At 43.1% G+C, this 144,179-nt stretch overlaps 3 protein-coding genes across 4 annotated transcripts; 2 read left to right on the top strand and 1 right to left on the bottom strand.

Annotated features, from left to right (window-relative positions):
* Positions 1 to 82,007: 82,007 nt before the first annotated feature.
* On the bottom strand, positions 82,008 to 96,217 carry LOC311100817 (LYR motif-containing protein 1). Of its 2 annotated transcripts, none has more exons than XM_084141787.1 (5): positions 96,129 to 96,217; positions 93,347 to 93,504; positions 82,744 to 82,804; positions 82,584 to 82,615; positions 82,008 to 82,466 (listed from the first exon to the last, which is right to left on the bottom strand). In XM_084141787.1, exons 2-5 carry the CDS (start codon positions 93,497 to 93,499, stop codon positions 82,350 to 82,352), a joined length of 363 nt encoding a protein of 120 aa, XP_083997913.1. In that variant the 5' UTR covers positions 93,500 to 93,504; positions 96,129 to 96,217; the 3' UTR covers positions 82,008 to 82,349. The 2 variants fall into 2 exon arrangements, with proteins under 2 accessions (XP_083997913.1, XP_083997912.1); XM_084141786.1 differs by lacking the exon at positions 96,129 to 96,217 and adding an exon at positions 94,175 to 94,470.
* A 329-nt stretch (positions 96,218 to 96,546) lies between these two features.
* Positions 96,547 to 102,894, top strand: LOC311100816 (DCN1-like protein 3; the record flags this gene model as incomplete). The annotated part of the gene is made up of 2 exons (XM_084141785.1): positions 96,547 to 97,016; positions 99,101 to 102,894. 2 exons carry the CDS (start codon positions 96,547 to 96,549, stop codon positions 99,645 to 99,647), a joined length of 1,017 nt encoding a protein of 338 aa, XP_083997911.1. The 3' UTR covers positions 99,648 to 102,894.
* Positions 102,895 to 108,172: 5,278 nt separating this feature from the next.
* Positions 108,173 to 143,908, top strand: LOC311100518 (katanin-interacting protein-like; the record flags this gene model as incomplete). The annotated part of the gene is given in 28 exon segments (XM_084141437.1): positions 108,173 to 108,184; positions 108,312 to 108,386; positions 108,390 to 108,400; positions 108,789 to 108,964; positions 109,326 to 109,441; positions 109,655 to 109,756; positions 109,928 to 110,083; positions 110,742 to 111,003; positions 111,272 to 111,412; positions 111,668 to 111,825; positions 112,091 to 112,197; positions 112,779 to 112,875; positions 113,073 to 113,282; positions 118,595 to 118,732; positions 119,796 to 120,654; positions 121,409 to 122,221; positions 123,017 to 123,231; positions 123,359 to 123,437; positions 123,600 to 123,777; positions 135,978 to 136,143; positions 136,475 to 136,665; positions 136,978 to 137,042; positions 137,736 to 137,846; positions 138,507 to 138,748; positions 140,917 to 141,077; positions 141,427 to 141,462; positions 141,829 to 141,914; positions 142,280 to 143,908. Coding segments are annotated over 28 exon segments (5,022 nt in total). The 3' UTR covers positions 142,339 to 143,908.
* Positions 143,909 to 144,179: the final 271 nt, after the last annotated feature.

Here is a 144,179-nt window from a genome sequence, read left to right as displayed (position 1 = left end):
GTCTATGGGTTCACTCTGGCCCCCAGGGACCCGATACTGTCTGTCCACAGCCAGCCACCCCCAGGGGTGTGAAAAATAATCGTCTCAGGATCCTGTGTCCCCTCTAGCACCCTTCCACCCTGGCGCCTTTCCTACTCTCCTGACCCTGACCTCTGACCCTGGCAGGCTGAAGGATGCACTTTCCTCCTCCTGCTCTTAAATCCTCCTGATGGAACTGATGCTTTAAAAGTCTCAGTTGAACAACAGTAGATGAGTTGTGCTGTATGTATGGAACAGGATTATATCAATCACAGTTAAAATATTTTGCCCCACATACAGCAGGGACGTTACCAGGAACTGGCGAATGATTTCGGGTCAGCCCCGAATCTTTTGCACTGCTGCGATTGTGTAAAAAAAAATGTGTTGATTAAATGCGCCACTTAGTTCATAGAGATGTGGTTACGTGAAACTCCAGAAGTCATCCAACCGTTATAATCGGGTGTAGTGCTGCTGGTGCACAGCGGATCGACGCTCGGCTACTTCTCAAAATGTTGCCATGTCTCGCAAGATCACTTAATGATTAATTAGTATTCTACATAACAAACACCACGTACAGTGGGGGAAAAAGTATTTAGTCAGCCACCAATTGTGCAAGTTCTCCGACTTAAAAAGATGAGAGAGGCCTGTAATTTTCATCATAGGTACACGTCAACTATGACAGACAAATTGAGGGAAAAAAATCCAGAAAATCGCATTGTAGGATTTTTAATGAATTTATTTGCAAATTATGGTAGAAAATAAGTATTTGGTCACCTACAAACAAGCAAGATTTCTGGCTCTTACAGACCTGTAACTTCTTCTTTAAGAGGCTCTTCTGTCCTCCACTCATTACCTGTATTAATGGCACCTGTTTGAACTTGTTATCAGTATAAAAGACACCTGTCCACAACCTCAAACAGTCACACTCCAAACTCCACTATGGCCAAGACCAAAGAGCTGTCAAAGGACACCAGAAACAAAATTGTAGACCTGCACCAGGCTGGGAAGACTGAATCTGCAATAGGTAAGCAGCTTGGTTTGAAGAAATCAACTGTGGGAGCAATTATTAGGAAATGGAAGACATACAAGACCACTGATAATCTCCCTCGATCTGGGGCTCCATGCAAGATCTCACCCCGTGGGGTCAAAATGATCACATCCCAGAACCACACATTTTACATTTACATTTTAGTCATTTCGCAGACGTTCTTATCCAGAGCGACTTACAGTTAGTGAATACATAACAAAAAAAAATTACTGGCCCCCCGTGGGAATCGAACCCACAACCCTGGCATTGCAAACGCCATGCTCTATCAACTGAGCTACATCCCTGCCGGCCATTCCCTCCCCTACCCTGGACCAATTGTGCGCCACCCATGAGTCTCCCGGTCGCGGCCGGCTGCGACAGAGCCTGGATTCGAACCAGGATCTCTAGTGGCACAGTTAGCACTGCGATGCAGTGCCTTAGACCACTGCGCCACACGGGCCGGGCAACGAAGGAGTGGCTTCGTAAGAAGCATTTCAAGGTCCTGGAGTGGCCTAGCCAGTCTCCAGATCTCAACCCCATAGAAAATCTTTGGAGGGAGTTGAAAGTCCGTGTTGCCCAGCGACAGCCCCAAAACATCACTGCTCTAGAGGAGATCTGCATGGAGGAATGGGCCAAAATACCAGCAACAGTGTGTGAAAACCTTGTGAAGACTTACAGAAAACGTTTGACCTGTGTCATTGCCAACAAAGTATATAGGTATATAACAAAGTATTGAGAAACTTTTGTTATTGACCAAATACTTATTTTCCACCATAATTTGCAAATAAATTCATAAAAAATCCTACAATGTGATTTTCTGGAAAAGAAATTCTCATTTTGTCTGTCATAGTTGACGTGTACCTATGATGAAAATTACAGGCCTCTCTCATCTTTTTAAGTGGGAGAACTTGCACAATTGGTGGCTGACTAAATACTTTTTTTCCCCACTGTAATTTCTTTTGAAAATGTTGGATAATTGTGCTGAAATGTTGAATTTTTTTCTCATGCGGACAGAAGTCAATAACACCCACTATTGACTAAAATATGCTTTGATTGAAACAAAATAATGTTTAACTCCATCTGCTCTAAGATTAGATTAAAACAGTAGTTAGGCTACTTAACCTACATCATCCAAGAAGATCAAAGTGCATATTTCCATTAAACTGATTGGGATCAAATGGTTGGCAAGCATTCAGCATGGACGTTTCACCTGTAAAACTTGAAGAATTATCATTCACGATTGACAGTAATGATGGCCTAATTAATAATATGGTAGGCCTAATTTGATGTTTTAAGATGTTAAAAATAGAACATTTTCATTAAGCCACTTATGTGTAGGCAATTGTGCGATTTGGATGATGCATTGTATGTAAAGGATAATCAACAAGAGGCTATGTTACAACACGCTAGTGGAGTCGCATTATTTTCCAGTGTCACGTTCGTTTAAGGACTGGTCGAACCAAGGCGCAGCGTGATATGCATACATGTTTATTGAACCGAATAAACAACTACAAAACAACAAACGAAACGTGAAGTCCAAGGTACACAAACAACATACCTCAACAGAACAAGATCCCACAACCCACTAGTGCCAATAGGCTGCCTAAGTATGGTCCCCAATCAGAGACAACGAGCGACAGCTGCCTCTGATTGGGAACCACACCGGCCAACACAGAAATACACATACTAGAATATAAACATAGAACTACACAACATAGAATATACACACCCTGACTCCACAAATAGGAGTCCCCAGAGTCAGGGCGTGACATCCAGAGAACGCATAGAGCCACGAGTTGATTATCCCTTTTATACCATGGCTATAATTTAACACATTTGCCACTAGAAATATGTTCATTTGCTGCTAGAAATGTGTTCAACATCCACTGAAGTAGCTAGCAAGTTTACTAAATAGCGACAGTAGTTGCCTTGGTAACCAAACAAACAGACTTGCTAGTTTAGCTAACAAAACCGTTAGTCCTTTGTGAATGTTGACCTGTTTAAAGTTCTTGCTAACATCGGCTACCGAGAGCGTGATCACACAGTCGTCCGGAACAGCTGGTGCTCTCATGCATGTTTCAGTGTTGCTTGCCTCGAAGCGAGCATGAAAGGCATTTAGCTCATCTGGTAGGCTCGCATCACTGGGCAGCTCACGGCTGGGTTTTCCTTTGTAGTCCGTAATAGTTTTCAAGCCCTGCCACATCCGACGGGCGTCAGAGCCGGTGTAGTAGGATTCAATCTTAATCCTGTATTGACGCTATGCCTGTTTGATGGTTCGTTTGAGGGCATAGCGGGATTTCTTATAAGTGTCCAGATTAGTGTCCCGCTCCTTGAAAGCGATAGCTCTAGCCTTTAGCTCGATGCGGATGTTGCCTGTAATCCATGGCTTCTGGTTGGGATATGTACGTACGGTCACTGTGGGGACGACGTCGTCGATGCATTTATTGATGAAGCTGGTGACTGAGGTGGTATACTCCTCAATGCCATTGGATGAATCCCAGAACATATTCCAGTCTGTGCTAGCAAAACAGTCCTCTAGCGTAGCATCCGTGTCATTTGACCACTTCCGTATTGAGCGAGTCACTGGTACTTCCTGCTTTAGTTTTTGCTTGTAAGCAGGAATCAGGAGGATAGGATTATGGTCAGATTTGCCAAATGGAGGGTGAGGGAGAGCTTTGTATACGTCTCTGTGTGTGGAGTAAAGGTGGTCTAGAGTTTTTTCCCTCTGGTTGCACATGTGACATGCTGATAGAAATGAGGTAAAACGGATTTAAGTTTGCCTGCATTAAAGTCCCCGGCCACTAGGATCGCCGCTTCTGGAGGAGCATTTTCTTGTTTGCTTATGGCCTTATACAGCTCGTTGAGTTCGTTCTTAGTGCGAGCATCGGTTTGTGGTGGTAAATAGATGGCTACGAATAATATAGATGAGAATTCTCTTGGTAGATAGTGTGGTCTACAGCTTATCATGAGGTACTCTAGCTCAGGCGAGCAATCCCTCGAGACTTAATTAATATTTGACATCGCGCACCAGCTGTTATTGACAATTAGACACACACCCCTGCCCCTCGTCTTACCAGAAGTAGCTTCTCTGTCCTGCCGAAGCACAGAAAACCCAGCCAGCTCTATATTATCTGTGTCGTTGTTCAGCCAATATATTACAGTTTTTTATGTCCCGGTGGTAGGATAGTCTTAATCGTAGATCATCCATTTTGTTTTCCAATGATTACATGTTGGCCAGTAGAACGGATGGTGGTGGAGGTTTACTCACTCGCCTACGAATTCTCAGAAGGCAGCCCGACTTCCACCCACTTTTTCTCTGTCTTTTCTTCACGCAAATGACGGGGATTTGGGCCTGTTCTCAAGAAAGCAGTATATGGTTTGCGTCGGACTTGTTAAATAAAACATATTTGTCCAGTTCGAGGTGAGTAATCGCTGTTCTGATGTCCAGAAGCTCTTTTCGGTCATAAGAGACGGTAGCAGCAACATTATGTACAAAATACGTTTTAAAATAAGTTACAAACAACGTGAAAAAACAAACAAAATAGCACAGTTCTACAGTTGGTTAGGAGCCCATAAAACGGCAGCCAAATTTACACCGGCTGGAATGCGGTTTTAACCAATCAGCATTCAGGATTAGACCCACCCATTGTATAATTAAGCTATAAGGCACAAAGTGGAGTATTCATAGGTTGCACCTCCATCACTTGGTCGCGTCATGCCATTTTTATGAGTGTTCTCAAGCCGCCCTCTACCGGCGGCGCCATAGTGGTGTCCTAAAGTGGTGATAAGCCCAGTCATTCTGGACGGAGGCTAACTACTGTTTCGTCTAAATTACACTATAGTGCCTGGAAATACGATGACGTTGCTAAAGTAGTCAAATATTTAGTAGAAAATAACTTTGCTAGCATTATCATGTCGTCAAATTTACTTTAGACAGATGGCAATGTTGTCATTAGCTAGCAAAGTTAGAAGAAAAAAAAAGCTAGCAATTCTAACATTAGCTAGCTAAAATCTGGTAGCCTCCCCTTAATCTTAGCTAGCTAGCTAACTTTAAACTGCTAAATCTAAAATCAATCTGGCGACATCAAAATGATGACAAAAAGTTTTCCTACTAATTATTTGCCTCCTTTTGAATGTCATTGTATTTCCAAGCCACTGTAATGCACTTTTGATTAAACTTCATCAGCACTCATTGACGATCCATTGAGTATGAACGTTCAAAACAATATTGTGACGAAACAGGCAATCCATGAATATGGCCAATATACCAAGGCTAAGGGCTGTTCATAAGCACGACGCAACGCGGAGTGCCTGGATACAGCCCTTAGCTGTGGTACATTGGCCATATACCACAAACCCCCAAGGTGCCTTATTGTTATTATAAACTGGTTACCAACGTAATTAGAACAGTAAAAATATGTGTTTTTTCATACCCGTGGTATACGGTCTGATATACAGTGAGGGAAAAAAGTATTTGATCCCCTGCTGATTTTGTACGTTTGCCCACTGACAAAGAAATTATCAGTCTATAATTTTAATGGTAGGTTTATTTGAACAGTGAGAGACAGAATAACAACAAAATTATCCAGAAAAACGCATGTCAAAAATGTTATAAATTGATTTGCATTTTGAATGAGGGAAATAAGTGTTTGACCCCCTCTCAATCAGAAAGATTTCTGGCTCCCAGGTGTCTTTTATACAGGTAACGAGCTGAGATTAGGAGCACACTCTTAAAGGGAGTGCTCCTAATCTCAGCTTGTTACCTGTATAAAAGACACCTGTCCACAGAAGCAATCAATCAATCAGATTCCAAACTCTCCACCATGGCCAAGACCAAAGAGCTCTCCAAGGATGTCAGGGACAAGATTGTAGACCTACACAAGGCTGGAATGGGCTACAAGACCATCGCCAAGCAGCTTGTTGAGAAGGTGACAACAGTTGACCTGTCAATCTCCCTTGGCCTGGGGCTCCATGCAAGATCTCACCTCGTGGAGTTGCAATGATCATGAGAACGGTGAGGAATCAGCCCAGAACTACACATGAGGATCTTGTCAATGATCTCAAGGCAGCTGGGACCATAGTCACCAAGAAAACAATTGGTAACACACTACGCCATGAAGGACTGAAATCCTGCAGCACCCGCTAGGTCCCCCTGCTCAAGAAAGCACATATACATGCCCGTCTGAAGTTTGCCAATGAACATCTGAATGATTCAGAGGAGAACTGGGTGAAAGTGTTGTGGTCAGATGAGACCAAAATGGAGCTCTTTTGCATCAACTCAACTCGCCGTGTTTGGAGGAGGAGGAATGCTGCCTATGACCTCAAGAACACCATCTCCACCGTCAAACATGGAGGTGGAAACATTATGCTTTGGGGGTGTTTTTCTGCTAAGGGGACAGGACAACTTCACTGCATCAAAGGGACGATGGACGGGGCCATGTACCGTCAAATCTTGGGTGAGAACCTCCTTCCTTCAGCCAGGGCATTGAAAATGGGTCGTGGATGGGTATTCCAGCATGACAATGACCAAAACACACGGCCAAGGCAACAAAGGAGTGGCTCAAGAAGAAGCACATTAAGGTCCTGGAGTGGCCTAGCCAGTCTCCAGACCTTAATCCCATAGAAAATCTGTGGAGGGAGCTGAAGGTTCGAGTTGCCAAATGTCAGCCTCGAAACCTTAATGACTTGGAGAAGATCTGCAAAGAGGAGTGGGACAAAATCCCTCCTGAGATGTGTGCAAACCTGGTGGCCAACTACAAGAAAGTATCTGACCTCTGTGATTGCCAACAAGGGTTTTGCCACCAAGTACTAAGTCATATTTTGCAGAGAGGTCAAATACTTATTTCCCTCATTAAAATGCAAATCAATTTATAACATTTTTGACATGCGTTTTTCTGGATTTCTTTTTTGTTATTCTGTCTCTCACTGTTCAAATAAACCTACCATTAAAATTATAGACTGATAATTTCTTTGTCAGTGGGCAAACGTACAAAATCAGCAGGGGATCAAATACTTTTTTCCCTCACTGTACCATGGCTTTCAGACAATCAGCATTCAGGGCTCGAACCGCCCAGTTTATAATCTAAAATGACTTTATACAATAGGCTACATGTCGGTAGCAACTTTCATTCAGAAATGATGACGTAATAATAAATTAAAAAATAGCACTACACCACTGGTTATAATAAATGTAAAGCAATTGAAATGTGTGGTCTACTGATAATTCCAGCACCATACGATTGGGACAGCATCATTGTGCCGCTTTGAGACAAGCTTGGGAACTCGTCTTGATAAATCAATCAATGTCAGATATTTGTTTTGACATTTGGATATTTGGTTACAATTAGGCTTGGAAATGTTAGCTATGTTGAGGTGAGTGGTCATGATCATTTGTCTAGCAATTAAAAGCAAAGCAGATCTTCTGTACACACACACATTAGGCCTATAGCCTACCTGATGAGCTTCACTGATCTTTTCTTGAACTTTCCAATACCTTTCTGATGCATTTCAGTCACTTAGCCTACTGATGCAAATACACATTTTTACACTTTTCCCATAGGCTATTCAAGACATTTTATATATTTTCTAATTGGTTACAAAGGTCATAAGGCCTACATCGTTTCAATAACAATATAGCTGAAACCACTAGCCTATTGGCTTCAGTGACTTACTGAATTTATTTTCTTGTAACAGTAGGCCTACCTCATACACAATTACCTCATATGGGGTTACAGACCATCATCCATTGAATTAATAATAAGAATAAGACCCATGGGGCGGCGCACAATTGGCCCAGCGTCGTCCAGGGTAGGGGAGGGAATGGCCGGCAGGGATGTAGCTCAGTTGGTTGAGCATGGTGTTTGCAACGCCAGGGTTGTGGGTTCGATTCCCACGGGGGGCCAGTATGAAAAATAAAAAAAATAATGTATGCACTCACTAACTGTAAGTCGCTCTGGATAAGAGCGTCTGCTAAAATGACTAAAATGTAAGAAGTGTTGATTATTTGGCCTTGGGGAGAGTACAGCACAAGAAAACATAGTGCCGCAGGAAGGTGTGCTGGAAGTGCTGCAGATAAATTGAAATACATTTATCTAATTACTCCTGTCTCTATAGAAATAAATGAAATCATTGAAAATACTACACCAGAGAGCATATATATATATATATTTTTTGGGGGGGCGGGGGGGGGGTAGATCAGCTTAATATTGCAGATAGATTGTAACTTCTATCAATGTAATTGTCTGCATCACTTCCAATCCCCCATGTTTTTTATATATATACTCCCCTTTATTACTTTTCAACCCCGCCATCCTTTCCCTACTTGGGGTAAATTAGTGAACAACAATGCCCAGGCCTCTACTTCCAGCCTATACTTACTATCTACACCTTATGGACACAGTCAATTTTACAATAATTATATTTTATTTGTTTTTTTTGTTTTTGCTCCTGAACTTCTACTCTCAACCTCTCCGATCATTTTCATGATGTCCATCCAGTTTGCTTCTATATGCCATATCTTTCTAACTGTGCTCTTTCCCAAAAGCTCCCAACATACAACCTATATACTTATTATGGACACAGTATGCTTACATTATTAGTTATCTTGTTATTATTTGTAGTTATTTGTTATTAGTCCCATCCTTCAACTCCATTCAATATCTCCCATCTATCTCTTAACTCCATCCATATAGGATTTCTATTTGCCATATATATTTCAACCGTACTGTGATGTTTTACAAAAGTTCTGAACCTTTCTATTCTCATTGCTTCTACAGATTGTGAATTAAAAATTAACATTTTTGCTAAAAGTATTATTACATTATTGATTGATTGACTATGACTTTTCAGATCACCCAGTAATGCTATCTGCAAGGCTAGCTCCAGGTAAATATTGCAATCCTTTAGCCATTCCTGGACCTGTGTCCAAAAACAAGCTACAAATGGACAGAACCAAAACAAATGATCTAATGATTCTGTCTCTTCACAGCAAAATCTGCAGAGCTGGAAAGATTGTATCCCCCATATAAATAACATTCTATTGGTAGCAAGAATTTTATATAATAATTTAAATTGAAAGATTCTAAGTTTTGAATCCGGTGTCGTTTTGCGTGTCAGTTCATAAACACTATGCCATGGGATCGGTACGTCAAAAATCTCTTCCCAACTATTTTGCAATCTATATGGGATGGCTGTCAATCCTTTGGTCCTTAAGTGAAACTGATATACTTTTTTATTTATCACAGTTTTCCTTAACCAATTTTGTTCTTTAATGCAAGGCCGACAGACAAGTTCCTTACTTTCTCCCCCTTCCACTTTCCTCTTCCACTTTTGCGGTAAGGCTGCAATTATTTGGTTGTAATTTTGGGTAGAGCAGACATTTCCATATGTTTTTGTTAGCTGCATGTGCGACATAACTCCACCAGTCCTACCGATTATATCATTTACGAAGATTATACCTTTTTTAAACATTCTGTCAAAAAATAAAGGTTTTTTGTCAATTAGTATATTTGAATTTAACCACAATATTTGTTGCATTATTTGTTCTGTCGATTCTGGAGGATTAAATTGAAATTGCAACCAACTTTCTATGGCTTGTTTTAGAAATAGTGATATTTGGGAGATTATTTCCTTTTCAAATAACTGAAAATGAGTTGTTGTAATCTGAATAAAGGGAAAAAGGCCTTTCTTGAACATTGGGTGAGACAATCTTACTAATTTGCTTGAGAACCAGTTCGGATTTAAGTATAACTTTTGTATGACTAAAGCTTTTAGTGATAGGTCTAATGCTTTAATATTTAATCATTTCTGTTCTCCGAATTCATATTCATTATATAAATAGGCCCTTTTAATTTTGTCTGGCTTGCCGTTCCAAATAAAATTGACTATTTTTTTCTCAAATAATTTAAAAAACTGTTCGCTAGGCGTAGGCAAGACCATAAGCAAATAGGTAAACTGGGATAATACTAAAGAGTTAATCAGGGTGATTTTTCCACAAATTGACAGGTATTTTCCTTTCCATGGTAGTAAGATCTTATCTATTTTTGCTAACTTTCTATTAAAATGTATTGAAGTGAGATCATTTATTTCCTTTGGGATATGTATTCCGAGTATATCCACATCACCATCAGACCATTTTATTGGTAAACTACATGGTAATGTAAACATTGTATTTTTTAGTGATCCAATACGTAATATAGTACATTTGTCATAGTTTGGTTGTAAACCAGAGAGGTTAGAAAATGTATCTAGATCCTCTATGAGGCTGTGGAGGGATTCTAGTTGTGGATTTAAAAGAAAACATGAATCATCAGCATACAATGACACCTTTGTTTTTAAGCCCTGGATTTCTAATCCTCTGATATTATTATTGGATCTGATTTTAATAGCTAACATCTCAATGGCCACAATAAATAGATATGCCGATAGTGGACAACCTTGTTTCACTCCTCTTGACAGTTTAAAACTTTCTGAGAAATAACCATTATTTACTATTTTACACCTAGGGTTACTATACATGATTTTGACCCATTTTATAAGAGATTCTCCAAAATTGAAATGCTCCAGGCATTTATATATATAAACCCCAGTCGTACTTTATCAAATGCCTTTTCGAAGTCTGCTATGAATGGCAGGCCTGGTTTCCCATATTTTCCATAGTGTTCTATTGTTTCCAATACTTGCCTTATATTATCTCCAATGTATCTTCCATGTAAAAAACCTGTCTGATTAGAATGAATAATATCTGACAATACCTTTTTAATTCTATGTGCTATACATTTTGCTAGAATTCTTGCATCACAACACTGAAGCGTAAGGGGCCTCCAATTTCTTAAATGGACTGGATCTTTATATTTTCCACTTGTATCCTGTTTCAGTAATAATGAGATCAGACCTTCTTCTTGAGTGTCAGATAATCTACCATTTACATAGGAGTGGTTACAACATGCTAATAACGGTCCTCTTAGTATATCAAAAAAGGTTTGGTATACCTCGACTGGTATGCCATCCAACCCTGGAGTTTTCCCAGACTTAAAGTCTTTAATTTCATCCAGAAGTTCCTCCTATGTAATTTCACCTTCACATGAGTCTTTCTGTATGGCTGTTAATTTGACATTATCAATAGAAAAAAATCACTACAATTAGCTTCAGTTAGAGGAGATGGAGGCGACTGAAAAGAAAACATATGCTTACAGTACTTTGTTTCCTCCTTCAAAATATAATTTGGTGAATCATGGGTGACTCCGTCAATTGTAACCAGTTTCATTAAGTTATTTTTGGTAGCATTCCTATGTTAAAGATAAAAAAACTAATTTTGTGCATTTTTCCCCATATTCCATCCAGGTTGCTTTATTTTTATAATATATTACACTTGATCTTTCTTGAATAAGTTTCTCCATTTCTTTTGGTTTTTTCTCTCATTTATTCTGTGCCTCTATGTTACAGTTTTTATTGCCATCTATCTGTTCTGTTAGACTTTCTATTTCCTTTGTTAGTATAAACTCTTTTGACCTAAATTGCTTTTGTTTTCGAGATGAGTACTGAATTGCATGGCCTCTCAAGGCACATTTAAAGGTGTCCCATACAATAAGGGGATTTGCTGTACCTATGTTATGTCGGAAAAAAGTCAATTATAAATTCCTTTGTTCTAAGTATAAATAAATTATCATCCAATAGGCTTTGATTAAATGTCCAATATCCTCGCCCATGTGGGAATTCAGTAAGAGTAATGTATATGCCTATTATATGATGGTCCGACCGCATTCTGTCCCCTATCAACACTTTTTTTTACTTTTGGTGCCAACGAGAATGAGATAAGAAAGAAGTCAAGACGACTAGCTTGATTCAGTCTCCGCCATGTATATCTCACTAGATCAGTATATTTAAGCCTCCATATATCTACTAGTTCTAATGTATCCATGACATTCACAATTTCCTTAAGAGCATGTGGGTGATTGTTTGTGGTGTGATTTCCTTTACGGTCCATTGAGCTATTTAAAACAGTATTATAATCCCCCACCATAATAATATTGTCTTGAATTGCTTGCAGGGTTGATAATTTATTATATATATTGTCAAAGAATTGTGGATCATCATTATTTGGTCCGTAAAGGTTAATGAGCCATATCTGTTTATGGTCCAATAACATATTTAAAATAATCCATCTACCTTGCGTATCTATTTGGACAATTTGCACATTCGGATCGAAATTACTATTAATTAATATCATCACCCCTTTTGAATTTCTTTGCCCATGGGAGAAGTATATTCCCCCCCCCCCCCCCCCCCAATTCCTTTTTCCACGCAACTTCATCTCGAATTGTTGAATGAGTTTCCTGTATACAATAGATATTATATTCCTTCTCTTTGAGCCATGTAAATATTCTTCTTCTTTTGTTATTATCAGCTAAGCCATTACAATTATAACTGGCTATACTTATTTCACCATACACCATAATGAGATACAAGTTTCAAGTCTATTTATCATTATATATGTTTGTAAATTTACCAATAAAAAATACCGTAATGATTGAGTGTCCATATAGCTGTACCGTGATATTTGCATTGCTACGGAGTAACCCTTCAATTGTTCTCCACTAATTCCCCCGCTAAAGCCCCTCCCCATCCCAAGTTGAGCCGTCATCCCAGCGATCAGCATCCCACCCACGTCCCTCCGGATCCCTAAGGCCCCGAGAGGCCAGGACCCATCCATCGAAAACAGCACACAGTGCCACCCACAAAACAGAATCAGATTAACCGCCAAAAGCATTTCCAATGCTGTCACCTCTATATACAGTGGGGGAAAATAGTATTTAGTCAGCCACCAATTGTGCAAGTTCTCCCACTTAAAAATATGAGAGAGGCCTGTAATTTTCATCATGGGTACACGTCAACTATGACAGACAAATTGAGAAAGAAAAATCCAGAAAATCACATTGTAGGATTGTTAATGAATTTATTTGCAAATTATGGTGGAAAATAAGTATTTGGTCACCTACAAACAAGCAAGATTTCTGGCTCTCACAGACCTGTAACTTCTTCTTTAAGAGGCTCCTCTGTCCTCCACTCGTTACCTGTATTAATGGTACCTGTTTGAACTTGTTATCAGTATAAAAGACACCTGTCCACAACCTCAAACAGTCACACTCCAAACTCCACTATGGCCAAGACCAAAGAGCTGTCAAAGGACACCAGAAACACAATTGTAGACCTGCACCAGGCTGGGAAGACTGAATCTGCAATAGATAAGCAGCTTGGTTTGAAGAAATCAACAGTGGGAGCAATTATTAGGAAATGGAAGACATACAAGACCACTGATAATCTCCCTCGATCTGGGGCTCCACGCAAGATCTCACCCCGTGGGGTCAAAATGATCACAAGAACGGTGAGCAAAAATCCCAGAACCACACGGGGGGACCTAGTGAATGACCTGCAGAGAGCTGGGACCAAAGTAACAAAGCCTACCATCAGTAACACACTACGCCGCCAGGGACTCAAATCCTGCAGTGCCAGACGTGTCCCCCTGCTTAAGCCAGTACATGTCCAGGCCCATCTGAAGTTTGCTAGAGTGCATTTGGATGATCCAGAAGAGGATTGGGAGAATGTCATATGGTCAGATGAAACCAAAATATAACTTTTTGGTAAGAACTCAACTCGTCATGTTTGGAGGACAAAGAATGCTGAGTTGCATCCAAAAAACACATTTACATTTAGCAGACGCTCTTATCCAGAGCGACTTACAGTTAGTGAGTGCATACATTATTAATTTTTTATACTGGCCCCCTGTGGGAATCGAACCCACAACCCTGGCGTTGCAAACACCATGCTCTACCAACTGAGCTACATCCCTACCGGCCATTCCCTCCCCTACCCTGGGCCAATTGTGCGCCGCCCCATGGGTCTCCCGGTCGCGGCCAGCTACGACAGAGCCTGGATTCGAACCAGGATCTCTAGTGGCACAGCTAGCACTGCGATGCAGTGCCTTAGACCACTGCGCCACTCGGGAGACTGTCACAGCGCCAGCCTCAGGAAATCAGGCAAAACCAGGCCAGGTCTGTTTGAACACCATACCTACTGTGAAGCATGGGGGTGGAAACATCATGCTTTGGGGCTGTTTTTCTGCAAAGGGACCAGGACGACTGATCCGTGTAAAGGAAAGAATGAATGGGGCCATGTATCGTGAGATTTTGAGTGAAAACCTCCTTCCATCAGCAAGGGCATTGTAGTTGAAAGTCCGTGTTGCCCAGCGACAGCCCCAAAACATCACTGCTCTAGAGGAGATCAGCATGGAGGAATGGGCCAAAATACCAGCAACAGTGTGTGAAAACCTTGTGAAGACTTACAGAAAACGTTTGACCTGTGTCATTGCCAACAAAGGGTATATAACAAAGTATTGAGAAACTTTTATTATTGACCAAATACTTATTTTCCACCATAATTTGCAAATAAATTCATTAAAAATCCTACAATGTGATTTTCTGGAAAAAATTATCTCATTTTGTCTGTCATAGTTGACGTGTACCTATGATGAAAATTACAGGCCTCTCTCATCTTTTTAAGTGGGAGAACTTGCACAATTGGTGGCTGACTAAATACATTTTTTCCCCACTGTATATAACTATTTTAAAAAAATTATGCATATCCTATTTTCCATCATTATCAATTAATATGCGTAATAATGTCGTCAGTTCATGCGTAGGATTTTAACATATAACCCGGATTGCCATTGTATTACATTTAATTTATTGACAAGCAATTATTATCCTAGCAAATAATTCCCGTGGTCCATCCCATACCCCCCTCCCCAGAGAGCATAATTTAGCCATAGAGGATCAATAGCATATTTTTTTTAATATCTGTAGATTGTGTTTTGTCACATTACGAGCACATAGGCCTACTGTCAGGAATCCCACAATTGGGCAGCCCTCATGGCAAATATCAAAGCTGATTTTTTTGTTGTGGCTGTCAATGTGGCTGTCAATAAACAGCAGGCAGCAGCTAAAAGGTCTTTCGCAATATTTCAAAATACAATTGTGGGAAAAAACTGTTTGGATAAGTGAGTGTCACTGGAAAGTTGGTTGACTATAATTTCCTCCTCATATTGTAGGCCTAAGATCTGTGTATCTACTCTTTTCATTGGCCTATGCTATTGTTTGCATTTAAAACATGGGTTGTTCGTTTTATTGATCTCAGTATGTCAATGTCAGAGTAGCTTGTCGTTTTGTGTAGTATAAAAAATATTTGTCTCCAGTCATGTAGAATGATGTAGAATTGCAAGAAATTATTTTAGAAAAGGCTATTTTTTCTCAGACCTGCAAACCCCTCAGCCCCTGGTATCAGGACTGAGCCCCAAATGTTAGGAAACTCTGGTGACGGCCCTGACATACAGTACTTAGTTTAGAGCTTGCAAGTTAAGCATTTCACTGTACTTGATCATGTGACAATAAAACCTGAAATTTACAGTGACTTTTGAAGTAAAGGTTTAACATGTATCTCGTCTCAAATCAAATCCACAATTAAGCTAAAGTAGTCTGAGGCAGGCAGCTCTTGCTGTATGTAAGGACTGAGACAGTTACCTGAATGCACACATGACAGTATCATTTACAGTAATACAGTGTATAACCAGAAAGTATAAATACAGTACCATTTGACCTTGTTTCCCCTCTGTGGCTTGGTGGCCTCTCCTGTTCATTATAATAGATGTTGTCACTCATGACATGCATTAGACCTCTCCAGTGGCGCCTCCTGAAAAAATTCTCAGGAGGGGCAATTTTTCTGATGATTTAGGTGACCTACACACATTTTAAAAAAGATATGTCCAGCAACAACATGAAGACAGGGGCAGCATATAAGTCAATACCAGAAGCATTTATTGACTGATCTGGGGAGATGGATTCCAGTTTCTGTGACAGATTATAAATAATCTCTGATGCCTTTGTTATATTAGCTTTTGGTTGAATGTACTGTCGTAGTAAATATATAATGTTATAGCTTGGTCTGACTAAAATCTTGTGCATGACCCATTTTGTGTTGGGCCTTTGTATTCAATACAATGAACAAGAGTCCTATCTTGTCAGCCTTGTCAGCAGGTGGCTAAGGATAACACCCACGCCATAGGTCTCTCAGTTCTTCCAACTCACGAGTTCTTGCCCTGAGGACACACACACACACACCCACACACACACACACACACACACACACACACATCATCACTGATAAACACACACACACACACACACACATCATCACTGATAACAAACACACACACACACACACACACACACACACACACACACACACACACACACACACACACACACACACACACACACACACACTGATAACAAACACACACACACACACACAAATCCTCTTCTCTTAGGCTGAACATCTGAAGACAGAGAACCCGACTCAGAGCCAATGCAACAGTGACACTAGCCTGGAGGTGACCTCGCCCAACTCATCAGGACCAATCAGAAGATCAGAACTACTAGATTCAACCTACTTCATTTTATTGTATAAAATGTCAGCACACAATGTTTAGGGGCTCTTCTGATAAACTCCCTACGAGTTTGACGAACGGGTCCGTGCACGCGATTCCAGATATCTTTACCTCTGAATAAACTGCCTTATATTATACAATTATCCACCTTGTCCAAAAGTCTCTACTTGGTCTCCGTTCTCCAGTAAACTTGTTTTATCAACAATAGTAAGGTTCAATGACACAGAAAGCAGTTCAATGTCGGGGTACAGAGTCGCTCTCTTACCAGGATCGCGGTCCGCTCTGACCAGGGTGAAGCCGGCCGGCTCCACCTCTCTGTCCGGGACTCTGTCATCCAGCCAAGTCTCCCAGCTGTATTGGGATTCCGCTGCCAGCAGCGTTTTCATTATTTAGTCCGTTCGTAGCGGGTATGTACACGATCAACAAGATCAGTCCAAAACCGAAGATCAGTCCAAAGCAGAATGTTTGCAGAATGTTTGTAAACTAAGTCTACAAATTAAAAACATAAAATAACGCCACACTGCAGGTCGCAACAGAGACGCTGCTAGCCGCCATTGTCTTAGTTACGTTCAACGTTACGTCACGTATGACGAAAGCGCGTAAGTGCAAGCCCACAGACACCCATAGAGAATGTATTGAAAGCTTTGAAATGTGAAAAAAATAGATTTTACATGACAGGCTATGAGAGACTTCTGGGCGATTTTCAACCTGACTGAAATCGCCCAAAAAACGGGCGGGGCCATTTGAAGCACGACTTTAGCCTGATTTGACATTTAGTGGCTGGCAGATCAGACGTGAACACTGATAACTGCTGTTGCCGTGATATAATTGATTAGAAAAAAAATCCCTTCCTTTTCCCGTTTGGCAGTGCGTCGCCCATATCGCCCTATTGAACAAGCCGTCCCTGGACCTCTCGCTACTGACTCTCCCTTTAGGCATTTCGGCCTGCTATTAATAGAGCATAATTCAACAGAAACATGCTCATTTCAGTGTTTTCTCACCCAACCACGTGTTTCCCACCTCTTCCGACGAACAAGTGCTGTATCATCCTTCTAAAACTGTCTCTACCGACGACTGAGGAGTGAAGCATGAAGGTGTGACAATGTACAATGTATTTCTGGTCAAAATGTTGAGAACGAATTGATCCACTTACTCAATGGAAATTGTAAACAAACTGTAGGACTTCAGCATATCAGCCCAATGTTCGTGTTATAACCAGGACAGGGGAACGAGTCGGAGTGTCGTGAGGCCGCCAGAGTTCTGTGTTCCTCCTGTCTCTCTGCCCTAACCTTGACGGCTTAGCTGTGATATGATTGGACAGCTCCTGTGGCGCCCCTAGCACTGGGCTCAGGAAGAGGGACTGTCACAGCGCCAGCCTCAGGAAATCAGGCAAAACCAGGCCAGGTCTGTTTGAGTCCAGGAAGTTATCTGATTCTGCTTTAAATGTATACTAATAGTCTTTTCACTAGCTGCCAATGGAAGCAGTGATATTCAGATAACACGCTGAGTTTGTGATTGTGACAGGAGAGGCAGCTATAGACTGCCTGTTGTCTTCTGCTTAGGTACCATTGTGTGTGTGCGTGTGTGCTTGCATGTGTCTGTGTGTGTGCTTGCATATGTGTAGAGCTATTTGTGACAGGTCTGGGCTCTCTGGGAACCGTTTCTCCATCTGTCGGTTCCACAGAGCCTAGCCAAGTGCAGAGTACAGGCCTAATTTTACCATCAACTGACCCCGTTTCACACTGGCACTATGGAGCCTGCATACTATTGTGTGTTAGTATCTAACCGGCCCGTTCTCTCTCTCTCTTTCTTGCTCTCTCTAGCTCTCTCTTGCTCTCTCTCTCATTCTATCTATCTTATAAGCACACACCACACACACACATGAATGCATGCACACACACGCACTGTCAGTAATGAGACTAGAGAAAGTGCAGGGATTTACAAATGTAATTACACAGGGCATTTTTATTTAATTAACCTTATAGATTTAGTGACATTGAGAGACTCAAGAGGATGGAATATAACTTTTATATTATGATTTATACAAGACAGGATGAAATTATAACTATTTTATCACACCTAACTGAGTTTAGACTGTTGTAGTCGTGCACTGTTTAGTTTATTATGCACTGGTTTGACATTGTGAAACATTATGATATGATGAAAAAGAAAACAGACACATTGCCTAAAAAGAGTTGAATTAACCAGTGAGGCATATGGCCGTTTCGTTCAGGCATATGGTGGTGTGCCACACGCCTCTCTTGCTCAGGGCCTTTCTGGAGCAGGAGAACAGGGGCCATTCATAAGGCTGGGCTAACAAGCCTTGGCATAGGACAGCCAGAGAACAACTGACAATGACTGGGAATGACCCGTTTCCCTCTCCAAGATACTGTAGGTCTACCAATGCAGAACTTAATAAAATATTATATATATTTTTCTCCCTTTTTCAATGGATCTTAATCACAGAACTTATGCTAAGATGCTAATGCTACAACAATGTTACATACAAGGCATATAATTTTTTCCCTAAATAAATGAATCCATTATTTTACTCACAAACTGCTAAAACGCTCCAACACCAAGTCTGTATGGACCTTCTAAGTACAATATTATTTAATCAGTCCTTTTACCATATTATTACATCACATTCTCTCTATGCACCCTCTAGATGACAACACACACTCATATCACTTATCCTCTCCTTTATATGACCTTTATCCTATATCCATATGGATCCACAACAGGGGACCAGTGGAGTGGTGATTTTCAGGTTGGGTCGAGCCATGTTGCGTGGCAGTTAGCTGAAACCACGGCAGGGGCCATAGCTGACAGTTGTGTCAGCCCTTTTCTCTCTGAGGCTTTACACTAATTCACTGCATCCGATCCCGTAGCGGGGCCGCTCAATGGCTCCAATCACTGGCCCCAAAGTCCAAATATGTCCCCCATTGTTCCAGGGAGAGAAGCCGGATTTAAAGAATGGTCCGGGAATTGGTGAGGATGCTCAGCAATTTTTTGGGCCTGCTAGTATTTACATGGAGGCGAGGAGGCGCAATTAACTTTTTTGTGAATTGCGTTTGCAGTGAGTTGCGAATAATTGTGAGGTGTGCGTGTCAATGCTTTGGTAATGTGCTAGTGCGCCACTACAATCAGATCTAACATAGATGCCAATGACCCAGGGTAAACCCATAGACTCACTTTCCAAGTCAGGACTTGAGTTCTATCGGAACAGTCATTAGTTCACTGCTTTCTGTTTGTGGATGTCACAGCATGAGGCAACAAAGCTTCAACATAAATGAACAGTAGGCAAACACTTGGGAGAGAAAGAAATACACTAATGACTAATTTAACATCAGTAAGTATAATCTCCAGTGCTCATCTTGATCAAGTGATTAAAAGAGTTATCAGCTACCATTGTGTCGTGAGGTGACTTACTTTAATGTATGACTGATATTTATCGAATCACCTATCTATGTTTAATTGTCACTCGATTAAATTAATCATGTAACAATTAACTCATTAGGAATTTGGGGCACTGCGGAAGTTTAACGAGTTACCATCTCCCGAATTAAACTCTTAGAAGATATATATGTTATATATCGATAACAGTCACTTATTAAATAATTACCTCTTATCAGTCTCATTCTGAACGTAGCATTCTTGAACCTGCAAGAACCCTAACTTTGTTAATGATTCAGCAATACACAAATTGGCTTAATTATTTAATTACTAACTAACTAAATAATAAAACAATACAAAACACACATAGGTTATTGATTACTAACGTAATACAATGAAAACAGGTCCCTAGTGGACTGGACTAACATTAGCATGAATGCTTGGGTAGTGGAGGGGTCAGATTTGAAGGGAGAGACAGAGATTCAAACTATCGTAGTTACTTTGGAAACTACACTCAAAGTAATCATAATACTTATGTACCCTAATAATCGCTCATTCGGATTAGAAATGCAACATGTATTTACGTGTTGCTGTCCTCGATAGTTGAGTTGATGATGTAGGGCTCTGGTTTACCCACCAGAGATCTCAATGTCCTTGGTAGAGTTTCTGGTCGTAGTGGTGGTTAGAATGGATACTTCAGATGTACCAGCGGTTGTCGGAGAGGGATTGTCCTTCCCACTTCGTGTCTTTAGTGAAAGTTCTCTAGACGACTATACATGCCAGCTGCAGACTGAGATGATAAGGTCTAGTGCATTGTCTTCTTCTTCACCTCGTGTAGAGGTTGAGAGTTTCAGAGTTTCTCCATTTCAAACGTGTGGACTAACGTCTCACGTTTTCTGGTCTTTCTGAAATTCAACCATTTGCAACGTTTAGCTCACGCCTCACGTCTGCTGGTCTAAAGAGTTTCAACCATTTTAAGCCATGGGGCTTGCTGGTCTGGTAGAAATTCAACCATTTGCAAAATTTGGCTCACACTTCACGTCTGCTGGTCTGAGGTGAATTTCGTCACAAGGCTTTTTTGCATTCGGGGTAAAAGGGGCATGCCATCATGTTTGTGCTCATATGGGCGTGGCCACTGAATGAGAACAAATCAATATGGAAAACAATCATCTCATCTAGAATGCTAAAATCACATTGTTATCTTCACAAAATTAGTATTATACTTAATCATTCATTTTATACAACAATTAGATGCAAACCTCATAACTGGGAAGTGTAGCCCCCCAGAGATACAGTTATGTTGTTCCACCGTCTTTATTGACGTCACAACATAGTAACGAATTTGACATGACTATTCTTTAAGTCCCCACCAACCATTTCCCACATTCTTTTAAGTAGGAATATTGTTTCATTATCCACTTTTGGATGTTGGAGTCTTGGCGGGAATACTTAGTTTGTTAACAAAGGGGTCCTTTCTCCCAATACTTCATGGCAAGGAAGAGAAAGTCTGCACAGTATTTATGACCGGTCATAAAACTGGCCCCCAGGAAAGGGGGTGTTCAAACCTTGGCATGTTTGATCCTCAACCCATGAGGGCAAGTCATGACAATTGTCTATTTGAACTAACTATCAAGACTCCCAACACATTGTCTTCTGTGCCAAGTTAAAAAATGTATTCAGAAGGCCTACACTGTAATAGTGGGGAGGTGCTTAGCGGAATCTCTGAAATGCTGTCTGTGACTTTGGTCAGTGAATCTGACCCCTGGGTTAGTGTTAGTGACATTACCCTCTGAGCAGGATTAGGGCAGAAGGTAGCCTAGCGATCAAGAGCGTTGGGCCAGTAACCGAAAGGTTGCTGGTTTGAATCCCCGAGCCGAGTAAGTGAAAATCAAATTTCTCCTGTAAGTCTCTCTGGATAAGAACGTCTTCTAAATGACAAAATAAAAACAATTGCTACATAAGCAAAATGAGATAACTCCCTTCATATGGAAGAGAATGGCTGCTTAGTGAGATATCAGAAAAAGTATGTTTTCCTTGCATCTGGACATGTTGTTAGATTTGTAAGAAGTCTGCTATTTTAATTCACAGTGACATCTTAATATCCCCAACTACAACAGTGGACCTGAACTAAACACACGTATTATGTAAACCATCACACTTCCTTCCAAAATACTCCTAATTTCTTCTTCCCCTACAGTGCCTTTCCCCACCAAATAAAAACTCCTAATCTGTTTCACAATATATTTTTTTACGGTATCACCTGCCTCTACAGCCATTGAGGTCTGGGTGTGTGCAGTGCACCTTTAACCCAATCCAACACAGCAGGAGACATTGGGGTGGACCAGTATGGTGGTGCTCATTACCAAATTGAGCCCTGGGTTAGTCCTCATGTCACCATTAGGTTTAGTCCTTAAGAGGTATGAAAGAGGAGGTGCCAACGGATAGTGGACAGTGAGCTCCATTACACACTAAATGGAAGAGGCTGCCATTAAAGCCACAATATATGGTGGATAAGAGCCAGGTAACAGAACACCCTCGGAGGTTTGTCTCACCTCTAACACCTCTGACCCTTTGTAACCCCCTTAATTGAATTGCTGCTAAGCGTACAAATTGATGTTGTCCCCAAAATGGGTAGGTTTTAGGGCCCTGAGTTTTTCCTGACTGAATAGACCTGACCAGGAAGAACTTAGGGCCCTAGTAATGAGACAGTTGGAGTAATGTTGCATTGGTACACTCTAAGAAAAAAGGGTTCCAAAAGGTTTCTTCGGCTGTCCCCATAGGAGAGCCGTTTTTGGTTCCATGTGAAACCCTTTTTAGTTCCAGGTAGAACTCTTTTGGGTTCCATGTAGAACCCTCTGTGGAAAGGGTTTTTACATGGAACACAAAAGGGTTCTACCTGGAACAAAAGGGTTCCATCTGGAACCGAAAAGGGCTCTTCAAAGGGTTCTCTTATGGCGATAGCAAAATGTTTTCTAAGAGTTTATGGACTAATGTAATCTGACCATTGGTAACTTACTGTAACTAATAATTATGAGCCTGACACATCCTTGGATGAACAGCTCAATACAATGCAATAGAATACTGGACAGTAGATCTCTATGGCAATATTAGAGAGCGGTTTCATCCTGGTTTTCCATTATAATGTTTCACCAAATGTGCACTTCAAAGTATTAGTTGGTAGAATCATTGCCATTCCTTGCACCCACCTGTGTCTTCTACCCCAGGTCCCTCTGTTAACCTCAGGTGCAGACCTCATTGGAAACCTCTACTCTATCCACTATGTCTATCATCCTACTACCACATCACCTCTCCTCTCTGTTGGGGTCACTCGCTCACTATTGGGCCTTCCTCTCCCCAGGTGTCAGCTGATTTAATGTATCTGTACCACAGTCTCATTCCATCCATCTGGACAGCATTCAGTTTTGAGCTCCTGTTTCTAGAACATGTACAGTCCGAGCCTGTTCCCTGTTATGTTTATGCTGCCTTGCCAACTAATATGCTCTTTGTGACGCCAAGGCTAGTACACAGTTTGCGAGAAATGTGCAGTACCAGCTTTGTTCCAGGATTATTATCCATCCCTTCCATTGTTGCATCAGAACCTTTCGATACAAGCCAATAACACTGTAGGACAGAAAGAGCCCCAGCGACTTTGCTCCATGCTCACGTGGGTTTTGCTTTATTTTTGGCTTTGTCCACCATGTACAAAAGCACTCAAGTGCCCATACAGATCGCACTATACAGCGAGCGACCTCATTGGTCCAGTCATTAAGGCGTGACAGATGGGGGCTCACTATACCATGAAGTATCATGCCTCATTTTGGGACGCACAGCGTATTCTAACTGCCGAGAAGTCTAAGTACTGTAAGTACTGACACCAGTTACACTAAAGGACAATGAAAGTGGTTATAGGTATACTGTACATTATTGTTTTCATGCAGAAAATAATGGAAATAATTGCACAACTGTATTGTTAATAAGTTATGTCGAGTTTCATGCATGCTAATTTTAAAAGACCATAATGTTACAGCACTGTACAGTACTGTATCTATATTCCTCACATAACACCTTATGTCATAACAATGTTATATCATATATGTTAAGATATAACAATACAACCTACTGTTATAACAACATTATTACAAAGTCACTACAAAACAGAAAAACCTGCAAGGCCACTCTGAACGTGAAGCGGCATGAACCAACAGAGTCAGACCACGGCATTTAATAGCGGTTCATCCCTCAGCGGCTACAAAGTATCCTCTAATTAGTCTAATTGCAGTGAGAGGAAGGAGAGGGCTGAGGTGGCATGAGGGCTCCACGGTGGCACCCCTAGTCCCAGACACTCCATCCACCACTCCATCCCCCACTCCATCCACCATCATCACCTCCACAGCTTTGTCAGAGCCATGTCAGCAAGTACCAACTCTATCCATTAGATCTTCTTTCCTAAAAGCCATCTCCTCTCTCCCGCTACGCTCGTGGCTTAACCCCACTTGAAGGCCCCATAGTGAGGGTTTAGTGGGATAGTGGGTATGTGTAGTTTCAGCAGCAACTGCCTGAATGATGATATTGATAACTACTGGTCGGTGTCCAAACCCTTTCAGTTATGTCAGAATCTTTTATCACGTTTGTTCGTACTGGTTTTAAGCTAAATTAACACATCATCTTTCTCTTTCACTGTCCCATTCACTGACTACTTGAATAAGGCACATAACTTTCATAATGGATATTACCATGGAGTAGCAACACAAGGAAATACAAAACATATAACTAGCCTATATTAGCCTATAACTGTTCCAATTATTGTCCACTTTTGCAGTTCAAGACTGATAAATAAAACCTTGCATTGATTTCAGAGTCCATGCACACCCAAAGAGTCAGAGAGGAAACATACCCAATTCTAAACCATCAGTTCATCAATGAATCAATATTAATTAGTACTACTGTTTCCCCCTCTTCTCTAATGTGCTCTGTCGATAAATATGGGAAGGATCTTCACTGTTAAAAACAGCCCAAATCATAATTCTGAGTCCCCATATAGGATCTGCCCTAGTCACGTGACAGACGATTGAGCAGGTTAGTGTTTTTCATCATGAATCTTGTTCTGGAGGCAGCTCTGCAGAGTGGTCACTAGCTGGCACAGCTACAAAGTAATGAAATCTGATTTTAAACCTAACCCTAATCTTAACCTTAACCCTAACCACACTGCTAACCCTAATTCCTAACCTTAACCTTAAATTAAGACCAAAAAGCTCATTTATATTTTCATAAAGTTTTACTATATAGTCAATTTTGACTTTGCAGCTGTCCCATCTAAGGGGAAATTGCTCAGTTCTGCCTCCAGGACAAGACTCCTGACAATAAACGTCAACCTGCAACCATTTACAGTGCCTTCGGAAAGTATTGAGACCCCTTGACTTTTTCCATATTTTGTTACGTTACAGCCTTATTCTAAAATGGATTAAATAAAAAAATGTCCTCAGCAATCTACACACAATACCCCATAATGACAAAGCCAAAAACAGGTTTTTAGAAATGTTAGCAAATTTATAAAACAGCGAAACACAGAAATACCTTAATTACATGTATTCAGACCCTTTGCTTTGAGACTCGAAAATTTAGCTCAGGTGCATCCTGTTTCCATTGATCATCCTTGAGATGTTTCTACAACTTGATTGGAGTCCACCTGTGGTAAATTCAATTGATTGGACATGATTTGTAAAGGCACAAACCTGTCTATATAGGGTCCCACAGTTGACAGTGCATGTCAGAGCAAAAAGCAAGCCATGAGGTCGAAGGAATTGTCCGTAGAGCTCCGAGACAGGATTGTGTCGAGGCACAGATCTGGGGAAGGGTACCAACAACTTTCTGCAGCATTGAATGTCCCCAAGAACACAGTGGCCTCCATCATTCTTAAATGGAAGAAGTTTGGAACCACCAAGATTCTTCCGAGAGCTGGCCGCCTGGCCAAACTGAGCAATCAGGGGAGAAGGGCCTTGGTCAGGGAGGTGACCATGAACCCGATGGTCACTCTGACAGAGCTCTAGAGTTCCTCTGTGGAAATGGGAGAACCTTCCAAAAGGACAACCATCTCTGTAGCACTCCAACAATCAGGCCTTTATGGTAGAGTGGCCAGATGGAAGACACTCCTCAGTAAAAGGCACATGTCAGCCCGCTTGGAGTTTGCCAAAAGGCACCTAAAAGACTCTCAGACCATGAGAAACAAGATTCTCTGGTCTGATGAAACCAAGATTGAACTCTTTGGCCTGAATGCCAAGCCTCACGTCTGGAGGAAACCTGGCACCATCCCTACGGTGAAGTATGGTGGAGGCAGCATCATGCTGTGGGGATGTTTTTCAGCAGCAGGGACTGGGTGACTAGTCAGGATCGAGCGAAAGATGAACGGAGCAAAGTACAGAGAGATCCTGGATGAAAACCTGCTCCAGAGCGCTCAGGACCTCAGACTGGGGCGAAGGTTCACCTTCCAACAGGACAATGACCCTAAGCACACAGCCAAGACAACGCAGGAGTGGCTTCGGGACAAGTCTCTGAATATCCTTGAGTGGCCTAGCCAGAGCCCGGACTTGATCCCGATCTAACATCTCTGAAGAGACGTGAAAATAGTTGTGCAGCAACGCTCCCCATCCAACCTAACAGAGCTTGAGAGGATCTGCAGAGAAGAATGGGAGAAACTCCCCCAATACAGGTGTGCCAAGCTTGTAGCGTCATACCCAAGAAGACTTGAGGCTGTAATTGCTGCCAAAGGTGCTTCAACAAAGTACTGAGTAAAGGGTCTGAATGCTTATGTCAATGTGATATTGTTATATTTTATTTTTTATAAATTAGCTAAAATATCTAAAAAGCTGTTTTTGCTTCGTCATTATGGGGTATTGTGTGTAGATTGATGAGGGGAAAAAACAAGGGGTCTGAATACTTTCTGAAGGCACCGTATATCAGATGTCAACATTAGCGTAGTGTATGATGAATTATGACTTTGCTAATGTTTTCAAGTGGAACCTGAGAGGAGGTTTATTCAGTGTTAGAGGGAGTAGTTTTGTGGTGACACACCATAGAACAGAGGAAGTCTGGTGTGTGGACTCCTGGGATTGGTCTGTAGGGGAACACCCATATCAGATTACATAGCATATATACCACAGTTGGGACAAAAGAGGTCAGAATAATCATATTAGAGATGGGGCGATTATTCTCCGGGTATCTGCAGGTATCTGTAAATCGGCGCTGTAAATCGACGCTGTAACCCTTTGTTATGAATAAACCTTATGATGAAAATACAGCGTCAGCGGGTCCTCCTTGGTCATCACAGCATAATTAGCAACGTTAACTCGACACTACAAAATGGCGACGAGGAATTTGGGACGGTATTGCGTTTTTTCTCAGCGTTTCATTCATGGGCGCCGAGCTGACTCTGGCTCCAGAGGCAGATAAGGGTGAGTTTGTCACTACTTTGGGCTCTGGTCAGTTCGTGTGTCTGTGTGTGTGCGTTGAAAAAATGCACCGTTAAAGAGCTTGCGTGTGTGCGTTGCTGATGTGCTGTGAGACAGGAGTCCGTTCTAAATTTGTTTGCGCTGGTAAACAACGCAAAAAGGGGGGAGTGTCTATAGAGATATTTTGCTTGAATAAGAATTCAAGAACAATCGATTGAGAGGAATAAGGCCTAGGCATATGTGTGTAACTTAGAACCGCTGTGAATCTACGGAAGCCCTTTTGTAAAGGCGACCTCTAAGGTGGGCCGAAATCCTAGAAGCACATTAGGTGACTCAGGTGAGTTCTGGGAACTTGTGGCTGTGGTATATATTTAATTGTATGTTCCCTCTCAGCTGGTGGTTGACGAATCACCTGATTGATGTGACCGCTCATTAAATTTCCGGCAGACCTCGTGGTAGCACAAATTTAGCTAACAAAGAAATTTTACGACACGGCGGAGGGAGAAATGCTAAATGTAGCCTGCTAATAATGCTTCATGCTACATACTAATGCTAATGCTACATGCTAATTTATTCATGCTACATGCCAAATTTGATGCGGGTTATGTTCGATATTTTTTCCTTGGTGGTCCATTGGAATGGGTTGAGCCACCAATATCATGTTTAGATAGTTTGGGTTTGGTGCCTGATGTTTTGTGAGCTCTGTTAAGTGTTATTGTTTGTCTATAAGGGGTAAAAGAGAGGAAATACAGCGGGACTGTTAACTTTCTGTTGCCTAGCGTGGAGAGAGCTGGGAGAGAGCTCCTTCCACTGTGAAATCGTAGTGATGAATGTACTGCGCATGCGTGTGATTTTACGACACTAGAGTGACGTAGGGGTAAATATGCCACTCCTCTGCTACACTGTGCTGTGGGGAGGCGTAGACGAACGAAGGAACAAAGAGAAGGGAACATTTAGAGGCTAATGGTGTATACTGGTTGTTACATCGGTGGTTGTTTGAAGATGAAACTGTTTTCTTGAGACCTATTGAATTGATAAATGAGAGAGAGAGATGTTGACAGATTAAAAATAAAAAAATGTTATTGAGCTATTTATACGATTCCTGAGTTAATTCGTAGCGCGAATGTGACTAGAGGAATATTGAATGGTTGAAATAACTCAGTGACTGCATAAACTACTAAATTCTTGTCTGTTTCTTTGTTCTTTTGTGATATGAGAGACATAAGAGGAACGAGGAGAGAGAGAGAGTGTGACGCGACAGTCTGCTGCGACAGGATCAAGTCAAAAAAAAAAATCAAGGCTAGTATTGTTTTATTTACAAAAACCTTGCCTTCCCATAAAGGATCATTTGTGTGCCTAGCTTAAATGATGTTATGACAATTTGACAAGGACTTGGCAAAAGACTGATCAATTGATGAAAATAAAAATTGCATTTTGGAGTTTTTGTGCATGAGTGGGTTTGATTAGAGTTGTGTGGGGGAATCAAGTACTGACATTATTCTGTAAAATTAAGATAATTGGATGCTTATTAAGCAATGAGTTTATGAGTATTGTAGTGTTGTAGGATTAGAAGTCTTTATTTTTTGGATTGCTCTGAAGTTGACTACTTTCATTTACTTTCCTGATTGGATGTGGTAAGATTGCCATTAATCAATAATTTGGTAAAATAAAATAAAATGAATAGACTAAATGGATGAATAAATTAATTGATTAATTAATTAATTTGGGGAAGAAGAAAAAAAATAGAAAGAGAGAAAAAATAGGGAGGAAACTATAGGCTATATAGTCTAAAATAGAAATAATTCACAATAAAGGAATATAAAATAGTTGTTACAAGGGGGAAAAAGGATATAAGAACTATGAAAGTAATTACACCTGTTGATATAGTTGAAAATAGTAAACATTGCAATACCATTAACTAAAGGTTATCTGGAAAAGGGAATAAAAGTTGGCCTGACATTGAACAACCATAGCCAGTGGAGGGAATTTTAATCCTGACGTTATCAACATGATGAAAGTGATTGAATAATAGAGAGAGGGGAAGCAGAAAGGACCATAAAGATGAATCCAAAACTCCAGAAGTAAGAAAAAAACGAGATGTCTGGAAACTAAGAGAAGAATGAGGTTCGGAAAGATGAAGACAAAGATGAAGACTTGGAGATTAAAGGTGCTTCATATTCAAGAGGATTTTATTCAACAATGATTAGCAAAGAAGAAATAGAAAGAGATATAGACTGAAGTGTATTATGGCTGGATAAGGGGAATAATTTAGAAGAGACAACGAGAACTGGAACAACAACTCAATAAGCTGAAGATACAGAAGAGAAGAAAAAACTGCTGAGAAAAGGATCCCAAGAATTGGAGGAGCAAACTGTTTATACCGGGGCAGAGCAAATAGGTCAAGCAAGTACAGCCAGTCCGGATGAGCTACTTTGTTTTGCCCGCGATATTTATTACGGCTTCTACTTTTAACATTATGTGCTTTGGCACCCTCATGGCCCCAATATGTCTCTGTCAAAAAAGAGAAAAGTGGACGCAGAGTGCAGAGTGTTCCAAGAAAAATTGTCATCCTATTTATTCACGGAATTGAATGGGAAAGCTGTATGTTTGGTGTGTTCACAGCATGTTGCAGTGCTGAAAGAATATAACCTTCGTCGCCACTATGTGAGTCTTCATGCCGACAAATATGACAACTTTCAAGGACAGCGGAGAAGAGAGAAGGTGAATGAACTGTTGGTGGGTCTGAAGAAACAGCAGTCTGTGTTTACTCACAGCCGAGACATCAGTGACGCTGCAGTGAAAGCTAGCTACCTCATTGCTAATGGAATCGCAGTGGCTTCAAAACCATTTAGTGAGGGTGAATTTGTATAAACATGCATGATGAAGGCAGCAGAGATTGTGTGCCCTGAAAAGCACCAGGCTTTTGCAAATATCAGCCTGACAAGAAACACAGTTGCAGACAGGATTTCCAATCTTTCAGTGGATTTGGACAGCCAGTTGAAGCAAAAAGTAAAGTCATTTATTGCGTTTTCGGTTGCAATTGATGAAAGCACGGACATAACAGATGTTGCACAACTGGCCATTTTCATCCGCGGAGTTGATGACACATTGACCGTCACCGAGGAGTTCGTGGAGTTGGTGCCGATGACAGATACAACGACAGCAGCTGATATTTTCACTGCACTCGTCGGCGCGCTGGACAGGGTCGGAGTGGACTGGTCCCGCGCTGTCAGCCTGGCTACAGATGGTGCGCCCTCAATTATCGGGAAAAAAGCAGGCGTTGTGACAAAGTTCAGAGAGAAAGTGCAATCTGCAAATGGAGGACGTGATTTTTGGACTTTTCACTGTATTTCGCACCAGGAGGCTTTGTGTTGCAAGTCATTAAAGATGGATAACGTCATGAAGGTGGTCATCCAAACTGTTAATTTCATCCGATCCAGAAGCCTGAATCACCGTCAGTTTGACAGCCTTCTCAGAGAGAAAGACCACATCTATGGCCTGCCATACCACAATGAGGTGAGATGGTTAAGCCGAGGTGCTGTGCTGAGGCGTTTCTTTGATTTACGAGAAGAAATTGAACAGTTCATGGAAGAAAAGGGCAAACCAGTGTTAGAATTTAATTCCGCAGAATGGATGCAGGACCTTGCATTTATGGTGGATGTTACAGAGCACCTGAATAACTTGAACAAACAGCTGCAAGGGCGCAACAAAGTTGCCACGCAGTATTATGACAGCATACGTTCTTTCAAGTTGAAGCTGTCATTGTGGGAGACGCAACTCGCCGGTGGTGATGCAGCTCACTTCCCCTGTCTGAAAAATGTGTGCGCGACCCAACATGTGGCAGACATGAAGCGGTTCAAAGATAAAATAACGGGACTGTTAAGGGAGTTTGAGCAACGCTTTCAGATTTTTGGTGAACTGGAGAAAGACTTCAAAGTTTTTTGTTCGCCATTCACCGTGAATCCCTCGGATTTGAAGGGCAAATTTGCCGCAGATGGCTTGGACACATTTTATCAGAATCTCTTGCCAGGTTACCCCAACTTGACAGCCCTCGCTGCAAAACTGTTGTGCATGTTTGGAACCACATATCTTTGTGAGCAAGTTCTCTTTAATGAGCATAAATAAAACAAAGCTGCGCTCAAGGCTCACGCACAAGCACTTGAATCACATCCTGAAGTTGGCTGCCACTCAGGATGTGACGCCTGATATTGATGCGCTGGTGAAAGCTAAAAGTTGCCAGGTATCAGGAGTCAAATAAACTATGCAACCCCACTTAAAGTGCTGCATGAGACACCCTGATATAGTTCTGTGATCTGTGATATACTTCTGTGAATCACTGAGGCATTGTGTGTTTGTGTGTTGTTTGTCCTCAGAATTTCAAATAACTTGAGGTGTTTTATGATTAATAGTGATGTTGTGCTTTTGGACACACTGTCCTCAGGCTCCAGCTTTATGTTTATATGTTTTTATGTTGATGTGCTATTGTTTTTAATTGATTTTATTTTATTTTGTATATTTAACCTATTCTTGACTCTGTGGTTCTTGCACTTGTTTGGGGAACAGGATTTCATTATTTGTATCTACATTTCTACCTGAGAAATGACACCCTGATATAGTTCTGTGATCTGTGAAACAGTTCTGTGAATCACTGAGGCATTGTGTGTTTGTGTGTTCTTTTTCTTTAGAATTTTCAAATAAACTTGAGGTGTTTTATGATTAATAGTGATGTTGTGCTTGTACTATTTTGGACACACTGTCCTCAGGCTCCAGCTTTATGTTTTATGTTGATAGTATTAAAACAAAGAAAACAATCTGAAGTTGTTGTTTTTAAGTTATATATACCATGATTTTACCGGTCCGGCCCACTTGGGAATAGATTTTCCTCCATGTGGCCCCTGAGCTAAAATGAGTTTGACACCCCTGGCCTAGAAGATCCGAAGGGGGGTGTCAGCTGGTAACACCAATTAGGGGAAACAAATATCCAACAATTCAAGTGAAAACAAAGGACTATGAGAAGTGATAGTGGAAAAGCTTTTATCTGTGTTCAGCCTGAAGAAGTTACACATCTCACTATGTAAAATTAACTAATTAGGATAGGGATTCGAGAGAGTAAAACAGCTGATTACTCTTAAGGAACCAATTGAGCTCTGCTATAAAAATCAAGAAAATTAAAATACCCATACTGGTATCAGAAAATATACCTATTGCATTGTTGGGAAGAGAAGCATTGTGTAAGTTGAACTGTACAATAAGATGTACACCAGGCGGCTGTCTGGTAGAAGATTTTAAAAGAGTAGGGTTTTTGGGAACCATGTTTGCTTGAACAGATAGATTGTCCTCCTGCCTATTATATAATCTGTTTGAAAAATAATGTTAAAAGGGTGACTGTTATTCTTGGTTACATTCCTACACCAAGAGATTTCAAACTAGGCTAAAAGATGTTCAATCGTTTGCCAAGTCTGTGTGTAAAGAAATCATAAGCAGGTGGGGACTTCCCGATCACATATTGAAAAATTAGTGGTAAGGGATTTTGTGAATAAATCAGTGAAATGATTTTTTTAAAAGTTAGGAGAAAAGTCAGATTAAAAAGTTAGGAAAACTAGGGTTGAAGGAACTCTAGGACAGTTAGCTAAGCTTCAATGTTAGTTAGTAGTAAGAGAGAGAGAAAAGTTTGAAAGTGAGGGATTAGAGTTAGGACTGAGAGTGAATGTAGTGACACTAGTGGTGATAGATGGAAGTACAAGTAAAGAGTTCAAAGCTTAGGGGAAACTAGATGAAACAACAACAATGACATCAACACTTTAGTATATTATAACAACAGTGAGAAGCAATTTAACTATTTCAACATTGACAGTTATTAAAGCTATAACTATATCACATTTGATTACAAGGGAGCAAATAGCTCTAGCACCAATTTTAGAGGAAAAGACTTATTAGGGTTAGGATGGGTGATACAGCTCATTTTCCTTGTAGTTGTGGAAACATTTGTTTAGGCCTAGGTTTAAGTGTTATTGGTTAAATGAATTAACCTAGGTGAATTTGTTAGATAGGAAGGAAAATCAGTTAACAGCGCTTCATGAAGCATTGGAGAGGAAACCAGTGAAGGCTAAAAGCTGTTTTTGTTCTAATAAAACATATGATGGATAGGAGTTATTTAGGGGTTTGTGGTGAGAGTATATATTCTTACCTATGGATGGATAGGATGTTGTTTTTGTTAGAAGTTGAAGCTTCCATATGAGGTTTAAAATTAAAATAGGGGAAGCACAGGGACAGAGATAAATCTGATTCTGAAAGAGAGAAGTTTCATAGTCTGGGAAGCCTATCATTGGAGGATAAGTCTAAGAGAGAAGTGGGGATTTTTCCATGGTATGGTGTAAAATTTTGGGAAGATAACATAGATAATATTAACTATAATTTGAAGGGTTTTGCAAATGAAACGATAAGAGGGTTTAACCTTCTGTCAAGACTCAAAGGAGTATTGATAGATAGATTTAAGAGGTTTCAATATTAGTGTGATTTTAGTATTTTGTTATGAATCAAAGGGGGGAATAGAATGTGATTCATTTAGATTCATTTTATATATCATTTTTATATTCTTAGTTGATATTGATGTTTTAATTTGAATGTGTTGTTTTGCAAAAGATACTGTTTGGTCTTTTCTTTTCTTCCAGAAGCATTTGGGGGAATATGTAGAGATTGAAATACTCAAACAAGGACAATATGAAGGGACAATATGAAAGGAGAATATGAAGGGACTGGAGGAAATGGAACAAGGAAGGTGTGGAAATTCCGATTCCATCATCGAAGATGCATTGGAAGTCGACACTGCTGAGGAGATGAAGTGTAGTGGACTACATTCCAGTGTCTGCAATGATATATAGACATATTTGCATGTGTAATACATAATTTGTGTCATATTCTTTCTGTATTAGGTATTAACTTTTGTAGAATGATATTTGCTGTTATTAGATACATGTGGGGATCTCAGATGTTTTTGTTTATTTCGTGAATGCTTAGGGACATGGAGTCTAGGCAGGGATAGAGATAATCCACAGTAGGGTCCGATGGGTTGACCAGCCTGAGTGTGGACATTTTGGATAGTATTTTGTTTGCTGGGGCTTTCATGTGTATTTAGTTGCAACATAGTTTCAAATGCATTGATAAAGATTTATGAATTGATCTGGAGTACTTAAGTGGTTGCCTGGGGCAGAGGGGCCGTGAGAGAATTTTACTGTCTTGATTGATATGGATGGATATTTGGAAAGAAGGCTGCCAGACAGGTTTTTCGCTCTCACACTCCATAGAGATTTGTTCATATTTCATAGAAATGTATTCACACTTCATAAAGATTTGTTCATATTTCATAGAAAGGTATTTACACTCCAGAGAAAAGTGTTTTGGGTTTATTGTTAAAAATAATCAATAATAGAGATTGTTACTTGTCATAATCCTATTCTTTTTGTTTCGAGACTTTTAGTTAGTCTCGAAGGGGGGAATATGTAGTGTATGATGAATTATGACTTTGCTAATGTTTTCAAGTGGAACCTGAGAGGAGGTTTATTCAGAGTTAGAGGGAGTAGTTTTGTGGTGACACAACATAGAACAGAGGAAGTCTGGTGTGTGGACTCCTGGGATTGGTCTGTAGGGGAACACCCATATCAGATTACATAGCATATATACCACAGTTCGGACAAAAGAGGTCAGAATAATCATATTAGAGATGGGGCGATTATTCTCCGGGTATCTGCAGGTATCTGTAAATCGATGCTGTAAATCGACGCTGTAACCCTTTGTTATGAATAAACCTTATGATGAAAATACAGCGTCAGCGGGTCCTCCTTGGTCATCACAGCATAATTAGCAACGTTAACTCGACACTACAGTAGCATATATTATCTACAGAAACATATGTACCATTATTAAATGAACATGAATGGCGGACAATGCATTCAGTGCAAAATGTATTCAGTGTTAAAATACTGTAAAGAGAGACCTCAAGAGAAACCACACATATGATTCACTGTTCTATATTTCTTCTGTTTGTATATGTGTATTTTTTATATATTTTTTTTTATCAATCTTACCAATTCCTTTTTATCTGAGCATGAAATCCCTCAAAAGCAAACTAGGTAAGATATAGAAAGAGAGGAGATTAAATGAAAACAGATATGAAGTCTAAAAGAAACTGTAAATAACTTTCATCCTCAACTTCATCCAAAATTCTTATGATTCATTGGGACAGTTCCTTTTAAGCTTAAAGCAGTCTAGAGAGTCTGGACGAAGTTAGAGAGAGAGAGGGAGAAAGACAGAGAGAGGGGAGAGAGAGCAGAGAGAGAGAGATGGCAATATATGGTGCTGTCACTGAGGCTTAGTGTCTCTGTGTTGTGTGCTGTGCGGACGGAGCCTCGTGTCACGTTGAGTCTCTGAGGCAGCAGGACACCAGCATGGAGCCTGGGGATTGGCCGAGCACCCACTGATAGACCACTGTCTCTACTGACCACTCAGGACATGTGACCTTTAGCAAGAGTTACTGTTTTGAAAGAATATCAATATGACTTTTAAAGGGATAATTTGAGATTTTTGCAATCTACTTCCCCAGAGCCAGATGAACTCGTGTATACCATTTTTCTGTCTCTGTGTGCAGTTTGAAAGAACTTGGCTAGCAAAACTACCTATAACTTCCTTTGTACTGGATGTAGAGACATGATTCTGGGGAAGTAGATTAAGGGCTTAATTGCCAAAATCCCATAGTATCCCTTTAATGTTGTTATGGATTGTTACTCATCATTAATCCAGTGATTATTCTCATGAGACTTCTTTAATAGTATATTTTACAATGGGGAATACCATTTATCCTGCCTTTGATAGTGATCTTTACAAAGCTTGATTGACAGAATAATCTGTATGGCCAAAATTGATGTTTACAATGAGATATAAATCTCCTTGCCAGTAGGCACGGCGATGCTGCAAGACAACATTGGTAAGTATTTATTTTTTTTAATGCATCCTGCAAGGTCAAATCTCTGTGAGACACACACAAAGACCCAGACAACCCAGACAGACGTGTCGGTCAAAGGCAAACATCCTTTTTAACACGCTAAACATGAACTTTTATGCTGAAACTTTACTATCTTTATTGCTGTAGCTTTTGGATTTCCTGTTCCTCTCCTTTTCACTCCAGGGAACATTGTGTGATCTCCTGGGTAATTGGAGCTCTGCTGAGGAGATGATCTGTAGGCGTGGGTGCTCAGGTCTAATCACACACACAATGTCAACACGCTGGGAGTCTAGTGAGGGCAATTATGACTTCAACAGCAGCAGCGCCCAAACTTGCCTCAGAGCTTAGTTTCAACTTTGCCTCAAATCTCTCCACCTTTAGGTAAATGCATATTCTGTGCTTGTATTGACAAAGTCTCACTCAGAGCAGAAGTGCCGATCTGGGATCAGTTTAGCTTTTTAGATCATAATGAATAAGATCATATAGGGGGAACCTTCTCCTAGATCAGCACTTTTTTAATGGCCGATTTTGTGTAAATCTATGCAACATAAATGCTTGGTAGTACTCTTTCTGGTCAGGGTTCAGCCTCCTTATCTATAAAGAGGCTTCGTAACAACTTCAAACCCACATGATGCTGCAGCACATTCTCAGAAAGAAAAATTGTGCTATTTAGAATCATCCCACTGGGCACAAACTGGTTGAATCAATGTTGTTTCAACGTAATATGTCAACGTATTGCGATGTGGAATCTACCTGGAAAATACATTGGATTTGCAAAAAGTCATCAAAGTATATTTCAACCACAGGATTACAGTGTCATCTTGGTAACCCAATTTCAACATAGACAAACCAAGTTAAAATATGTTGAATTTGTTGTACCTTTAAAACAACATCAGATCTTCAACATTATATCCACTATCAGAAAAAAAAACTATAGGCTGGGCAGCACCTCCTACTGGAGAGTTGCTCTATCTACAGCTACCCTTTGGTCTCCCATCTGGGGTTTTAACCAAGACTAGCCCAGCTTAGATATTTGTCACTGACTACTACCAATGTGCTATCGTGGGAATGATTATTGAGTCATTCCAAAGGGTAGGTTTAACAGAGCAAATGAAATGACCATACATTATCACTCATATATAATCAATGATGCTATTTAGGCCTATGTAGCATTTGGAAAGTCATCAACATCTATTGTTTCAATTCAAACCAGGATTCAACTAAAAATAGACAATACAAATAGGCCTAGGGTGTCAAGCTTTGGTTGATATCAAATGTAATCTTCAGGTTAATAATTAATATGTTGAATTTATGTCTCCATCTCAACCAAAAATCAACTAAATCAAATCAAACTTTATTTATAGTGCATTTCAAGTTTAGTTTGATTTGATTTAGTCCTATTCTTTAACTTAGATTTTTGGTTGAGATAGAAACGTATTTAGGCTCTGCCCTAATTTATGTATTGAATGGAAACCTGGAGCTGCATGGCAAATTGTCCAGGAACACAAGGAAAGCACAAAGGACAATGCCCAAGGACTAGTCAGCCCTTCCCCCACTGAGGGGCCAAAATGTATCTCTGTTACAGTATCCAGAGGACTGACTATTGTGACAGAATAATGCTATAGTATCCATGTTTGGTATCTATCTGAAACTTGTTCAATGAGGATAACTCTGATGCTATCTATATGGATGTATTATCTCTGTGGTTACCTGTATCTGTACAGGGTGAACGCTGAATTACTCTATGCAAAGAGGTTTTATGGTCTTCTTACATTGGTCTCATCTCCCACACAAGCTCTTAGATGCTGTGACATCCTGTGGAGATTGGGCCTGGGAGTGTTTAGGTTACTGTAAACTTGGTATTGTATCATTTGGTTGGTCAATGGTGGTTGGTTTTGGGTTGAACGGTTACACCTTCAGATGTTATAAATGGAATTAAAAGCCTTTGTTCTCTCTCTTCTCCTGTATCCAGTCCATGGAGGAAGGTTTTATGATCAATTCTCATTTCCTAGGCTTCTAGGCCTCTGGCCTAGTAGGTATCTCTTTGTCAATGCTTTGTCTTCTAAGTTCACCTTAGAATCTATATGCCTAGAAGTATGCTTTCAAATGCTTGTTAATCCAGGCTCTGTCGTAGCCGGCCGCGACCGGGAGACCCATGGGGCGGCGCACAATTGGTCCAGTGTCGTCCAGGGTAGGGGAGGGAATGGCCGGCAGGGATGTAGCTCAGTTGGTAGAGCAATGGCGTTTGCAATGCCAGGGTTGTGGGTTCGATTCCCACGGGGGGCCAGTATGAAAAATCAAAAAATGTATGTATGCACTCACTAACTGTAAGTCGCTTTGGATAAGAGCGTCTGCTAAATGACGTAAATGTAATGCTTTGTAACTTAAGCTTTATGCCTTGTATGTGAATCCATTCATTGTACAATGTTAATTAAATATCTGCCTTTGATATAGACAATTCTCAGACCTGTTCTTGCTAGTCAACGTCAACTCATTGCCTAATGCTTGCTTGTATATTTTAATTATCTTTATGGAGTAAGAAAAACATTTTAATAGGCTAATTGCTTAGTCTTATTACGAGTCACATGTGATATATACATAATATACTGTATATACACATATCAAATATTACTGCCCACTACACGTAAATCTACAATTATTATTTTGTAGAAAAACTGGATATTGAATTTTGTTTGGTAGTCAATGCAACCAAATATCAACATTTGAAGGAGATGTATCTTCCATCTGAGCCACTGGCTTTAATTCCAGTTTGTCTACAAATGAATAATTTATATGTTTGATTCACGTCTCCGTCTCAAGCAAAAAAAATCAAAGTTAAAGAAAAGGACTAAATCAAATAAAACTTTACATGCACTATAATCAAGTTTGATTGGATTTAGTCCTATTCTGTAACTTAGATTTTGTTCAACACTTTTATAAGCCATAAAATACTCGTTCTCCCTACTTCCACTCACGCTACAACCAGCACTGCAGCTACAATGAATGACTATGGCAAAGTGTTCCGATAAGCTTGCGTTGTTATTATTAGCGGCTTGTGTCTTTTTCAATATCAAGGAATATTTCACTTTCTCTGGTCATAGGAGTAACAACATGAATTGGTGCATGAGGCAGAAATAATGCAGTGCGACTTGAGTTTAGCCATCAGCTGGAAGACTGTGTCCCCTTTTCTCAGCAGAGGGAGAGAGAGCAGAGAGACGGTGAGAGGCAGCCTCACCGCTGCTCCTTCCCTCCTCTCAGACTGACCATCAGATGCAAGCCACCAGTCCAATTTAAATATGCTCACTCAGCTATGTTTCACAAGTCATACAACAAATGATCTATTACCAGTGTGATCATATACATTTACATTTTAGTCATTTAGCAGACGCTCTTATCCAGAGCGACTTACAGTTAGTGAATACATATATATATATATATATATATATATATTTTTTTTTTTTTTATACTGGCCCCCCGTGGGAAACGAACCCACAACCCTGGCGTTGCAAACGCCATGCTCTATCAACTGAGCTACATCCCTGCCGGCCATTCCCTCCCCTACCCTGGACGACGCTGGGCCAATTGTGCGCTGCCCCATGGGTCTCCCGGTCGCGGCCGGCTGCGACAGAGCCTGGAATCGAACCAGGATCTCTAGTGGCACAGTTAGCACTGCGATGCAGTGCCTTAGACCACTGCACCACTCAGGAGTACATACCTAATTTAAATATATATCTAATTTCAAAATGGTCTGAAAAGAACAACCTTTGCAGGGCATTTCAAGCATAGCCAATTCAAGCATAGCCAGTGATATAATGCATTGGGCCTATAGCCTACTGCACAAACCTCATTGCTACAGAACTGTTTTCAAAATTGGTTGATGTTGCATAGGTTTACTTTTTTTTAAGTCATGTTTAAAATAAATCTGATCTCGGCTTGCATTTTGACTCAGAAAGTGATCTTGACTCAGAAATGGTTGGTGACCACTGCTCTACTATATACCCATTTGATGTTGTTACCTTTATGATGACTAATCTACACTCATTTACAGCCTGTGTGTGAAATACAAAGGGAGGAAGATGTACATACTGTAGTTACAGTACACGTGAAAGCTATATAGACTTATATAATGAACGGGCAGTATTCATCTCCTGTCTCTCCTCTCCTCCAGACTCCACAGTCCACTCCTCTCCAATCACGCTGTGTAATCTAGTTACCTCACTAATTATGCGCCAGATATATTTTTAGCAACTAGGTCGTCGTCGCCATGCAGTCCTATGACCCGTATAGACTGACTGATTGTAATGTCCAGCCTATAGCTATTAGTTTAGTTCATTTAAGTCCAACATACTAGCTAGTGCAAAGTATCCAGACACTGTCTGTAGAGTCATGTAATGAGGGTTTCACTGCAGTTTGATGGTGCACAGCACAGCACATTCATTCTTACATTCATATTCATGTACAATACATCAAACTCACACGGTTATCAACAAAGATTAGATTCAAAGATCCAATTTCTTATTCTGATTCATTTGATTCAGAGATGGCACATTTTCAGGAAGCTAGCATTGGAATGACTATTACTTCTAGAGCAGGGGTATTCCACTCGTACGCTACAATGTCCAGAGCCTGCTGGTTTTCTGTTCTACTTGCACTTACCTGGTGTCCCAGGTCTAAATCAGTCCCTGATTAGAGGGGAACAATAAAAAAATGCATTGGAACTGGCTTCAAGGTCCAGAGTTGAGTTTGAGGGATCTAGAGAGTTCATTCTAACCCGCTCCTCTTTGGGCTCTGCAATCACAGACACTAACCAAACGAATCATCCTCTGCTGGTTGAGTGCCTTGTCCCTGACCAGGGTGCCCAGGCCACCCACAGCAGTAGTCATGGAACCTTACCAACCTTTCTCCGTACATACAGGAGTAATAAAGGCCTAGTTCACTAATTTGGGGGGGATTTTTAAAAATTAATTTGTATTATTATATATTTATTTATTTATCAGCACCCTCAGCTGCAGCACCCTCAGCACCCCTACTTCCTGCAGCTATGGATAGGATGGTGACCGATGGTGATTGAGTAGAGCAAAATCACCAAAGCGGATGAGGTTCTGTCTGAAATGTTCAAAGGCCTGCAATGAAAAGACAGATTAGCATTCCCAATGAGTGGGCCGCAATGGAAAGTGAGATGTCTTTTGTTAGTTAGAATGCATAATGAGTAGCTAAACTCTATCAAAAGCTTCCTCAACATCAGACCTTGCCATGAACAACGTGAGAGATAGAGGGAGGAGGACATTGTCTATATAAGATGCTAATATCAGAATCTTATAGACAATGTCCTCCTCCCTCTATCCATCATATATTATGACATAAATGGGAAAGAAAAGCAAGATAGCATTATCATAGCCTGGTCCCGTATCTGTTTGTGCGGTCTTGCCAACTCCAGATCTGGGACCAAGGTAGCATCATGATTTCTGAATCCTGACTTTGTGAAAGGAGATATTTAGGTGTGTCTTGGTTCTTTATTCTGTTCATCATAGTTTGTGATTTGAACTTTGGCTTGACCAGCTGCTGCTGTGTGACACCCTAGCCAGGTGAAACCATGGCTTGACAATGATCCTGTGTGGTGGTAACAAACAATGACAATGTGAACATGCTATTGATCTTTGCCTAAATTACAGTTGAGTTTCAGTGAATCTGAAACAGGCATCTCTTATGCCAACTTTCATGTCATTGAGGCCATTCAGATAGAGGACGACCAGTCAAGTTTCCATTTTGAGGATAGACTCCAGCAACAGTTACATTTCTGACCATGTGAGGCTAGTCACCTAAGACAGGGCACTAGCTGGCACCATGTGACCACTCTGTGTCACATGTCACTTTCGACATTCCGCAAGGTGGACAGGTTAGGTGCTTTCAAGATGACAAGTGTCTTATCAAACATTTGAAAGGTATAGCTAATTAAGAACTTGGTGAATTGTATTTCATCAGCACACAAGTTTTGTTTGCACCATCATGGAGCATAGGATTACAATAAATGACGTTTTTGGTCAGCTGTATCTTTTTCAATACTCTCACAAAAAACTAATAAAAATTTTTTTTGCCTTTATCAAAATTGTATTTTAAGACCGCATTCACGTTCATAATCAGGATTCTACATCACCTCTCGAGTTGCAGTAAGCACTACTACGTTTTTCTCTCTCGCTCAAATACAGGACTACAAAGAGGGTAGGTTGTGTTTCCGCTAATGGCTGCTGGTGGTCACGGTTCCCTTGCAGACCCTGTGTTTTGGCTCAGTATCTACCTGTCTACCCAAGCCTTTTTCCATTTTAGCCTGATGAGCCTAGCGCTGGCTGGGCCTATCAGCACGGCCCTCTCCTCACTTTCACCTGGGGTGCTGAGCTGATATGGCCCTCTGCCTACCCTTCTCCCTTCCTCGCTATGTCACCGTCTGCCCCCATGCCACCTCCCCGCCTCTCCGCCCCCCCATGGGAGCCAAAACAGGGTCGGGCCCAACGAAGATGTAAACCAAGCTACCACAAAACCAGCTCCCTCTAATTCATTATTCATTACCCAACTTAATGAGTTTTCCATCCACTACACACCACTATCGCCTGCAATTAATGGAAAATAATGTGGTTGTTCTGTCCAATTGCTTTTATTTAGTTGTGGCCCTCATATTGTAATGTATGAAGTAGAGGAAAGAGGAGGAAGTGCGTAACGGACCAGGAAGTACAACTTGAGGTGACATTTTTCAACAGAGGGATGGCCATAGAAATGGGAAATGAAGAAACATGAGCAGGCAAAGTAAAGGTATAAATAGGTATATATAAATATAAATGATATATAATATGTAAATATATAAAGGTCTAAATTCACGTTCAGCTCCTCTTTCTTTGTCACTTTGAGTCATGCACTGTCATAAAATGGAAGCAACTCAGCAATCAGATAATGGCTTACCTTACTGATAAAGAAGAGTGACTTGGTATGGGAAAATGTATAATACTGTTACTATAATAGTTCACTTCTCCCCATGACATACTGTAGGTACACCCTTAAGAATAATGGTTCTATATAGTGCCAAATAAGGGTTATTTGGCTCGTAACAATAGCGGAACTCTTTTTGGTGCACTATAAAAAAAATATATGTTGATTCAAAGTACAATTGTTAGGCAACCAGCTGCAATAGGATTCTGAGTTTGCTCAACATTTGGGCATATAGCTGAACCTACCACCATAAAGTGGGGTTCGGAATTATTGGATACTTTGATAAAGAGGATCAAAAAAGAATAGTATAAAATAAATAGAAATTAAGAGTTTATTTCCAAAACGCTATATCCACCAATTTTTCACCATTGTGTTTTTTCATCAGAAATAATTGCTTATGGGTACCTTTATGTGTGTAAAATGTTACTGTTTTAATTCACAGATTTTAAATGTGTAGTACAATTGGTTTTGTTGCAAAAATGCTATTCAGTGCCTTCAGAAAGTATTCACACCCCTTGACTTTTTCCACATTTTGTTGTGTTAAAATGGATTAAATTGAGATTTTTTGTCACTGGCCTACACACACACACAGACACACAATACCCCATAATGTCAAAGTGGAATTATGTTTTTTGAAATGTTTACAAATTAATAAAAAATGAAAAGCTGAAATGTCTTGAGTCAATAAGTATTCAACCCCTTTGTTATGGCAAGCCTAAATAAGTTCAGGAGTAAAAATGTGCTTAAGTCACTTAATTAGTTGCATGGACTGTGCAATAATAGTGTTTAACATGATTTTTGAATGACTACCTAATCTCTGTACCCCACACATACAGATAATTGTAAGGTCCCTCAGTCGAGCAGTGAATTTCAAACACAGATTCAACCACAAAGACCAGGGAGGTTTTCCAATGCCTCGCAAAGAAGGGTAACTATCAGCAGATGGGTAAATCTTTTTAAAAAGCAGACATTGAATATCCCTTTGAGCATGCTGAAGTTATAAATTACACTATGGATGCCTTATCAATACACCCAGTCACTACAAAATTACAGGTGTCCTTCCTAACTCAGTTGCAGGAGAGGAAGGAAAGTGCTCAGGGATTTCACCATGAGGCCAATGGTGACTTTAAAACAGTTACAGAGTTTAATGGCTGTGATAGGAGAAAACTGAGGATGGCTCAACAACATTGTAGTTACTTTGCAATACCAACCTAATTGACAGAGTGAGAAAAAGGAAGCCTGTACAGAATACAAATATTCCAAAACATGCACCCTGTTTGCAACAAGGCACAAAAGTAATACTGCAAAAATGTGGCAAAGAAATAACTTTATGTCCTGAATACAAAGTGTTATGTTTGGGGCAAATCCAATACAACATATTACTGAGTACCACTCTCCATATTTTCAAGCATAATGGTGGCTGCATTAGGTTATGGGTATGCTTGTAATTATTAAGGACTGGGTAGTTTTTCAGGATAAAAAAGTAACAGAATGGAGCTAAGCACAGGCAAAATCCTAGAGGAAATCCTGGTACAGTCTGCTTTCCAACAGACACTGGGAGATTAATTCACCTTCAGCAGGACAATAACCTAAAACACAAGGCCAAATCTACACTGGAGTTGCTTACCAAGAAGACAGTGAATGTTCCTGAGTGGCCGAGTTACAGTTTTGACTGAAATCTAATTGAAAATCTATGGCAAGACCTGAAAATTGTTGTCTAGCAATGATGATCAACAACCAATTTGACAGAGCTTGAAGAATTTTGAAAAGAATGATGGGCAAATGTTGCACAATCTCACAGGTGTGGAAAGCTCTTAGAGACTTACCCAGAAAGACTCACAGCTGTAATCACTTCCAAAGGTGCTTCTACAAAGTATTGACTCAGGGGTGTGAATACTTATGTAAGTGAGATATTTCTGTATTTCATTTTCAATACATTTGCAAAAAATTCTAAAAACATGTTTTCACTTTGTCATTATGGGGTATTGTGTGTAGATTGAGGAAAAAAATATTTTATCAATTTTAGAAAAGGGCTGTAACGTAACAAAATGTGGAAAAAGTTGAGTGCACTGTACATTACACAAACCAGATGGCACCATTTGTTTTTACAGATAGCCAGGGGCACACTCCAATACTCAGATATATTTTATAAACAAAGAATGTGTGTTTAGTGAGTCCACCAGATCAGAGGCAGTAGGGATGACCAGGTATGTTCTCTTGATAAGTGTGTGAATTGGACTATTTTCCTGTGCTGCTAAATTAGTGTATTCACCTTAAGATAGCTAGGTAGGACAACCACCTAATCACAGGTATAGCAAGTACACTTTCCCCAATAAAGTAGCTAAGCACAGCAAGGTCAGAGCTGGGGGGGGGGGGGGGCATTGGGGTTGAGATGAGGAGTTGGATTATTTAACATTTACATTTACGTCATTTAGCAGACGCTCTTATCCAGAGCGACTTACAGTTAGTGCATACATTATTCTTTTTTATTTTCATACTGGCCCCCCGTGGGAATCGAACCCACAACCCTGGCGTCGCAAACGCCATGCTCTACCAACTGAGCTACCTCCCTGCCGGCCATTCCCTCCCCTACCCTGGACGACGCTGGGCCAATTGTGCGCCGCCCCATTGGTCTCCCGGTTGCGGCCGGCTACAGCAGAGCCTGGATTTGAACCAGGATCTCTAGTGGCACAGCTAGCACTGCGATGCAGTGCCTTAGACCACTGCGCCACTCGGGAACCCCTACTCTTTGAAGAGGTAGGGTTAGAGGTAGGGTTAGATAGGCAGGGACTCTGCTGTCCTAGCTTCATTGGGAAGCTGGTTCCACCATTGGGGTGCCAGGACAGAGAAGAGCTTGGACTGGGCTGAGTGGGAGGGTCAAGAGACCAGAGGTGGCAGAACTGAGTGGGAGGGTTTGAGCATAGCCTGAAGGTAGGGAAGGACAGTACCTCTTGCTGCACCATACGCAAGCACCATGGTCTTGTAGTGGATGCGAGCTTTGACTGGAAGCCAGTGGAGTGTGCGGAGGCGCGGGTTGACATGGGAGAACTTGGGAAGGTTGAAAACCAGGCGGGCTGCAGCGTTCTGTATGTTGCAGGGGTTTGATGGCACAAGCGTGGGGCCCAGCCAACAGAGTTGCAGTAGTCCAGACGGGAGACGACAAGTGCCTGGATTAGGACCTGCACCGCTTTCTGTGTGTGGTAGGGTCGTACGCCACAGATGTTGTAGTGCATGAACCTGCAGGACCAAGTCACTGCTTTGTATGTTTGCAGAGAACGACAGGGTGTTGTCCACAGTCACGGCAAGGTTCTTTGCACTCTGGGAGGGCGGAACAGTGGAGTTATCAACCATTATGGAGAGGTCTTTGAGCGGGCAAGTCTTCCCCAGGAGGAAGAGCAGCTCAGTCTTGTCGAGATAAGAGTTTGAGGTGGTGGGCCGATATCCAAGCTGAGATACCTGCATGTCGCCACCTGGATGTCAGAAAGTGGGTGGGGGGGGGGTGCAGCGCCTAAGATACAGCCCTGAGAGGGTGGAGAAGAGGATCTGATGGTTCATGGTGTCGAAGGCAGCTGATAGATCTAAGAGGATGAGAACAGAGGAGAGAGTCATCTTTGGCAGTGCAGAGAGCCTTCGTGACACAGAGAAGAGCAGTCTCGGTTGAGTGACCCATCTCGAAGCCTGACTGGTTAGGGTCAAGAATATCGTTCTGAGAGATAATGAGAGTTGATCAGAGACAGCACGCTCAAGTGTTTTGGAAAGAAAAGAAAGGGATACAGGTCTATGGTTTTTGACATCAGAGGAGTCGAGTGTTGGTCCCTTGAAGGGAGCGACTCAGGCTATTTTGAAGTCAGAGGGGACGTAGCCAGTGTTCAGGAATGAGTTGATGAGGGAAGTGAAGAATGGCAGGCAGGTTGTCGCTGGCCAGACCTCACTAGTCACAGGATTTCATCTGGAGAGAGAGGGGAGAAAGAGGTCAAGGGTAGTTCTTTGAGTGGGACCAGTGGCCTCAATAGCCTGAGTGAATGAGGAGCAGATGTCGACAACGTTTTTCTGAAAAGGAGTTGTCAAAGTCGTCTGCAGAGAGGGGGGGGGGGGGGGGGATTAAGGAAGGAGGGGAGGTGGGAAAGCGTTTCCTAGGTGTAGAAGCTTGACATTTAGAGTTATAGAAAGTAGCTTTAGCAGCAGTTACAGAGGAAGAGAAGGTAGAGAGGGAGTGAAAGGATGAGGATTCTCCTGGAGTTTAGTTTCCCTCAATTTTCGCTCATCTGTCCGCAGCCCTGTTCTGTAAACTCACAATGAGTCACTCAGCCACGGAGCAGGAGGGGAGGGCTGAGCCGGCCGGGAGGAAAGGGGACAGTGCAAGTTATAGGATGGGGAAAGGGAGGAGAGTCAGGTCGAAGAGGCAGGATCAGGAGACAGGAGGGAGAAGGATTGAAGAGATGATAGGATAGAAGAGGAGAGAGTAGTGGGAGAGAGAGCGAAGATTGCGATGGCGCATGACCATCTGGGTAGGGGCTGAATGGCTAGGGTTGGAGGAAAGGGAGACAGAAAAGCAAACAAACTAGTGATCAGAGACCTGGAGGGGGGTTGTAGTGAGATTAGTAGGCAAACACAGCCTCTAATAAAGATGAGGTCAAGCACATTGCCTGCCTTGTGAGTTGGAGGGGATTGGGAAAGGGTAAGGTCAAGAGGCAAGGAGGGGAAAGAGAGTTGGAAAGAAATGAATCAAAGGCATATGTCGGGAGGTTGAAGTCGCCAAGTACAAAGTGGTGAGCCATCAGGAAGTAAGCTTATCAAGGTGTCAAGCTCATTGAGGAACTCTCCAAGGGCACCTGGTGAGTGACAGATGGCAATGTCCACTCAAGCTTAACAAGTGACAGTGACAGCATGGAATTCAAATGAGGAAATGGACAGGTGAGAGAGGGAGAAAAGAGAAAATCTCCAGTTAGGAGAAATGAATAGCCCTGTGCCGCCACCGCGATGACCAGATGCTCTTGGACTATGAGAGAAAACAGTCAGATAAAGAGAGCAGCAGTGTTCTCTGGGGTGATCCAAGTCTCCGTCAGGGCTAAAAAGTCAAGGGACTGAAGGGCAGCATAGGCTGAGATGAACTCTGCATTCTTGACTGCAGATTGACAGTTCCAAATGCTGCCAGAGACCCAGAATTCCACATGGGTGATGCGTGCAGGGTACACTAAATTAAAAAGGTTGCAGCCAAGGAGTGGGAAGGGTCTGTAAAGCCTACAGGGAGAGGAGCAAACAGGTATAGAAAACGCACACATAGTTGCCAAAGCTACAAAAGAGCAAAATGAGATCATCAGAAATTAACTAGGTATTTTCTGTACCCCATCAGAACCCAAAATGTAAGTTTGTTTTACTCAAATGTTTGTAAACAAAGTACATGTAAATAATGACTGTATAGCCTAAAAACATGGTTAAAACTATGTATAATTTTGATATAATGGATGGTCAGTCTTTGCATCAATAGCGTACTCTATGGATTTGACAGTGGTTGCATTTCTCCAGCCCCATCCCTCAGCTTTTTACTGAAACTGTGGTGGGGAAAACACTTTGTTAATGTTTAAATTAAGGATTGCCACTTTAAACACCTTTTAATAGAGTAATAGTGTGATTATATGGCGCAATCCTCTAGTGAGTTACTTTTGTGCCATTAATATCAAGCAACACTTCTGAAGTCGAGAACAACATTCTTAGAATTGCAAACAAAAATAAAGATATTGAAAGCAAAACATTAACCCAAAAGTATTGATAGCAAAATAAAATATTGCAAGGAAATTATTTTGAAATGCGTGAACAAATTAATGTAAATACATTTTTTATAAGACAATTAAATAAAACGCCTTCCTCTTTCCTGCAATTTTCCCTATCTTTGGTTATGTTACCCTGCCGTTTGCTTTCGCTGCCTTTTTTCCAATTGCAAGTTTTGGCACATTCATTCCAGCAACATAGCACCCTGCATCCCACTGCTGGTTCGCCTCTGAATCTAAGCCTGGTCGGCCCTTGGATGGGAGACCAGATGTAGCTGGAAGTGGTGAAAATACACATGTAGAAGGGACTATTCAGAGGCACTATTCAGATGATGAGACTCTGTATAATACAAGTGTCATGTTCGTTCAATGCCCCCCAAAATGTTCTTGGGGCTGCTTCTCGGGCTTCCTCCTCGACCGGCCTCCTCCGTGTTGCCGTTGCACCTCTCCTGCCTGGGCATCTACCTTAGCCCATGGTCCTCTCCCCGCAAATATCTCTTCCCATGACCACAAATTGCCCACCTGTGACATGGCTATTCGCTCCGCCTGGGCACGCTGCTTGGTCCTCGTTTGGTGGGATCTTCTGTCACATTCGTTCAATGACGGGTCAGACCAAGGCGCAGCGTGATATACGTCCATGTTTATTAACACCACGACAAAACAACAAACGAAACGTGAAGTCCAAGGTAGAAACAACAAACCTTAAGCGGAACAAGATCCCACAAAACTAGTGCCAATAGGCTGCCTAAGTATGGTCCCCAATCAGAGACAACGAGCGACAGCTGCCTCTGATTGGGAACCACACCGGCCAACATAGAACTATACATACTAGATCCCACATAGAAAATACTACATAACAAAGAATATACACACCCTGACTCAACATATACGAGTCCCCTGAGTCAGGGCGTGACAACAAGTAAAACAAAGAAGAGAGTAGGAGGGAGAGGAGAGGTTCATCTAAATGTTGCTTCAGAGGGAGGGTAATACATGCTTAGTCATGGGACAGCAGCTCTGGGTTTTTGTGTTACATTTGCTATTGTGTCACTGTCACTTGAGAAAGAACACTTAAAAGAGGAAACCAGCATAAAACCATCCCTACTTATAATGGCCCATTCTATTTTGACAGGACTATTCTTGTTGGTTCGAATTATTAAAGTGTCACTTTTTTTTAAAGAAATGTTGATACGTTTCTGATTTAAGTCAAGAGATTATAATGTTTATACTAGCACTATTAGGACTAGCATTTGTCTTATCCTGATGTTTTGACTGCTTTGCAGGAACAATAAGCAACCACAACAAGGAAAACAAATCACCTTGTTACTGTCAGTTCAAGTCAGGACATCTGATAACCTGATCTTCATTGAGCCACTAGCAAGTTGATCAGGGTAAGAGGAGATGTATTGCCTTATTTAGAAGCCTCTAATTGCCAAGTATATCCTTCTTATATACAGACAGCCTTGTTTATGGGATACTATATCAAGAAGGTCATTCATAGACCTTAGATCAGGGTACTCAAATACTATTTGAGAAGGTCCAGTCACACAAATGTCCTAGGTGGAAAAGGTCCCACACACACACAAACTGTCCATGGCACAAACAGTTCACACACCTATTGCGGTTTTAAAGCTTATTTCCTGCAATTCTACACTTTATCCCATATCATATGATATCTGAGTGACTCAAACATTACAACCAAATCAATGGGGGCCTGTCATGGCAAATACTGTCCGCTTGCCAGTAAGTGTCCGCCCCTGTTCACAATGGGATTCGATTAGCTTTTAGCGTCCATTGCTATGTCAACTTAATTTATAAAAGTCAGGACCCGCGGTCCGTATTGACCCCATTCTGGGTCCGGACCATGGTCTGCCAACTGAGTATGGATGCCCTAGAACATGCAGTCATTCATAGGCCATAGTGAAAGAGGAAAACCACAAAGCATATTACCAATGGGGTATTGATGGGGTTCTTCTAAGAAAACTTCTAAGAAAACTCTCTCTCGTTCTCTCTCTCTCTCTCCAAAACGACAGTTTCCTTATCTTTCATTCCCCGCTCCCTCTTTTTTTTTGTATTCTTTCCCTCATTCATTCCCACAGGGTTTCTCTGAAATCCCTTAAATTTACACACAGTGAAGGGCTTTGGGAGGCGTGTGATGGATCACCCTCCTTCTCTTTCCAGGCCGGTTATATTCTTGTTGTGCTAATACTTATTCATCATCCCTGTAATGCCACATTGCTCTCAGGTGAGAGTGTCTAAACAACTATATTTACACCAAACGAGCCTGAAAATGACACCTTTTTCCTTTTGTTTATGGTACATCCCATTGAAAATGGGTCATAGGCCTGCTCAGGGACTTTTATTTGGAACATCTCAAATGCCCTGGGGTGTCATCTATCATGTATGTGCATAAAAGCCATTCCCCAACAGACCGGAGAATGGCTACACAAGCTCATGTATGGCTCAGTAGTTGAACTTGAATAAACTCCCAAAGGATTATCTGTAAATTATATGGCCTGAAACAGAACTTTACATGTAAAAGTCACACTCTCAAGGTAAAGCTGAGGTATACTGTAACCAGCACTTATTGGCCTCATTGGTAACTCATAATAATGGAAAAGTAATGGAGAAATAGTAGTTACTCTTGCTAATATGAATATAATGACTGTGTACCGGTAATTTTAAAAGAAAATATGCTCCAAGCCTTTCTTTAAAAGAGTTTACAAAGCCCAAGTCCTCTGGGTTTCAATCAGTTGTCAATTACAGTGAATACAGTTATTTATCATTGAGGTAATGATGCCCCCAGAGAGAACAGAGAACAGAGTAGAGTACATTAAGCAGTAACACCACTGCTCTTTAACTGATCTGTCACAGACAAAACACAGACAACTCCAATATCCCTAAATGAAAACATAAGAACACAGAATGTCATGTTCACAAAACCTGCTTTTATAACTGTGTTCACTAAGTTGTTGTTTATTATTTTCCTCACGTCATCACAAAGTGGCAATCAAATGTTAATCAAAAGTCTAATTGGCTGCCCTTATGGAAAAACTACGAGACAGTTGCCCTTAGCTGCCCTTACGGAAAAACAACAGAGACAGTTTATATCTACAAGCCATCAGACTGCTAAACACTTGAACTAGACTGACCACCTGCACTGAATCTACGCATCTTAGCACACACACACTCACATACACACACACCCACACCGATATACACTCATCCACACACACACAGATACATATATATATATATACCGTATATTCATGCTACACACACATCACAACTGCTGCTACCAGACACTTATTATGATTGCTAAATATTGCACAATTTAAACACTTGCCCCCCCATCCCTCCTTCCCTGATACATGTGTAAATATTGGACTATAAATGGTTCCTTCCTGTGTTATACTTAAGCTTTAATGTTTATTCTATTCTACTGAGCCATTTACTTTATGTTCGTATTCTTATCTTACATTATTTCTTATTGTTGTTGCATTGTCGAGAAGGAACCTGCAAGTAAGCATTTTGTGTATCCCATACATGTGATTAATAAAACTTGAAACTTGAAACATGAATTTCACATATGAACACGAGAAGTATTCCAAAAACAGGTTTTTGTGACCACGTGATCTTATGTGAAGTTAATGTGATAATGTGACAACATGTAAAGCGACATGTGATAACACGTGAAAGCATGTGATCACATGTGAAGTGTTCCAAAAACACCTTTTCACATAATTTCACATTTCTGTAAGGGTGCCTAGCTCTGAATGAATCTGATTATGAACACAATTGAAATTACCCTGGGTCCAGTTGGGTAGCGTTTTACCTAAGCTGCTTGCACCATGTTGGTTGTTGAAGGTGATTTTTGTTTTGTTTTATAATAAACAGACTGAACTATAATTTCTCTCTCGACCAGAGAGGAGTCAGAACAACATACAAAATAAAAGACAATTGGGAGATATTGCAGTCGCTGTAGTTTCATCACTATGGTAATTCAGCAATAGCTAGCATAAGAAAAACCAGAACATTGGCAAAAGCAGGCATCAGTTGACCTATGCCTACCTGAAATATAGGACGAGAAGTCCTTTTAAGTCTACTCTCTCACTTATGTCACTTAAGTGCAAACTTGAGGCAACAATATTCACTTTCAAATATCCAAAAGCTTGCTTTCTTTTAAATCTCAGAGAATAGTTGAATAAGCATGTACTCTGTTTGTCACATTAGAGCAACCAAACCCTCACTGATCTCACTGTGGACCAGTAACTAGTCTGTTGTGACCCCTGGTGGGCATGCGAAAAGTTTTGTACGTCAATATTCATTCCACAGCTGTACTGATTTTATGCATGGGCATCCCCTTTGCAGGTTAGCGTTTTTCATCATGAATCATGTCCTGGAGGCAGTGGTCACTAGCTGGCATTGTCAAAAAGTAATAACATCTGATTTTAAACCTAACCCTGATCTTAACCCTAACCGTAACACACTGCTAACCCTAATGCCTAACCTTAAATTAAAACCAAAAAGCACATTTTTGTTTTCATGAATTCTTACAATACAGCCAATTTTGACTTTGCAGCTGGCCCATCTAGCCGAAATAGCTCAGTTCTGCCTCAAGGACAAGACTCATCCCAATAAACGTCAACCTGCATCCCCTTTGTCCATCTCCATATCAACAATCAGCTCATGTTGAAGCATGATATGATTATGATTATGGATGACTGCATGCACAAATGAATCTTCAAATCACCTATGTATAATAATAAAAAATAGTATTACAAATAATGCACTGTCTCTGTCACAGATTCTCTCAGTCAGATACAAATCTTATGATAGGCTAAGAACTGTCTCTAATGTCCAGCCTAAGCAGAAAATGTGGTACTATTCTAATAACTATTTTTTTATTGAAGTGTCTTCCTCCAAATTGTCGTGCATCACGTTGCTAAGTAACGACAGCTGTTGCCATGGCATAGAAGACCCTGAATACTGATGGAGACTTTGAGTATGCCCACTGGGCATTGTGACGTGGAATCTATGTGGAAAATACATTGGATTTGCAAATAGAAATCAACATAAACTGTTCTTTTGAGGGTGAAATTTCAACCACAGAATTATGTCTTCATGATAACCAATTTTCACCATAGACAAACCTAGTATAAAATATGTTGAATTTGTACCTTTGAAACAACATCAAATCTCAAATGTTATATCCACTATCAGAAAAAATAACTATAGTCTGGGCAGCACCTCCTACTGGAGAGTTGATCTATCTACAGCTGTCCACTTGGTCTCCTATCCAGGGTTATAACCAAGCCCAGCTTTGATATTTGTCACTGACAACTACCAATGTGGTATCGAGAGAATGTTTATTGAGAGATCTCTAAATAACTAAATAGATTCACTTTTGCTATCGAAGTCATTCCAAAGGTTTTAACAGGGCAAATGAAATGTAACCATACTCTTTCTATAAGTCATATATCAGCAATGATACTATTTAGGCCTATATAGCATTTGCGAAGTCATCAACATCTATTGTTTCAATTCAATCGAGGGTTGAACAAAAAATAGACAATATTAACAATATTCAAATTAATAATGAATATGTTGGATTCACAGCTCCATTTCAACCAAAAATCTAAGTTAAAGAATAGAACTAAATCAAACTTAATTTAAAGCGCATTTATAACGACTGCCTCTAGCATTTACAACCACATCCACTAGAACAGGGATGCAGTTCTGGTGATACAAGTTAACCCTTATGTCTCTCTTTCTTTCTCTCTCCTCCTTTCAGTTTCTCCTCCTTGAGGTTTGTAAGGCTGGGGGACCTTTTCTCTGCCAACCTCCCCCTGCTGCCCACAGAGTTTGAGGATCTGGTTCAGAGACAGTGCCAAATCACTAGGGACGACCTGGCCAATACGTTAGTAGAAGCCTACTGTCTTCTGTCAGCCAGACAGCCAGCCAGACAGACAGAGACAGACATGCAGACAGACAGACAGGCAGACAGACGGGTAGACAGTGAGCCACTCAGTAGTCAGTCAAGTCAATCAGGTAGACAGACAGTCAGAGCCTGTAAGACAGTCAGGCAGCCAGGTAGACAGACAGGCAGGTTGACATACAGGAAGCAGTTAGGCCAAGGTCTGCATGGCTAATTCCAGTGTTGTAGTGAGAGGCTCATGTTTTCCACTTGTCCACTGTGTTAAGCCCGTGTCACACCCCATGTCATGTCTTTGTGTAGATTAGCTGACCATCTTCTTACTTAAGGATTCCATTGCAACCCGCTGTGTTTAGAGCAAGGGACCGGTAAATGTGATTTGTGGCTGAAATATAAACCATTGTAATTTTGCAAAATTGGCTATTTGTAGATTTTTTCCTGTGTTTGTGCCCGCTTGAAAACCATTGTTCTCTGATAGCTCAGTCTCATTTGCCAACCACAGTATGGCCAAAATACATAATGTTCTGGTGTGGCTCTGTTGAAATGCCAAAACATTGCACCAGTTGCTAGGTTTCGTCCTTTTTCTCTAGCAAGAAACGACATGTCATACAATAGCATACATACAGGGGTATACAGTTGAAGTCGGAAGTTTACATACACCTTAGCCAAATACAATTAAACTCAGTTTTTCACAATTCCTGACATTTAATCCTAGTAAAATGTCCCTGTCTTAGGTCAGTTAGGATCACCACTTTATTTTAAGAATGTGAAATGTCAGAGTAATAGTAGAGAGAATTATTTTTTTCAGCTTTTATTTCTTTCATCACATTCCCAGTGGGTCAGAAGTTTACATACACTCAATTAGTATTTGGTAGCATTGCCTTTAAATTGTTTAACTTGGGTCAAACGTTTTCGGGTAGCCTTCCAGAAGCTTTCCACAATAAGTTGGGTGAATTTTGGCCCATTCCTCCTGACAGAGCTGGTGTAACTGAATCAGGTTTGTAGGCCTCCTTGCTCGCACACACTTTTTCAGTTCTGCCCACATATTTTCTATAGGATTGAGGTCAGGGCTTTGTGATGGCCACTCCAATACCTTGACTTTGTTGTCCTTAAGCCATTTTGCCACAACTTTGGAAGTATGCTTGGGGTCAAGACCCATTTGCGACCAAGCTTTAACTTCCTGACTGATGTTTTGAGATGTTGCTTCAACATATCCACATAATTTTCCTTCCTCATGATGCCATCTATTTTGTGAAGTGCACCAGTCCCTCTTGCAGCAAAGCACCCCCACATTATGATGCTGCCACCCCCGTGCTTCACGGTTGGGATGGTGTTCTTCGGCTTGCAAGCAACCCCCTTTTTCCTCCAAACATAATGATGGTCATTATGGGCAAACAGTTCTATTTTTGTTTCATCAGACAAGAGGACATTTCTCCAAAAAGTATGATTTTTGTCCCCATGTGCAGTTGCAAACCGTAGTCTGGCTTTTTTATGGCGGTTTTGGAGCAGTGGCTTCTTCCTTGCTGAGTGGCCTTTCAGGTTATGTTGATATAGGACTCGTTTTACTGTGGATATAGATACTTTTGTAGCTGTTTCCTCCAGCATCTTCACAAGGTCCTTTGCTGTTGTTCTGGGATTGATTTGCACTTTTCGCACCAAAGTACGTTCATCTCTAGGAGACAGCACGCATCTCCTTCCTGAGCGGTATGACGGCTGCATGGTCCCATGGTGTTTATACTTGCGTACTATTGTTTGTACAGATGAACGTGGTACCTTCAGGCGTTTGGAAATTGCTCCCAAGGATGAACCAGACTTGTGGAGGTCTACAAAACATTTTCTGAGGTCTTGGCTGATTTCTTTTGATTTTCCCATGATGTCAAGCAAAGAGGCACTGAGTTTGAAGGTAGGCCTTGAAATACATCCACAGGTACACCTCCAATTGACTGAAATTATGTCAATTAGCCTATCAGAAGCTTCTAAAGCCATGACATCATTTTCTGGAATTTTCCAAGCTGTTTAAAGGCACCGTCAACTTAGTGTATATAGACTTCTGACCCACTGGAATTGTGATACAGTGAATTGTAAGTGAAATAATCTGTCTGTAAATAATTGTTGGAAAAATTACTTGTGTCATGCACAAAGTAGATGTCCTAACCGACTTTCCAAAACTATAGTTTGTTAACAAAAAATGTGTGGAGTGGTTGAAAAACGAGTTTTAATGACTCCAACCTAAGTGTATGTAAACTTCCGACTTCAACTGTATGTGTCACGACAATATTACACACATACAGGGGTCCAGCAAGCAAGCACCTACTATACCAGACCACTGTCGGCAGCAGAACGCTGGTGGTAACCCTCCTATCAACTGGTGGCAAAATGGCGTCACATCGCTGCAAACAAGCCTCTATTCAACCACTGGAGGCATATGAGTCACAACAATCCCTTATTTGGACTGTAGGAGACCCCAGTGTCTGTTTTGCATGTGTCCTTATTTGTCACCTCCAAGGACCTGTGGCTGCCCCTGGTGCCCCAGAGTGAGTGTGTGGCCTCAGTCAGTGCCCAGGACTTATTTTCCTGTGTGGCCGCCCTCATGTCCATGCAGATCCACAGCCTTGTCATTGCCTCCCTGCAGAACCTGCTCCAGTTCTTCGCCCTGCACCAGGTCTGTCTGACCACTCAACTCTGTCATGGTTCAACCACTGTAGAATAACTATCTTCAAAGTAATGACTTGAGATGTCGGATGTGAGATGAAGGCTTATTTTTAGTAATAATAATTGTTCACATTACATTTTACCACTTTAGATTCTACAAAACATAAAAGAAAGTTGCTAGCAAAAGCCAGGATAATCACTTGTCACTTGTACATAACTGCCGCGTTCTCGTTTTTCTTACTTCCTGTCGCAAGGCATGCTGGTACTTGCAGTCAATAGCATAATCCAATACTAACCAATACAACAGAAATACACTACCGGTCAAAAGTTTTAGAACACCTACTCATTCAAGGGTTTTTCTTTATTTTTTACTATTTTCAACATTGTAGAATAATAGTGAAGACATCAAAACTATGAAATAACACATTTGGAAACATGTAGTAACCAAAAAAGTGTTAAACAAATCAAAATATATTTGAGATTCTTCAAATAGCCACCCTTTGCCTTGATGACAGCTTTGCACACTCTTGGCATTCTCTCAACCAGCTTCACCTGGAATGCTTTTCCAACAGTCTTGAAGGAGTTACCACATATGCTGAGCACTTGTTGGCTGCTTTTCCTTCACTCTGTGGTCCGACTCATCCTAAACCATCTCAATTTGGTTGAGGTCTGGGGATTGTGGAGGCCAGGTCATCTGATGTAGCACTCCATCACTCTCCTTTTTGGTAAAATAGCCCTTACACATCCTGGAGGTATGTTGGGTCATTGTCCTGTTGAAAAACAAATGATAGTCCCACTAAGCCCAAACCAGATGGGATGGCGTATCGCTGCAGAATGCTGTGGTAGCCATGCTGGTTAAGTGTGCCTTGAATTCTAAATAAAGACAGTGTCACCAGCAAAGCACCCCCACACCATAAGATCTCCTCCTCCATGCTTTACGGTGGGAAATACACATGCGGAGATCATCCGTTCACCCACACCACGTCTCACAAAGACACAGCGGTTGGAACCAAAAATCTCAAATTTGGACTCCAGACCAAAGGACACATTTCCACCGGTCGAATATCCATTGCTCGTGTTTCTTGGCCCAAGGAAGTCTCTTCTTCATATTGGTGTCCTTTAGTAGTGGTTTCTTTGCAGCAATTCGACCATGAAGGCCTGATTCACACAGTCTCCTCTGAACAGTTGATGTTGAGATGTGTCTGTTACTTAAACTCTGTGAAGCATTTATTTGGGCTGCAATTTCGGAGGCTGGTAACTCTAATGAACTTATCCTCTGCAGCAGAGGTAAATCTGCGTCTTCCATTCCTGTGGTGGTCCTCATGAGAGCCAGTTTAATCACAGTGCTTGATGGTTTTTGCGAGTGCACTTGAAGAAACTTTCAAAGGTCTTGAAATGTTCTGTGTTGACTGACCTTCATGTCTTAAAGTAATGACGGACTGTCGTTTCTCTTTGCTTATTTGAGCTGTTCTTGCCACAATATGGACTTGGTCTTTTACCAAATAGGGCTATCTTCTGTATACCCCCCCACCTTATCACAACACAACTGATTGGCTCAAACGCATTAAGAAGGAAATTAATTCCACAAATGAACTTTTAAGAAGGCACACCTGTTAATTGAAATGCATTCCAGGTGACTACCTCATGAAGCTGGTTGAGAGAATGCCAAGAGTGTGCAAAGCTGTCAACAAGGCAAAGGGTGGTTAAAATTTGTTTAACACTTTTTTGGTTACTACATGATTCCATATGTGTTATTTCATAGTTTTGATGTCTTCACTATTGTGATGAGTCCTGAGGATACGAAGAGGCAGGACGCAGACGCAGGAATCATCAATGTAAAGGTTTACTTAAGCAAGAGAACCACAAAGAGCGAGTACGCGACATGACACTAACAATCACACACACAACACAACACTGAACAGTCCAGGGCTATATAGGGGTGGTGATGAGGTTCAGGTGCGCTGGAGGTGATTAGGGTGCGTTGGGTTTCCATTCCGGTGTTGCTGAGGTGGTGCGCTCAGACCGGTGGCTCAGTAGACCAGCAACAGAGCGCCGGAGGGGAGTAATGGGAGGAGACGTTACAGTACCCCGGCTCCCGCCGCAGGATGTCGCCAACCAGGAGGACAACCCTGAGGACGAGGAGCGGGCCGGGCGGCAACGGTGGAAGTCCCGAATTAGGTTGGGGTCCAGAACGTCTTCAGCCGGAACCCAGCTCCTCTCCTCAGGACCATACCCCTCCCAGACCACCAGGTAATGGAGCCGTCCCCCACGGAACCTGCATGTCCCTCACCGCATACGCCGGACTCCCATCAATGACCAGGGGCGGAGTCGGGGGGGGCGTACCCTGGGGGCAGGCATCCGCCAGAGGACCAGGAACCATCGGCCTGAGGAGAGACACATGAAAAGTGGGTGAGACACGGTAGTGAGGGGGAAGGAGCAGCCGGTACGGTACCTCATTTATCCACTGGAGGACCTTAAACGGCCCCACAATCCCTGGGGCTCAGTTCTTGCAGGGCAGGTGGAGAGGGAGGTTTTTAGTGGACAGCCAGACACGATCGCCAGGCTGGAATACGGGGGCCTCACTGCGGTGGCAGTCGGCTTGCTCCTTCTGCCGACGAATGGCCCTCTGGAGATGGACATGGGCGGCGTCCCAGACCTGTCCGGCCATGCGGAACCACTCGTCAACAACGGGCGCATCGGTCTGGCTGGGTGTCCAAGGGGCCAGGGCCGGCTGGTACCCCAGGACGCACTGGAAGGGAGTGAGCCCCGTGGAGGAGTGAACAAGGGAGTTCTGGGCATATTCTGCCCAAGGAAGAAACCTTGCCCACTCACCCTGCCGGTCCTGACAGTGGCAACAAAGAAACCTCCCAGCTCCTGGTTCATGCGCTCCACCTGCCCATTCAACTGAGGCCTATACCCGGAAGTGAGACTGGCCGTGGCCCCGATTTCTCCAGGAAAGCCTTCCACACTCGGGAGGTGAATTGGGGGCTACGGTCCGAGACGATGGTCTCCGGAAGTCCATAATGCCGGAAGACCTGTTGGAACAGGACCTCAGCGACCTGGAGAGCAGAAGAAAAACCAGTTAGTGGCAAAAAACGGACTGCCCTGCCGTAAGGGTGGTGCGCGCCCAGATCAGCAGGCAGTCACGGACCCTGTTGGGTACATACACGTGCCCTGGAGGGGCGTTGGCAGGCGCTGGGTCCTCCTGAACCACCAGGCGGATGTCTTTGTCCACATCCCAAATGACAGGTGCCACGATGAGAGACTGAGGCAGGATAGGACCCCCCAGATCCTTCCTTTCTCCGGTATGGTGTATCCTGGAGAGTGCGTTGGCTTTCACATTCTGGGATTCTGGGCGGTAGGACAGAATAAACTGAAAGAGAGTAAGAAATTGGGCCCACCTGGCTTGACGAGAGTTCATCCGTTTCGCTGCCCGTATATGCTCCAAATTCCAGTGGTCAGTGAGAATCCGGAATGGATGGACTGCGCTCTCCAGCCAGTGTCTCCATTCCTCCAGAGCGAGGACCACCGCCAACAGCTCCCTGTCTCCAACTCCATAGTTCTTCTCTGTGGGGGTAAGCTTTTTCGAGAGCCTCAGGGTTCCAGGCCAGCTTCTGAGGCCCACCATTAAGGAGAGAGGTTAGCGGGGCGGCTATGGAGCTGAAGAACCTGATGAAACGCCGGTAGAAATTTGCGAAGCCCAGGAAGTGCTGTAGGCCCTTGATGGTGGTGGGGACTGGCCATGACCTGACGGCGTCCATCTTCGCTCTTTCCATGAACACCCCCTGACGACTGATCCTGTATCCCAGGAAGGAGATGGCCTGTTGGTGGAATTCGCATTTCTCCCCCTTCACCAACAGGCTGTGTTCCCGGAGGCGGAGTAGGACCGCTCGGACATCCCTGACGTGCTCCTCGAACGTAGCCGAGTAGATCAGGATATCGTCGATGTACACCACCACCTGTCTACTCAGCATGTCTCAGAACACATCATTGACGAATGACTGGAACACGGAAGGTGCATTGGCGAGGCCGTAGGGCATGACACAGTATTCATAGTGGCCTGAGGTAGTGCTGAATGCAGTCTTCCACTTGTCTCCTTCCCGGATTCGGATCAGGTTGTAGGCACTCCTCAGGTCCAACTTGGTAAAGTACCGGGCCCCTCGCAGCTGCTCGATGGCCGACGGAACCAGAGGGAGGGGATACCGGTACTTGGTGGTGACTGCGTTCAGCCCCCGGTAGTCAATGCACGCCTCAGTCCCCAGTCTTATTTGGCCACGAAGAAGAAGCTGGCGGAGGCAGGAGAGGTAGAGCGTCTGATGAACCCCTATTTCAGGGTCTCCGCCACATACTTCACCATGGCCTCCGCTATGGAGAGGGAGTAAATGCGACTCTTCGGGGGGTGTTATCCCTCCAGCAGGTCAATGGCGCAGTCCCAGGGCCTGTGAGGAGGGAGACACTTAGCCTTGGAGGCAGAGAAGATATCGGAGAGATCTGCGTACTCACATGGAATGTTGGGCTGGAGGGCGGACTCCGGACTCTCCACTGACGTGGAACAACAAACCACCGGCAGGCAGGTCCTCCGGAATGAGGGGGACCAGGCTGTGATCCTCTTGGTGATCCAATTGATGGTGGGGTTGTTTAGTCTGAGCCAGGGCAATCCCAAGACGATCCGGTGAAGGGGTGACATGACGATGTGGAAGGACAGCTCCTCGTGGTGCTCCGGTAGTGTGGGAATGGTGATGGTGATGGGGAGAGTGATGTGCGTAATGGTGCCTGATCCAAGTGGTTTATTGTCCAGCGAGGTGACGTGTAGCGGAGAAGGCAGTGGCACGGTGGGAGTGAGCGCCGAGGCTCCGTGTGGTGTTGGGAACGCCGTCAGTCTCTCAACATATCGTCAAGACAAATGGACATGGCGATGAGAGTATCAAGGTCCATCTCGTCGTCCCGACATGCAAGTTCCGTCGTGATGTCCTCCCGTAAGCCTCTCCTGAAGGTCGAGTGCAGAGCACGCTCATTCCAGCCGGAAGGCACCGCCACCGTGCGAAAGCTCAGGGCGTACTCATACGCGGCCTCCTCTCCCTGTTGTAGCCATCCCTCCGTGGGATGATCGAACACCGCCCTGAACTGAGCGAGGAAGATGGAGAAGGGAAGCGCCGCGGCCTTACCTCCTTCCCAGACTGCCATGGCCCAATCCAGCGCCTTTCCCTTCAGTAGCGAAATCACCAGCGCTATCCTGGCTTGGTCCGATGGAGATGCCCCATGCTGACACGCCAGATACAGTGAGACCTGTAGCAGGAAGCCTCTACATTTTGTTGTTTCCCGTCATAGCGCTCCGGCAGGGTGAGGGGTCCCTCAGACATTGGTGATAGCACGGGAGGAGGTGGACTGGGTGCACTCGCCGCTCCCTGAGGTGGAACCGGAGTGATGCTCAGTTTATTCAGCGTTTGGAGCACTTCCTGCATGGCGGCATTCAGCTAGGCAATCTGCTGCTGGTGCTGGTTGAGGCGCTGGGAAACTCCAGGAGGATTACCTGCTGCATCCATCTTCATGATTGGTGTGTGATTCTTTGACGAGTACTGAGGATACGAAGAGGCAGGACACAGACGCAGTAATCAACAATGTAAAGGTTTACTTAACACTGAGCAAGAGCACAACAAAGAGCGAGGACATGACACTAACAATCACACACAACACAACACTGAACAGTCCAGGGCTATATAGGGGTGGTGATGACATGATGTGGTGCAGGTGCGCTGGAGGTGATTAGGGTGCGTTGGGTTTCCATTCCGGTGTTGCCGAGGTGGTGCGCTCAGACCGGTGGCTCAGTAGACCGGCGAATCAGAGCGCCAGAGGGGAGCAACGGGAGGAGACGTGACAACTATTATTCTACAATGTAGAAAATAGTAAAAATAAATAAAAACCCTTGAATGAGTAGGTGTTCTAAAACTTTTGACCGGTAGTGTATGTACATAGTTCTCTCAATCTCAATAACATGAATTCTAATACAATTACTCTTACATATGTAAATAACTGTAAAATAAAATTTATTTAGATACAGCTCAATGAATTAACTGTAAACATTAACTCTGTAACCCATTAAAGTTACAACATCCTCCCCCCTGATGAACAACTGTGTTCATCTAAATCTCTAAGCAGTATCAACTGAATAGGTCTTCTCAACAAAGTCCCTGAGGCAGTACGAACTGAACATGACCTAACTAGGCCATCTCAGCCTGGAAACAGTTCTTCAATCTTCCTTAGTTTCCAGGTTTGTCGCAAGTCTCTGCCTGTACTTCCATCTGCGTGTCATTTCCTTCTTGTTGAGTGTTGGGTGCTGAGTGTCAGCCGGAAATGGCTTGGGCCCACCAGGAGGTGTACCCACCAGGAAGTGTGCTGGTGTCAGGGGTTGTGGTTCATCCACTTCATTGTGCACGAAGGTCAAAGGCCTAGAATTTAGGATAGCTTCAACCTCTGTTAGGACTGTGCACATCTCTTCAAAGTTGAGCAAAGCTCTCCCGAGAACCTTTCTCAGGCCTGTTTTCACTGACCTGACGTGTCTTTCCCAGAATTCGCCCCACCAGGCTGCTCGCTCGGCGATGAACCTCCAGGTGATGCCCCTTTCTGAGAAGAACGCCAAGAGTTGGGGCTCTTTGATTCCCTTCCACAGCTCTTTCAAGTCCTGATCAGCTCTCTTGAACATTTTTGCATTGTCCGAATAGATTACCTTGCAAAATCCTCTCCTTGAGATTAATATTTTCAGAGCTAACAGGAATGTCTCTTTTGACTGATCTGAGACCAGTTCCAAATGCACTGCTCTGGTTACAGCACAAGTGAACAGCGCAACGTATGACTTCTTCACAGAACCATTTTCTTTCACGTAGAGGGGTCCCGCAAAATCCACACCTGTGACTTCGAATGGTGGGGATTCAGTTATTCTGTCTTTTGGTAAAGGCGCAGTGACCCTTGCCTTGAATATCTTGCAGACTATACATCTTGCCACTGTGCTCTTGACTAGCTGCCTAGCACGCAAGATCCAGTATCGCTCTCTGATTTGTACTGGAGTGTATCTTACTCCAGAATCCATCACCTTCTCATGATGGTACTGTATCAGCATTTCTGAGTATCTGTGCTTGTTAGGCAGAACCCATGGGTGCTGCTCTCTGAATGTGAAGTTGGACTGTTGCAGTCTTCCTCCTACACTGAGTAGTTCATGATCGTCCAGGAACGGTTTCAGTTATCTGATTTTACAGTCATTGTTTAGGCTTTTTCTTGCCTTCAGTAGTTTGATCTCCTGACTGAAAGTCTGTTGTTGTGCTACCTTGATCCAGTACTTTTCTGCCTCGAACAGTTCGTTAGCAGTCAGTTCACCTTGCATCTTTGTTTGTACTAGCATTGGCTATGAACCTCTTTATCCAGGCGGTCACTCTGAACACTCTTTTCAGTTTGCTGTACCTTTCAAGCTCCAACATGGGTTCAGTGATGTCTGTGCTGTTTGCTGTGAACTGGACAGTGACCTGGCGACTGGACTTGAGTTCTGTATTCACCTCTTCTGGAACCTTGTTGTCATCAGTCTCCTCCAACTGATTTGGTGATGTCAGAATGCTGGGTCCGTTCCATCATAGCTGGCTCTGTTTCAAGTTTCAAACAGTTTGTCCTCTTTTAGGGAGGTCGGCTGGATTTGTTTTTCCTTCAATATATGACCATGACTCTGGATTGGATCTCTGTCACTCTGTTTGCGACAAACTGTTTCCATTTCTGAGCTGAGCTGCAAATCCAATGCAGCACGATCATCGAGTCTGTCCACATTTTGATCTGTTTTTGTTCCATTTTCAGTGTGGTCATCAGGTTGTTTGCTAGTCTCGCTCCAATCACAGCTCCCATTAGCGCCAGGCGTGGCAGCTTCATTTTCTTGAGTGGGGATACCATGGACTTGGATGCGACTAGACTTGTTGTTGTTTCCCCGTCTTGTGATTCACCTTGCAGGTAAGCTACTGCACCGTAAGCCCTTTCACTTGCATCACAGAACACGTGTAGTTTCAGTGTGTGGCTGTTCTGTGGCTGCATGTCTGTTCTGTACCACTTTGGTATGGCGGCTGGTGTAGCTGGGGTAGTTCTGAACACCACTGTTGCCATTCTCGTGTCAGATCATGTGGTAACTCTTCATCCCAGCTGAGTCCCCTCTCCCACATTACCTGGAACATGCACTTGATCCTGGTGGTGAAGGGGGTCAGGAAGCCAAGAGGGTCGAAGATGTGTGCAGACGACTGCAGAACACTTCTCTTTGTGTTTTCCTTTTGCTTTAGAATGCTCAGTAGCGGCCTGAGGTAAAACACAAAGTAATCTGTTCCCGGTCTCCACACTAAACCTAAAACTTTCAGCACTACTCCTTGTGTTTCTAGCGCCAACGGGTGATCAGTTGTCGTACTCTCCTCCCATTTAGTTTTCAGTTCAGGAGAGTTGGTCATCCCCTTGCAGAGGTCCATGCCTGCAGTCGACAGCATTCACTTTGCAGTTGTTGTCACAAAGTAAGCCTCTTCAACATCCATGTATGGAAAATGTGTATGGAAAATGTGTATGGAAAATGTATGTATATGTAGCAGAAAAGCAATATATATATTTGTCCTCCAAAGAGGATGGGTTAATAATAAAACATAAATTCAATATAAATTGAACATATAATAATAACAAATTAGTAAAAGTGATCAGGCCTCACCAGAAAGTCAGAAAAAAGTGCAAATAGTCAGGGTAGCCATGATTAGCTGTTCAGGAGTCTTATGGCTTGGGGGTAGAAGCTGTTGAGAAGCCTTTTGGACCTAGACTTGGCTCTCCGGTACCGCTTGCCGTGCGGTAGCAGAGAAAACAGTCTATGACTAGGGTGGCTGGAGTCTTTGACACTTTTTAGGGCCTCCCTCTGACACCGCCTGGTATAGAGGTCCTGGATGGCAGGAAGCTTGACCACAGTGATGTACTGGGCCGTACGCACTACCCTCTGTAGTGCCTTGCGGTTGGAGGCCGAGCAGTTGCCATACCAGGCGGTGATGCAACCAGTCAGAATGCTCTCGATGGTGCAGCTGTAGAACTTTTTGAGGATCTGAGGACCCATGCCAAATCTTTTCAGTCTCCTGAGGGGGAATAGGTTTTGTCGTGCCGTCTTCACGACTGTCTTGGTGTGTTTGGACCATGATAGTTCGTTGGTAATGTGGACACCAAGGAACTTGAAGCTCTCAACCTGTTCCACTACAGCCCCGTTGATGAGAATGGGGGTGTGCTCAGTCCTCTTTTTTTTTCCTGTAGTCCACAATCATCTCCTTTGTCTTGATCACGTTGAGGGAGAGGTTGTTATCCTGGCACCACATGGCCAGGTCTCTGACCTCCTCCCTATAGGCTGTCTCATCGTTGTCGGTGATCAGGCCTACCACTGTTGTGTCGTCGGCAAAGTTAATGATGGTGTTGGAGTCGTGCCTGGCCATGCAGTCGTGGGTAAACAGGGAGTACAGGAGGGGACTGAGCACGCACCCCTGAGGGGCCCCCGTGTTGAGGATCAGCGTGGCAGATGTGTTGTTGCCTACCCTTACCACCTGGGGGTGGCCCATCAGGAAGTCCAGGATCCAGTTGCAGAGGGAGGTGTTTACTCCCAGGATCCTTAGTTTAGTGATGAGCTTTGAGGGCACTATGGTGTTGAACGCTGAGCTGTAGTCAATGAATAGCATTCTCATGTAGGTGTTCCTCTTGTCCAGGTGGGAAAGGGCAGTGTGGAGTGCAATAGAGATTGCATCATCTGTGGATCTGTTGGGGTGGTATGCAAATTGGAGTGGGTCTAGTGTTTCTGGGATAATGGTGTTGATGTGAGCCATGACCAGCCTTTCAAAGCACTTCATGTCTACAGACGTGAGTGCTACGGGTCGGTAGTCATTTAGGCAGGTTATCTTAGTGTCCTTGGAAAATGTCTGCACAGCCGCACTGAACCGGTACAGAGGGCTCAGGCACCACCGTACAGTCTGTCACCTAATTGCCAAATGCTCCGCATTGGTGACATGGTTCGGTGGCTTTTCGCTGCCTAATGTATTTGTTGTCATATTTACCTCTCCACTTGATTTGATTTTTCTTACACTTGAATCCATTACCAGTACCTGGAGTATGTTTAGGAGCGACTACACGCACTGCAAAGTGAGCGGAATTAGATTCCACTCTCAATGCGGCTTGAACTATCTCCACCCATGTGTAGTGTTGGTCCACCACCCCTGCAATAGCAGTTTTGACAGAGGGTTTCAACCCTGCCATCAAAGCGGAGGTACAAATTCCTGCATTTTCATTAAAATGATCTGCTAGTGCCAGATTAGTGCACAACGCGTCTTCCATCCTATCAACGTACTCACGTACCCCCTCATTTTGACCCTGAGTGCATCTGCTAATTTTGTTAATGTCAGGGCGGAACAAAAGATTTCCAATAGCTGTCACAAATAGTTCAATTTGTTCCAGAGAATTTGCTGGGTCACATGCCTCACGAGTGGATGACCAGGCGGGAGTACAATAGTTTCCGACTAATTGTGCCTACATTGCTCTTAGCAATAGGGAACGGACAACATTATCATAATCACCAGCGTGGAATCCAAAAATGTGGCCCTTTAACCGGGTCAGCCGCTTCCTTCATTATGCTACGCATTTCACCAATACTCAGCGGCTGGTGTTGGTGTTGAATTTTGAGTCGTGTTATAGGTTGGCCATCTAGCAGTATGGGGTTCCCTCCCTCTGGGAGTCTCTGCCCGGGATAATAAGTCATCGCAACTGCATGAAGTACGAACTGGGTGCACCTCTCTATGGTTTTCGGGGTCCCTCGGATCTATGATCCAGTCCGGGACTACTTTGTCTGGACTGGTGATACGTCCCTCCTCTGCCTCTCTCAACCCGTAATGCTCTTCTTCCTCTATAAGAGAGGGATATAGTGGAGAGATGATCTGTTTAGCCTGGGATACATGATATCCCGGGGCGAACGGTGGGGAAGTGGCGAGAAAATATACCCCCCCACAGGTGTTCTGATACTGCTGGAGGGTAGCCGTAAGTTGTTGGACTTCATTTTAATTATTTTCCAGAGCCCTTGCGAGGTCCTGGTTCTGTTCATCCCTTTTGCTATTTCTAATTTTTCATTAGTTGCCTCATACTTGTCAGTCGCCTGGACAAGGTGACTCTGCATTTCTTTAATTGGAGCTTTATCGGTTCTACTCTTCTGTTGATAAAACGCCGACATCGAAACGCTTGTATATTGAGCTTGTGATTTCTCATTGATGTCATTGTGCCATGCCACAACAGCATCTCTGAGTTCTTTATTTGATTGAAATGTTCCGTCAGCAGGGAAATGCTGACCAATTTTATCCACTTTGGTCAATTTTCCCCATGCTTAAGCCGAATTGGTAGATTTCTTGTGCGCTTCTTTTAGCGCATCCATGGCTTTGCTATAGTTTTCCTCTTCTATTCCCTCTTTTACGGGAGTGTCAGAAGCCACGGATGTTATTTCTGCGCCTCTCTCAACGGTGTCTAGGGTGTCTAGATTTCCTCACTCATGGCTCTAATACACGCCCTCTATTAACAATTTTCCAGGGTAGTGATACCCACTTCCCCGGAGAGTAGTTATGGTACCTATCTATTATCACGGCACCTGATACCTTGTCTTAGAACCAATACTGAAGCATCTGCCAATTTACTACTGGAGAATACAGGGAGACCTAATGTCTTATACCAGTGTCACGCTTCAAATATCACTGTTGTTGACAACACACATTACCAAAATTATTCCACATAGTCTGTCATGGTTCCCCGCCTCAACAGGGCCTAAACCAACCTCTCTCCTTATTGCTACTGCTAATACATTCCACTCATGTTCAAACAACATTCCAATATCGTTTTGCTTTTCTAACCATGGCTCTCCTCCAGAACTTGTAGGCAACCTTCTATCGCCATCCACATTCCCACTCACTGACAATGTTTCATCTTTAAGCACAGATATTCTCGGATATCTCCTATTCTCCACCGAACGCACTTCCTGTCTTTGTCCCTCTACATGGACTACTTCTCTATAACCTATCATACTAGTACATGGATGTGCCAACATCTCCATATACCATATAGACTACAGACACTTAGACTCCAACTGTCACGATTGAACTAGATATGAACCCAAATGCAGACAACTACACCGAGCCAGAGAAGGTTCAACAGATTTATTACAAAGTAAAAATGTCCAGGTTTCCAAAAATAGGGGGAAGAGCAAGTCCAGGTCTACAGGGAGGGTAACAGATCCAGGTTCTGAGCAGGAATGGTACCGTAACGTCCTAGTGTCCGGGGTGAGTCCAAAAGGGAAGTCCAGTAATGGTAAGCGGGATGGTGGTGGCAGGAGTGAAGCGGAGGCAGGAGTCAGGTTCCAATAATCTATGGCACAGGAGAAATGTAAATAGAACAGGCCAAAAACACAAAGAGCGAAAACAAGCAGGTTGAGTCAGCAGCGAGACTAACATGGTCGTCTTGACTATGATCTGACGATGAGTGGAAAGTTTGACCGGGTCTTTAAGGCTGAGGTGATTATGGTGAATGAGCTGCAGCTGGAACCCTGACTCCCGCACACCAGACTTCACTCCTGCAATCAAGGACAGACAGAGGGGAGGGGGAGAGCAGAGAGAGAGCTACCTAGCAGCAGTAGGCCTAACACCAACCCCTAATCTAACCTATTAGGAGGGGCTAATTCCTCCTAAACACGCTGTGCCCGCATTGCCTAGTCTAACCTATTAGGGGCTAAACCCTCCTAGGCACGCAGTGCCCGCAGTGTCTAGTCTAACCTTCTGGTGGCTAAACTCCCATAGGGGCCCCAACCCCTAGGTCTACCGGTAGTATATACAGTGGGCCTACTGAATAAACTCAGGCTTTCCAGATCCGTATCCTGTCATTTGTATTCAGCCTACGACTCTAGTCTCCCCAAGATGTCAGAATGAGTAGTAACAGGTGTAGGAACTTTGCCTACCTTGTTTTTATTTGCCGGCTCCTGTTCCACTGATTCAGACTCTCCAGTTCGACTATAAATCGTGATGAATCCTGCTGGCAAAGCAAACTGTTAGGTTCTAAACAAACAGAGTAAAAACTCAAACGGATGACTAGGAAAAGCTCAAAACAAGTTTATTCCTCACTGGGTCAAACAGCTGAAAAGACAAAGACATGTTTCCACCAGCATAAGTATTTATACCCTCCTATTAGGCGGAGTCTCCTCCTTGCACATCTAGACAGCCAATACATCTGTTGCTAGGCAGGAAGTTAAGTGATGTGTGTAATAAAACTGTTCCTTCTCACTTCATCTGACTTGACCTGGGCCCACATTCCTCACTCCTCCCTAATCCACGGCTATCCAACCTTATCAGTGACCGCAACCAAGTGATTGCCTTTTCCCTCACTCAGTAACTTCCATAACACTAGTTCTTATCCACACTCCATTGACCCCACCATATACATTCTTTATACATGTAATCATTAACTTCTATAGCAAGTATTTCAAGCTAGAATCCAACAATGGCCATGTAAATTAATATGAGCCCATGTTTTCCAATACTCCTGTACTGCACGTTTGTATTGTACCTTCATTCTAAGGGCTTATACCTCTCTCACTTTCTTTCTCCTTTTCACTAAAATCTCAAATCTCCATTTTCCCTTCTCCCCCATTCTCCTCTTCTCTCCTCCCTCTCTCAGCAAAGGGAGGATACGTTGCTGATGATGCAGGACATCTTGGACTTGAAGTGTCAGGCTACCTGGTTCTATCTGGAGCCCATCTTCAGCTCTGAGGACATCATCGCCCAGATGCCCGAGGAGGGACACAAGTTTGCCATTCTGGACTGATACTGGAAGGATATCATTCCCGAGGCTTTGACACACACACCACTAAATTACTGTGTGTGTGCATACATAGGTACAGTACGTGTGGGGATTTCTTTATCTTGACCAATACCCTGTGTGTGTGTGTGTGTGTGTGTGTGTGTGTGTGTGTGTGTGTGTGTGTGTGTGTGTGTGTGTGTGTGTGTGTGTGTGTGTTCAGATGAAGAACACGCCTGTGCTGGTGACCACAGCCCAGCCCAACATGCTGGGCCATCTCGAGGAGGCCAATGTGTTTCTGGAGGACATCCAGAGAGATCTCAACACCTACCTGGAGAAGAATGCACACTACTTCCCCAGGTAACTCTTAACAACCATTAACATTCTCTCAGAAATAGCCTTTTTGACTTTGACGTAGGCTGTATGTCAATGCTCACATGAAATTTGTGCAAGCAACTTGATCATTTGTGTCAATTATGTATTCATGTCAATGGGATACCTGTGAGTTAAGAATGTGCAGCCTATGTAGCCCTTGAAGAGTTGGGTACTTGGAGAACTGTCAGTGTAACTGAATTAGTAAGTATCTTTCCTGCATTCAAATGTCTTAGTGTCCTCATGGGTGAAAGTTATTCATATTTTTCATAATTTCATAATTAATAAACATTGTTTTGTTTTTTTACGCCGAAAGTCCGTTTTTGTATGTCAAACAGTTTTGTTATATTTCAGTCTTCTGTGATGTATATAAAGTGTAATATTGGGATGAAAACTCATAATTGAATACATTTCAACTCTATATATGACATGGTACAGGTTTACATTTACATTTACATTTTAGTCATTTAGCAGACGCTCTTATCCAGAGCGACTTACAGTTAGTGAATACATATTTTTTTATACTGCCCCCCCGTGGGAATCGAACCCACAACCCTGGCGTTGCAAACGCCATGCTCTATCAACTGAGCTACATCCCTACCGGCCATTCCCTCCCCTACCCTGGACGACGCTGGGCCAATTGTGCGCCGCCCATGAGTCTCCCGGTCGCGGCCGGCTGCGACAGAGCCTGGATTCGAACCAGGATCTCTAGTAGCACAGTTAGCACTGCAATGCAGTGCCTTAGACCACTGCGCCACTCAGGAGACTGGTGTACAGGTGTCTTCTTTTTTGTAAGCCCATAATCATGTGTGTGAGGTGTATACTTTTGTTTCAAAGTAGATTTGTTTGACTTCCAAGAAATACACTGTGTGACCATGATTTAGCCCACTGCAGTACATCTCAATTCAATCACAATGAATGGCTTATCCTCAATCCAAAATGCAATGAGTCTGAGGGTCTGTCCGAAAGGGCACCCTATTCCCTATATAGTGCACTACATAGGGAATAAGGTGCCACCTCGGAAGCACCTCTGACTGAATGTGATCCACAGGTTCTTCTTCCTGTCCGATGATGAGATGCTGGAGATCCTGTCAGAGACCAAGGACCTGAGGTGCATCCAGCCCCACCCGAAGAAGTGCTTTGAGAGGATCACCAAGATGGAGTTCACTGAGGATATAAAGATCACTGGCATGATCAGCTCTGAAAAGGAGATAGTGCCCTTTAGCACCAAGCTCTACCCTGCCAAAGCCAAGGTACTATAGTAAGACACACACACACACATGCTGATGTGATTGTGTGATGGTGGAGAAGTGGCTATTGCAGGTGGAGGGCATGATGATGACCAGCATTGCGATGTCATCCACAAAGGAGTGGACCAGTACGTCGAGGTACAGTAATTCAAAGGTTTTCTGGACAATGACAATGACACTTAAAATGTTTTAGTGATTATTTTGCAGGTCCCCAGGAAGAACTGGGTGTTGCAGTGGCCTGGGAAAGTTGTCATGTGCGCCTCATCCATTTTCTGGACCAGTCTGTGAGTCACTTAATACATAGTATTACTCTAACCATTCATCCTTATTTACCTTATGTAGCCCTGCCCACTTGACCCAGTTGCTGCTCGAACACGGTTGTCTTTCAACTTCCGGCCCATTGACAGCAAGCAAAACCATAGTTAAAGCTACAATCCTTATTTGCTACATTCATTTTTGGACTTATAAATTAATTATATACAGTGGGGAGAACAAGTATTTGATACACTGCCGATTTTGCAGGTTTTCCTACTTACAAAGCATGTAGAGGTCTGTAACTTTTATCATAGGTACACTTCAACTGTGAGAGACGGAATCTAAAACAAAAATCCAGAAAATCACATTGTATGATTTTTAAGTAATTAATTTGCATTTTATTGCATGACATAAGTATTTGATCAACTACCAACCAGTAAGAATTCCGGCTCTCAAAGACCTGTTAGTTTTTCTTTAAGAAGCCCTCCTGTTCTCCACTCATTACCTGTATTAACTGCACCTGTTTGAACTCGTTACCTGTATTAAAGACACCTGTCCACACACTCAATCAGACTCCAACCTCTCCACAAATGGCCAAGACCAGAGAGCTGTGTAAGGACATCAGGGATGAAAGTGTAGACCTGCACAAGGCTGGGATGGGCTACAGGACAACAGGCAAGCAGCTTGGTGAGAAGGCAACAACTGTTGGCGCAATTATTAGAAAATGGAAGAAGTTAAAGATGACGGTCAATCACCCTCGGTCTGGGGCTCCATGCAAGATCTCACCTCGTGGGGCATCAACGATCATGAGGAAGGTGAGGGATCAGCCCAGAACTACACGGCAGGACCTGGTCAATGACCTGAAGAGAGCTGGGACCACAGTCTCAAAGAAAACCATTAGTAACACATTACGCCATCATGGATTAAAATGCTGCAGCACACGCAAGGTCCCCCTGCTCAAGCCAGCGCATGTCCAGGCCCGTCTGAAGTTTGCCAATGACCATCTGGATGATCCAGAGGAGGAATGGGAGAAGGTCATGTGGTCTGATGAGACAAAAATAGAGCTTTTTGGTCTAAACTCCACTCGCCGTGTTTGGAGGAACAAGAAGGATGAGTACAACCCCAAGAACACCATCCCAACCGTGAAGCATGGAGGTGGAAACATCATTCTTTGGGGATGCTTTTCTGCAAAGGGGACAGGACGACTGCACCGTATTGAGGGGAGGATGGATGGGGCCATGTATCGCGAGATCTTGGCCAACAAACCTCCTTCCCTCAGTAAGAGCATTGAAGATGGGTCGTGGCTGGGTCTTCCAGCATAACAACGACCCGAAACACACAGCCAGGGCAACTAAGGAGTGGCTCCGTAAGAAGCATCTCAAGATCCTGGAGTGGCCTAGCCAGTCTCCAGACTTGAACCCAATAGAAAATCTTTGGAGGGAGCTGAAAGTCCGTATTGCCCAGCGACAGCCCCAAAACCTGAAGGATCTGGAGAAGGTCTGTATGGAGGAGTGGGCCAAAATCCCTGCTGAAGTGTGTGCAAACCTGGTCAAGACCTACAGGAAACATATGATCTCTGTAATTGCAAACAAAGGTTTCTGTACCAAATATTAAGTTCTGCTTTTCTGATGTATCAAATAATTATGTCATGCAATAAAATGCAAATTAATTACTTAAACATCATACAATGTGATATTCTGGATTTTTGTTTTAGATTCCGTCTCTCACAGTTGAAGTGTACCTATGATAACAATTACAGACCTCTACATGCTTTGTAAGTAGGAAAACCTGCAAAATCGGCAGTGTATCAAATACTTGTTCTCCCCACTGTATACAGTGGAGGAAAAAAGTATTTAGTCAGCCACCGATTGTGCAAGTTCTCCCACTTACAAAGATGAGAGAGGCCTGTAATTTTCATCATAGGTACACGTCAACTATGACAGACAAATTGAGGGAAAAAAATCCAGAAAATCACATTGTAGGATTTTTAATGAATTTATTTGCAAATTATGGTGGAAAATAAGTATTTGGTCACCTACAAACGAGCAAGATTTCTGGCTCTCACAGACCTGTAACTTCTTCTTTAAGAGGCTCCTCTGTCCTCCACTCGTTACCTGTATTAATGGCACCTGTTTGAACTTGTTATCAGTATAAAAGACACCTGTCCACAACCTCAAACAGTCACACTCCAAACTCCGCTATGGCCAAGACCAAAGAGCTGTCAAAGGACACCAGAAACAAAATTGTAGACTTGCACCAGGCTGGGAAGACTGAATCTGCAATAGGTAAGCAGCTTGGTTTGAAGAAATCAACTGTGGGAGCAATTATTAGGAAATGGAAGACATACAAGACCACTGATAATCTCCCTCGATCTGGGGCTCCACGCAAGATCTCAACCCGTGGGGTCAAAATGATCACAAGAACGGTGAGCAAAAATCCCAGAACCACACGGGGGGACCTAGTGAATGACCTGCAGAGAGCTGGAAACAAAGTAACAAAGCCTACCATCAGTAACACACTACGCCGCCAGGGACTCAAATCCTGCAGTGCCAGACGTGTCCCCCTGCTTAAGCCAGTACATGTCCAGGCCCGTCTGAAGTTTGCTAGAGTGCATTTGGATGATCCAGAAGAGGATTGGGAGAATGTCATATGGTCAGATGAAACCAAAATATAACTTTTTGGTAAAAACTCAACTCGTCGTGTTTGGAGGACAAAGAATGCTGAGTTGCATCCAAAGAACACCATACCTACTGTGAAGTATGGGGGTGGAAACATCATGCTTTGGGGCTGTTTTTCTGCAAAGGGACCAGGACGACTGATCCGTGTAAAGGAAAGAATGAATGGGGCCATGTGTCGTGAGATTTTGAGTGAAAACCTCCTTCCATCAGCAAGGGCATTGAAGATGAAACGTGGCTGGGTCTTTCAGCATGACAATGATCCCAAACACACCGCCCGGGCAACGAAGGAGTGGCTTCGTAAGAAGCATTTCAAGGTCCTGGAGTGGCCTAGCCAGTCTCCAGATCTCAACCCCATAGAAAATCTTTGGAGGGAGTTGAAAGTCCATGTTGCCCAGCGACAGCCCCAAAACATCACTGTTCTAGAGGAGATCTGCATGGAGGAATGGGCCAAAATACCAGCAACAGTGTGTGAAAACCTTGTGAAGACTTACAGAAAACGTTTGACCTGTGTCATTGCCAACAAAGGGTATATAACAAAGTATTGAGAAACTTTTGTTATTGACCAAATACTTATTTTCCACCATAATTTGCAAATAAATTCATTAAAAATCCTACAATGTGATTTTCTGGATTTCTTTTTCTCATTTTGTCTGTCATAAGTTGACGTGTACCTATGATGAAAATTACAGGCCTCTCTCATCTTTTTAAGTGGGAGAACTTGCACAATTGGTGGCTGACTAAATACTTTTTTCCCCCACTGTATACCCATTGATTCTTGAAGAATATAACTTATAAAGGCTTGAGCTTAAATTGTCATACCCCATCAGAACCCAAAATATAAGCTTGTTGGACAAACCTAGGTGGTTTTCCCAATAAATTACTGCGAGCTTATACATGAAGTGTGCAACCCTCTTTACTTTTTTATAGCCTACAGTTTACTCTCCATTAGTAAGCACCTCTACTAACTATTTGGGGTGTGTGCCAGCTCATGCTTTTTACTTCATGTAGTATGACTCCAACGTTAGCGCAGTTAGCATTCCCATAGAATCAACATGGATGGTTAGCTAGCTAGCATACTTAAGACTGTATCTAATGATCGTTATCCACACAGGCAATTTCCCTTTTCAATCAAGCAGCAATACTTGAAACGACGATGTTGTTAGACACAGAATACCATTGACAAAGGAAAGAAACGATGCTGAGATGTTTTTATGTAGATAACATTAGGATATTTGCAATCTGTTGTGCCACATAGCTAGCTAGCTAACCATCCATGGGAATGCTAACTGAGATAATGTCGGCATCCTGCATGAAAACAAACATTTACATTTTCTACAGAGAAATAACATATCTTTCAGATTCTGTGCACTTTATTTACTAGTTTTGACTAATTTAATTTATATTTAGCGACATGTCCTCCTTTGGTTTTCTTTGTTTCAATGGGCCGGAAGTTGGAAGACAACCGCAACAAATTGGCTGTGCCCTTGTTGCCAGGATACTTAAGGTGGATATCCTCTAATTAATTAATACATTATATTGTCACCATCTGTTGTAATTGAATGTATACTGTATGTTGATCCATTCTAAGGCTTATGTGGATAAGAGCAATGCCCAAATAGCTGACATTGTGGAGCTGGTGCGTGGGAAGCTGAATGGAGTGGCCAGAATGACCCTGCTACAGTTGAAGTCGGAAGTTTACATACACTTAGGTTGGAGTCATTAAAACTCGTTTTCCAACCACTCCACAAATGTCTTGTTAACAAACTATAGTTTTGGCAAGTCGGTTAGGACATCTACTTTGTGCATGACACAAGTAATTTTTACAACAATTGTTTACAGACAGATTATTTCACTTATAATTCACTGTATCACAATTCCAGTGGGTCAGAAGTTTACATACACTAAGTTGACTGTGCCTTTAAACAGCTTGGAAAATTCCAGAAAATGATGTCATGGCTTTAGAAGCTTCTGTTAGGCTAATTGACATCATTTGAGTCAATTGGAGGTGTACCTGTGGATGTATTTCAAGACCTACCTTCAAACTAAGTGCCTCTTTGCTTGACATCATGGGAAAATCAAAAGAAATCAGCCAAGACCTCAGAAAAAAAATTGTAGACCTGCACAAGTCTGGTTCATTCTTGGGAGCAATTTCCAAACGCCTGAAGGTACCACGTTCATCTGTACAAACAATAGTACGCAAGTATAAACGCCATGGTACCACGCAGCCGTCATACCGCTCAGGAAGGAGACGCGTTCTGTCTCCTAGAGATGAACGTACTTTAGTGCGAAAAGTGCAAATCAATCCCAGAACAGAAAAGGACCTTGTGAAGATGCTGGAGGAAACAGGTACAAAAGTATCTATATCCACAGTAAAACAAGTCCTATATCGACATAACCTGAAAGGCCGCTCAGCAAGGAAGAAGCCACTGCTCCAAAACTGCCATAAAAAAAGCCAGACCACGGTTTGCAACTGCACATGGGGACAAAGATCATACTTTTTGGAGAAATGTCCTCTGGTCTGATGAAACAAAAATAGAACTGTTTGCCCATAATGACCATCATTATGTTTGGAGGAAAAAGGGGGTTGCTTGCAAGCCGAAGAACACTGTGAAGCACGGGGGTGGCAGCATCATGCTGTGGGGGTGCTTTGCTGCAGGAGGGACTGCTGCACTTCACAAAATAGATGGCATCATGAGGAAGGAAAATTATGTGGATATATTGAAGCAACATCTCAAGACATCAGTCAGGAAGTTAAAGCTTAGTCGCAAATGGGTTTTCCAAATGGACAATGACCCCAAGCATACTTCCAAAGTTGTGGCAAAATGGCTTAAGGACAACAAAGTCAAGGTATTGGAGTGGCCATCACAAAGCCCTGACCTCAATCCTATAGAAAAAGCGTGTGCGAGCAAGGAGGCCTACAAACCTGACTCAGTTACACCAGCTCTGTCAGGAGGAATGGGCCAGAATTCACCCAAGTTATTGTGGGAAGCTTGTGGAAGGCTACCCGAAACGTTTAAAAATCCTTCTTTAACATGTATCCTATATCTACACTGATTGAAGTGAATTTAACAAGTGACATCAATAAGGCTATTGCTTTCACCTGGATTCACCTGGTCAGTCTTTGTCATGGGAAAAGCAGTTGTTCCTAATGTTTTGTACACTCAGTGTAATAGCTTAATAATAGCCACACCACACCAAACCTTCAAAGTTTCTCAACTTTATTAGGGTAATATCAAAAGTAAGTCAAGCCATTGTTTATAAGGGAAATGCAAGCAGGATATTATATTGTGGCAAACACATTACAGATGGAACTTAATTTCACCAAAGAAAATGTCTCAACAGAATGAAACAAAACAATTGTTTAAACCTTCACAAAAGTTTTGAACAGGCTATTTTGCCTACCATACCAGTACCTAAAATACCCAACAAATGTAAGCAATAGGCTAGTGACATTTATTTTACAAAAGGCCTACTTATAACCTATCTTAAAATAAATACAGAGCACACAATTAAAAAGACAGATCAAACTTAATTTAGCCAACGGAAATGTCTCAACAGAATTAAACAAAACATGTTTAGCATATTTAAAGAACTGGTTTAGATTAATGAATAGGCCTACAATAACAACAATGATATACAATGATAATAATGATCAAACAAATTATTATAAATACGAAAAATAAATAGTTTCCAAAATTGCATCCTGCCTGAATAGGGAGTTGCACAGCAGCCTGCATTTGGCCCTTTGTGTGGTATTAAAAAATACTCTGCTAATGTCTTCTCTCATGTAAATCACATAGAATTGCATGAAATGTTTTTATAAAAGGCCTATTTTAGACAAATACTAGGCCTATATATACAGTGCCTTCAGAAAGTATTCATACCCCTTGACTTAATCCACATTTTGTTGTGTTACAGCCTGAATTCAAAATGGATTAAGTAGATGTTTTTTTCTCACCCATCTACACACAATACCCCATAATGACAAAGTGAAAACATGTTTTTAGACATTTGTGTACATTTATTGAAAGTGTAATACAAAAATATATCATTTAAATAATGATTCACACCCGAGTCAATACTTTGTAGAAGCACCTTTGGCAACGATTACAGCTGTGAGTCTCTGGCTAAATCCAAACATTTTGTGCAACATTTGCACATTATTCTTTTCATAATTATTCAAGCTCTGTCAAATTGGTTGTTGGTTATTACTAGACAACCATTTTCAGGTCTTGCAATAGATTTAAGTCAAAACTAACTCGGCCACTCAGGAACTTTCACTGTCTTCTTGGTAATCAAATCCTGTGTAGATTGTGTTTTAGGTTATTGTACTGCTGAAAGGTGAATTCATCTCCCAGTGTCTGGTGGAAAGCAGACTGAACCAGGTTTTCCCTCTAGGATTTTGCCTGTGCTTAGCTCCATTCCATTTATTTTTTATCCTGAAAAACTCCCCAGTCCTTAACAATTACAAGCATACCCATAACATGATGCAGCCACGACTATACTTGAAAATTTGGAGAGTGGTACTCAGTAATGTCTTATATTGGATTTGCCCCAAAACATTACACTTTGTATTCAGGACAAAAACGTAATCACTTTGCCAAATTTTTTGCAGTATTACTTTAGTGCCTTGTTGCAAACTGGGTGCATGTTTTGGAATATTTTTATTCTGTAGAGGCTTCCTTCTTTTCATTCTGTCAATTAGGTTAGTATTGTGGAGTAACTACAATGTTGTTGATCCGTCCTCATTTTTCTCCTATCACAGCCATTAAACTCTGTAACTCTTTTAAAGTCACCATTGGCCTCATGGTGAAATCCGTAAGCGGTTTCCTTCCTCTCCAGCAAATTAGGTTAGGAAGGACGCCTGTATCTTTGTAGTGTCTGGGTGTATTGGCACACCATCCAAAGTGTAATTAATAACTTCACCATGCTCAAAGGGATATTCAATGTCTGCTCTTTTTTTCCCCGTCTACCAATAGGTGCCCTTCTTTGCAAGGCATTGGAATACATCTCTGGTCTTTGTGGTTGAATCTGTGTTTGAAATTGACTGCTCGACTGAGGGACCTTACAGATAATTGTATGTGTGGGGTACAGAGATGAGGTAGTCATTCAAAAATCATGATAAACACTATTATTGCATACAGATTGAGTCCATGCAACTTGTGAAGCACATTTTTACTGCTGAACTTATTTAAGCTTGCCATAACAAAGGGGTTGAATACTTAATGACAAGACATTTCAGCTTTTCATTTTTAATTAATTTGTAAAAATGTCGAAAAACATAATTCCACTTTGACATTATGGGGTATTGTGTGTAGTGTCAAAAACATCTCAATTTAATCCATTTTAAATTCAGGCTGTAACAACAAAATGTGGAAAAAGTCAAGAGGTGTGAAAACTTTGAAGGATAGGTCATTTGATGCAAACGTACTGTAAGTAGGTTATAACTTTTCCATTGTATAAATTACATTATCACAATTGCTTGCTTGCCGTACCAGTCTGTACAACAAAGGGAATTAGCCAGAACCAAGCATGAGGGACAATGTTGATTGGCAGGTGGAATGATGTCCAATGAGGTGGCAAGGTTAAACTGGGACGCGGGGTCCGATCGGCACTGCATTGTTCAATGAGGTTGTGGGGTGAAGCCATGCATGTGCACAGCTCATGAACACCACAGGGTTTAAATTATCTTTGTGCGTGCTAGAGGCTCGAGAACAATGACGTGATGACGCAGTACAACATTTTCGTTACCACTTTTGGCTCGAGAGTGCTACATTCAGAACTACTGGCTAAAAAGTATACAAAAGTACAGAGGAATCTCTGAAGTATTTTTCTACCTGACAGATTTCACCTGACTTTTTTTTTTCTTTCTTGAAAGCATGAATGCAGAGGAGTGGCATTTATCAAAACTCAATTTATTGATAGAATAAATAAATTCCAAACAATATCATACATCTTTATGGCTGCCTATCTTACAGGACAGACAATTCTGACATTTACATAAGAGCTTTTGTCAGGAAATGCATGCATAAATATACTTGGTACAGTATACTGTTGCACAGACATGATGGATTGGATGCTGCAGTGCACAATGAAAATGTGCTTGATGAACATTGAAAATAAATGACTTTTTTGGATTTTTGTCATCTACAGTTGAGTGGTCATTTGAACTCAACTCCTCCTGAGATCAGCCAGTGACTGTCTTCCTGTCCTTGGTAACATGAGTTAATCTAGTCTCAACTGTCTTCGTCATGTGACTGTAAGTAAACCGGCTTGGCCTGCTTCCTCATGCGTTGCTGTGCTTTCAGCTTCCTGCCTTTCTGGGTTGCCAGTCCCATTATAGGCAGGTATATCTGCAATGGAGTGTATAGAACCAAAATAAAAACATTACATTAGACAATAGTGAAATTACACAATAGTGCCTGAGAGATATAAACACATTTGTTCAGGTTTAGAGGTCTGTCACTTACAGGTCTTGGATAGGGGTTCCTGTAATGAAGACCTGCAAATCAGAGTGGGGAAAAATGTCACTCACATTCTCACACCAAAGCATTTAAGTGTGAACAGTGTATGTTAACTTTCCAGATACATTACTAAATGAAATCATTAAAGGCTGTTGTTGACACTTACCAATTTCTATCCTTGCCTCACATTCGTCTATGCACTTCTTTATTGATTCCTGATCTGTCAACTAAAAGGGATACACAGAACAGATAAAGATGATTTTGACCTACACCAGACATCCTTTAGGTTTATCTTTTAGGGATGAGCATGAATAATAGAGTACTCGAACGGACGCCAAATCTCAATCTTTAACCAAAGATCAATTTTTTTTTTATACTGTAAAACTATTTGGTGGAATGTGCTTTGTGGCTGCCCGAAGAGGCAAGTTAAATTTGGTCTTGAAGACAAAATTAATTTGCTTTGACTCTAGTGTTCTATTTGTACATGTGCATTTGCGGGGAACAACAAAAAATAAACCAAGCATCACACTGTTCTTCTCCCTAAATTCCCTTTCCCCTCTGTGTCTTATTCACTCAATTGCGTTCTTCCCTCCACACACACACGTGTGCCGAGTGCGCACACATGCTCCCGTTAGGCCTACAGAAATAAATGCCTATAAAAACGTATAACTGATGGGATACACTAGCTACATTCCTTGCCAAATGACAGTAGTTTTATCACAAATTCAAAATAGTCTGGTTGATTGAAACAGGAAAATGTTTTCCAACAAAGAGCTGCAGTTCTGGAATAATTGCATCCCATATATTTTCCGCTTAAGCTACTTTGAGAACTGCTAGTGCCATTTAGAATTGGTTAGCCTAGGCTATAACCCCCCTCTAAATATAGACAGGTTCCACACTGAAAATATGCAAAAACATTAGTTTGATAAAGACAAAGAGTGTATTTTCATCAGAATCATTAAGCATATGCCTGTACTCCAAACCGATGTAATGTCCGTAATTCATCACCATGCAGTGTTCAATGTGGAATTGTTTATTAATTTTGAAAATGTCAAAGAACAAGCAGAATAAACTACACTGAACAAAAATATAAATGCAACATGTAAAGTGTTGGTCCCATGTTTCATGAGCTAAAATAAAAAGAGCACAGAAATGTTCCATCCGCACAGAAAGCTTATTTCTCTCAAATGTTGTGCACAAATTTGTTTACATCCCTGTTAGTGAGCCAAGATAATCCATCCACCTGACAGGTGTGGCATTGCAAAAAGCTGATTAAACAGCATGATGATTGCACTAGTGCACCTTGTGCTGGGGACAATAAAAAGCCACTAAAACGTGCAGTTCTGTCACACAACACAATGCCACAGATGTCTCAAGTTGAGGGAGCGTGCAATTGGCACGCTGACTGCAGGAATGTCCACCAGAGCTGTTGCCAGAGAAATGAACGTTCATTTCTCTACCATAAGCCGACTCCAATGTCGTTTTAGAGAATTTGGCAGTACGTCCAACCGGCCTCACAACCGCAGACCACATATAACCACACCAGCCCAGGACCTCCACATCTGGCTTCTTTGCCTGCGGGATCGTCTGAGACCAGCCACCTGGATAGCTGATGAAACTGAGGAGTATTTCTGTCTGTAATAAAGCCCTTTTGTGGGGAAAAACTCATTCTGATTGCCTGGGCCTTGCTCCCCAGTGGGTGGACCTATGCCCTCCCAGGCCCACCCATGGTTGCGCCCCTGACCAGTCATGTGAAGTCCATAGATTAGGGCCTATTGAATATATTTCAATTGACTTACTTCCGTATAAGAATTGTAACTCAGTAAAATCATTCAAATTGTTGCATGTTGTGTTTATATTTTTGTTCAGTATAAATCGAACATCTGTATATTGAAAAGATAATGATTTTGGTTTGTTACCCTGAAAAAAAAAAAATTTCAACTCGCCACATTGAGCAACGTTTCAAATGATCAATCTTTGAGAAAAACTGTTCCAGGCACGAGATATGCATCACTTCGCACTGGCAACTTTTTTCCTTGGAAATATATTCTGTTATATTTTATTCTGTTATATTACATAATGTTTTTTAAAAGTATAAAATAGATGTGTCTTGACTGTGATAAGGGCTCGGGAAATAAGAGCGTCTTGTCTGCTAAATTAACAAAACAAGGCAATGCCATTGCACAACCATAGGCCTCCACAAGCAAGCGCCACTGCTAAGAATACTGCCTTTTTGAAAAATGTGTTCCACAATATAATATAACCCGTTGATATTACAGTTTCAATCAATTCATCTTAAAATCTTTTTTATTGACTGAATATATATGGGGCAATTGAGCAATTACGATTTGTTATCGGTAATGGTTATGATAAATTAGGGATTGTTGCGATCTGTTGGCATATTTTTTCCAATGCGGTCCTTCTGTGTGATTTTGGGGGGATTTCTTAGGCCGATATTCAATATCATTATGTTGAATGCAAAATTACCCAGAGACACTCATGTATGCATTAATGCATCTGTATATACAGTACCAGTCAAAAGTTGACACACCTACTCTTTTTTTATTTTAACTATTTTCTACATTGTAGAATGGTGAAGACATCAAAAATATGAAAAAACACATGGAATCATGTAGTAACCAAAAAAAGTGTTAAACAAATCAAAATATATTTTATATTTGAGATTCTTCAAAGTAGCCACCCTTTGCCTTGATGACAGCTTTGCACACTCTTGGCATTCTCTCAACCAGCTTCACCTGGAATGCTTTTCCAACAGTCTTGAAGGAGTTCCCACATATGCTGAGCACTTGTTGGCTGCTTTTCCTTCACTCTGCGGTCCAACTCATCCCAAACCATCTCAATTGGGTTGAGGTCGGGGGATTGTGGAGGCCAGGTCATCTGATGCAGCACTCCATCACTCTCCTTCTTGGTCAAATAGCCCTTACACAGCCTGGAGGTGTGTTGGGTCATTGTCCTGTTTAAAGACAAATGATAGTCCCACTAAGCCCAAACCAGATGGGATGGCGTATCGCTGCAGAATGCTGTGGTAGCCATGCTGGTTAAGTGTGCCTTGAATTCTAAATAAATCAGACATTGTCACCAGCAAAGCACCCCCACACCTCCCCCTCAATGCTTCACGGTGGGAACTACACAAGCGGAGATCATCCGTTCACCTACACTGAGTCTCACAAAGATACAGCGGTTGGAACAAAACATCTCAAATTTGGACTCATCAGACCAAAGGATAGATTTCCACCGGTCTAATGTCCATTGCTCGTGTTTCTTGGCCCAAGCAAGTATTTTCTTCTTATTGCTTCCTTTAGTAGTGATTTCTTTGCAGCAATTCGACTATGAAGGCCTGATTCACACAGTCTCCTCTGAACAGTTGATGTTGAGATGTGTCTGTTACTTGAACTCTGTAAAGCACTTATTTGGACTGCAATTTCTGAGGCTGGTAACTCTAATGAACTTATCCTCTGCAGCAGAGGTAACTCTGGGTCTTCCTTTCCTGTGGCGGTCCTCATGAGAGCCAGTTTCATCATAGCCGCTTGATGGTTTTTGCGACTGCACTTGAAGAAACATTCAAAGTTCTTGACATTTTCTGTATTGACTGACCTTCATGTCTTAAAGTAATGACGGACTGTCGTTTCTCTTTGATTATTTGAGCTGTTCTTGCCATAATATGGACTTGGTATTTTACCAAATAGGGCTATCTTCTGTATACCCCCCCCCCCCCTCCCTTGTCACAACACAACTGATCGGCTCAAACGCATTAAGAAGAAAATAAATTCCACAAATGAACTTTTAGGAAGGCACACCTGTTAATTGAAATGCATTCCAGGTGACTACCTCATGAATCTGGTTGAGAGAATGCCAAGAGTGTGCAAAGCTGTCATCAAGGCAAAGGGTGGCTACTTCGAAGAATCTCAAATATAAGATATATTTTGATTTGTTTAACACTTTTTTGGTTACTACATGATTCCATATGTGTTATTTAATAGTTTTGATGTCTTCACTATTATTCTACAATGTAAAAGAATAGTAAAAAAATAAAGAAAACCCTGGAATGAGTAGGTGTCCAAACTTTTGACTGGCACTGGAAAGTATTCAGACCCCAACTTTTTCCACATTTTGTTACGTTACAGCTTTATTCTAAAATTGATTAAATCGTTTTTCCCCCTCATCAATCTACACACAATACCCCATAATGACAAAGCAAAAACAGGTTTTTAGACATTTTAGCAAACGTATTTAAAAAAAAAACGGAAATATGACATTTACATAAGTATTCAGACCCTTTAAATCAGTACTTTGTTGGGGTCGTTGTCCTGTTGGAAGGTGAACCTTCGCCCCAGTCTGAGGTTCTGAGCGCTCTGGAGCAGGTTTTCATCAAGGATCTCTCTGTACTTTGCTCCGTTCATCTTTTCCTCAAACCTGACTAATCTCCCAGTCCCTGCCGCTGAAAAACATCCCCAAAGCATGATGCTGCCACCACCGTTCTTCACCATAGGGATGGTGCCAGGTTTCCTCCAAACGTGATGCTTGGCATTCAGGCCAAAGACTTCAATCTTGGTTTCATCAGACCAGAGAATCTTGTTTCTCATGGTTTGAGAGTCCTTTAGGTGCCTTTTGGCAAACTCCAAGCGGGCTCTCATGTGCCTTTTACTGAGGAGTGGCTTCCATCTGGCCACTCTACCATAAAGGCGTGATTGGTGGAGTGCTGCAGAGATGGTTGTCCTTCTGGAAGGTTCTTCCATCTCCACAGAAGAACTCTGGAGCTCTGTCAGAGTGACCATCGGGTTCTTGGTCACCTCCCTGACCAAGGCCCTTCTCCCCCGATTGCTCAGTTTGGCCGGGCGGCCAGCTCTAGGAAGAGTCTTGGTGGTTCCAAACTTCTTCCATTTAAGAATGATGGAGGCCACTGTGTTCTTGGGGACCTTCAATGTTGCAGACATTTTTTGCTGCCCTTCCTCAGATCTGTGCCTCAACACAATCCTGTCTCGGAGCTCTATGGACAATTCCTTCGACCTCATGGCTTGGTTTTTGCTCTGACATGCACTGTCAACTGTGGGACCTTATACAGACAGGTGTGTGCCTTTCCAAATCATGTCCAATCAATTGAATTTACCACAGGTGGACTCCAAGTTGTAGAAACATCTCAACGATGACCAATGGAAACAGGATGCACCTGAGCTCAATTTCGAGTCTCATAGCAAAGTGTCTGAATACTTATGTAATTAAGGTATTTCTGTTTTTTATTTTTAATAAATTTGCTAAAATCTCTAAAAACCTGTTTTCGCTTCGTCATCATGGTGTATTGTGTGTAGATTGATGAGTGAAACAAATAATTTCATTCATTTTAGAATGAGGCTGTATCGTAACAAAATGTGGAAAAAGTAAAGGGGTCTGAATACTTTCCAAATGCACTGCATATAAAATATTTGCTGTCAGGACACATCTCTAAACAACTCAGCTGCAAGGACAAAATTTGAAACAACTCAATTGGCTAGTTCTGCTATCTGTCAAGAAAAGGGCGGGTTGTAACTTCATCCTACTGCAACGATTGCATAGAGCGAGGCTGTAACTCCACTCCCTTTCACATCTTTCCCCATCACTCAAATCACTTGCTGTTGCTATTATGAGAACTATCTCAATGGCGATGACATTTGTTCCCAAGCCATAAATGTGCATAATATCTAACAAGGAGAGCGAAGGTAGGAAAAATATGAAACGAAGATGCACGTTCTGTCTGACAAGCTAGGTTTCCATCCAATTGGCGACAGATTTTCATGCATATTTTCTAAAATCAGCATAAAGAAAATATGCTCACTTTCCCACCAGTGGTCTGTTTTTACACCAAACACACTTGTTGAGGATAAAAATCAATGCGTGATGGCGTAGTGCACACAAAATGTACTTTTTCGCTTACCAAATAAAAATACTAAGTGTTCAATGTGTTTCAAATCAAATCACATTTTATTTGCCTCATGCGCCGAATACAACAGGTGTAGACCTTACAGTGAAATGCTTACTTACAAGCCCTTAACCAACAATGCAGTTAAGAAAATAAAACAAAGTGTTAAGTAAAAAATAGATAAGTAAAAATTTTAAATAGCAAATAATTAAAGAGCAGCAGTAAAATAAAATAACAGTAGGGAGGCTATATACAGGGGGTACCGGTACAGAGTCAATGTGCGGGGGCACCAGTTAGTCGAGGTAATTCAGGTAATATGTACATGTGGGTAGAGTTAAAGTGACTATGCACAGATAATAAACAGAGTAGCAGCAGCGTAAAAGAGGGGGTGGGGGCAATGCAAATGGTCCGGGTAGCCATGATTAGCTGTTCAGGAGTCTTACGGCTTGGGGGTAGAAGCTGTTAAGAAGCCTTTAGGACCTAGACTTGGCGCTCCGGTACCGCTTGCCGTGCAGTAGCGGAGAGAACAGTCTATGACTAAGGTGGCTGGAATCTTTGACAATTTTTAGGGCCTTCCTCTGACACTGCCTGGTATAGAGGTCCTGGATGGCAGGAAGCTTGGCCCCAGTGATGTACTGGGCCGTATGCACTACCCTCTGTAGTGCCTTGCGGTCGGAGGACGAGCAGTTGCCATACCAGGCGGTGATGCAACCAGTCAGGATGCTCTCGATGGTGCAGCTGTAGAACTTTGAGGATCTGAGGACCCATGCCAAATCTTTTCAGTCTCCTGAGGGGGAATAGGCTTTGTCGTGCCCTCTTCACGACTGCCTTGGTGTGTTTGGACCATGATAGTTTGTTGGTGATGTTGACATCAAGGAACTTGAAGCTCTCAACCTGTTCCACTACAGCCCCGTCAATGAGAATGCTGTTTGACAGCAGTCAAGCATTTTCATCCCATTTTCAACTCAACTGATATTTTTGTCACAAAAAGTGTTGAGTTTAATGTACCTACTCTGGTTTTTGCAGGTGCGCTCTAACCAACAACTTGCAGATACAGTGTGGGTAGGCTGTGCGGGTACTGGGTAGGCTAGTCTACATGAGATTTTTATGGACAAAAGCGAGAACATTTTTCTTTGTCGAATAGCAGTCAAGCATCGATCATCATGTCACCAGAATAAGACCCTCGATATTTATTGGAAAGTTGCATCAAGCTCATCATTTTACATTTACATTTTAGTCATTTAGCAGACGCTCTTATCCAGAGCAACTTACAGGAGCAATTAGGGCACATTGACAGATTTTTCACCTAGTCGGCTCGGGGATTAGAACCAGCGACCTTTCGGTTACTGGCACAACGCTCTTAACAACTAAGCTACCTGCTGCCCCGTGCACTTTCACCGCCCTGTGAAGTTCATCATCATTTATTTAACCAACCTGTAGCCCAATAAACTGCATGGTTTCGAGTCGTGGGAGGGCCACACACGATATCATCGCGTGACTCCAAGTTTATTTCAATATGATGTTATTATATCAATATTTGCGCATAAAGGCGTTTCCACTGCCATTTCTTGCATAATACATTTTACTGACACAACAAGATCCATGTTGAACAAACAAATAATATGTCTGCATTTATAAAACTGTACCCTAACTTTCTGTTTCCATCACAGCTGTCGGGATTTTTCTTTATATGGTATGACTTTACTCACATCAAAACTGTGGACACCCGCTGACCTACATATTTATTGGTCCATAAACATGCAGGAACATTCTTAGGTAGCTACACCTATTGTCAACCTTAATTTAGGCATTTTAAAAACACTTCCTTCTTTCCCTAATACGACAATCATCTAATCCGACTATCAACTGTCAATTTACGGATATGATTGCGGCTGGTCAGATAAATACACCAGTAAATAGCTAAAGTTACACCGCAAGTCAGATGGCTCATTGCCGAAAATGGTGCATGTTCAAAATGATAACCAGCTAACGTTATTTAGCTACATTGGCTAATAGCTTCTATCTGATATCTTAGCACCATGTTTATCTAGCCAGCAAGCTAACATAGTAGCCAATATAGCTACAGTGAGGGAAAAAAGTATTTGATCCCCTGCTGATTTTGTATGTTTGCCCACTGACAAAGACATGATCAGTCTATAATTTTAATGGTAGGTATATTTGAACAGTGAGAGACAGAATAACAACAAAATAATCCAGAAAAACGCATGTCAAAAATGTTATAAATTGATTCGCATTTTAATGAGGGAAATAAGTATTTGACCCCTCTGCAAAACATGACTTAGTACTTGGTGGCAAAACCCTTTGTGGCAATCACAGAGGTCAGACGTTTCTTGTAGTTGGCCACCAGGTTTGCACACATCTCAGGAGGGATTTTGTCCCACTCCTCTTTGCAGATCTTCTCCAAGTCATTAAGGTTTCGGTTTTGGGTCATTGTCATGCTGGAATACCCATCCACGACCCATTTTCAATGCCCTGGCTGAGGGAAGGAGGTTCTCACCCAAGATTTGACGGTACATGGCCCCGTCCATCGTCTCTTTGATGCTGTGAAGTTGTCCTGTCCCCTTAGCAGAAAAACACCCCCAAAGCATAATGTTTCCCACCTCCATGTTTGACGGTGGGGATGGTGTTCTTGGGGTCATTGGCAGCATTCCTCCTCCTCCAAACACGGCGAGTTGAGTTGATGCCAAAGAGCTCGATTTTGGTCTCATCTGACCACAACACTTTCACCAAGTTCTCCTCTGAATCATTCAGATGTTCATTGGCAAACTTCAGACGGGCCTGTATATGTGCTTTCTTGAGCAGGGGGACCTTGCGGGCACTGCAGGATTTCAGTCCTTCACGGCGTAGTGTGTTACCAATGGCTTTCTTGGTGACTATGGTCCCAGCTGCCTTGAGATCATTGACAAGATCCTCCCGTGTAGTTCTGGGCTGATTCCTCACCGTTCTCATGATCATTGCAACTCCACGAGGTGAGATCTTGCATGGAGCCCCAGGCCGAGGGAGATTGACAGTTATTTTGTGTTTCTTCCATTTGCGACTAATCGCACCAACTGTTGTCACCTTCTCATCAAGCTGCTTGGCGACGTTCTTGTAGCCCATTCCAGCCTTGTGTAGGTCTACAATCTTGTCCCTGACATCCTTGGAGAGCTCTTTGGTCTTGGCCATGGTGGAGAGTTTGGAATCTGATTGATTGATTGCTTCTGTGGACAGGTGTCTTTTATACAGGTAACAAGCTGAGATTAGGAGCACTCCCTTTAAGAGTGTGCTCCTAATCTCAGCTCGTTACCTGTATAAAAGACACCTGGGAGCCAGAAATATTTCTGATTGAGAGGGGGTCAAATACTTATTTCCCTAATTAAAATGCAAATCAATTTATAACATTTTTGACATGCGTTTTTCTGGATTTTTTTGTTGTTATTCTGTCTTTCACTGTTCAAATAAACCTACCATTAAAATTATAGACTGATCATTTCTTTGTCAGTGGGCAAACGTACAAAATCAGCAGGGGATAAAATACTTTTTTCCCTCACTGTAGCTAGCTAACACTACAGATGAGATGGTTAGTTATCGTAATCTTTGCTAACAGATCACCAGTGGTGTAAAGTACTAAAGTAAAAATACTTTAAAGTACTACTTAATAAGTTTTTTTTGGTATCTGTACTTTACTATTTATATTTTGGACAACTTTTACTTCACTACATTCCTAAAGAAAATAATTTACTTTTTACTCTATACATTTTCCCTGACATCCAAAAGTACTTATTACATTTTGAATGCATAGCAGGACAGGAAAATGGTCCATTCACACACTTATCAAGAGAACATCCCTGGTCATCTCTACTGCCTCTGATCTGGCGGACTCACTAAACACACATGCTTCATTTGTAAATTATGTCTGAGTGTTGGAGTGTGTCCCTGGCTATCCATTTATTTCAAAAAAAGAAGAAAATCGTGCTGTCTGGTTTGCTTAACAATTTATAAGAAATTTGAAATGATTTATACTTTTAATACTTAAGTATATTTTAGGACTTAAAATATCGACTGTGCCCCAAAAGCATGCTCACGTGCTTATAAACCCAGGGTCGTTTCACAACTCCCGCCATTCAAAGTGCGCGTCCTCGCGCTAGCCTACAACTCAACGTCTTACAGGAACGCGATCACCGGCCAAGCACACGCACGTTCGTGGATGCAAGGTCTGATCACTTCTGACACCAATGTAATGAAACAGGCAGGGAGCAGGTCTCGAACCCTCAACCTTCTGGCCCTAAATCCAGCGCGCCATCGACTGTGCCCCAAAAGCATGCTCGCGTAGCAGAGTCGATATCCGCGCTTATAAACCCTGAGTCGTTACAGTATATTTAAAAACAAATACTTTTAGACTTACTCAAGTAGTATTTTACTGGGTGACTTTTATGAGAGTTATTTTCTATAAAGGTATCTGTACTTTTACTCAAGTATGACAATTGGGTACTTTTTCCACCACTGCAGGTCACATATTTATCTGCTTAGCTAGCCATTAACAGGAGTTTAATTTTGGTCACTGTCTCAATTAATCAATTTCTCAATACTGCACCTTTCTGTTGGAGAATGAGCTAGCTTGCTGTTGCTGCTGATTTTCCCAGCTAGACATTCCTCAGCATTGTGCAGTGCTCAGGCGGTGAGTGGCGGCTGGCATAGCAGCATATTTGCTATGTAGAGGGATAGACTAGAAAATGCCTATATCGGTTCTATTGTCTCGGACAATTATTGGTCGTTCTCTACTAAAAATATGTTTTTTCCATTCGAGTACTCGGACAGTCATAAAATGTCAAATGCCCATCCCTTCTATCTTTACCTGTTGGTTCTGTCTGAAGAGGGTCTGGGCCTCCTGGACAATGTACCGTCTCTCGCTCTCCGTGTCTTGTGAGAGTGTGGACTGCCAGCCCCGGGCGATCCGAAATACCCTCATATACAGTGACAGGACCTGATTACGTGTGGCTGACGTCATTTGGTCTAAAAACAATACAAAACAGGGAATATAAAGAATATATGCTGGGAGTAAAAGACTGGGACCCTGTTTGAATTTATATAACCACTGATCAAACATAATTGGATAGGTGAAAACATATATATTTAGAATATATATGACCGTGGGTTAAGGTTCCATTACATTGCTTTGAATGATTACTGAAACAGAAGTAGGTTTAGTCCTGGGAAAGTGTGGGAAAATAATACATGTACATGCATGTTGAAATAAACCACTTGGTGGCAATATAACATCGGAACATTTGTTTTTTAATTGTAGCAGGGACTAGAATCACTAGATAGCTATCAGCTTAGTACAGTTCTTCACCTACAGCCCATCCCCGGTGACTGGTTAAAAGCCATTGATCGTATGTAGACTATAATTAAATGAGCTGATTTTCTGAAAAGTGTACTTTACATAACTATATTTAATTTTGATTCAGTAGCTAGCTGGGCTCTGCGTCACGCCGATGAACATGGGCTAACGTGAGCTAGCAGGGTGACAAGCCAATGTACCTGGCTAATGATGACATGCTTATCTTTAATATAATTGGAACATCTAGGACAGTAATATCTAACGGTGTATGTCTACATTACAATAACATCAAGTCATTATGCGGACTTACAGAATAGTCGTATTATTTATTACTTGACCTACCTGCTATGCTGTTAGCTTTTTTGACAACATGTCGCATAGACATGACGCAATTTGATAGGCGTGTTCGCAGCAATCAGTGTGTTGCAAAGTCGATACGAAACAATGAAATAGTCCAAATGTAATTCGCTTTCAAAGCCCTTCAAGTTCAACCCCAAAGAAGAAGATTTCACCAGATATTACATTAATGTTGATTCCTGTTCGATTGATTTTTTTGCCAGCCACTTCAATGTTGAACAAAATATAAACAGGGGACATCCTTATCCATGTAGATCAGTGGTTATCATAGCTTACTAGCTGTCTCGCTTGTATGATGCTCTGCGGGGAGGAAGTGATGCAGGGAAAATTCCCTTAATGTCCACATAAAGGCGAAACACAAAGAAACTGTAAGCCTTTCGTACTGGTTCATCTGACTTGTTTGATTTAGCAGTCAATTTAAAGTAGAAGTCAGTCGTTTAGGGCGGTTGTTGGCAAACCTGGTGCGTTCTTTTCAGGCAAACGTCAGCTGAAACGCTCGGTTTTGTTTATGATACTGACTAGTTATCGTTAGCTACTAGCATTAGCTTAGCTGGCTAGCTTTGTAGCTAAGTGGGGCTGTTTGTTTGTGTCGTTTCCTAAGCTAGTTAGCTAACGATATTTGTTTTACTAGCTAATGTTATTGGAGTGATGTACGCGATTTCCTAGACAATCAACTGTTTTTAAAAGGTACGTTTCTTGTTCACTATCTAAACAAGTTTAAAGCTATGGCATGCTAGCTAGTTAGATAGAGAACGTTATCTGTAAAGTTAGCGCTCTAGCTACATGGTGGCTGGCTAACTAGCACTAGCTAGGGTATGATGATGGCGAAGTATAGCTAGCCACAAACAAGGCTGTATTTTGTCAGAAAACTTAGTTACTGTAGTTGTTAGACAGTCATGTTGATTAGGTTACCATGTTGTTAGCTGGTCAAACTAAAAGACGCAACTAGCCAACGCGTTCAGATGAGTTACCTAGACTAGCTAGTTTAGATTCTTTCTGGCAGTGTTATTTTGATAAATGGGTTGCTAGCTAAATAGTTACGTAGATAGCTAGCTATGTTAGGTAGATATTCCCCTTAGTATTGAAATGGCAGATGTGTTCCTAGTCAGTTAGCTACTACAACAAACTCAATTTGCCATAATAGAATGGGGTGAACATATTTGAAAGCACTGCAGGCTTTCCAGGAGGTGTTTTACCTGTACATGTCCATGAGGAAACTAGATCGGAAGTTTCATTCCTCATGAATAGTTTCAATAGCTAAATGTGATCAGGGGAGGTTCTCTTGTAGTTAAGTGTTTCGTCATCAAATCATGAGAAAGACAGGCAAAAAATTAGAAAAAAATAGCTGGTTGGCTTATGAATCTTGCGACAGCTGGAAGCTATCATGAATTTCTCACGAGTCACATAATATTTCAAATGTGTATATAATTAAAAGTTCTCTCACAAAGGAGAAGGCTGAGACATATTTATCGCTATAGTTTGCTGTGGGAATACTCTGCAACGTAGTAACTGACTGCTTTCTTGATATCAAATTACAAATTCACAGCAAGTTAACAAACTGAATCTACATGTGGGGGAACAACACCGCTGTATGACATTATGTTTATGGTGACAAGATGGTGTGTCTCTTTCAGCATTGCAGATGTCAAGGTCACCACAATGGAGCAGAAAAAGATGACACCTTCATCTGGAGTGGTCAATGCAGTCTGAGGAAGTGTCTGTAAGTATTTATCAGAACCAACCCATTCTTGCTCTATCTCCAAACTTTTCTGGTAGGGTATTGTGTAGGCTAGTAGTATGTATGATCCGGACCACTTCTAAGTGTTTTATCTTGTGGTTTCTATGGTTTAAAACATATTGTTGTCTCTAAGTAGTTGTCTGTGTTTCTATGGTAACCCATGCTGTATAAGGCTCCGCTCTATAAGTGTTTTGTACTTACACAGCCATCCAGTTTGATTTGAACCCTCCTCCTCTCCATGGTACAGTACCAGCTTCTATGGTCCCAGGGCCAGGCTTCAAAAATCTGCCAGGCACTCCACCCTTCTTCGTTGGTGGTGATGTAGCCTACTGTATGATCTTCATATGTTTTTCTAACTTTAGCATTTAGCGGTCGTTTTCTCTAGTAATTATTACCTCAGTGTTTTACCTTTTGACCCTTTGTGACTCACAGCTTTGTTGATTCAGTGACTCATTGTCACTGTTGTTGTTGACCCTGTGTGACCGTGTTGCACTCCTCCTCTGTCCCAGGGCCCGAGGGCATGTTGAGACATCTCACCAGGCCAGAGCAGAGGTGTCTAGGTGGGGCAGACGGGGCCTGAAGGAGGGGAGGACAGACCGGGAGGACCAGAGAGAGAGACATGGGCCAGTGTGTCACCAAGTGTAAGAACCCATCGTCCTCGCTCGGCAGCAAGAGTGGCGACAAGGAGCCTGGGTCCAAGTCCCACCACAAGAAAGGCGGGGGCACGGGAGGCAGTGGCGGAGGAGGGCACAAGGAGGAGCCCAGCGCCCTGTGCAACAAGGCCTCCAGCGAGCTCATGTTCAACGGCACCAAGAACGCCTTGGAGGTTACCGTGGAGACCACGGTGATCCCCGCATCGGCCATGATGGGGGACCTGAGGAATGAGGAGCGCTCGGTGGCAGACAGGGAGGGGCCGTCCTTGCTGCGCATCGAGGAGCTTTTCTGCTGCTACAAGGACCCACAGGAGGAGTCTATCTTGGAGGAGGGCATGGAGAGGTTCTGCAACGACCTGTACGTGGACCCCGCCGAGTTCCGCGTGCTGGTCCTCGCCTGGAAGTTTCAGGCGGCCACCATGTGCAAGTTTACAAGGTGAGAGATGGGTTGGGAAGGGGTAGGGATAAGACAAAGAAAATGCTACATCAATGTGTTCTTGCCTGTTATTCAGAGAACATGTTCTGTGAAGATTCCTCAAGTCAAGTATTGGTCCAAAAGAGACCATATTAGCTCATAATGTCTGATGCTTGATCTCTGACCAAATTCTAAAATGGCTACTTCTGTCCTGCACTGTCTGTTTTAGGCTAGCTTCCTCTCACTGTGCAGTGTTTTGTTTAACATTGTTCTGGCTGGCCACCCCACTCCACCTCCACTCTTTTCATCAGCTCTGTAGCTCACACTTGCTAGTTGACAGGTAGAGGGCATACAGGAAATAGAATCAGTCTCTGGCTCTGACACTGCACTCTGTAATGAGTGGCTAAGATTAGTATGGAGTGGACAGTGTGTCTTTCTCTGATTGTCTATTGCTCAGATGATTCTGTCTCATCAATTGTCATGTAATGTTGTACCTAGTCTGAAGATTGGACCTATTGCCATCATTTTACCTATTAAAAATGGTTCTAATCTGAGATGCCTATAGCCAGAAACTTTGAAAGGTTTACTGTCGCTTTGCTGTTCACACCAGGTCTGATTTAATGTCTGCTGTATAAAAGGGGGTGGAAAAACAAGGCATATCAGGGGACATATCTGGCCAGGGTGAAATGCTGAAGCGACAGAAGCACAATGTGGCAGGGTGAGAGGATGTGGCAGGGTGACAGGATGTGGTCAAGTTAATCTCAGGGGGCATCTTGCCCATTCTCTCCCTGTGCTGTAAAGTGTCTGGGTCTGTTTCACTTTGTTATACTGATAAAGAGTTGAGAGACCTAGAAGGCACAGTTATTTCCTTGCTTACTTTACCTGACTTGTGTATGTTGAGGCCTTGGTGATGTTTATCAGAGTTTGATGGTAAGAGTTTCTCAACTGAGCTGTTGACTTGAAATTGCCCAGGTTCTCAATGTTGCCAAAAATGTAAGAAACTGACAGGTTTTTCTCCATAAGGCTCATTGCCCTGAGTTGATATTATGTTGCGGCAAGGTTATTATAGATTTGTGTTTTTATATTGGTTTTATTTCTAATCATTTTTTTTCAATTTTTATTTTAAATTCAGTTTAGTTTCAGTTCGTTTTCAGACCTGATTTGCTAGTTTTTATTTAGTAAAAATATTTCTATATAGTTTTTATTTAGTTGTAGTTTTAGTGTTGGACAGAAAGCATGTGTGGGAGGCTAGGAACCGTTTGTGTTGGATAGTTTATTTTGTGGTGTTTTTTGGGATCTTACTACGGTACTACATAGTGCCATGCCTACATGGAACTATATTCCACATCAGGTAAGATTTTTTTAATTTTTACTGATGATAATACACCTTATGGAACAGCGGGGACTGTGAAGAGACAGACACACATACACATGATAAGACATGCACATGGATTTTGTATTGTAGATATGTGGTAGTACAGTAGTGGCCTGAGTGAACACACCTAATGTGTTATGAAATATAATGTCATGTAATATTTTAAATTGTATGTAACTGCTTTAATGTTGCTGGACCCCAGGAAGAGTAGAGCTAATGGGGATCCTTAATAAATACAAATACCACTGAGAGGGCAGTAATACATAAGGTGATGGATCAGGTCATAGGTTAGGTTGAAATTATAAAGTAAATCTCAATGTGACTTGGATTCAAAAGAAATAGCACCAAGACTGGTGCAAAAAATATGATGGAAGCAAACTCTCGCCCATGTTTACACCAATCCAATGCTAGCAATAGTGATGCACTAAGTAGGCCTATTTGAAACAACACCATCTTCTGGCAGCATTTACCAGCCAGATTCTGTAGCTTGAAAACACCCCAAAATCTCTTAAACTCTGTTAGATTTTTTGCCAAAGTTTTTAGAATAAAACTAAACAATTCATGATGATTTGTATTATATTTAGTTTTGGAGTCAAATATAGTTTCAGTATTGTTAATTATTTTATTTAAGTTTACTAAATAGTTTTTTGAAGAATCATTAAAAAAAAATATATAATAACCTTTTGTTGTGGTCTATAACGCAGCCCTGTTTCTCTCCGCCTGTCTGTAGGACGGAGTTTGTAGACGGATGCAGGGCAATCCAGGCGGACAGTCTGGAGGGCATCTGCTCCCGGTTCCCCTGCATGCTGCTGGAGGCACAGGGCGAGGAGAACTTCAAGGACCTGTACCGCTTCACCTTCCAGTTCGGCCTGGACGCCGAGGAGGGCCAGCGCTCGCTGCAGCGTGACATCGCCATCGCCCTGTGGCGCCTGGTCTTCACGCAGGACACGCCGGCCATCCTCGAGCACTGGCTGGACTTCCTGGGCGAGAACCCATCGGGCGTGCGGGGCATCTCGCGGGACACCTGGAACATGTTCCTCAACTTCACGCAGGCCATCGGGCCGGACCTGAGCAACTACAGCGAGGACGAGGCCTGGCCCAGCCTCTTCGACACCTTTGTGGAGTGGGAGATGGAGCGCAGGAAAAAGGACGAGCTGTTAAAGAGGTCAGAGGAGGAGGACAGGGGATGCACTGAGACTGATGAGAGCTCTGCCTCCAGCACAGACAGACTTGAAACAGAGGGCGGACGGGGCTCACAGACCTGGGGGGGGCACTGACTATAGGACGATAGAATTCTGTGGAGGGAGGTCGGGGTGGGTGGAGTCTGACTTATAAGTGAACTGTACATCTGTGAATCATTGGATGACATATTAGTATTACCATTACTGTTATTCCTCTCTCTCTCTCCTTTTCTGTTGGAGTGGGCTGGGATTCGCCTACACCCTGCTTTATTTCTGGTTAATGAAAGGGCTCTAAGAACTATTAATGTTTTAAGCACTTCTATTTAAGGTCATTATTTTTCTTGAATGTGTTTTTTTGGTAATTTGGACATGTGGTCCATTTGAATCTTTCCCCACCCTCCCTAAACTCACAAAGAAAGTTCAGTATATAAGGTTGCTTTAAAAGCCAGGTGCCAGAAAGCCATACCCGTTCCCAGGTCTCATTTTTACAGCACACATTGACCTGGAAACACTGGTGATTGGACCTCTCACCCAAAGACAGGCCTATTAAATTCTCATATTACATTAAGAAGAAGGGAAATTGGGACAATCTATTTGTCTGCAAATATAACACATTATTACCAGAGCCTGAGCTTGACCTTTTGGGGTCAGTGATCAACTTGATTTTAAATTATTTGTTATTTTGGAACAGTGTTTGAGTGTGGATAAATTGGGTTGCATTTTGAAATGTGGACTATTTAAAGGGTTATATTCTTGGCCTATCTATCTATTGCCTATAGTTGTGATGGCCAACCATGATTTGTTCAAAGATGTGGTCGTACTTGAGTGTGCATAGTGTCCTAAGACGGCGTAATGTCTTTAAAGTAAAAATTGAAGTGACCACCAATAACTTACTACAATTAGTATTCTGTTTATCTAAATTAAAAAATGTGTTTAGGGTATATACAGTGCATTCGGAAAGTATTCAGACCCCTTCACTTTTTCCACATTTTGTTACATTACAGCCTTATTCTAACATGGATTAAGTAAACATTTTTCCTCATCAATCTACACACAATACCCCATAATGACAAAGCGAAAACAGGTTTTTAGAAATGTTGGCAATTTTGTTACAAATAAACATACCTTATTTACATAAGTATTCATACCCTTTACTATGAGACTCAATTTAGCTCAGGTGCATCCTGTTTCCATTGATCATCCTTGATGTTTCTACAACTTGATTGGAGTCCACCTGTGGTAACTTCAATTGATTGGACATGATTTGGAAAGGCACACACCTGTCTATATAAGGTCCCACAGTTGACAGTGCATGTCAGAGCAAAAACCAAGCCATGAGGTCGAAGGAATCCGAGACAGGATTGTGTCGAGGCACAGATCTGGGGAAGGGTACCAAAAAATGATTCTAGCATTTGAAGGTCCCCGAGTACACAGTGGCCTCCATCATTCTTAAATGGAAGAAGTTTGTAACCACCAAGACTCTTCCTAGAGCTGGCCGCCCGGCCAAACTGAGCAATCGGGGGAGAAGGGCCTTGGTCAGGGAGGTGACCAAGAACCAGATGGTCACTTTGACAGAGCTCCAGTGTTCCTCTGTGGAGATGGGATAACCTTCCAGAAGGACAACCATCTCTCCAGCACTCCACCAATCAGGCCTTTATGGTAGTGGCCAGACAGAAACCACTCCTCAGTAAAAGGCACATGACAGCCCGCTTGGAGTTTGCAAAAGGCACCTAGAGGACTCTCAGACCATGAGAAACAAGATTCTCTGGTCTGATGAAACCAAGATTGAACTCTTTGGCCTGAATGCCAAGTGTCAAATCTGGAGAAAATGTGGCACCATCCCTACGGTGAAGCATGGTGGTGGCAGCATAATGCTGTGGGGATGTTTTTCAGCGGCAGGGACTGGGAGACTTGTCAGGATCGAGGGAAAGATGAACGGAGCAAAGTACAGAGATCCTTGATGAAAACCTGCTCCAGAGTGCTCAGAACCTCAGACTGGGGCGAATGTTCACCTTCCAACAGGACAACGACCCTAAGCACACAGCCAAGACAACGCAGGAGTGGCTTCGGGACAAGTCTCTGAATGTCCTTGAGTGGCCCAGCCAGAGCCTGGACTTGAATCCGAGCTAACATCTCTGGAGAGACCTGAAAATGGCTGTGCAGCGACGCTCCCCAGCCAACCTGACAGAGCTTGAGAGGATCTGCAGAGAAGAATGGGAGAAACTCCCCAAATACAGGTGTGCCAAGCTTGTAGCATCATAACCAAGAAGACTTGAGGCTGTAATCGCTGCCAAAGGTGCTTCAACAAAGTTAAAGAGTAAATAGTCTGAATACTTAAGTAAATGGGATTTTTCAGATTTAATTTATTTATAAAATTAGCAAACATTTAAACTTTTTTTGCTTTGTCATTATGGGGTATTGTGTGGAGATTGGTGAGGATTTTTTATTTTTTTTAATTCATTTTAGAATAAGGCTTGAATGTAACAATGTGTAAAAGTCAAGAGGTCTGAATATTTATAAGTCCTTTTAAATGTCAAGTTGATTTCTTTGAAAATGATCCCACCCTTTTTTGCTCTCTTCTGCAGTGTAATTTACGAAATATTTTTTGACTGCTCTAGTGTCTTAGCTTATTCGAACTAACATCCAGGGCTTGGTTCCATTTTCGTCCATAGCCCCTGTCCCTTTAGTGCTCAGAGATTCCAAAGGACTGGACACATGTAAGCAATATGGTATTAGCCTGTGGACTTATGCCTATAGCTTTCACATCTAGTTCTTTCAGATCTGTGAACACCCTGGGGTAGGTAGGGGTTAAGGTTAGGCCCTGGTCTTGTGCAGACAGAAGGTGACTGTACCTGGGCTACATTCAGGACTGTTACATTGGGACATTACACAAAGCTTTTGTCTCATTTACCTTACGAAGTTCACAACAATCTTACACCATTGGACAGTTATTCACTCTAGTTTTGTGAGCATGTCAAGAATGTGTGTTGGCTGCTAGTGACGGTTGTGTTAAATGCACAAAACACAATAGTCCTCCTAGTCGCCATGATTGTAATGCTCTCATGCATTTATGTCTGCAGCACTCTGTTCTAAACCATTCACAACTGTTGAATGAACTTGGACATAGCCCAGGCCTTTTTAGTGACAGTGGATTGTTAACCAGGTTTATTGGCTCATTGAGTGTCTGTAACTAGGTCCAGTGTGGTCAGGTGGTGCCCTTCTTGTGAGGTTTACATTTACAATGGTTTCATTTCAGATCCCTTTGCCCTTTTTTTAAATAAAAGGCATTGATTTATAATGAATAAAACAGTGTTCAACTTTCGACAGTCGAACACAAAATGCATTTGGGGAGTTTCATTTAGTTTTTGTGGTGTCATTGTCCCGCTCTGATTGAGGGTTGCTGTATGGCTTTTGGGGACATTTGGACACAACTGGGCATCTAATCTAACAAACCTCTTCTCTAATATGTCCCAGTCTGCTCCCTGCCCTGGTTCTTAATTTTCAAGCTAAATATTAGCAATTTCATTAGAAATATAGCATTTTATTGCTACCCTTGTGAAGTTTGAGACATTTTCACAAATTGTAGCTCTCAAATGGCCATAATATAATATATTATTATGGTTACTAAGGGTAGGCAAAGTATTCCCTCCCTCTGCTGTAGTAGGCCTTGGCTGTGTAGGCAGGCAGTGTACACAAAACATGGTGCTCCTCCTCATGGGTGTGTCCAACACAGAGGGGCTTTCGCTACTGGTGGATGTTTCTCCTGGTAACTAGCAACAACTGTTACCAACACACAGGACACATGAAAATCGGACTTCATCTGAATATCGAAAAACTGCTTTATAACACCTGTGAATAGAGCTATGAATTGTGAGTATTTTTAAAAAAACATTTAACGAAAATGTATCTTATGTCTAAAAACAGCAAGTTAATGGAAAATGGTGAGAAGCCTAGCCATTCGTTAGCGTAGCTGGCTAGTTTAGCCACACAGCTACATTATCCAGTTGTTCTCGTGCAGCCAGCAACATCAGCTAGCGCCGACTTGCTAAAAATCCTGCACAAATAAAGCTGATTATCTATACTAATTCATTCACCGAGTGCGCTAACTTCAACGAATGGAGTGCGTAGTTGAAACTTAGCTATGTGAAATGTAAAAGACTGACATTGTAACAATGACGGAGAATGTAGCCATAGCAGCAGCGTGTAGTTCTTCCTTATGCGGGAAAAAGAGAATCCGGATGCGGGCAACGCTCACATCCAGCACCGCCAACATCTGCAGACGGATGGTCCTCATAAAAAAGTTCATCTCGGTCCATTTCTATTTTCTTGCTACAGAGCTGAATTCAAACATCATGGAATGACATCTTCTCAAATGTGGAGTTAGGGCTATGTGAAAACCAGTGTCTTGGATACACAATGGGTAAAGAGGTAAGATAATTTATATTCTTTCTCATTCAAATATTTGCAGAACACAGTAGCTGAGGTCATGTGAATGGACGTCCACTACAAAAAGGGATGGCCTTGCGTCTCCCTGCCATGAAGCCTGATTTATGTGCCCACTCCTCACGTCTCCAGTTGAGGATGCTGTTGCATCTCGGCCAGGGTGCTTTGTAAAGGAGATGGACAATCCTGACAACGATTAAAAGGATCACAAAAAATACAACGTTTTTAGGCTTGTTAATGTCATAATAATAATAAATAATAATATGCCATTTAGCAGACGCTTTTATCCAAAGCGACTTACAGTCATGTGTGCATACATTTTTACGTATGGGTGGTCCCGGGGATCGAACCCACTACCCTGGCGTTACAAGCGCCATGCTCTACCAATTGAGCTACAGACTCTTTTCCACATTATTTTGATGATTGGATTACGGATGTACATTGTGAAAATAAACTCTATGGGTCCAATGTTTGGTGCATACAAGTATGCAAGTATGCAACTAAGTTTATTTTTTACAATATTCCGTTTTTTATTGCATCTGGAATGACATTAGGTGTGCGAATAACACTATTTTCAATAGATTGCCTACATGGCCATTGGCCAAAGTCAGTATTGCACCTCCTATAACATAATATTACAGTGCATCTATGCTGCTGTTCTTCTGTCTTCTCCCTCTTTCATTGTTTTTCTCCACTTTTCTTCCTCCTCCTCCTCCTCCTCCAGTGTTCCTGCAGATGTTGAAGCATAGTTGGCTGCTAGACTTATGTAAGAGAGCTAGTGATTTCATTCTCTTTCCACAACCTGCATGGGCCTGTGAATTTGCTAGCTAGGCTATATTGAATGTCTTGCTGTTGTCAATACTCAAACCAGAATAATCCTCATAGTCTATCCATTATCTTCATTTCGAAGATGCAGTCTGATGCTAACACTCCATTCAAAATTGTTGAAGTTATCTTATCATTTGACACGATCTGGTTTTGTTTTTTCGTCACATTTGAACTTCAGTAGACTGAGAAGAAGACTATGAAGTTCACTCAATATTTAGTAGCAGAACATCCATTCCGTCTATCAATGTTATGTCTATGCTAAGTGTATTGCTGCATGTTAGCGTTTCTTGTGTAATGCATGAGTCTTATAATAAACCAATTGAATAAAGGACCTATCTGTTCTTAATGAATGCCATGCTGATGATAAGGAATATAAAGTAATTTGTATGGACTTTTCCTTTTAATCAAAATAAGAATTTGTGGATTTTCATGCATATCTCTATTCCCAGTCATGTGAAATCCATAGATTAGGGCCTAATGAATTTAGTTCAATTGACTGATTTCCTTATATGAACTGTAATTCAGTAAAATCTTTGAAGTTGTTGCATGTTGCGTTTATATTTTTGTTCAGTAAATAAGGTGCTTTTTTAAGCTCTCCTAACTGTGCCATTGAGGAACTAGACCAAGCACACTTGTAGTTGTTTTGTTTGGAACACAACCCTGCATACCTGCCCTCACACAAATACTGTTGTTGTTTACACAATCCAAAAGTGGTCCATTATAAATCGCAATCTGGGTCAGGTGAGAATCATTTGAAAGTCTGTTCTATTGCCAACATGACTAGCTAAGTTATAAAATACGATATTACAGTGTTAGGCTTTCAAATGCAATTCAGGGAAACAGATAATAATTTTTGTGCGCTTAGAATGGAGTCATGATTGCATTCAGGTGCGTGTGCCGAGGCACATTTTCTTCACAATAGACAAACATAGGCTCATTCTTTTCAGAACATCCAAGGGTATGACGCCATGTCATTTTGTAACTGTACATCAAACATAGTGATCATAAACGTTGACACTGTATATGACATGAGTTTTATGATATGGAACTGTGAAGTGCACATTTGGACTCATGGGTGTTTGGCATGCTTGTACGACATCAGAGCAGTATTTATTGTCATCCTCAACGTCTCATCTTTCAAAATGCCTAGTCCTCTTAATTTACAGCATTTCTCTCACTCAGACAACAAGTGGTCCTCTGTAGCTCAATTGGTAGAGTACGGCGCTTGTAACGCCAGGGTAGTGGGTTCGATCCCCGGGACCACCCATACGTAAAAATGTATGCACACATGACTGTAAGTCGCTTTGGATAAAAGCGTCTGCTAAATGGCATATTATATTATTATTATTAACAAAAAATCTGCAAAAGTTGCCCAGTGAGCGGGAAGGATGGGGCAACCTCTTTTCGCGCAAGGTGCTCAAGTTCAGAACGGCTGTTAGTCAAAACCCATACAGCGCTGTGAAGCGCAGAGCCAGAGCTCTGACGTTATGTATCTGACTGTACAGCCACTGTCACGATCGTCTACCAATGAGGAGGACCAAGGCGCAGCGTTGAATGCGAACATTTTATTTTATCAAGATGATCACACGATCAAAACAACAAAAACGAAACGTGACGTCCCTGGTTACATAAACCAACAAACACGGAACAAGAAACCACAAACACAAAGTGAAAAGACCGACAGTTAAATATGGCTCCCAATCAGAGACAACCAGCTGACCCTCGTTGCCTCTGATTGGGAGTCACTCAGGCCAACATAGATATACAAACATAGACTTACACACCCTGGCTCAACATAACATAGTCCCCAGAGCCAGGGCGTGACAGTACCCCCCCCCAAAGGCGCGGACTCCGACCGCGCCAAACAACCACAACAGGGGAGGGACCGGGTGGGCACTCCGCCTCGGCGGCGGATCCGGCTCCGGACATGACCCAGGCACGGGTTGTGCTGGACTGACGACGCGCACCCCTGGCTTGGTGCGTGGAGCAGGGACAGGCCGGACTGGGCTGACGAAGCACACCCCTGACTTGGTGCGGGGAGCAGGAATGAGCCGGACCGGGCTGACGAAGCGCACCCCTGACTTGGTGCGGGGAGCAGGAATGAGCCGGACCGGGCTGACGACGCGCACCACTGACTTGGTGCGGGGAGCTTGGATGGGCCGGACTGGGCTGGCGACGCGCACCACCGACTTGGTGCGGAGAGCAGGAACGGGCCGGACAGGGCTGACGAAACGCATCACAGACTTGGTGCGGGGAGCAGGAATGGGCCGGACTGGGCTGGCGACGCGCACCACAGACTTGGTGCGGAGAGCAGGAACGGGCCGGACAGGGCTGGTGACGCGCACCACCGACTTGGTGCGGGGAGCAGGAATGAGCCGGACCGGGCTGACGACGCGCACCACTGACTTGGTGCGGGGAGCTTGGATGGGCCGGACTGGGCTGGCGACGCGCACCACAGACTTGGTGGGAGTGGCAGGAACAGGCCGGCCCGTACTGGGAACACACACCACTGGCCCTACGTGGGGATCAGGAACAGGCCGGACCGGACTGGCAACACACGCCAGTACCTCTCGCCGTGCCTCTACAACCTCCTTCCCCCTGGTGACCAGTGAGTCCCGTAACCTGGCGGCCTCCTCTGCCAACCCGCTGGACCGCTCTATCGCGGCCTCCTGCTGCCCCGACGTCGTGAGCCCCCCCCTAAAAATTTTCTGGGGGTCTCTCCTCCCCGTGGGCCAGGCCTCCATCGTTCTCGCCAGACTCTCACCCCACTGCTCCAAAGTCCAACCTCTCTCCTCTTCTCTTGGCTTGGCCCAGTCGAGACTCCTACTCCACTGCTCCCAAGTCCATCCTCTCTCTTCTTCACGCTGCTTGGTCCTGTTATGGTGGTTTCTTCTGTCAAGGTAGATGTAGGTGGGTGTGGTGGTGGAAACAGGCGCAGGACGCAGAACGTTAGTCCAAAAGACTTTAGTAGAGCACAACAAAACAATCACGAATAAATGCCCTGAGGCAAAACTCCGCACGTAGGCGAAAACAACGGGCGCACAAACAACGGGCGCACAAACTGTTTGTGCGCCAAAACACTCCAAACAATATGGAGAAAATGCTCAACCGAGCAAACAGTGGAAATACAGCCTACCGGCACGACAGTAAAACATGGCTCCCAATCAGAGACAACCAGCTGACCCTCGTTGCCTCTGATTGGGAGTCACTCAGGCCAACATAGATATACAAACATAGACTTACACACCCTGGCTCAACATAACATAGTCCCCAGAGCCAGGGCGTGACAGCCACTGTGTTCCAATTTAGTCGTTTTTATCAGTGCCAAATCTGCCATTTTCAACCCGTATATGGGTACTAGTGTAAAGGGCTACTGGAATCACTGGAGCATGACCCAGTGTATTCTGATACTGGACGTGTTTCTGAAATGGCTGACGTGTGGCTTTTCTCTCTGACACTGCTGCTTGTTGTGTCTACCTATCTGTGAAGGAGAGCCAGAGGTGCCAAGGAGGGAAGCTTGGCTCGGCTGCCGAAGAGACACTGGATGAATATTTAATCGCCCTTTAGCACAAAAACAGGTGAAGTGTAGGGCAAATGCCTTTAGGAGAGGCAGCTCCAGTTACACTGAGAGGACACAGTAGCTGCCTGTCAGTAGTCTAATACTTACACTTATAGATAAGGTAGACTTTGATTAGTTCCTTGTGCGGAGAGATTGAGTGACACTAATGATGTATGAGTGACACAGACACGCAAACTGTGTGAGAGCAATTTGGTTTCTAGGGATTAGGCTCTGCTTGTTTGACCTGCTTGCATATATAATATTATGCTCTCTCACATGCATACAAAAAACATGAAAACAGACTTAAAACATGTTTTTTCATCTCATTTTCAAAGATTCATAAACAACTTATTATGAAAATGTGTGTATTTCCTAGTGATGATAACCCTTTGACCTTTAACCCATAGGATCTTAAAGAGACTGAAAACTAAAGAGCCCAAGGAGATTGAGCTAGAATGTCTGGAGCAGGGCATCTTCATCTATCTGAATGGGGCTAATGCTAACGCTAGCAAGCAGACCAAGAGACCCAACCAGAAGTCTGTCACTTTGCCACCGCCCACTCTGAGAGCTACACACACGGCTGGTACACAGCATGCAGGACTGAGTATAGACAACAAACCATCTTTGCTACAATACTAAATCCTTGTTAGGCTATTGTAGATGATGTCCCTGTTTGTAAATACTTTATGACTAAACTAATCTTCGTAGCATCCTTGTGGCATATTACCAGCTGAACACCACCTCACCTCTCAGTTAGCGTGATATAATCCTATGCACTCGGGCCGTTGAATAAATGATAGTGACAGTTGTAACCGGTGTCCATTTTTCCCCCTCTGTGTGTTCTGGAACCATTTGTGTCTTCTTCTTCTCTGCTCTTCATTTGAGGGCGGACTTGACTGCTCATGTGCAGTGACTTTGCTCTCTCGCCTCTGACTCATCACCAGATGCCTCCAGAAGGGGTTCACAGCTAGCAGAGGAGGAAATCCGCAATCTGGAGGTGAACAGCAGGAAGAGGAGTCTCATTGGCCCGGGAAAAGTGCAGAGGAGAGAATGGGTTCAGGTACCGCCATTCTAGTCTACACCATAAATATAGAATCTAGTCATTCTATTTCTATAGTATCTAGTCATCCTAACCCTGATGTATGGTTGGATAGATCTAGTGAACAAATCACACGATCATAGACATAGATCACAGACATTTCCACACAAATGGAATAGAATGTAGTGTTTGTGTTGTGAATAATATTGTGTTTTCCTATTTTCATCTTTGCAGAACTCGATCAACATTAGAACAGAACAAGGACCCTGTTTGCGGATATCTCCAGAGAGACGGTACTCTGAAGACTTTGAACCCTACGACAGCAGAGAGATGGAGGTACAGTAGGAAGAAAACAGTGTCCATCAGGCTCGTGTGCGTGGGTGTTTACTGCTCTTTGGCACATTTCGATGGTGTGTGCCAGTATCTGCATGTGTCAAATGCAGCTGTCATTCTGGGTTTGCATGATTGCATCTCACTCTGCTCTGTATTCACCCTGTTCCTCTCCAGCGGTCGAGTCCACGCTCTCCTCATAGTCCCCACTCCCCGCAAGATTCCTGTAAGGTGTCACGTTCGTTTGGCTCCAGGGCTGATGGCCGAGGAGGTAGCCAGGCAGAGCCTGAACATCAAAGCGAACGGGTCCTACTCAACATCGACGAGGTCAAGGTGAGAGGTCAACTGTTTTTCTCTCCTTTTCTCTCCCTCCTCCGCTTCCTCTTCTCTCTCTCCCTCTCCTCTTCTCTCTCTCCCTCTCCTCTTCTCTCTCTCCCTCTCCTCTTCTCTCTCTCCCTCTCCTCTTCTCTCTCTCCCTCTCCTCTTCTCTCTCTCCCTCTCCTCTTCTCTCTTTCCTTGTCCTCTTCTCTCCTCTTCTCTCTCCCTAAGATGGCATGTCCAAGACACTGATCCAGGCTACCAAAGTGCAAGAAATACAGCAATCTTCACCATTTACATATCACCAGATTACATGTCACCGTAAATCATAGATTTCTATCCGGAGTGTGCTGACCTAGTGTTGATTTCCGACTTTTTTCATTTCCTTTTACGCCAAGCAGACACTCCCCTTCAGAGCAATATAAATCAAGGCACATCAAATATATAACTGCCCTGTTTCTTCAACTTAGGTTATAGCTCAGTGTTAACCTTGTTTGTGGTTAGTGTTACATACAATGCAGTGACGTGAGGGTGAGAGCTGAGTAGTGTTCATTTGGTCACCAAACGGGATGAAAAGATTGTGAAACAGAGGAGAAAATGCCTGTACTGATAAAACGTTTTTGTTACCATTTCAACTCAATTGAACATACCCCTGGTGTTTTATGGCGCTCAGGTGCTTCGACGGAGCCTGGAGGCGAGCTTGCGGAGGAGCAGCGGTAGCCGCGGATCGGCGGGGGAGGAGTCGGACGAGGAGTGGGTAGAGGAGCAGATCGAGAGGGAGGAGAGCACGGAGAGCCTGGAAGAGCTGGGTCTGCCTCCTTCCTCCTCCAACAAAACATCTACTCACACAAACCATCCGCGAGCCACTGGGCCCAAAGGCTGCCTTCACGACCCTGCAGATCTCATAGTGCTGGACTTTGGGCCTTCTCCTAAAGGTACTCCAACAATACGGATTACGATATCCTCTAATAATGTTATTCAGCCAGGGGTGCATCTTAACAATCAACTATAGTGGCTACCTTTCCTTGTCCCACCCTTAATTTGCACTGATCTGAAATGAAAGGATAGTGGATGCCTACTGAGGATTTACCCATCCAGATATTTTATATTATTGCAGTTGAAGGGAAGACAAGTAGAGGACGGCACTTTAGAGATAGTCCCTATTCTTTGACCTTTATTGACCTTTTTTCCATTATGTTGCAGGCCGTAAGATCGAGCGTTCGCTGTCGGCCAAGAGGAATGACAACCTGGAGGCCTACATCCCCACCAAGCCTCTGCTGGTGAAGAGCAAAACTCTGGACAGGCCCTCTTCAAAGGAGTGCAGGGATGGCAGAGATACTCAACGTATGTTCTGTTCTGCCCTGTATTCATGTCTTTCATAAACCTAAGAGGCCTTATTAGAAAATAGCTGTCACATAGTAAACAACAGTCAAGTGTACAATGGTCCCTGAACTGTTTTTTTTTCTCTCTCTCTCTCTCTCTCTCTCTCTCTCTCTCTCTCTCTCTCTCTCTCTCTCTCTCTCTCTCTCTCGCCCTCCCCCCTCTCTCTCTCTCGCCCTCTCCCCCTCTCTCTCTCTCTGCCCCCACCCTCTCTCTCAGGGCCGAGGAGTCGTGTAGAGCGCCCCCTGTCTGCAGCAAGGAAGGCCTCCCAAGAGGAGCGCGACTCGGAGGAGACAGCGTGCAGGGTGCTCCAGGCCCTGCAGAGAGAGAACAGCCCATTGCAGAGCCCCAAGCCCAGGGCCTTCAGCCGCACCCCGGTAAGATAGATAACAACCACAGAAGTAGAATGAATGAATTTAATTATATTTCTATGGGCACAACCAGAGTGTGCTGTGCTGGGTCCACTAGTGGGTTGTGTTATCTTCTTGTAACCTGTCTGCTGTAGTAATTCCTGTTTTACATCCTAGCCTAGCCTATCTGTATCTGTTATTTTCTAATCTTTTCTACTTTTAGTTTAATCTAGTTAGGCTACTATCCTCTCTAAGTCTAACTCCTTTGTGCTCCTCCATTGTAAATCCACAGGTGAGAGGATACCAGATGATGAACGGCTCGCTGCGTGACGACGATGGCGACATAGATGAAAGTGGGGTGACCAGAGCCATGCAGAGAGTCACCCTCATGGGTCCCAGGTAGTACTGCAACGTTACACACTAGTGTCACTACACACTATGCATATGGGGAGGAATAAGGACAGAAATCTATACTAATCTCTTGACTATCCTTGACTATCACAAAGAAAAAAAACGATGTTCCAATAGGATCCACAATAGCATACTACAGAGAATGAAATCATCTATAAGGTATGCTAGTTTGCATATTGGCGCATGGTCAGACATAGACTTGACTGGTGACAGTTTAGAAGGACACTGGCATAACTAACTCCCTCGTGCTTGTGTACTATGCTGGGATAAGAACGCCATGTACAGACTGTGCAGTACAGTACAAAACTCGTGGTAACTTCATGGGTGGGCGGCGCCAGAGCACCAGTAATTGTATACCTCTAATCGAGGCTCTCTAACAATCAGAAACGTGTAAGTGATAACCTAACCCCTCTGACCTTGAAGCAGGTCTAGTCAACAAAGCTGTAGGGAGTCTTCAATAACTGTCAGTGACCATGTATACATTTCCATAGATAATCACCTAGAGCAAGGTCAAAGACGATTGATGTGGTGAAGGACAATAGAATTGATGAGTCATTGTTTTCTCTCAGGCAACAGCAGAAACTACTAAAGGCGTTGGAGAAACTGGAGGTAGGCACGAACTTTGACATCCCTCAGACAGCGAAGACGGATAATAGCAAACCACCGGTGAGTAACTAGGTGAGACAGACAGTGAAGGCTAAATAGAGAGAGAGAGAGAGAGACACACACAAAAACACCACACACACACACACACAAAGAGAGATATAAAAGTGTTCTAATTCAATTTCTATGATGCTAAGAATACACTGGATGAAGTGACGCTTGGATTGACTCGTGAAGTTCTGTTGTTGTCATGGTGGCAGTATAGGCGGGTCTCGGTGGAGGCACCACCCACTGTGTACATCACCATGGAGATCCTGAGTAACTGGGGGAACAGGGGCCAGGTGGGGCTGACGGAGATGCAGTTCTTCGGCCCAGGGAACAGGAAGCTGTATGTGTCGCCGCACGACCTGGACATCCGGAACGCCGACTCCCCTGGGAACCTCGGAGCGCTAGTCAACGGGAAAGCTAAGGTGAGTTGAGTTCTCCCCGGAAGCTTTTCTGATAACACTAATTGAACTATTTAGAAAGGTTTTGGTGCATTGTATTTACTATTTATACATTTTTGGAAGGATGTTTGGTGACACTTCCTCTTTGCTTTGTAAGGAATTATTATACATTTTATGAACATTTATTAGCCTATGTCGTGCATGATAAAGGATTATACATAGCACATAAGGTGATATACAGTTCCGTGAAAAAGTATTTGCCCCCTTTCTGACAAATTATACTTATTTTATTTACACTACATTGCCAAAAGTATGTGGACACCTGCTCGTCGAACATCTCATTCCAAAATCATGGGCATTAATATGGAGTTGGTCCCCTCTTTGCTGCTATAACATCCTCCACTCTTCTGGGAAGGCTTTCCACTAGATGTTGGAACATTGCTGCGGGGACTTGCTGCTTCCATTCAGCCACAAGAGCATTAGTGAGGTCGGGCACTGATGTTGGGTGATTAGGCCTGGCTCGCAGTCGGCGTTCCAATTCATCCCAAAGGTGTTCAATGGGGTTGAGGTGGGGGCTCTTTGCGGCCAGTCAAGTTCTTCCACACCGATCTCGACAAACCATTTCTGTATGAACCTCGCTTTGTGCACGGGGCATTGTCATGCTGAAACAGGAAAGGGCCTTCCCCAAACTGTTGCCACAAAGTTGGAAGCACAGAATCGTCTAGAATGTCATTGTATGCTGTAGCGTTAAGATTTCCCTTCACTGGAACTAAGGGGCCTAGCCCGAACCATGAAAAACAGCCCCAGACCATTATTTCTCCTCCACCAAACTTTACAGTTGGCAATATGCATTGGGGCAGGTAGCGTTCTCCTGGCATCCGCCAAACCCAGATTCATCCGTCGGACTGCCAGATGGTGAAGCGAGATTCATCACTCCAGAGAACGCGAGTTCAATGGCGGCAAGCTTTACACCACTCCAGCCGACGCTTGGCATTGCGCATGGTGATCTTAGGCTTGTGGGCGGCTGCTCGGCCATGGAAACCCATTTCATGAAGCTCCCGATGAACAGTTATTGTGCTGACGTTGATTCCAGAGGCAGTTTGGAACTCTGTAGTGAGTGTTGCAACCAAGGACAGACAATCTTTACACGCTACACGCTTCAGTACTCGGCGGTCCCTTTCTGTGAGCTTGTGTGGCCTACCACTTCGCGTCTGAGACGTTTTTGCTCCTAGACGTTTCCACTTCACAATAACAGCACTTACAGTTTACCGGGGAGCGCTATCAGGGCAGAAATTTGACGAACTGACTTGTTGGAAAGGTGGCATCCTATGACGGTGCCACGTTGAAAGTCATTGAGCTCATCAGTAAGGCCATTTGCCTATGTTTGTCTATGGAGATTGCATGGCTGTGTGCTCGATTTTATACACCTGTCAGCATCGGGTGTGGCTGAAATAGCCGAATCCACTAGTTTGAAGGGGTTTCCACATACTTTTGTATATATAGTGTATTTAATTAACAAAGTTATGCAACACCTAATTCCCTGGTGTGAAAAAGTAATTGCCCCCTTACACTCAATAACTGGTTGTGCCACCTTTAGCTGCAATGGCTGCAACCAAATGCTTCCCGTAGTTGTTGATCAGTCTCTCACATCGCTGTGGAGGAATTTTGGCCCACTCTTGCATGCAGAACTGCTTTAACTCAGCAACATTTGTGGGTTTTCAAGCATGAACTGCTCGTTTCAAGTCCTGACACAACATCTCAATTGGGATTAGGTCTGGACTTTGACTAAGCCATTCCAAAATGTCAAATATATTGCTTTTTAGCAATTTTCATGTAGACTTGATTGTGTATTTTGGATCATTGTCCTGCTGCATGACCCAGCTGCGCTTCAGCTTCAGCTCACAGATGGACGGCCTGACATTCTCCTTTAGAATTCTCTGATACAGAGCAGAATTCATGGTTCCTTCTATTAAGGCAAGTCGTCCAGGTCCTGAGGCTGCAAAGCATCCCCAAACCATCACACTACCACCACCATACTTGACCGTTGGTATGAGGCTCTTACTGTGGAATGCAGTGTTTGGTTTTCGCCAGACAAAATGGGACCCATCTTGTCCAAAGAGTTGACTGAAGTTTGCCAAAAAGCACCTGGAAGCACCTGGATGATCATCAAGACTCTTGGAAGAATGTTCTATCGACAAACAGAGTCAAAACGATAACTTTTTGGACGACATGGGTCCCATAGTCCAAAACGTGTAGGCTTCCGCACAGCAGTGTTCTAGAATATTGGACCGTTTGCTTTCCGAATTCTCAGCGCGGCTCGAGCAATTTCTCCAACCGTCACCTCATTCAAATGAATAGAAGACGTGTATGCAGAGTCGTGTTGGTTGGGAATTTGGGGGAGGTGCACGGTCGGGCTGTGCGTCCCCCGCAGACGGTGGTCTCAGAACCGCGTAGTTATGTCACAATGGACTACCAGACTATCGCGTCTCTGCGGCTTTGGACTCTGAATTAAGATTTAGCAATATGGTACTCAGTGTTACCAAATTACAGTATATTGGGTCTCTGGTCATTTTAAAGGCCCAATGCAGCCCTTTTTATCTCAATATCAAATAATTTATGGGTAACAATTAAGTACCTTACTGTGATTGTTTTCAATTAAAATGGTCAAAAAGAAACAATAATAGCTCCTTAGCAAGAGCAATTTCTCAAGCAAGAATTTTGCTAGCACTATCTTAGAGTTGTCTGAGTGGGGAGGGGAAAACTAGCTGTTATTGGCAGAGCGGTTTGGAACTTTCTTTCTTATTGGTCTATTAACTAATTTACCGCCTGGTGATGTCTAGGGCTGTGGCGGTGACAAAATGTATTCAGCCGGTGATTGTCAAGCAAATAACTGTCGGTCTCACGGTAATTGACTGTTAATAAACATAAACACATTTAGCATCTCCTGGCTTCCACACATTGCCTACAAGCCATTTAAGTCTGAGAAATCCATGTAATATAGCCTACACCACAATAAATCCATGATTTATTTTAGACAGGTCTAAAGAAGCATGATATGAAGAAAATGTAGTCTATTTCAGTAGAACAGAATAGCATACTCTGAGTTGTCCTTATGTTAGGTCCTGATGTGGCTATGCCAAATGGCTGTGGGCTACACTAGTTCATTTAGCAGACAAGATTTGCTTATAATTCCGTGGCATTATTTTATATTATTTTATAGTATGATCAATACAATTCAACAAAGCTGAATAAAATATAAATATTTTCTCCAAATGATTTGAGGGAGTGCGCACATGCGGCTGTTCTGTGTTGAGTGGTTAACAAATAAATAGGTACTCCTATATGCAGTGGTGTAAAGTGCTTAAGTACAAATACTTTAAAGTACTACTTAAGTAGTTTTTTGGGGTATCTGTACTTTACTTTACTATTTATATTTTTGACAAATTTTACTTTTACTTCACTACATTCCTAAAGAAAATATTGTACTTTTTACTCCATACATTTTCCCTGACAACCGAAAGTAGTCGTTACATTTTGAATGCTTAGCAGGATAGGAAAATTGTGAAATTCACGCACTTATCAAGAGAACACGTGGTCATCCATACTGCCTCTGGTCTGGCGAACTCCCTAAACACAAATGCATCTTTTGTAAATAATGTCTGAGTATTGGTGTGCCCCTGGCTATCCGTCAATTTTAAAAACAAGAAAATGGAGCCATCTGCTTTGCTTAACATAAGGAATTTGAAATGATTTATACTTTTACTTCTACTTTTGATACTTTAGTATATTTGAGCAATTACATTTACTTTTGAGACTTAAGTATATTTAAAACCAAATACTTTTAGACTTTTACTCAAGTACTATTTTACTGGGTGACTTAACTTTCTATTAAGGTATCAATACTTTTACTGAAGTTTGACAGTAGGGTACTTTTTCCACCACTGCCTATATGCTTAATTTAGAGTTATTGATGTAACTTTAGTTGTTCTACAAACGTTGGGCTATATGTTTTGATTTTTAATACATTGTAAGGCTGCATGATGAGACTCTAATGATGATTTTTAAAAAGTCACTTGAAAGGCATGAGCTCTGCTTTGTTTTTTTGTGCAGGCTGTACACACTCCAATAGTCTCTCATTCACAATTTGTCAAGCACTTGATAATGCCTCGAATTTCATGGCGGCATCCCTTTGTGGCCGTAATGCACCCTAAAAAAAATCCATGCCTTTTGCAGCCCGGAGTGCTGCGTTGTGCCCTTCTCGGTGAGTGTGCTGCGCAATCCGAAACGTCTCTCACTCACACGGCTCTCTTTCACGTGATCGGGTCTTTCTCACAGTCTACAAGTTAAGACAGTCACATCGGGGACGCAACTGCGCGGGTCCTTATCCAATTCTGAGGTGCATATTGAAGATGTTGGAAGAACTGTCCACATTTACTTTTAGTCAGCCATCCAGATGAGTAGGCCTAATGAACAGCAAAATAACTAGCCTATGTCAATCTACTATCCCCCATAGTACAGAAGTTGACCTATTGTATTCTGTGCGAGAAATAAATATTCCAAACATAGTCTGGGACAGTTGTGGGATGCGATAGATCCCAAATTAATACAACCACATTGCAACAGATCAGCACGTTTAGCTTAAAATGTTGAAACTATTAGGCTATTTCTTCACATTATAAGCGCAGCAATGCGCACATGGTAGTAGGCTATACGTGCGAATGTTCCATTAGCAGAAAACACCATTATCAAAAGTGACCGCAAATGCAATTATGCATGTAATGCTTTTATTATAAAGGTGCATTTTTATGGAGAAAATTATCTTCCCCAAACTTGAAACTCATGTACTGCTTATAAATGCCAGTTAGGCTCTACACCCCTTGTAAAGCGGATTAATGTGCTTCATTTTAAGTAGTTATTTGGCCACTTTAGTTGTGATACAGACCTTATTAAAACATATAGGCCTATAGGCGAGGCTACATGAGGTGTGCGACTATGATTCGAAGTCGCAAAAAAAAGGCATTGTTTCTTATGCTGGGCATCATTCAATACGGTCACCGCAACAGCCCTAGTGATGTCACCAGCCAGGCCAAAACTCAAATCCCACCAAAACAGGCTGAAATTTCAGACTGTCTTTTCAAACAGCTCTTACACTAAAAGGGAATTATCATCATTTTCACAATTTCACAATATTATTCCAACCTGGTAGTGTGGAAATATATATAAAATACAGGAAAATGTTGACTGCACTGGGCCTTTAAGTGAATGTATTCATCCATTTTTTTACTTAAACTGACTGCTTATCTCTATATGTTGTTGTGTGTTGGTTTGACCACCAGACCACAAAGGAGCGTCATATGTGGACCTGTCCTTTCCATCTTCCGGTCCAACTCTACTTCATCATCAGGAACACGGAGCGCTCTCCGGACTTTGGGATATCCGAGATCAAGATCTGGAACTACAACAGGAGCCTCAATGTAAGAGACCATTGTAGGGCCAAACTGACAGGTTGTGTCTGAAATGGCACCCTATTCCTTATTTTGTAGTGCACTACTTTTGGCTGGAGCCTTTGCAATACAGGTTGCCAGTTCTAGTAAAAAGGGTTGCATTAGGTGATAATAGAAATGGTACTTAAGTACATTAAGTTGTTAGCACTTACTGTATGTACAGCCCTTACATATATACAGCCTCTGATTGGTTCATCACACCAGTCCTAGTTCAGGGTTAATTAAGATACACGCCATCATTTGTCAACAGTTGCTCATCAATCCAGCTTGCTTCAGCCATTCCAGTCAATCTACAGGGTGACCACCATATTGGCAGAAGGCTTTGGGAGGGAGGGTATAACCTTCCAGCAGTGGCTGTGTGAGCTACCAGTCAGTCCAAATGTGGAACAGTAAGAGATTAGCCCTGGGGGATTAGTGAGGGGACGCCCAGGTTAGTTCTCCCGCCTCCCGCCCTGCTGCTGTGACTAAAGGGAAGGATGGGAATCACAAAGCCCAGGCAACCAGGGGGCTGTCTGGAACTATGGATGATATGGGCTGATATTAAGTGTCTCTGTTCATTGAGTCCTATGTTAGGTGCTAGTGGTGTGTTTTAGGCTGCGTGGTAAGGAGCTGTGTGATACTGTGGGATCCAGGGGGTGGAGATACACTGATTTAATGAGCAGGGATCGAGGAGATTTGAGTCTGGTCTTAGCCATTTTGCCATCCACCATGTCTGTCTGTGTGTGTTGGTAAGGAGGCTACCAAGTAGCTGTTGACTACGTCTGCACGGTTAGCTTAATTGACTCTGTCTCTATACCTGTGGGAAATAACATTGGGGCCTACAACTAGGAAGCTCCTTGGTTAACAGTATGGTGTTATTTTCAGTTTCAGTGTTCTTTGACATTTTCCTTTTTCACCTCTGCATTTTTCATTGAGATGTGTTTGACTTGGAGTTGTTTTGATGTTGCTTTTCTTATACGGTCTACTGATATACATGCATTACCTAAATATTGCCCTGCTTAGAGCCTGAAATAGCCGTGCTGTTCTTTTTTAGGACCTGGACGTTGGTGCCCGGCATGTGAATCTTTACCTCAACAGCACGCTGGTGTTCGAAGGCGAGCTGGACAAGGGATGTGGCAACCAGATCTTCGATTACAGCACCAGCATCGACCTCCAGGCACTCCAAGTCCCAGAATCCTTCTCTCCCAGCCCCGTGGCGTCCGGACACAGTCTGCGGGGTGCCAGCCCACAGTGCCATGACGAGAGGAGCGTGGGGGGGAACAGCGAAGGGCAGCATCGAGACCCCAACCCCAACCATGGACTCTCTGAGGGGCTAGCCCAGTTCAGGATAGACATGCAGGATAAAACCTACAACCCTCTCCCACCCACATCTACAAACCGCCCCCCCCTACAGAGGGACTCCTTTAACATGGACCCTCCGGACCTGGACCTCCACCACCCCCCTCTGAAAGAGCAGCTGGAGCAGTCGGGTCAACCCACAGAGTGCACAGTCACCACCCAGCCTTCCTCCTCCAGGACTCCCCAGTGGCTACAGCCCCTGGCCCGAAGCGCCCCCGAGGGCTGCGATGCCGGAAGGGAGAGGCCCCTCTGGCTAGTGCCCCAGCAGTCTGTGGAGCCCAAACCTCCCCTCCCCCAATCCACCTCCACCTCGGTGCTCCCGGAGCTGGGCTGTAACCCGGGAAGGGTGTGTCGGGGGGTGGAGAGGACTGTGAACGAGGGCCAGTGGAGTGCAGACTCTCTGGACCTGGGAGGTGACCTGCTGGAGGAGCTGAGTGACCAGCAGCGCCAGGACCGGCCTGTTAGTGGACGTAGGAGCTCAGCCAACAACAACAACACTAGTAGCAGAAAACCAGCAGAGGAGGACCAGCATGGAGCAATTGGACTGACCACAGGTAGGAGAGTATACCCTGTGTGTGTGTGTACGCATGGTCCAAGGACCTATGTGAATAATTTCATTTGTACAATACTTTTGCGGCTCCTTTATCTACTCTGCATACTGGGCTGTGCAGGCAAGTTAATGTCATTTGCTGTAACCGTCTTAAGGTCAGAGACAGAATCATCTCTAGTGGTAGCCTGTTTGTCTACTTGCCTTAGTTTTGCAACTCTATAATGTTTTTCCCCCCAGGATCTGCCATTGGTTTCCCAATGTTGAGGAGACTCGTTGTTCTTGTCAACGGCAGACCAGACATATCTTTTATTTTTCCTAAATAAGATTATAGAGCAGACAGATTGCTGCATCACACCAAATCTAGGCCTGCATCCTATAATAATCCCTCTTTATCTCCATGACAACAGACTGACTCCCCACCAGACCCTCTAGTAACACAACACACACACACAGGGCACATACGAGCTGGTTCTGACCATATCTGTTGTGGACGTGTCAGCCGGAAGTTGGCCATAGACTCTTTGACCATTATCACACCAGCTGTCGGAGCTGGGCTATTCAGTGTGAAAATTACATAATCATTACCATGAATTGTATATTCTACATAACAGGAATATGTAAAGTTATTTTAGGATTATAGTAGTAGAAATCTTACTCTCAAAATGAAAACTACAATGTATAAAACGGTCGAAAAATAATTGCTCTTAGCTACTCTTGCATGGTCTTAGAGGTAACATGAGAGTGTGTTGATTCCACAGAGGAGCCAAGTTCGGTGTCAGACAGCAGCAACAAGAGGCAGCGTCATACCCGCCAGGCCACGCTCCACAGCCAGCAGGACCAGGATGACACCCTCATGGAGTCCTGGGACTCCCTCACAAAGTTCAACCAGTGCCAGCGTGGTCGCATCTCCAACATGGGCTTCGAGGGCGACATCTTTGACGAGTTCCTCCAGCGTTCCTCCAGAGCCGCCACTATCACCACAATCCCCTCCTCCGACCCAGGAGGCCCTCCCTGCAGCCCCTTCCCCTCCTCCTCCCACCTCTCTTCCCCCGCCCCTCAAGGGGGCCTCTGCGATGACCCGGAGGATGACCTTTCCACCGAGCCGGAGCGCGAGGAGGAGTTTGAGATTCCGGTCCTCCCACGTGGTCAACATCTGGTCATTAACATCCTGTCCACGTGGGGCGACCGCCACTACGTGGGACTCAACGGTCTCGAAGTCTTCAGCTCCAGCGGTCAGCCCCTCCGGCCCGCCCGCATCCGTGCCGACCCTCCCGATATTAACGTGCTGCCCGCCTACGACAAAGACCCGCGCATTGTCGCCAACCTGATCGACGGAATCAACCGCACGCAGGACGACATGCACCTGTGGCTGGCGCCGTTCACCCAGGGGATGAGTCACGTGATCTACCTGGAGTTCGCTGGGCCATGTCAGGTGGCCATGATAAGAGTGTGGAACTACAACAAGTCCAGGATCCACTCGTTCAGGGGGGTGAAGGAGGCTGAGATGCTGCTGGATGGGAGGTGTATCTTCAGGGGAGAGATCGCCAAGGCGTCAGGGACTCTGTCTGGAGGTAGGGGAGCATGAGTAAGGGACAGGCTCTCTCCTTAGACACCCAAATGTAATAATAATAATAATAATAATGTATCCCATGCTATAGTGCTACCACAGGTGGCCTATACTCTGTCCCTATTTTAGGAGCTTCATGATATAATAGTTGCCTTGGTTTGCACAATGGACAAGTATGATTTACATTGAAGGTATTACAGATCATAGAACTACAGCATTTGTTTGGTGACAAAATACACTGAGTGTACAAAACATTAAGAACACCTTCCTAATATTGAGTTGCACACCCCGCTTTTGCCCTCAGAACAGCCTTAATTCGTCGGGGTATGGACTCTACAAGGTGTCGAAAGCGTTCCACAGGGATGCTGGCCCATGTTGACTCCAATGCTTCCCTCAGTTGTGTCAAGTTGGCTGGATGTCCTTTGGGTGGTGGACCATTCTTGATACACACGGGAAACTGTTGAGCGTGACAAAGGCACTTCAATCTTTTGTCTTGCCCATTCACCCTCTGAATGGCACACGTACACAATCCATGTCTCAATTGTCTCAAGGCTTAGAATACCTTCTTTCACCTGTCTCCTCCCCTTCATCTACACTGATTGAAGTGGATTTAACAAGTGACATCAATAAGGGATCATAGCTTTCAGCTGGATTCACCTGGTCAGTCTATGTAATGGAAAGAGCATGTGTTCTTAATGTTTTGTACACTCAGTGTAGGTTTAATGTCATTTGTTGGCCATGCATTAAAACATGTTTGCCTTTAACATCTTGAATTATACCTCCACCCCTCTCCTCTTAGGTCTGGACCAATTCGGGGACACCATCTTGTTCACCACGGACGATGAGATCCTGGAGGCTATGTCGCGCTACGACGAGACGTTCTGCGGGGAGGCGGAGTGCTCCGAGGGGCTGATGGGGTATGAGGAGGAGCTGCAGAGGCCCAGCACGGCCGACGGAGAGGGGGAGGACAGACCCTTCACACAGGCTGGCTTCAGACCCGAGGACGACCTCGCTGTGAGTACCACATGGCTGACTGGGACTATACAGTGAATACATGGAAAGCCTGGATTGATATAAGACGTGCAGGTTTTGTTCCAGCCCAGCACTAACATTTCTGGTTTCTTTTCACTGCCATTTTCAGTTAAAACTCCATCTGAACGCCATTGATGGTCAGTCTGAGGAAACCCTGGAGCAGATCCCAGGAATGTACAATGGAAAGTGTGAGTACTCCCTTCTAAGTTAGTGTTATTCATTATCAATTCATTAATTCCTAATTTTACACACAGGACTAGCTTTTTCTGTCTGTAAAATGTAACTAGCTCAGCTTGTTTCACACTGACTCTCCAAGCTCTCTCTCTCCTCCTCCCCCCCTCTCTCTTCAGGCCTTAGGATAGAGTTGAGTATGACGTGGGGGGACTCCCACTACCTGGGCCTGACAGGGTTAGAGGTGTTGGGGAAGGAGGGGGACAGCCTGCCTCTGGACCTTACCATGGTGGATGCCTCGCCACGGGACCTCAATGACCTGCCTGAGTACGGCCAGGACACACGCACCCTCGACAAGTCAGTACTGTGTGTGTGTGTGTGTCTGTGTGTGTGCGTGCGTGTCTCTGACCTCACAACGCTGACAATGTAGATGGATTTAACTGCATACCCTCTGATCACAGGATGTACAGGTAAGGGATACAAACTATATTGAAAGCAGGTGCTTCCACACGTGTGGTTCCTGAGTTAATTAAGCAATTAACATCCCATCATGCTTAGGGTCATGTATAAAAATGCTGGTCAGGCCATTATTTTGGCCATTATTTTAGCTACCATGGCTATACCCGCATAGGATGACAATGCCCCCATCCACAGGGCACTAGTGGTCACTGAATGAAAATGATGCAAACCATATTCCATGGCCGTCTCAGTCACCAGATCTCAACCCAATTGAACACTTATGGGAGATTTTGGAGCAGCGCCTGAGACAGCGTTTTCCACCACCATCAACAAAACACCAAATTATGGAATTTCTCTTGGAAGAATTGTCACATCCCTCCAATAGTTTAGTTTAGTTTAGTTTATTAGGATCCCCATTAGCTACTGCACGTGCAGCAGTTACTCTTCCTGGAGTCCAATATAGAGTCCACAATTTAGTTCCTATAGTGTCAATGTTTATTATGTCTTTCATTCAATATACAGTGCATTCGGAAAGTATTCAGACCCCTTGACTTTCTTCCACATTTTGTTACATTACAGCGTTATTCTAAAATGGATTAAATAACCAAAAATCCACAGTTGACAGTGCATGTCAGAGCAAAAACCAAGCCATGAGGTCGAAGGAATTGTCCGTAGAGCTCAGACAGGATTGTGTCAAGGCACAGATCTGGCGATGGGTACCAAAAAGGACAACCATCTCTGCAGCACTTCACCAATCAGGCTTTTATGGTAGAGTGGCCAAACGGAAGCCACTCCTCAGTAAAAGGCACATGACAGCCCACTTGGAGTTTGCCAAAAGGCACCTAAAGGACTCTCAAACTATGGGAAACAAGATTCTCTGGTCTGATGAAACCAAGATTGAACTCTTTGGCCTGAATGCCAAGCGTCACGTCTGGAGAAAATCTGGCACCATCCCTACGGTGAAGCATGGTGGTGGCATCATGCTGTGGTGATGTTTTTCAGCGGCAGGGACTGGGAGACTAGTCAGGATCGAGGGAAAGATGAACGGAGCAATGTACAGAGAGATCCTTGATGAAAACCTGCTCCAGAGCGCTCAGGCCCTCAGACTGGGGCGACGGTTCACCCTCCAACAGGACAACAACCCTAAGCACACAGCCAAGACAACGCAGGAGTGGCTTCGGGACAAGTCTCTCAATGTCCTTGAGTGGCCCAGCCAGAGCCCAGACTTGAACCCGATCGAACATCTCTGGAGAGACCTGAAAATAGCTGTGCAGCGACGCTCCCCATCCAACCTGAAAGAGCTTGAGAGGATCTGCAGAGAAGAATGGGAGAAACTCCCTAACTACAGGTGTGCCAAGCTTGTAGCATCATACCCAAGAAGATTCAAGGCTGTAATCACTGCCAAAGGTGCTTCAACAAAGTACTGAGTAAAGGGTCTGAATACTTATGTAAATGTGATATTTCCGTTTTTCTTTTTAATTATACATTTGCAATAAAATCTAAAAACCTGTTTTTGCTTTATCATTATGGGGTTTATTACAGTTACATTACATTTACGTCATTTAGCAGACGCTCTTATCCAGAGCGACTTACAAATTGGTGCATTCACCTTATGATAGCCAGTGGGACAATCACTTTACATTTTTTATTTTTTTATTATTTTAAATATTTTGTGGGGGGGGGGGGGGGGTAGAAGGATTATATACTATCCCAGGTATTCCTTAAAGAGGCAGGGTTTCAAGTGTCTCCGGAAGGTGGTCAGTGACTCCGCTGTCCTGGCGTCGTGAGGGAGCTTGTTCCACCATTGGGGTGCCAGAGCAGCGAACAGTTTTGACTGGGCTGAGCGGGGTAGGGGGACCAGCAGGCCAGAGGTGGAAGAACACAATGTCCTCGTTTGGGTGTAGGGACTGATCAGAGCCTGAAGGTAAGGAGGTGCCGTTCCCCTCACAGCTCCATAGGCAAGCACCATTGTCTTGTAGCAGATGCGAGCTTCAACTGGAAGCCAGTGGAGTGTGCGGAGGAGCGGGGTGACGTGAGAGAACTTGGGAAGGTTGAACACCAGACGGGCTGCAGCATTCTGTATGAGTTGTAGGGGTTTAATGGCACAGGCAGGGAGCCCAGCCAACAGCGAGTTGCAGTAATCCAGACGGGAGATGACAAGTGCCTGGATTAGGACCTATGCCACTTCCGGTGTAAGGTAGGGTCGTACTCTGCGAATGTTGTAGATCATGAACCTACAGGATCGGGTAACCGCTTTGATGTTAGCAGAGAACGATAGGGTGTTGTCCAGGGTCACGCCAAGGTTCTTTGCACTCTGGGAGGAGGACACAATGGAGTTGTCAACCGTGATGGCGAGATCATGGAGCGGGCAGTCCTTCCCTGGGAGGAAGAGCAGCTCTGTCTTGCCGAGGTTCAGCTTGAGGTGGTGATCCGACATCCACACTGACATGTCTGCCAGACATGCAGAGATGCGATTCGCCACCTGGTTATCAGAAGGGGGAAAGGAGAAGATTAATTGTGTGTCATCTGCGTAGCAATGATAGGAGAGACCATGTGAGGATATGACAGAGCCAAGTGACTTGGTGTATAGAGAGAATAGGAGAGGGCCTAGAACTGAGCCCTGGGGGACACCAGTGGTGAGAGAACGTGGTGCTGAGACAGATTCTCGCCACGCCACCTGGTAGGAGCGACCTGTCAGGTAGGACGCAATCCAAGAGTGAGCCGCGCCGGAGATGCCCAACTCGGAGAGGGTGGAGAGGAGGATCTGATGGTTCACAGTATCAAAGGCAGCAGATAGGTCTAGAAGGATGAGGAGGAGAGAGAGTTAGCTTTAGCAGTGATTTGAAGTCAATATATAAAAAATCCAAAGATGTTTCAATAGTTGATTTATTGATTGAAAGATAAAGAAGCTCTGTTTAGCTGTAGGCTTTGGTTTCAAGGGTGTTATGGCTGTGTACATCTGCTGCTGTCCAAGGTTTTGAAATCGAACATTCTGAAATCTACGTCGCAATAAAGGAGTATGTCATACTTCATAACATTATCAAGCGATTTAAGAAGGGATGTCAACGTAACTTGTAGCGACGTAAGAAGCGAAATTCGGTTTTCCATCAAAATAATAATTATTGTGCGCTAACGTGACGTAAAAAATGAATTTGCATATGTCGCAAGATAAAATATAATTTGCCGTTTTTCAACTCGCCAGATCATTTTCCATCAGTGGATGTCGATTTAACTTGTTTGACTCCTATCTATTGTAAATAAATCCCTTTTGCGCATGTGCATAACTATATATAAATCCGACAGCAGAGTTTGAGTGATGAAAGTTGTACAGAGGATCTCGAAATCTCTGTGCAAGTAACACTTGGACGAACTTAAAAAAACGAATATTATTTTCTGGCAATTGTGCCTTATTCTGTGCCAGATGTTAAGACTACAAACCGTTATAAATGGATAATGCAAATAGCTAGCTAGGCCTATTTGCGTGATTGACTTGTCATTTCAATAGGCCTGAGCTACTGAATAAAATCAGGGTTTACGATTGTAATTCAACTTTGCCATGGTTTGCTTAGCTAGATGCAGGTAGCGGATAGCCCCTGATAGGCCTACATCTTATTTCAGATAGCCTACAGTAGCCTAGGCAAAATGTAATATCAACGATTTAGCAGCTTGCTTAGTTCAAATTGACAGACTAATTTATTGAACATAGCGAGGCGATTTCGAAGTAAGAAAGTGCTTGTGTTACCCAATAGCCTATACAGGCTAATGCTTGAATAGGCTACTGAGGATGGGGTCGTAATTTTAATCACTGAATCTAATAATAATATGGATATTAATATTCTTGTCAATAAAAGCCAGTGTTTTTTTTACCAGTAGCCTAATCTGACTGACTGTTACCGTCAATCTAATTCATTCCAACGGCTGATAGGCAATTGCGATAGATCTGACCATGATCACAATTGATAACTTCCAGTTTCATTAACTAAACATGTCCATTAATTATTGCATAATAACACAAGTCTACAACAGCAATGAATTGAAGTTATATGCTATTTATTAAATCCGTTTGCCAGCTCCAGGGAAGGCTACAGAAGTGGCACAAATTGATTTGCAATGACTCCAGTGATATCGTCATTTCAACATATTTATTGTATCAAATGGTATGCTAGTAGCCTACAATGGCATATAAATTAATACTTCATGGCCACAGATGCAAATGTATAATTCTCCACATTTAATGTTAGTTTCATTGTGGACTTATGCCCAAAACAGAAGCACGTGAGGCAGTTCCATAACTTCCATTTCAAATTTCCACTCACGCAGCACTCAAGACATCTCCTCATTGTTTTTTAGCAGCATATGCCCACGTGGGTGATTGAAAGATGAACTGAGGTCCACACTCCAGTCCAGTTGGTGGTGGTAATGCACCTTAAAGTTGGATGCCGACCGACATATAAAGTCCACAGAAGAAAACTACTACTACTACATTTACATTTACATTATTTAGCAGACGCTCTTATCATCATAAAGTCAAAATTGGCTACATCATAAAAATTCATGAAAACTTAATTTAAGGTAAGGGTAATCTTAATTTAAGGTAAGGGTTGGGTTGGGCATAAGGTTAGCAGTTTGGTTAAAGTTAGGTTTAAATTCAAATTTTAAGAAGAGAAATTGTATAAATAGGGTTTATGACCCAAGGAGCCAAATGTTTCACCTGTGGTTGGAGTCGTAGGAGTCGACTCTTGCTCGACTCCCAAAACATGCTGAAACGGATGCGCACACACATACACACCATCTCATTGTTGCAGTCCTACTAGGAAGACTACATTTGCGTTCTAGAGGACTGACATGAGCATGATGCTGCCCATTTGCCTATAAAAGGCCTATTTTGTTTTAATATAGAAGGTGATGTGTAGGAACTAGAATATTTCAATGATATTTCTGCTGTGTGCAGCCTTGACGGATCCCATGGGATGATGCGGCGCACTCTACGCTGATAAACCTATTCTTTGCCATGTTAGAGCCCTATTCAGACGGGTATTACTAGAGACGTTGGTTATGTAATTATTATCCAAGCATGTGCGTTATTTCAGAGGATGATTCACACAGGATTAGTTTTTCCAAACTGCCCCCTGTGAAAAGAAGGAAGCCTGTACAGAATACAAATATTCCAAAAAATGTATTCTGTTTGCAACAAGGCACTAAAGAAATACTGCAAAAAATGTGGCAAAGCAATGAACTTTTTGTCCAGAATACAAAGTGTTATGTTTGGGGCAAATTCAATACAAGACATTACTGTCACGATCGTCTTGAAAAGGAGTAGACCAATACGCAGCGTGTTGAGCGAACATGATTGACTTTATTACCGTCAGTGATAATAAGCACACTACACAAAACAATAAACGACTCGTGAAGTCCACGGTGACAAAGACCGACAAGGAACAAAAACCCACAAACACAAAGTGAAACCCAGACAGTTAAATATGGCTCCCAATCAGAGACAACCAGCACACAGCTGACACTCGTTGCCTCTGATTGGGAGTCATCCAGTCAAACATAGAAATAACCAACCCAGAACACCCAAACAAAGAAACAGAACACATAGAATGAACACACCCTGGCTCAACATATAGAGTCCCAGAGCCAGGGTGTGACAATTACTGAGTACCACTCTCCATATTTTCAAGCATAGTGATGGCTGCATCATGTTATGTGTATGCTTGTAATCGTTAAGGACTGTGGAGTTTTTCAGGATAAAAAATTAACAGAATTGAACTCCTTCATAGGCAAAATTCTAGAGGAAAACCTGGTTCAGTCTGCTTTCCACCAGACACTGGGAGATTAATTCACCTTTCAGCAGGACAATAACCTAAAACACAAGGCCAAATCTACACTGGAGTTGCTTATGAAGAAGACAGTGAATGTTCCTGAGTGGCCGAGTTAAAGTTTTTACTTAAATCTGCTTGAAAATCTATGGCATGACCTGAAAATTGTTGTCTAGCAATGATCAACAAAAATGTTGAAAAGAAAAATGGGCAAATGTGGCACAATAAAGGTGTAGAAAGCTCTTAGAGACTTACCCAGAAAGACTCACAGCTGTAATCACTGCCAAAGGTGCTTCTACAAAGTATTGACTCAGGGGTGTGAATACTTATGTAAGTGAGATATTTCTGTATTTAATTTTCAATACATTTGCAACATTTCTAAAAACATGTTTTCAAGTTGTCATTGTGTCTAGATGGGTGAGAAAAAAAATGATTTTATCGATTTTGAATTCTGTCTGTAACACAACGAACTGGGGAATAAGTCAAGGGGTATGAATACTTTCTGAAGGCACTGTATGTCCCCCCACTGCAAGGATAAGACACAGTCTAAAGTGTCTATCATAACGAAGTGTCCCAAGTATAATAAAGTGTCCAATAAATAGTAGGTTCCCTTTCAGTCGGTCACTTAGTATAACATACAGTGAGGGAAAAAAGTATTTGATCCCCTGCTGATTTTGTACGTTTGCCCACTGACAAAGAAATGATCAGTCTATAATTTTAATGGTAGGTTTATTTGAACAGTGAGAGACAGAATAACAACAAAAAAATCCAGAAAAACGCATGTCAAAAATGTTATAAATCGATTTACATTTTAATGAGGGAAATAAGTATTTGACCCCCTCTCAATCAGAAAGATTTCTGGCTCCCAGGTGTCTTTTATACAGGTAACGAGCTGAGATTAGGAGCATACTCTTAAAGGGAGTGCTCCTAATCTCAGTTTGTTACCTGTATAAAAGACACCTGTCCACAGAATCAATCAGATTCCAAACTCTCCACCATGGCCAAGGCCAAAGAGCTCCCCAAGGATGTCAGGGACAAGATTGTAGACCTACACAAGGCTAGAATGGGCTACAAGACCATCGCCAAGCAGCTTGGTGAGAAGATGACAACAGTTGGTGCGATTATTCGCAAATGGAAGAAACACAAAATAACTGTCAATCTCCCTCGGCCTGGGGCTCCATGCAAGATCTCACCTCGTGGAGTTGCAATGATCATGAGAACGGTGAGGAATCACGTTAGGATAGGGAGGAACGGTGAGGAATCAACGACACGGTAGGATCTTGTCAATGATCTCAAGGCAGCTGGGACCACAGTCACCAAGAAAACATTTGGTAACACACTACGCCGTGAAGGACTGAAATCCTGCAGCGCCTGCAAGGTCCCCCTGCTCAAGAAAGCACATATACCTGCCCGTCTGAAGTTTGCCAATGAACATCTGAATGATTCAGAGGAGAACTGGGTTAAAGTGTTGTGGTCAGATGAGACCAAAATCGAGCTCTTTGGCATCAACTCAACTCGCCGTGTTTGGAGGAGGAGGAATGCTGCCTATGACCCCAAGAACACCATCCCCACCGTCAAACATGGAGGTGGAAACATTATGCTTTGGGGGTGTTTTTCTGCTAAGGGGACAGGACAACTTCACCGCATCAAAGGGACGATGGACGGGGCCATGTACCATCAAATCTTGTGTGAGAACCTCCTTCCCTCAGCCAGGGCATTGAAAATGGGTCGTGGATGGGTATTCCAGCATGACAATGACCCAAAACACACGGCCAAGACAACAAAGGAGTGGCTCAAGAAGAAGCACATTAAGGTCCTGGAGTGGCCTAGCCAGTATCCAGACCTTAATCCCATAGAAAATCTGTGGAGGGAGCTGAAGGTTCGAGTTGCCAAACGTCAGCCTCGAAACCTTAATGACTTGGAGAAGATCTGCAAAGAGGAGTGGGACAAAATCCCTCCTGAGATGTGTGCAAACCTCATGGCCATCTACAAGAAACATCTGACCTCTGTGATTGCCAACAAGAGTTTTGCCACCAAGTACTAAGTCATGTTTTACAGAGGGGTCAAATACTTATTTCCCTGTGAGGCTCATTCTGGTTTCTCTGGCAGTGTTCAGATTCCGGGGATGATATACTATCCCCGGTTGGCTCTCGAGGGTTTTCAGAGTGTGAATCGGATGACATCAGTCCGGGGCAGCCTAAAGCCCCGGTTTTGGATTTGGCGGGAGAGAATTAACCATTGGTGGTTAATGCGCCTTTGATGGAGCTGTGTCGTAGGGCGACAGATCACCTGGGGGTGGATTGGCCGTCTTCTCCCAAGCATTTACTGTGGCAACAGTGCTCCCAAGTGGCTCGGTCAATGGGGGAAAGTTACAGGGTGCCAAAGTCCCTGAACCCGGTGTGGGCCAGGTATCAGAACGCCGATACCATGAAAGCACATTGTTTTTACCCAAGGTTTCTCAGTGTTCAGGGGTATTGAGAGTGCAGTATCGTCCAGGTGTGGGCATAATAAACAAAGTTCCTTCCCCACTTTCAGATACACGGTTGTCAAGAGTGGTGGATATGAAAAAAACATGACAACAAAACAATACAATTATCCCAGTCCTCAGGGTGGCGCTCTGCCCCTTCAGGAGATAATGTATGGGAGACTGTCAGTGTGCTCTGTCCAGTGGCGGGCATGCGCAGTTTCACCATGGGTGATGAGGAAGGTGACGAAGGGGTACGGTCTGCAGTTCGCTGTGCATCCTCCTCCTTTTCGTGGAATCATTACGTCAATGGTCCCCGAGGTCCTAGCGCCTGTCTTGAGAGAGGAGATTTCCTCCCTCCTTTAGAAGCAGGCTATTCGGGTGGTCCCCTTGTCAGAAGTACAGAGCGGTTGGTACAGCCGGTACTTCTTAGTTTCCAAGAGAGATGGAACATTGCGTCCCATCCTAGACTTACGTGTTTTAAACAAGCACCTCAAGGTTCGCAAGTTCAAAATGCTCACACTTCACTGGCTATTGCAGTCGGTGCAGGTGGAGCTCCAAACTGCCATGCTGGCTTCCCATAATCAGTCTCTCGGGTTCATAGTGTATCACAAGAACATTTGTTTGACTCCTGCTCAGCGCATTCCGTTTTTGGGTCTCGTTCTGGACTCGGTTCTGAATCATGCATTTTTGTCCCAACCGAGGAGGGTCGCATTCCGGCTCTGTCTGGCACGGTTCCTCTGTGATAGCTGTGGTGCCTCTGGGACTTCTGTTTATGCGTCTCGTTTCAGCTCTGGGTGATTGCTATGCGTCTGGACCCATCTCGCCGCTGCCATCGGTTGCTCAAGGTATCTCTGTTCTGCCTAAGGGCGTTGACTCCTTGGAGGGACCCGCGACTGCTGTTGCAGCGGGTTCTCATGGGCCGGGTAGTGTCCCACAGGGTGATCACAACAGATCACAACAGATGCGGAAAGAGGGATTTGGTCAACAGCGCAAAGGGCGCTGCATATCAATTACCTAGAGCTACTGACCGAATGTTGGAGGTCCATCATGCGTTGGTAAGGTCCAACAACAGGACGGAGGTGGCGCACATCAACAGGCAGGGTGGGACGCGGTGTCTCTCTCTCCTAAACCTGGCCCGATATCTGCTCGTATGGAGCAGTGTGCATTTCCTGTTGCTCAGGGCGACGTATCTTACCGGATCTCTCAGCGTGGGTGCGGATCTACTTTCCAGGGGGGGGTTGGGGGAGTCCTATCTCTACGGAGTGGAGACTGCACCCCTTGGTGTTTGCCCAGATATGGGACCGGTTCGGCAGGGCCGACGTAGATCTTTACGCTTCTTGAGAAAACGTGCATTGTTGCCTGTTCTTCTCAATGAGGGATCTGGGCGCTACGTTGGGAACGGGTGCTTTGGCGTATCAGTGGCCTCGTACCCTGCTCTATGCGTTTCCTCCGGTGGACCTGATTCAGGCCACCATGGAGAGGGTCCGTCAGGAGGGTCTGTTGCTGATTATGGTGGCTCCCTGTTGGCCCAGACAACCCTGGTTCCCAGGGATCATCCGCCTGCAGATATGGGATATGTGGGTCTGGCCCATAAAAGTTTGAATTTGACGGCTAAGTTTTTACCCTCGAACATGATTACGACTATGCAGTCTCTCTACGAGAGAGTTGTTTACATATAAGTGGCGCGCACGTTTGAGGGTTGGTGTCAGGTTAAAGGAGTTTCTCCTTTTCAGAGCTCTTTGGTGGACATTTTGATGTTCCTGCAAGAGCTTTTTGAGCAAGGCCTTTCTTTTTCCACATTGAAGGTTTATATGGCAGCCATCTCGGCATGTCATGTAGGTATTGACGGCTCTACCCCGGGGTCTCATCCTCTGGTGGTGCGGTTCCTGAAAGGCGTGCATTGGCTCAGACCATTGTCTAAGCCTATGGTACCGACCTGCGACCTGGCTTTGGTTCTGGACGCTCTGTTTGAGCCTCCCATTTGAACCATTGGAGTCTGTGGACCTGAAGATCCTTTCCTACAAGACTCCACGCGCTATCATTACACCCTTCCTGTTTTCCCCCAAGGTTATGCCTATGTCTTACAGGTCTCTGGCTTTTGAGCTGTTCCCTTTCTCACCTCCTCCATTTGCTTCCAGTGAACAACAGAGGTTGCATGGCCTGTGTCCGGTGCGCACTTTACGCACGTATATGGATAGGGCCAAGGATATCCGCATTTGTGACCAGCTTTTTGTTTGTTTCGCTAATCCAACTCGGGGTAGGGCGCTTTCTAAGCAGCGCCTTTCTCATTGGATTGTGGAGGCTATCTCCCAGGTGTGTGCTCACTCCGCTAGGGGTGTGGCGGCTTCTTGGGCATTGTTCAGGGGCATGATGATTTGTGATATCTGTGCTGCAGCAAGTTGGGGTTCACCACATACCTTTGTGAGGTTTTATCGCTTGGATGTAACTGCTCCCAGTGTGGCTCATAGTATTCTTATGGTTGGGTCCGGGAGTGGGTGTTAGGCAGCGCACAGGTTGCGCATTTATCCAGGTTACCACAGTTCCCTGTGGGTTTGAGCCTTGGGCTGCCGTGGTACATCGACTCTCGTCAATGCTATGCAGCGCATATGTGCGCTTTACAAGTCATGACAGGTGTTCTGTTTTTTTGGACTTGCGGTTCCTTGACATTTCAGGCTCACAAGGTACACTACATGGCCAAAAGTATATGGACACCCCTTCAAATTAGTGGATTTGGCTATTTCAGCCACACCCGTAGCTGACAGGTGTATAAAATTGAGAATAATGGTCTGGGGCGGTTTTTCATGGTTCGGCCTAGGCCCCTTAGTTCCAGTGAAGGGAAATCTTAACGCTATGGTGTGGATAAACTTGACTGGCCTGCACAGAGCCTCCACCTCAACCCCATCGAACACCTTTGGGATGAATTGGAACGCTGACTGCGAGCCAGGCCTAATCGCCCAACATCAGTGCTCGACCTCACTAATGCTCTTGTGGCTGAATGGAAGCAAGTCCCCGCAGCAATGTTCCACCATCTAGTGGAAAGCCTTCCCAGAAGAGTGGAGGCTGTTATAGCAGCAAAGGGGGGACCAACTCCATATTAATGCCAATGATTTTGAAATGAGATGTTCGACGAGCAGGTGTCCACATACTTTTAGCCATAAGTATTGTTCTTGGAACCGTGGGGTCTATGGACTTGGGCTTCTGTGGCAGCGTGTCAGTGCGCATAGCCAAGTTAAAGCAGGTTATGGTTCCCTATATAGGGCTTTGACAATTCAGGCTTCTCGGATAAGTATTAGGGAAAAAGGTGGCTTCTGTAACCCCTTTTTGGAGCCGGTTAAACCTGTGTGCTTGGACTGCTGTGTGCATGCTATTTTGGTACCCTCTGAGCTGGTTTGGGGCGGGATTGTATGTCCCCATAGTATGTTAGACCGAGTGACCGACTGAAAGGGAACGTACAGTTATGAATATAACTACTGTTCCCTGAAGAAAGGAACGAGGTATAACATATTTTGGCCTGCGTAGTCAGGGGTATTGGGCTCGCTGAAGAGTGGTACTGATTTGAGGAAATGAATGCAAGCCCCGGTATTATAGCCAGGAAGGCGGGGCTTCCGAGGGCTGGCTCTGCATCCATTGGCCCATTGAGCATTATTTCAGTTTTCTTCAGGTGAATATGATTGGTCATTGACTCCCCCCATAGTATGTTATACCTCATTCCCTCCTTCAGGGAACAGTAGTTATATTCATAACTGTACGTTTTCATTTCCAACATACTCCTGAATGACCAGTGTGGTGTCTCTCTCTCTTCTGTCCAGACTCATTGACGGCCACAACATCACCACTGAGGACCAGCACATGTGGCTGATTCCATTCTCCTTTGGCCAGCACCACACCCTGATGGTGAACTTTGACAAGGCCCAGACGGTGGCTGGCCTCCGCATCTGGAACTACAACAAGACCCCAGAGGACTCCTACAGAGGGGTGAGAGAGAGAGTCACTGGGATGGAGAACTGGCTTTAGTAGCCTGGTGGAAGTGTAAATTCAAATTGAAATATCTGGGCCCTGTAGGTTGCTTTTGTATTTGTGAGTCTTGTCATTAAAGGTGCAGTGCAATGTAGTTGTACAAATCTATACGATGCCCCATAAGGGTGCTTTACACTCTGCCATAGATCCTTAAAGATATCTGAATATTGACTGAGAAAAAGGTTTTTTAAGGGGTGAATACCTATTCCTCACAAAAACACAATTCTAACCATAATACACATTTCTTAAGATACCCACCTCTTATTATCCCTATTCCTGTGTTCTCCAGGTGAAGGTGATCCATGTGTCTCTGGACGATACGCTCATCTCTCCAGCAGAGGGCCTCCTCATCAGGAAGGGACCAGGGAACTGTCACTTTGACTTTGCTCAGGAGATCCTCTTCATTGACTTCCTCCAGACCCCCACCACAGGCCTGGTCAACAGCAAGAGGACAGCAGAGGACTCGGCCTACACACTCAAGTGACTACTTATTTCTAGGCTAGTCCGGTTTGTGCCGTCATACGAGTTGGCAAGACGGCACAAACAGATCTGGGACCAGGCTAATTGTAGGCCACCTCCCAGTAGGAAGGTGTTTAATGTAATGTCTCTGTTGTGATGCATCAAACTGGTTTAGTGTCTCGTAAAATAGCATTCTATCTATTATCCCCACTGTGCCAAACACCTAGTCATGTATCAAATGAATCATTCATATGATAATTCATATACTCTACTACTGTAATGCAATACAATATGAGATGTCATTTTAAGGTTTGTGCCTTGTGTGGTTTTCAGGGCTGGCTCCAGAAGACAGGAGCAAGCCAGCATGGACTACGAGGCCCCCATCATGCCTTGTGGATGTATCCTTCCTCCGGCTGCTCACAAGACATAGTCCCACAGAATATAAGGCCTACAGCAGGGATCCCCAACTACATTCAGCCACGGGACGATTTCTTTCTTAAGCGGATGGTCGGGGGTCCATAATTATAAATAATTTGTACACAAGAAGCCCAAACAGATATAGTATTTGACAAAAACATAATCAATATCAAACCCTGATTATATATTGGGATAAGATCACATATGTCTCTCTATTAATGCTGAGAATACTTGGGAACAGATTTTCTAAATTAAAATCACTTTGAGCTGATTTACTGGTGATTGTATAGTCTTTTATGTCCAACAACGAATATTTTATACAAATACAAAAAATCTTCAGAAATCACACAGATTTTGCCCGCTGGCTGCCATTTGGGGAACCCTGGTCTACAGTATGCCTTTACTAACGTAACATGTCACCTTACATAGACATACAGCAATACTGCGACCAGTGGATAACATTTACAAACAAAATATTTCACCTTTTAGTGGATAGAATTGACAATATACAGTATATATTATACCTTTCATAGAAGACATGCTGTACATATTCAATGTCATTACAACCAGTTTCGCCTACTTGGGATACTGTGATCACTAAATTACTTGATGACTGTAAAAGTACTGAGTGTGTACACGGCTCCACGTCTCTTCCTTAACCCTTGACCCACCAGTCATCTTCCAGCTGCAGCTGCTGACCACCTGGGGTGACCCCTACTACATCGGCATGAACGGCCTGGAGTTCTATGACCAAAACAACGAGAAGATACTCCTCAGTGACAACAGTATCCTACCTACAATGTTAACACCACACACACACACACACACACACACACACACACACTGAGAACCACCACTGCTGCAATCTACACTTACACCCAGTGGTCACTAGTCTCACTTGACCTGACTGGCTGAGCTAGCTAGCGTGAGACTTCGAGTCTGGCCTAAGGCTGGTCATCAACCCTGGTCCTGGAAATCCACAGGGTGTACAGGCTTTTGTTTTATTCCAGCATTAAAACACATTATTCAGTCAATCAAGGGTGTGATGATTAGTTGAATCAGGTGTGTTTAGTGCTGGTGTGGAACGAAAGCCTGCTCTCCCTGTACCGGTCGTCACTATCTGGCCAAGTTGCAAAGTCGGAAGCCCCACCTAGTCTACAATTTCTGTTCTTAAAATCTGTTTTTAAACTTAACCCTAACCACACTAGTTTTTTTTTTCATATACATTTTTACGAAATTTCGATATAGCCAATTTTGCAGCTTGTTCATATAGTGGGAACCTCTTGTACCTTCCCTGGACCAAGTTTAGTGAAATCCCAAACTATAAATGTACCCTGAAATAGTATAAGGGTGGCTTCTAGTGGAGGAAATGGAAATGGCAGGAGTAATGACATGGTAGTCAACACAGTTTGGCTGAGTCCATTCTTTAACAGTGCTTCTCCTAGATATCGCTGCGTTCCCAGACAGTGTGAATGTCCTGGACAGTGTGAACGGTGATGTAAGGACTCCAGATAAGCTGGTAGATGGAGTGAACAACACTCATGATGGCAGACACATGTGGCTAGCGCCGGTGCTCCCCGGACTGGTGAATCGCGTGTATCTTATATTTGACCAGCCAGTGACCGTGTCCATGATCAAACTGTGGAACTACTCCAAGACACCACAGAGGGGGGTAAAGGAGTTTGGGGTAAGTCAGTCTTCTCTTCTCTCTCCTCCTTAGTACAGTAACACAGACCATATTCATCAGAGAGACCCAGATCTTAGGACTCGGGAGCAAAGCAGAATAAGAATAATTTCAGACTATAATGGTCTAATAAAGTACTATTACTATGAACTCTTCTGTAGATTTTTATTTCACCTTTACTTACACAGGTAAGTCAATTAAGGAAAAAAATCGTATTTACGATGACGACCTGTCAAACATCAATAAACAACAATTACACTATACATATCTATATACACATCTATACATATCTATATACACATTTATACACATCTATACATATCTATATACACATCAATACATATCTATATACACATCAATACATATCTATATACACATCTATACATACAGTGGGGAAAAAAAGTATTTAGTCAGCCACCAATTGTGCAAGTTCTCCCACTTAAAAAGATGAGAGAGGCCTGTAATTTTCATCATAGGTACACGTCAACTATGACAGACAAAATGAGAAAGAAAAATCCTGAAAATCACATTGTAGGATTTTTAATGAATTTATTTGCAAATTATGGTGGAAAATAAGTATTTGGTCAATAACAAAAGTTTCTCAATACTTTGTTATATACCCTTTGTTGGCAATGACACAGGTCAAACGTTTTCTGTAAGTCTTCACAAGGTTTTCACACACTGTTGCTGGTATTTTGGCCCATTCCTCCATGTAGATCTCCTCTAGAGCAGTGATGTTTTGGGGCTGTCGCTGGGCAACACGGACTTTCAACTCCCTCCAAACATTTTCTATGGGGTTGAGATCTGGAGACTGGCTAGGCCACTCCAGGACCTTGAAATGCTTCTTACGAAGCCACTCCTTCGTTGCCCGGGCGGTGTGTTTGGGATCATTGTCATGCTGAAAGACCCAGCCACGTTTCATCTTCAATGCCCTTGCTGATGGAAGGAGGTTTTCACTCAAAATCTCACGATACATGGCCCCATTAATTCTTTCCTTTACACGGATCAGTCGTCCTGGTCCCTTTGCAGAAAAACAGCCCCAAAGCATGATGTTTCCACCCCCATGCTTCACAGTAGGTATGGTGTTCTTTGGATGCAACTCAGCATTCTTTGTCCTCCAAACACGACGAGTTGAGTTTTTACCAAAAAGTTATATTTTGGTTTCATCTGACCATATGACATTCTCCCAATCCTCTTCTGGATCATCCAAATGCACTCTAGCAAACTTCAGACGGGCCTGGACATGTACTGGCTTAAGCAGGGGGACACGTCTGGCACTGCAGGATTTGAGTCCCTGGCGGCGTAGTGTGTTACTGATGGTAGGCTTTGTTACTTTGGTCCCAGCTCTCTGCAGGTCATTCACTAGGTCCCCCCGTGTGGTTCTGGGATTTTTGCTCACCGTTCTTGTGATCATTTTGACCCCACGGGGTGAGATCTTGCGTGGAGCCCCAGATCGAGGGAGATTATCAGTGGTCTTGTATGTCTTCCATTTCCTAATAATTGCTCCCACAGTTGATTTCTTCAAACCAAGCTGCTTACCTATTGCAGATTCAGTCTTCCCAGCCTGGTGCAGGTCTACAATTTTGTTTCTGGTGTCCTTTGACAGCTCTTTGGTCTTGGCCATAGTGGAGTTTGGAGTGTGACTGTTTGAGGTTGTGGACAGGTGTCTTTTATACTGATAACAAGTTCAAACAGGTGCCATTAATACAGGTAACGAGTGGAGGACAGAGGAGCCTCTTAAAGAAGAAGTTACAGGTCTGTGAGAGCCAGAAATCTTGCTTGTTTGTAGGTGACCAAATACTTATTTTCCACCATAATTTGCAAATAAATTCATTAAAAATCCTACAATGTGATTTTCTGGATTTGTTTTCCTAAATTTGTCTGTCATAGTTGACGTGTACCTATGATGAAAATTACAGGCCTCTCTCATCTTTTTAAGTGGGAGAACTTGCACAATTGGTGGCTGACTAAATACTTTTTTCCCCCACTGTATCTATATACACATCAATACATATCTATATACACAACTATACATATCTATATACACAACTATACATATCTATATACACATTGCTGTAAACAAGAATCTGTTCTCCGTTTAACTTTCTGGGCTAAAATAAGGGGTAATAAATTAATGCCTGCAGTAAGCCTTCTTTGTGTACCTTGTGTAGCTGCTAGTGGATGACCTCCTGGTGTATAATGGCATCTTGGACAGTGTGAGCCAGGCGGCGCGGGGCATCCTTCCCACCTGTGACCCGGTGGTGCCCTACCACACCATCCTCTTCACCGACAACGCCCACATTGCCCACCGTGAAAGGAACACTGTCATCAGGTAACCCAGCATGGACTTTGCTGCTGCAGCCTGATATAAGCAAATTATTTCCCTGTCCATCAAAATGTACACATGTGCGGATAGGTTTGGCTGCTTGTCCATCAACTTGCACACATGCTTATTGGTTCTTCTGTCTACATGTTCATAGTGGCAGAGTTTGTGAAGTCATTTACCATATTCACATGATGTGAGTTGTTTCAAATGGCAGGAGACTGTAGCTAGCATAGTGGGAGAAACTCTCCTGTCTTTTCAAGGACAGACGTTCCTATTAGTTATAACGGTGTAATTGGCACTGCAGTCTTCCTCTTTGTGACTGGTGTTAAACGGAGATGTGCTCTCTCTACTCCAGCCCCCGGGGTGGTAGCAGACATCACGATCTGAAACAGTGAGTAACAGAGTGTCTCATTACCCTTGTCCGTCAGCCCCCCCCCGGTCGATTCATGTTAAAATAAGTTGCGTTCATGTCACCCCACCTCCAACCCACACCTTGGTTTGTGATGCCAAGTTCTTCTACAGTAGTTCCAAAAGACCTCCTAGTCCCTTGTCACTCATGTCTCTTGTCTCTCCATCTCTCTGTAACTTCATTGTAAGACATAAGACTTGGACCTGCTCGCGTTAAGCTTTGTTGTCGTCAGTCAGTCCGTCCTTAGTTTTTGTGTTGCTCGCATGCTCCAGCCTTTCATATACCTGGCCAGGTTATGCAGAGACACAAGTGAAACTGGTGTTTTCCCCTCCTTGTGTTGTTTTGCAGCAATTATGTGGAGGACCAAGATGTGAAGATGACCAATGAGAATCAGATAGTCCATCACAACAACAAGAAACAAACAGTTGATCCAGGTAGGCAATGCAATTCAGCCAGAATGTCTTTGTTCAGTATATATACATTTAAAAAATACCAGGTATAATACAATAATCAGTGAGCAGCAAATTAAACTAGAAGCTACATTATCAATATTGGTATTTCAGAGATGAAATTTCCACATTATTATCAACCAAAATGTTTCAGTGTCTTTTAAACATATCAAAGACACCAAAACGTCTGTGTGAATTTCCCCCCTGCTTGCTGAAAAAAGGGGGGGAAATACATTTTAAAAAACGAAAAACTGGAATTTCTGATATTTTGTCTATTTTTGTGTGTGAACCACCTTAATTTTTTAGACACTATAATGAACCAAAACCATATTTGGTTTCCAATCTTGCAGCGCTTCGGCCTAAAACCTGCATGACGGACACTGGGAAGCTCGGGAAAAGGAGGTACTGACAGACGGACTGACAGGCAGATGATCGGACAGACGGACGTCGATGGAGTCCCACTGGTCAAATGGAGGGAACAGAAATGAAAGGATGATGGTTTACTGACTGTATCTGCACTATCCCACTTGGGGGACTTTTAACACAAAGCCTTGAACAGCTGAAAAGAAACACATTTTCATTGCCCTCCATTAGTAATTACACTGTAGGGAAGTGTTGCCTAGTGATACTTTAGAAGAGGACAGCGCTTGTACAGAACACATTAGGTTTGTATCCATCTGCCCACAGGATCAGCCTTCCTTTTTCTGGTTGGATTGGTTTTCTTGTCACTCTTTCTCTCTAGACTCCTACAGATGTATAGTACATGTGTAGTAACAACATCAGATATATAGTACTTGTGTAGTACTACAACAGATGTATAGTACCTGTGTAGTACTAACGTTGCATCAGATTAATAGTACCTGTGTAGTATTACTACATCACATAATACCTGTGTAGTACTACATCAGATGAATAGTACTGTACCTGTGTAGTACTACGTCAGTACTACATCACATGTATAGAACCTTTGTAGTAGCTCCTGTTTTGATTGTCCTTTTCACAATGTCAGGGTGAACCTATATAAGGCTGCTATATCAGCCATCTTTGTGCCTAGTTCTATTACTACTCCTATCTGTCGCTGCTTTTCGTGAAGTTGTGCTGCATTCTCCTGCTGCTCCTGATGCACAGATACTCAAAGATGAACTCAGTGGCAACAAGTACACTCTTAGTAGATGGGATCTAGATCCTACATTTATGAATGAGTTGTGTTCATGAAAAGCCTAGTGGGCTATAAGTTTGATAGCCCCTAGCCTAGTGGCATAACACATGACAATTTAGTAATGCACCTGCAATGTGCACCAACACATATGAACGCTATGCAGTAAACCAGTTAAGATTTGTTCACGTCTAATATCTCACAGTCTGTTTTTTCTAGGTGCATTTGGTGGCAGATGGGGTTTTAATACAGAGGGTGGAGAATATGACTGTCTCTTCCATAAAGTACAATCAGGCAGAGTATTGGTCACATTGAAGCAATAGGTCTGATACAGTTTTGAGCCATGCTAGGCCACTGCATTTGCCTAAAGGCCCAATGCAGATGTTTTTATATCAATATTACATCATTTCTAGGTTTCAATTAAATACCTTACTGTAATAGATTTCCATTAAAATGGGAAAAAGTAGCTATTTCTCAAGCCAGAATTTTGCTAGGACTGTATAGGAATGGTTTGAGTAGGGAGGGGGAAACTGAAAACTAGCTGTTATTGGCAGAGTGGTTTGGAACTCTCATTGTTATTGGTCTATTAACCAATTTACCGCATGGTGATGTCATGTCACCATGGAAAGCCGAAACTCCCGCCCATGCAAACCTGCTGATTAGAAGGTCCAATCAGGAAATAACACAGATCACATTTTTTCACACTTTTACAGTGTTAGTTTCATCAACTGTTGTACAATATGATATAAAACACAGGAAAAAAAAGTATTTTGACAGCACTGGGACTTTAACACAGAAACAGTAAATTTGCTTCTTAGATGTACATTTTGCAGCCCTGAATATATTAATATATCATATTTTGGATTAAGTAATATATTGGTGAACATACATATATACATACACACATATATATACACACATATATATATATATATATATATATATATATATATATATATATATATACATATATATATATATATATATATATATATATATATATACATATACACACACACATATACACATATATATATACAGTGGGGAAAAAAAGTATTTAGTCAGCCACCAATTGTGCAAGTTCTCCCACTTAA

Source organism: Coregonus lavaretus (assembly GCF_964263955.1).
Source record: "Coregonus lavaretus genome assembly, chromosome: 25".
NCBI lineage: Eukaryota > Metazoa > Chordata > Actinopteri > Salmoniformes > Salmonidae > Coregonus > Coregonus lavaretus.
The sequence above is the reverse complement of the archived record's forward strand: the minus strand, read 5'-3'. Positions and strand labels throughout refer to the sequence as shown.

Coding starts and splice junctions, on each gene's coding strand:
- LOC311100817 (XM_084141786.1), bottom strand. CDS start 94,217: ATGTCTATGCGACATGTTGTCAAAAAAGCTAACAGCATAGCAG. Junction 93,505..94,174: donor AAAAGCTAACAGCATAGCAG/GTAGGTCAAGTA, acceptor TATTGTTTTTAG/ACCAAATGACGTCAGCCACA. Junction 82,805..93,346: donor TCTTCAGACAGAACCAACAG/GTAAAGATAGAA, acceptor TATCCCTTTTAG/TTGACAGATCAGGAATCAAT.